This window comes from Gossypium raimondii, chromosome 3 (genome assembly GCF_025698545.1).
Source record: "Gossypium raimondii isolate GPD5lz chromosome 3, ASM2569854v1, whole genome shotgun sequence".
Lineage (NCBI taxonomy): Eukaryota > Viridiplantae > Streptophyta > Magnoliopsida > Malvales > Malvaceae > Gossypium > Gossypium raimondii.
The window spans coordinates 39,371,210-39,515,388 of record NC_068567.1 but is presented as its reverse complement, the minus strand read 5'-3'; the positions used below and the strand labels follow the sequence as shown (position 1 = coordinate 39,515,388).

Here is a 144,179-nt window from a genome sequence, read left to right as displayed (position 1 = left end):
TCAAATTTTCAGAGTTTGAATTTAATCTAAACTTATCCACATGGACGACATAAAGCATGAAAATAAAAATATTTCTACTTGTTCACACAAAAACTCAAACATAGGATCAAAGGGTAAGCTGAAGCCTTACCACTAAACCAACAAGTTCATTCATATCATAAGTGGAGCGAAAATAATACTTAAGCCTAACGAAAAAAAGGTAAGCATAGAAACAAAAATTATAAAATTTTCCAAGAGTGAGATTTGAACCCATGACCTCAAACACATCATTAAGGCCTTTAACCACAAAAACATATACTTAATTATAATAGAATTAAACAAATCAAATATTCAAATTTTTGGGGCGTTACGAGGATTTTCTTTAGTCAAAGCAGACTATATTAATTGTTTAGAAAGGGACAATTTTTTCCATTCTAGGTCAAACTTATTAACACTATAAATAAAACTTTTAAACATGTTTTAGGGAGCTTTTTTTCATTTTTTGGTTAATTTTAGAATAGAGGCTGTTGTTTTTATTTATTTATTTATTGCAATTTTTATTTCTTCCCAACTCAAAGGTACAAGGACCTTATTATAACTTTGAGTTTTTTTCCTTTTAATCTTAATCGAGTTTAGTTAGCTTTTCATCAAAGTTTACAATTGAATAATCAAAACCGCGAGATCTTTTGTTTACGCGCCATTTCAACTAGGGGTGTTCAACCGATTAACCAAACTGAACTAGTATTAACTGCATTAAGTAAACTTTTTAAACCCTTAATCGTTAATCGAACTAAAATATTTTAAAAAAATAACCGAATCGAACTATTTCGGTTAATTTGGTCGGTTAACCGAATTAACCGAAGTTTTTATGTTTTTGTTGTTTTTTTGTTTGTTAAAAAAGGTATAAAACACATCAAAAAATAAATTGGTAATTTTCATTTAACCGAATTAACCAAAATCAACTGAATTATCCAAAATTAACTGAAATTTTAAGTCTTTAAACACTACAAATTAAAAACACTACATAAGTCTTGAAATTAACACATAATTAAAATGTAATAGTCTTTAATATTCTTAATTTGCATCCATTTCTACTCTCCAGACGATCTCCATTTGCATTATACCTACAAAATGTGTGCAAAACATGAGCCTATAATAGAAATATATGCATTAAAAAGATCAAATAATATAAACAAAAGAATTGATTGTTAGTTAACAAGAATTAGATAGCAAGAACACCTTTCAACTCACGAAAGCTCATGAATTTAGGGTAGGCTCTAATGCATTTCAAGAAAAGTCTAAACATTAAAATGATTAAATAATTTAATATAGAAGTGATGTGGTAAAAAAATTGAAACTAGTAAATTAAAAATAAATACAACATTTTCTATATTGTCAAGCTCTTGGATTTGTTTTTATTAGTCTCAGCTAGATATTATCTAATTCAGACTTTTTTCCTCACCACCATTTATTAACGCTTTTTACACAAAGCTTGGATATGCCTTTTCATTTTTTATTGTGGTTCACAGAGAAAAACATGTGCTGACACACTCGATTGGCTACAAGCATTATGAAGTGGAGGATTATACTCATCAAACAATTCATACAAAGCTTCTTTCAACTTTTGCATCACTTCACAAGCTTTTTCAACATTAGACATTTCATTAAGTGCAAATTCAAGATACTTTAATTTTTTTATAGGATCTAAAACACAAGCAACAAACACAAGCAAATTTATCTTATCAATATCACCCTAATACTTATCATATTTCTCTTTCATCTTCATTGCCATAACACTAAATTCAACATCAATATTTGACTGAGCATCTCGTAAAAGGATGTCAACTTTAGAAAGCTCATAAAAAAAATATTCGATGTGACATATGAAGTGTTGGAAATATGCAAAGTGACTTCATAAAAGTATTCTAAAAGACCCCTCAAGTTTCTAACACTAGCCCAATCATCTGCACTAGGCCAACCCTCCCCCCTTTTAAGTTCAGCCTTAAAGTTTGTATCTTGCTCCTCAAAACTCTCAAAAGCTCTCTCAAAATTCTGATTAGTGACTGATATTAAGTAAGTTGAGTTCCACCTAGTACAAACATCAATACACAACATCTTCTTGCACTCTATCTTTTCCACCACAACACACTCTTTAAACTTTTGTAATCTAGTTGGAGGTGGCCATACATATCTAACAACCCCCTAGTGTCTATATTATTTACATCATTTAATATACTGGTAATATTAAATTCTTCTTTTTCTACACAATCAGTTTCATGAAATTTAATATACTGGTAATACTTTTCGTCTACAAGCATTTGCCAAAATACATTAAAAAACCCAACTCCAAACGAGAAAGAGATAGAAAGTTACATTTTTTATGTAAATGATATATCATAAAAGTAATTTAACTAAAATATATCAAACAATCAAAAATTGAATTTGTTTCTAAAAAAACAGAACCAACCAATTAGCGACATCTAAAGAAATAAAGGTTTTGTTTTTAAAAGGGTTGTTCTAAGAGATGGATTAGCAACCAAATAAAAGAAAGGTTTTCATAATTTCATTGGCTTGGTTTTATTGGTGATTAAGGGAAGAATGTTGGGGATATAGATTGAGTAGACAACTGTAGCTTACTGATATCTCTTCTCTTGACTGCTAGGCAAATGTCACCCAGCCTAACCTCAATCAAATCTCCTTAGCATAAGCATCACACCTCAATTAAAAAACATATTTAACAAAAAAGAAACCAGATTTAACAACCAAACACCTCAATTAACAGCATCACACCTGAAGGCAAAAGGGGTTCTAGCAATGACGTGAGCAACGACAACAGAGAAGGTGTATGAGTGAAGTGGTCAGACGGTGAAAGTGCATCACTACGTTGGGTTACGGTGGTCGATGGTGACTGGTGGCTGTCAGCAGTCGGCACTCGGTAATAGGGAGATTTCAGAGAAAGCTAGATATTTGAGGAGATGAGTGATGAATTGACGATGAGGATGAATGAGAATGAGATTCAAATTACAGATTAGTGGTTAAGGTTATAGGATTTGGGATTTTTTTGTTATTTTTTTATTGTAGGTTAGGGATTTTTGAATTGGGTTACGGTTATTGGGTTAGGGTTAATGGGTTGCAGATTTTTAATATTGGATTGGGTTTATTAGGTAGGCTGGTGGTTGGGGCTTGGGTGGGAAGTGGGCTAACTAGTTAAGCCTAATATATATAATATATAATATTGGTTTTTTTGAAAGTTCAATTAATTCGGTTAATTACTCAATTTCAAACAGAATTAACCGATAACCAAACTTTCAAAAAACTATTAACCGACCTCCGACCGAATTAGATCGATTAATCGACCGATTAACTGAAGTAGTTTGGTTCGATCGATTAATTCAATTTTAATCGAAATTTGAACACCCATAATTTCAACAAGCAAAATCAAGGACTTTATCGAAAAATCTAAGTAATTTCTAAACTCTTTAAATTTTTGTATTGTTTAATTATTTAAATGAACATAAGAATTATTGGGTATTGTTTGTTTAAGATGAGCATGAACTAAATTCCTTGGGTAGTTGGTTAATTGAACTGTTAAACATTTAATTTACAAATTAAGGACTAAATTGAATAATATGGACTAAATTGAATAGATGTAGAAACTTGTAATTGACAACTCTAGGTGAAAACATAGATAAGTGAGACCAAAAGGAGACCTTATCGAGTAAAAATTCAATTGTCCCTCTTTAGTCTAAGTTAGATCTAGATAATAATTAGCCTAAATTGTAATTAGGTAATTTATTAATCGAGAGGCATTGATTAACTGATTAGAAAGTTATTCCATTCAATTCCCTAATTCGAGAATTAATTGTCAACATGAAAATTAATCAACCACTACTTTCGTTTTTGATTATTTTTATTATAAATTTTAGAATCTTTACAATTAAATCCTTTAGATATTATTATAACTTAAACATTCAATTTATGAATTATCGTACTATAGCTTGTTAGATATTAGCTATTTAAACTTTTTGGTTTGTGTGATTATTGCTTTTAATTAAATCTTATCAACCTGTTTCTTGTGGGTTCGATTCTTGGAATACTCTACAAGTTTTCCATTGTACATTTTAAAAATAATACAACTCGGCCTATTACACTTGCAAAACTCTGTACATTTTAGTCTTTGTTTAAAATTTTCTCTGCTCGGTACACGTACACCGAGGCACTGTCAAGTTGGCGTCATTGCTGAGGAGATTTTTTTGTTTGATAATTGAGTTATTTAGTGATAATTTGCATGATTTGTAGGAAGATAAGTAATGAATTCTAAAATTATAGATACAACACTTTATTTTTTATGTATTGTTGTATTTTATTTTATTAAATTTTAGTTTATTTTAATTATTTAATTTGGTTGAATTTCTTGTGGTGTTTTCATTCAGTGTTTGACTTAGAGTAGGAACATGTTGCTCCAGTTTGATCCTAAACCAGAAAGAACATTGCACGATGCAAGAATGGGTTATTTCCTAAGGAAGATCAATTGTACATTGATTGACCGAGACAAAGCCCACTTTTTGAGGAATCACCGTTGCAAAGGCCACAAGTAGAGGAATAAATGACAAATCATACATTGAGGTTCTATGGCATGAAAAACTTAGATGTTCTGTGATGTGGTATCAACAAGCCAACGATAAATGCAAATAATTTTGAGATTAGGCCGGCAATGATCCATATTATCTAGAGTAACCTGTAATTTTAGAGGTCGATGGATGAAGACCTTAATCAACACCTTAAGCTCTTCTTAACTCTATGTGATACTTTTATATATAATGGGGTATCCAATGATTCTATTCATCTTCGACTCTTCCCCTTTTCATTATGTGATGACACGTTTATGTGGTTAGATTCACATATTGTAGATTCCATCACTATGCGGGAAGAACTTACAATCAGTTTCCTACAAAGTATTTTCCATCTAGCAAGGTAATGAAGTTGAGGGCAGACATCACCAACTTTCAGTGATTTGAGGGGGAATCACTCTATGAGGTGTGAGAGTGCCTTAAAGTCATGCTATATAAGTGCTCTTACCATGGTCTTTAAGAGTGGCTACAGTTGCAGACCTTCTATAATGGTTTGTATGGGAATCTAAGGTCTAGTTTAGATGGAGTGTCTGTGGGGATGTTTATGTCTAAGATATATGCTGAGGGTTACTAACTCATAGAGGATATGACAATGAATTCTTACATGTGGTCGATTGATTGGTTCACATATAGAGTTAAACCACCAACTATGAATTCAATCAGTGGTGAGGATAAGTATAAACAAATCCTCAAGAGGCTTAACCACCTTGAATTTAGCTCTAATAGACCTCAAATACCTAAAAAAATGACTTAGCAGAGTCCATAGAGGTGGTGAGAATGAAAATTCTATTTGGGGTAATAATCAAGAGGGGAATTATGCTGAGGTGAATTATATGGGTAATAGTGGTGGTAACCCCTGTTTTAATACTTATAAGTCGGGGTGGCATGATCATCTTAAACTTAAGTAGGGAGGAAAACAAGAAATTTTAACTACCCTAGGTAAGTTCCTTCATACCAGCCCTCAAAACTTTATAGGCTTCAAGACAAAGAGAGGAAACCCACCTCTAGTAATGACCCTTTGATGAACATTAGGGTGAGAAAATTTGATGAAAGGATGCATTTGATTCATATGAGTATCCAAAAAATGCAAAGTAAAATGTAGAAAATGCTTCGAGTTTGCAAATGAATGCTAACATTGGCATCCCTAGTCATACAGAGAATAACCCTAAGAGGGAAGGTAAGAGGCATGCAAAGGGTATTACTCTTTGACCAAGAATGATGGTGAGAGATCTGGTTAGACAATCTATTGTGGTTGTAGATAATGACAAGGACGATACCCCAAATCTTAAGGTCAAACAAGGGGTGTGTTAGAATAAGGAGGATAATGAAATTAGTGTAGCTGATCCTAATTCTAAACAAGTTAATCAACCTAGCATCAAGAAATTTCCATTTGTGGCTAGGTTAGAGGAGAAAAAAAAAGACAATAAAGAATTTGTAAGTGTTCTGAATCTTTTTAAATCTTTGAATGTCAAATTACCTTTGCTTGAATTAATTGAAAAAATACCAAAGTATGCTAATTTCTTAAAGATATTATGTCCAGGCGCAATAGGATAATTAAAGGTGAGAAAATAATTGTTAATGTCGATTGTAGTGCGATTATTGCTAGAAAGATTCCACCTAAGCTTAAGGATCCTAGAAGCTTTATAATACCTATAGAAATAAGGGGAGTAAATTTTGGGAAAGCCCTTTGTGACTTAAGATCTAGCACTAATCTGATACCTCTATCTATTTATCGTATATTAGGCTTAGGGGAGTTAAGACACACTTCGGTTACTCTGCAACTTGCTAATAGATCCCTAATGCATCCTAAGGTTGTGTTAGAAGATGTGTTAGTCTAAGTTAAGCAGTTTATTTTCCCATTTGATTTTCTTGTGCTAGATTTTGAAAAAGATTTGGAAATTCTCCATTTTCTGGGAAGGCCATTTTTTGCCACCTTTAAATCCACCATTGATGTAGAAAAAGATGAGCTTATTATGAAAATCAATGGCGGTATAGAGGTGTTCAAGTGTGTTAACTCCTACTCAGAAATGGGAAATTCTCATTATCCTGCTTATGCTTATTATTCATTTAATTCCCCATTTTCTCATATTACTAATAAGCTTGATCGAATGTATTTGGAGTATTTTGGATTTTCAAGTGTACGTTCGCGATCATGAGGGAGAAAACTCTAGAAAGATTTGAAGATTTGGTGGTGCTCAAGAGAGAAAGGATGGATGAACCACTTTTGGAAGAAGTAGAGTAGTCAAGAATGGAGCACTATTTAATGGATTTTCATGGGGGCACGGATAATTTCCCTAGAAACAATTTTTAAACTTTGTGTTGATTTAGTGATTGTGTAAATTATTTAAATTTACGGATTTATACTTAAATTTTTTATGGATTTTTTTATTTTAATTTTTTTCATTTAGGATTAAATTTTATTATTATGTTATAGAGATTTTATGTTAATGGTTGAAGAACTAAAGTTAAAATAAGTTATAACACGATTGTGGTCGGTGTCACAATGCCTGATGTTAGTGCGTGTCATTAGCAACAGTTTTGAGTGAAGGATTTATGGATTAAAATAGATCAATGTCGCGACACGAGTGTTAGTATAGAGTTTGAGACTTTAGGCTGAAATCAGGATCAGTGTCACGGCACTGGGATATTGAAGTAGCGACACTACGGGCAGACTGTTTGCATTGTCACGATATTAAGACCCTTATGTCACGACACTGAGTCATGTACTGTGAAATACCCGATTCTAATCCTCCGTTTTAATCCTCATTTACTCATTTTACTTCAATTTTCAAGTTCTAAAACCCCTAAAGTCTTTCCCTTTTTTTTTCTCTTTTCTCATTCTAGGGTTTCAAAAACTCTTTTCCTCCTTTAAAATTCTACACTTTGTTTCTTCTTTCTCTTTCAAGTTTCAGCAAGGTACTTCAATCTCAAGGCAAGGAACAACCAAGGGAAGGGCAAAACTCGATATTTTCTTAAACAACAACTAAGGTTAAGGGTTTTGATATTCACCATTTTAGTGTACTTTAATATATTTGTAAAACTCTAGGAATTTTAATAGTTGTATAGGGTTATTTTATGAGTAGTTTACTAGTTTTTGAAAGCATATAGTCTATTGAAGTCTTGTTTAGTATTGCATGACTATTTGAGTTTGTAAATTTGTTGTTATTGTAAAATTAGTTGGTTTATTTCCCAAATTCTTGCTTATTTTAAAACTTAGGAACAATAGTAACATGGCTCCTAAAGGTGCAAAAGGGCTAAATCGTACCAAGCAAGCCAACTCTCGTCAGATTTAAACAAAGTTAGATTTTGTAATAAATAAAGTGAAAAATATTTTTTAGAACTTCAAGGAATGACTTTCATTCTTATACGAGATTTCGATTCAACATTGACTTTGTGCGATGAAATGTGGGATTTAGTCCACCATCATGGATGGCATGACTTCTGCCTTACCTCAAAAGAGATTAACGTCATCCCTATAGTAAAATAATTTTATGCAAATCTAAAAGATACAGAGGGAGGTGAGGTACTCGTTCGGGGGCAATACGTTGATATATCCCCGAACAACATTTGTAGAGATTATAACATCCCAATTTTTTATGACCGATTATCTTGAGTCCCATGATTTGAAATATTTTCAAGATATCAATATGGATGCATTTCTTAACTGAAAACTATTGGAAATGGGAACATCACCCAATCACTAATTTATCACTAACTTTTAATCAAGCTATTATGTTCCCTATTGCAAAAATGTGGATATAATTAATATGCAGTCGACTTTGTCCTGCCTTGAACATTTATAATGTAACAAATTTTTGAGCTATAGTATTGTATGTCATTTTGTAGAATAAGAAGATTAATTTTGGGAAATGGATCAACCATTTTATGTGAAAGTGCGTCCGTGGGTCAAAGGTAGGAATATATTTTCCTCACTAGGAAACAAAGTTGTGTCATGAAGCTAATGCCCCAATCAGATCTACAGAGCAATCCTTCAACCCTACAAAGAGTGTTATTGGAGACACGATGTATGCTCAGTATCAAAAATTGCAATGCAAGCAGATTCAATAATGGAATCAGTGAAGGAAAAAGAATATGGAGATTCCATCTTCTTTAATGACCAAGAAGATGAAGGATGTGCCTAAATTGAAGCATCAAACGAAGGGTGGAGGTCACGGTGAGACCCTAAGAGTGATGTTCCTCACTCAATGGGTGTCTACTCTACAACCGTTCATTGATCGATATGCTGAGCAACAAGGATAGGATATCCCACAATGGCCAATGAATCCCTATGTCACCTTCCACCATGGTGCTTCTATTGATGAAGATCCACATGTTGAGATTGCTAAAAAGAGAGAGAAGAATGAGAGAATATGGATGAGGACACCCCAATGCCCCAATTCCACGACTTGAATGAGGTGCTCATCCCAAAACGACCTCTAACTAAATAGGTAGTTTTCCACAACAAAGACAAAGATGAGTCATGTTGTTGTTCAATCAAGAAAGTTTATAAAAGGACTGGGGAAGGAAAGACAAGGGGAAAATGGTAGTGGTGTTAGAGTCAGATTTCGACGAAGACTGAAGTTACATTTCGTTTTAAATTTAGGAAATGTAATTTAAATATACTATGATTATTTTGGATTTGGTTGTTGGTTTCTTTCATTTTTATAGGTTAAATATAAAATTGGTACCCGAAGTTATCAAATTCTCCCAAATTGATACTTATTATTATTTTTTTCCCTAGATTGGTACCCGAAATTTTTTCTGTCCACTATATTGGTTCATGAGCCTAATGACGTTAATTTTTTAATGACATGGCAGCTCTGGCCAATCCCGTGCTGCCACACATCACCCTCTTTGACCCCTCTGACCCATCGTGTGAGAAAGCGATTAAAATTATTTCTTTTAAATTAATTAACATCATTTATTAAAATAAAAAAAATCAAAATCCATTAAGTTCTTTTCCATTGATTAGTGAAAAGTTTTCATCGATTGCTGAAGAAACCTTTTTGATTACCAAACGTTTCCATCCTTCAACATCAAAAGCTATCTTTGATTCTTTATTTTATTCACATTGAATCCTTTCACCAGAAGTTTCCATCCTTCAACATTTCTATAAAAACCCTTTCGATTACCAAACATTTTCATCATTTCAGCCATCTGAGAAACCCTTTCGATTACCAAACCATTTGAAAAAAGTTTCATCATCTCACTAAAAGAAGCCTTGTTTCATCATCGATTACTCAGCCTTTCATCTCAGTGAAGTGGTATTTGAATTACTGGTATTTTACGTAAACTTTCTAGGTTTTTTTTCTTGTTTCCATTTAAAAAACATAAGTTTTTTTTTAAAAAAAATTTATTGGTTTCTCGATGTGCTTTTTATTGTGTTTTTTTTGTAAAAAGAAAGTTTTTATTTTTCCCCTGCTTGGATTTAGCCTCATTCTCAGAAACTGGCAAATTTTTTATTTCGACCATTGATTTTCTAGTTTATAAATTATTTAACAATTTCTAATGGTTTCTTAGTGTTGGTTTAATGTTGAACCATTTTAGGGTTTTTTTTGTTTAGATATTTTATTCGTATTATAACTGATTTGTAACTTTTTTTTTGTTGGCATTCGAGTGTATGGAAAGAACTTCATACTGAAGGGAATGTTTTTTTAGGGTGAAATTGATTGAGGTTGAAAGGTCAATCAATTGATATATTAGTATGTCTATTATGTATGCCTATTATGTATGTATAATAGTATGGATATTATGTATGTTAGGTACATTCTTGTTTATATATGTTATGTATATTGTTCTTTATATTATGTATGGATATCATGTATGTATTTTATTGTTTATATCATGTATGTTATGTATATTACAGTTTATATCGGTATGTTATGTATATTACTATTTATATTATGTAATTAACTTTATTATCTAACTAATTTTGTCTATGCAATGTTTTATCATGACTTAGGATAAACGGTCTAATTTAATGAATTTAAATGCAATTAAGCCATTTTTAATTAAAGCTGGACGACCATGAGTTTTTAATTAGGTAAGTTATATATTAAATTATTAATAAAATAATTTATATGTGTTAAATAGTAAAACGAAGCCAAAGCCATTATTTTTCTTATTTCTTCAACCTTCCACTTTCGAAAATAAAAGAGAAAACTTGAGAAGCCATAACTAAAAACTTCCTAGGTTCGCTTAATTGCATAGTAAGTGTTTCCTAACCCGTTTATTTTTATAAATTTTATGTTTTTGAAATCGTTGTAGCTTAATCTAGCGGGTATTAAATTATAAAATTGTTAAAGTTTTGAAATTTTGACATTGATGATTTTTGATGATTTTTTTATGTTAAATAACTTGATTGTAAGCTTATATTTGATTACAAACTAAATTGTAAAATGAAATTTGTTGGTTTTGAGTTTAGATACTAAAATGAAAATATTTTGAATTTGATATGAAATTTCTATAATTCTTGAAATTAGAGGACTGTAGAAGGATGTATTTGAAATTGGGTTGTAAATTGGGGTTTAAATGTGAAAAATATGATAGTTTTGATTTTAGGGACTAAATTGAATAAAATGCAAAACTTAAGGAATTATTCAATAGATTAAATTAAACAGTCGTATTACTTTATTATGCTGTTAAATGATGGTTGGAATTGATATTTGAATTAAATTATGGTTTAGATCGAGATTTTCAATAATCAGAGGATATACACGGAAAAAAAAAGAATTGCTAAATAGTTCCTGACGTCTTATCCGTTGTTGTTTTTGCCGGGTAAGTTCATATGGGACTTACTTTGTCAATTCATAATATAGTTGTAATACTTTCATTTTCTTTTTAGTTTGAAATGTTAGGTATATATATAGTTTGAGTATCAAAAAGATTAATTTAATAAGACTTGAAATGTATGATAAATATACGTAACATCAAATGGATTTAAATTTTATACTGAATCAATTAATTTTTAAGAAATTTTGATATATGAATTGATAGTGGTTATGATTAATTGAATCATATTGGTGTGAAATTGATTGATTATTGAGAGAGAGGATTAAATTGTATAAATTGGTGAAATTGTGAAATTGACTTGGGATTGAGATGAATCTTATAATGTTATGTATATAAAGATATTATGATGGATGAATTGACGATATTGAAATCGAAAAAAATGGAATCAAACTTATAAATGAATCAAATAATTTGGTTATCATATATATTGTTCTGCAGTTCGGTGCCTACTGATTTGCACTTTGGTGCATACTGCTTTACATTTCGGTGCCTACTAAGTTGCACTTCGATGCCTATTACTTTGCACTATGGGGCCTACTATTCTACACTTCCGTGCCTATTGCTTTGCACTACAGTGCCTACTGATTTGTACTTTGGTACCTACTTTTTTGCATTACAGTGCCTACTATTCTAAACTTAGGTGCGTACCGATTTGCTTTTCGGTGCCTATTGCTTTGCACTAAGGTGCCCACTGATTTGCACTTCAGTGCCTACTAGTGTGGTGTAGTTAACCGTGCATCCGTTCATGTTATTATAGTTCATCAGGCTATTGGACTAATAAGAAAAGGAAACGTCTGTTAAATTGTTATGAGAATACATTCCAATGATATATGATTATTAAATGATATGAATGGTAGTGAATTGATATAACATTGTGGTTGGTAGTGTCTTGAATGACTTATGTTTATACTACTTGATATAATGCTCTATACATACTTGATTATATGAGAGATTTACTTTATTCTTGTAAAATGCTATATCGAGTTAATGATAACATGTGTTTTGAATGGATACGTATATTGCTTAAATAGAATGATATTAATGGTATATTCTTGACGACTTCGTTGTACGGTACTAGATCGACTTAACAAATAAATGTTGGTTTGATATAGGATTTGAAATGACTGATGAACTCATCTTGATAATGTGAAACGCTGTAACAGGTAGTTGAGTTTCATTGATTATTTCATTATGTTTAATTATGAATTGTGGTATGTTTAATATTTTAAATACTATGAACTTACTAAGAATTTTTATGAAGTACCAATTTATGTCACTTTTAGGAGTTGGAATTGTATCAAGTAACAAATGACATATTTTTGTGTGTTACACAGGCTTGTCACACGCCCATATAGGTACTGTAGATTTAGTCCTTTTTAATGCACACGGCTTTAGTTTGTTACACGGTCTAGCCACACGGCAGTATGACTTTTGATAAAATTTTATAATTTAATCCACACATCCTCAGTGAGATACACAACTTGAGCACACGATCGTGTGTCCGCTATTTTGTATGAGTGCCCTTATCTATTGAAAATGTTTCAGTTTGATCCTTATTGTGCTTGGGTCAACTTAAGAGCTTTCGTAAGCTCGATTAAGACTCAAATTTAATTGTATATCATAAAATTTGAAGGTTTATGACATGATTGATTATTTGAAGGATTTATTTATGATATAATTGATCTGTAATTTTGGAAATGTTACAAATTAGTCCAAGTTAAATTCTGGGTTGATATTAGAGCATACATAAGATAGTATAAGACCCGACCGAAATTATATTTGATGATTATGCAATGAATTGATTATAACTGTATGATTCATGTTTAATTTGAATGTTCATGGTGTAATTATGAAGAAATTCCATATTTATTTTAAATAATCTATATGTATTGAATGTCTTATGTTTCGACTTTAACTGTAGCACTTTGTAGCTCAAGTCTGGAGACCAGACCGAGTAAAGGGTGTTACAAGCTTGGTATATAAATTATAAAGCCAAACAGAAGTAGCAAATAGGGTTAACAATGAAGGTGTAAAGGTAGTGAAAGGGGAGAGAAAAATGATGAGGTATCAGATGACTCAAGTGGGAGAATAGATTACGTTGATTCATCATATTTGGGGTCTTATGGAAGTGATTCAGATGGTGAGGTAGTCTGTAGGAGAAGCTGACATGTATGTTTTGATCCTAGTAACCCAATCCCACATTAGAGCTTGGTATGGTGTTTGATGGACTAGAGGAATTCAAGACTGCTTTAGCAAAGCATGCTGTAAACAAAAGGTTTGATATTGTCTATCTTAGGAATGAAAAGGAGAATAGTAGGGCTAGGTGTAAGGAAGATGGGTGCCCTTTTAGAATATATGTTTCTATAGATAATAGTGATGAGTTTTAGAAGATAAAAACCTTTATAGAAATCCACGAGTGTTCAATAACTTTTAAAAATAAAAAGGCATCTTACAAGTTTGTTGAGGAACATTTCTTAAGTAAAATCAGTGTGATTCTAAATCTGAAGTTAATTGAAATGAAGAGACTAGCCAAGGAAGAGTTTAAAGTTGATCTGGGTAGGGTTACATGTAGCAAGGCTAAGAATGGGCATTGGAGGAGATCAATGGAAGGGTAAGCTATTAGTTTATTAGACTATGGGACTATGCAAATGCAGTTAGAAAGACAGATTCGGATGACAATGTAAAGGTGATGGTAGAAAGACCAACCACTACTGAGGTTCCCAAGTTTAAGAGATTTTATGTAGGGTTTAGTGCATTGAGGAAAAGGTTTAGGGAGTGTTGTAGACCTTTTATTTTTTTGGATGAATGCTTTTTGAAGGGAAGATTCAAGGGGGAACTTTTTTCTATTTTCAGTAGAGATGACTATGACCAAACCTACCCTATTTCACGAGCTACTGTGTAGAATGAAAGTAGAGAAACATGGTGTTGGTTTCTTAAGAATCTTATTTCAGATTTACAAATTTGTGATGGTTTTGGATCAACATTCATGACTGATAAACAAAAGGTATGTTTGGCACCTCACATAAATAATTTTGTCCTACTATGCTTAATTTATTAAAGTAGATCCATCTAATACTATTGTTTTTATATGTATTTAGGGATTGATGGAGGAGAAATCTGAGTTGTTGCCAAGGTTTGAGCATAGAGTTTATGCAAGAATTTATATGCCAATTGGGGGAAAGAAAATCCAGGAGGAAACTTGCAACTAGCATTTTGGGGAGCATGCAATTCATACATAACTACTGAATTTGAAGCTAACATCAATAAGATTGACTGTATCAAACATAGTGCCAAGGTAAGTCTACTTAGGACTAATCTTGAGTAATGGTCAAAGGCTTTTTTTTTGGTAGGTCTATATGTGATGCAACTGATAATAATTTTGCTGAGTCCTTTAATGCAGCAATTCTAGGGGCTATGTCACACTTGGATTTCGCTAAGTCCAAAAACTAAGAAATAATTGAAGGGTTAAATTGAAAACATCCATAAGTTGACAACCTCTACTTGAAAATCAAGAGAAGATAGTAACTGATTTAGACTTGGTTGAAATCCAATGCCAGTTCGAATAGATTTAAACCAGCTGGTCCTTTAGTGGGAGACATAATGATTTTCAACGGATGGATATCACATGGTTGAAGACTGTGCAAGTAGGGCTATAAATAGCTGAGAGGTGACTTCCAGGAGAGGATTCATCTCGATTCTGTTTCATTCTCTCCTCTTGGTCATCTTCCTTGGTTGCTCTAAAGAAGAGATAACTATGGAAGCTCTACATGGAGCAATGGTCTTGAAGGTTGAGTTAGAAAAGTAGAGAATACAGTAAACTAGTGATAACTCTAAACTATATAGTTGTCCATAGCACTTTCTAGCACATAATTCTTGTAAATTATGAGTAATTGATAATGATTTTTTGTGATTTTTATTACAAAATTAATAAATTGAATATTTTATGTTCAAAATATATTTTTATTCAATTTCATGTAAACTCTAATTAATTTCAAATTATTTTTGAGCAGTTGACGCACTAGAGACAGTCTGATCCTAAAGCTCTTCCTTTGAGGACCTGACAGTGTAGCTTGGTGATAACTCTTGAATAGAGTTATATTTTATGCCTTGGAACCTAATTAATTGCATGTACTTAAGTGCATCTAGTTGCATTTTAGGACATTTCATTAGTTTTAGCCCAACTCTACTTGTACCAGATAAATATGCCTAGAAAAGAGGAGAAGATAAATCTTGGGGCTATTGGAATTATCCTAAAAAATAAAAACAAACAAATCAATTTAAAAAGAAAGAAAGGAGGAAACCCTAGGACATGGAACGATGGGTAGAGATCCTTAGGAAATTAGAAGGTAGAGACTGAATAGGGACAAAAAGAGAAAACAAGCAGACAATCCCTCCCAACCACCTCAGGACACTGTGTAGTTGAAGTGTGGATTGGACAAGCAAACGTTGTCTTCCCAATGTTCTTCCATTATTTCTAATACGTTCCTTCTTGCATTGCAGTGATGAAAACCCATTCATTAATCACTCAACATTCATTCAGTCTCTATTTTTAAGGAGAAGATTATGGCTGAAAATCTCTATTTTTAGTCCCCTCTTATGTGTATAAATAAAAGCCAAAACTCATTCATTAATCACTCAACATTCATTCAATATCTTCTCCTCTCTACCACGCCTAAAGCCTCTTATTTTCTCCATCTTTTCATTCTCTCTTTAAGAGTTCCCTTAGGAAGCATTTCTTGAGAGAAAAAGCTCTCTTGGCCGGCCATCTTGAGGATTAATTTGCATCCAAGAAATAACGAAAATCAAAGGAATGCGCCACGGATATGTCTCAGGAAATCACCAAATTCATCTCAGAGTTTCTTCTTCCTTCTCTCTTTTAAGTGTTCTGAGTTTAAAAAATGAATGCAAACTATTTAATTGCTTTTTCATTAATAATAATGACTTAAATTTGTTTTAGCTAGAATGATTGTAATGCATTGATTTAATTCATTCAATTCATGTTTATATTGTTTCATGCCTCAATTGTTTATGTTTCCAATTAAAATTATTAATGTTGTTCATGCATTAAGGTATGTTTCACTGCATTAGAATTAATCACTTAACCTGAACCAGATGATGGCTAACGGACATAATAATTGGAAAATGCATGCTTAATTCATATCCGAACCAGAATGAATTAAAGGTTTGTAATAATTCCAAAAGAACACTATTACCTTGCGTAACTTTAGCTTTATGTAAATTCTAAGAAATTCTTAGTTCAACGGTGAGATAGAAATATGCATGGTTTCTAAGTGACAAATCTAATATCTCAAAAGAGTTCATGATTTAGGTTCCAAGTTCATAAATGACGAAGTTGCCATGAAATTTTTTCAGAATATCGTTAAACATGATAAAGGATGAATTGGGTTGAGAGATGTAATTGTTATAGCTTATTAATGTTATTTTTGTTAAAACATGTGAATTTTTGTTAAACCACTTCATTGCTTTTAGGTTAATTGATTTGCATATAGCGGATTAATTTGATTTTAACATCCATTGCCTCAAAATATTGTGTTTTCTTAACCAACTTGTAAATATTAATTTTACAATTATTGATTTAAACATAGTCGCTATGGAGACGATACTCTTTTTACTTGCTTATTAATTTATAACGATTGTGTATACTTGCACATTCCGTAGTGAACCAAGTTTTTGGCATCGTTGCTAGAGACTTTTAACTTAATCATTATTTGTGAAATTATTTCTTGCAATTTGGTTTACTTATTTTATATTTATCTTTAAATAATTAACTTTTTGTGATCTTCTTTTTAGGTGTTTATGAACATAGTTCAAATCATCGATTTACTCCTTGTAGACCCTAAAATTGAGCAGACATTTAAACAAAGGAGATAAGAAAGACTAGCCCAGAGACAAGCCGCAGAAATGGTCCCTGAAAATCGAAACGAAGTTCAAGAGAATGGAACTGCTAATGCTCGTAATCCAATTCTTATTGTCGATGATAGGAATCGAGCTATAAGGCACTAGATTGTACCCCTTTTTAATGAGCTTAATCCAAGAATTAGGAGACCGGAGATTGAGACACAGTAGTTTGAATTGAAGCCTCTGATGTTCCAAATGCTTCAAAGAGTGGGCCAATTTAGTGGAATGCCCACAGATGATCTGCACCTTCGCCCTCAATTTTTTATGGAAGAGAGTGATTCCTTCAAGATAGTCTGTGTAACTGAATAGGCATTGAGATTAAAGTTTTTTCCATACTTTTTGTAAGATAGAGCACAAGCATGGCTTAATTCATTGCCACCGAGTTCAATTTCTACATGGCAAGAATTAGTAGAACGCATCCTAGTTCAGTATTTCCCACCTAGAAAAAATGCTAAGCTGCGAAATGAGATCACTACTTTTCAGCAATTGGATGACGAATCCCTATATGAGACAAGGGAAAGATTTAAAGGGTTATTACACAAATGCCCTCACCACGAGGTTTCGTATTGCATTTAGCTAGAGACATTTTATAACGATTTCAACGCACACACTAGGATGGTGGTAGATGTTTTTGTGAATGGTGCTCTCCTTTCTAATTCTTATAATGAGGCTTACAAAATTTTGAAGAGAATAGCCAGTAACAACTATCAGTGGCCAACCAATCGAGTAGCTTCAAGAAGAAGAGTACCAGGAGTGCATGAAGTGGATGCTCTCACTTCACTTGTTGCTTAGCTATCTTTAATTTCTTCAATGCTTAAAATTTTTTTCTACTAACAATTTAAACAATGTTGCAGCTCAGCTACTGAGTCAATTTGATGTTATTTCTTGTGCATATTGTGAAGACGAACATTCATTTGAGAATTCTGCATCAAATCTCGAGTTCTTTCATTATGTTGGGAATAGAAACCAAATAGAAGTGTACAAGGACCACAGTCCAACTTCTATAATGCTTTGTGCCGAAACCATCCAAACTTTTCTTGCAGTAACCATCCAAAATTTTCTTGCAGTAACCATTTAAACTTTTCTTGCAGTAACCAATGAGCGGGATCGAGCAACAACTACATGCATCAAAGATCAAATTAACCTGTACGGTTCAATCAACAAGTTTAGAAGCCTTAATCCAAAGCCAAGCAACAACACTAAAAAATTTGGAGAACCAAATAGGCCAGTTAGCTACAAAGATTCATAATAGACCCCAAGGAGACTTGCCAAGTGACATGAAAAATCTGAGGAGTATGGGTAAGGAACACTGCAAAGTAATTGCTTTACGAAGCGAAAGGAATTTGAAACCCAAGGAAGCTGAGGTTGAAGAAGATTCTACCAAGAGAAAGAAAGATCAACCAAGAGTTGAAATTCCTGCACCACAGATGCTAAATTCTAAAAATTCTGAAGAAGTAGAATCTAAAGTAGTCAATTCTGATAAGCTAACACCTTTGTCAGATGTAGATAGAATTCTTCAGAAAAGTTGTCTGATCCAAGCCAAGGTTCCATCACTTCTATATCTACAAAAACTCAAGCAACAGAAATAGGAGGTGCAGTTGAAGAACTTCTTGGATGTTATTAAGTAGCTTCACATCAATATCCTATTGGTACAAACCTTAGAACAAATGCATAATCATGTCAAGTTCATGAAGGACATTCTATCCAAGAAGAAGAGGCTTGGTGAATTTGAGACTGTAGCATTAACAAAGGAGTGAAGTGCATTCCTATAGAACAAGCTACCTACAAAAATGAAGGACCTCTAGAGCTTTACTGTACCCTGAAATATTGGAGAAACTTACTATGGTAAAGCTTTATGCGATCTAGGAGCAAGCATCAACTTGATGCCAATGTTTATTTTTAACATGTTAGGTATAGGTGATGTTAGACCAACAACTGTGATGCTCCAACTAGAGGATTGATCTTTAGCACACCCGGAAGGAAAGATCGAGGATGTTTGGTACATGTAGATAAGTTTATTTTTCCTACTAATTTTATTGTTTTAGATTTTGAAGCAAATAAGGAAGTGTTGATCATCCTGGGAAGACCTTTCCTAGCAATAAGGAGAACATTAATAGGCGTGTAGAAAGGTGACCTTACTATGTGAGTTCAAGATGACTAGGTGACTTTTAATGTTCTTAAATTCATGAAATTTCCTGATCTAGTGGAAGAATTCTTAGTAATGGTGGAGCTAGAATCCTTGGTCTCTATAGAATGGGAGTGCAATTCTGCAGAAGACCCATTGGAAAACACCTTAAGGTCTAAGCCAATAGAAGATGAACAAAGTAAAGAGAATATGGCTTTGAGGGAAGCCAATCCGAAGGACTATGTTCGCCCAGCACGTTTTGAATCATTAGAGTTGGAAACTCGAGAATACACACAACCAAAGTTGTCAATCGAAGAAACACCCCAAATTTAACTAAAGGTACTATCTTCTCACTTGAAATACGTTTATTTAGGTAACTGTTCTACTTTACATGTGATTATTTTAGTAGAATTAACAGAACACCAAGAGGAGCAGTTGATTGAAGTTTTGATGAAATTCAAAAAGGCGATCGATTGGACTTTAGCATACGAAGAATAAGCCATTCCTTTTGTACGTACAAAATTATATTAGAGGAAGGCGAGAAAGCAAGAATTGATGGGAAAAATAGGCTCAATCCTATTATGAAACAGGTAGTTCGAAAGAAAGTTATGAAGTGGTTAGAAGCGATAATTATTTAACCCATCTCAGATAGTTCAGGAGTAAGTCTGGTACAATGTGTACTAAAGAGGGGTGGAATCACGATTGTAGAGAATAAGCATAACGAGTTAATCCCGATGAGGATGGTCATGGGCTGGAGAATCTATATAGACTATAAAAAGTTGAACAAGGCAACTTGGAAGGATCACATCCCATTTCCTTTCATGGACCAAATGTTGGATTGACTGGTAGGTAAAGAATATTACTATTTTTTAGACGAGTATTTGGGGTACAACCAAATAGCTATAGCCTCGAAAGACTAACACGAAACAAATTTTACTTGCCCATATGGTACGTTTGCTTTTAGGCGAATGCCTTTCAGTTTATGTAATGCACCTACAACATTTCAATGATGTATAATGGTAATATTTACTAATATGGTTGAAAATTTTTTTGAGGTATTACTTGATGATATTTCTATTTTTGGTGATTCGTATGATATGTGTTTGAGTAACTTGGCTATGGTACTGAAAAGATGTGAGGTGACTAACCTTGTCCTAAACTGAGAGAAATGCCACTTTATGGTTAAGGAAGGGATTGTCTTAGGACATAAAATCTCCAGAAGAGGGATCAAAGTTGACAAAGCAAAGGTTGATGTAATTGAAAAGTTACCACCCCCAGTCACTGTTAAAGGAATTAGAAGTTTCTTAAGGCATACCATTTTTTACCGAAGGTTTATCAAGGATTTCTTAAAGATTTTCAAGCCTTTGTGTATGCTATTAGAGAAAGACACAGCTTTTGAGTTTAACAAATCATGCTTGGAAGCATTTGAAGAATTGAAAATTCGGTTTATCTCAGCACCAATAATCGTTACACCAAATTGGAACTCTCCTTTTGAGTTGATGTGTGATGCTAGCAATTTCGTTGTAGGAGCTGTGATGGGGTAAGAAGAAACAAAGTATTTCATCCGATTTACTATGCAAGCAGAACTTTGACAAGAGCCCAACTTAATCACAAGATAACTGAGAAAGAACTCTTTTCTATAGTTTTTGCTTTTGACAAGTTTCATTCATATCTTGTCGGTATAAAAGTCAAAATCTTCATGGATCATTCAGCCATCAAGTAATTGTTTACAAAGAAAGATGCTAAACCGAGGTTAATTTGTTGCGTACCCTTACTCCAAGAATTTTACCTTGAAATCTAAGACAGAAAAGAAGTTGAAAAATATGTCTATCAAGACTATTCCTCTTCAATGGGTAAACTATTGAGGAAGTATCAGCCAAATGGTTTATTTCATAGGGAACAATCATATAAAAGAAATCATCAACTCATATGACAGTTGACCTGTCATCAAATGTAGTAGTTAATTCGAGTCAGTTTCGCACTTAAGGAGCTTGTTTTCTAGCCAATTTAGCATTTACTATTGCATTTTTAGTATTTGTCAACGAGCTAGTGGAGGGACCGATTAGACATATGTGATTAGGTCTCAAATGATTTATAATTACGTTCCAAATTTTTGCTTATTAATTATAAATTCATTTAGTCACGAAGTCATTCTACAATAGTATCATGATTAAGCTCTCCCTAATGACATACTACGAAAGCAACTCGCTCAGTGCTCGTCCAATGACCTTTTCATAAGTTTTTTACCCTCATAGGATATCCTTAATCTCTTTGGGATAAATCTGCTCTCCCAATGTGATCCTTTTTTATCTCATAGTAACCATTACATCTTCCTTCATGAAAAGCCAAGTACTATCAAATAGTAATGCCAATGAGAGGATATCATTACCCATTTCTTATGCTACGAATTCCACTATTGTGAATGATGCTACATACAACAGAAGTCGTATACCCAACGTACCAGTTTTTAGTTCCTTATTTATTTGAACTCAGGCTTTTACTTACATCTAAGTATATGAGTCACGCAAACATAGTCCATTATCCACTCGGGATTAAGGTATGCCACATTTTGAACGCCACAAGTGAATAAATCTTCATTTTTTCATTTACGGTTTGGTCAAATTCGCTGCCAAGTATTCCTAATAGATCGACCAATAGTCCCTAATAGTCTTGATATTTTTTCCAATCGTCCCTAATAGTCTTGATTTTTTTTTCCCATATACTTTAAAAAGCTCATTGAATTCATAATATAGTATAGTTGAGTATTCTTCAATCGTGGGTACCATATCTACTTCATTAAATATAAAACAATGATAAGATGGATCCCAAAATTGAGCCATCACCTTTACCAATCCATCATCTATCATATTGATGAGTAGCAAGCGTGTGATATTGACCTGTCCTCAAATGTAGTAGTTAATTGAGATTATTTCCATACTTAAAGAGTTTGTTTTCTAGAAAATTTAGTATTTAATATTACGTTTTTGGTATTTAGAACTTAGAATTAAATATTAGTAAAATAAGTGTTTTTTAACATATTTTGTGAATGTTGTGACCTATTAGGCTAATACGGGCCTTAGGTATGGCTAATATGTGTAATTGAGTGTGTAGGATGAAAGATTATAGGCCCAATTAGCGTGGAAGCAAGGGACAAGTGACACACAAGTTTCTCGTGCCGTCAAAGCACAAAACGGAACTAAGAAGGCATAAAATTGCCATCCTATTGCGCCATACAAGGGCTATGGTGAGACATAGGTCAATATGATGCCAAAGAATATCAAGGTTATTTTCTTCCGCACAATCAAATTTATACAAAGACCTAAGACGTGTCGAATACCTAATTTGGGTTGCAAACACTCCAATAAATAAGATATTAGGGGTTTGCTGTAACTAAGTCGTCTTAGACGCAATAAAAAAACCCTAGTAGTTTAGGAGTATGAGTAAATTAGTTTTCTTTCGGATTTTTCAAACTATTTGTATTTCCACTTAGAATCTATTTCGATCGAAGATTTATTTTCTATTATTAAATTATTCACTTTATTTCTTCTTTGCATTCGACATATTTCATTATTCTGATCAATCGATTTACTACTTTGTTCTCCATTCGATATCAATCCACGATTATTCTAATCTCGCTTCTCTTTTAATTCAATCGTGTTCTTTAAATTATTATTCAATTAGGATTGATATTATGAATAACTTGAGTGGATAAATCCCTTAAAGGAGATTAACAAGTGGATGGGGACGTGATTAAAGGAGGATTTAGGATTTTCCAAGAAGATTAGTTGGTATAGATTACATGTTCTTAAATCCTAGGCTTGACAACCCTAGAAAGTTATCATAGGTTTGACGAGATCAGGAAATAAGTCAAACTGAGTAAATTGTAGTTTATCCTGGTTGAGAAAGTAAGGTTTAGAAACACAAAAATATAGACTTTTTCAGCACCTTTTAAGCTCTAATTCATGCAGTTTCGTAGTAATTTTTGTTGAAATTCGTACTTTAATTATAAGTTAATTAATTTGCACTCAAATTATTAACATATTTAATTTTAATTATTTTTATAATAAATTTACACAAATTTGATTTATTTTCAATAGTTTTGCACAAAAGGTGAAAATCAGCTCGGCAATCACCTCGAGAGGCTTGAACCGTTGGGGCAATTTTAGCATCGAGTGAATAAAAAGTATGAATAATTAATTTTTGAGACATGGAAAGTCCAAAACTATGTATTGAATATATTTTATAATTAATTTTGGTCCAACATAAATTGGGTTAAAAATTAAATATAAGCTTAAAAAAAAGGGTCGAATTTTGTTAAGAGAAGAGGACTGATCCACCAAGGATTTGGAGGCCGAAACCGTCCCATATAATGACCCAATCATCTTATTTAGCTAGTTTTTATAATTACAAAATATACATTTAAGTTACCTTTAATTCCTTTGAAAGCCCTCATCTTTTCATGCCTTCTATTTTTATCCTCAAGCTAAAAATAGCAAGTTTGAATCAATCAAACTTGCTCAAAGCATGGCCGGCCAAGGAAGAGGGAGTGGCTGATATTTTTTTCTATTTTTATCAGCCATATCCACCTATAAATACCCCTCTTCCCTTCCTCATTTCACATCCCTCACATCCTCAATTCACACATCTTTCTCTCTTCATTCTTTTCTATTCCCTTTCTTGTTTTCCCATTTCCTTTGTCCTTCTTCCCTTACTGATTTCCCCTCTTGAAAAAGAGATAGAATTCCCCTTAGAGTAGTAGCATTCAAGTTTTTCTAAAGGCCTTGGATCAATAGGACGAGTAGAAAACAAGAGGAGCGCACTAGTTTGGCTTCGAAGAAACACCAGGATTTTGTTTCCTAGTTCCCTTCTCTTTATTTTTCTCGTTTATGTTGTTATCATGATTATGAACATTTTTTGTGTTGTAGTTATCAATTTAATTAAAATTACTTAGATTTAATTTGTGTTAGATTGATTGCTCTGTTTGCTTAAATTATTAAAATCATGTTTGTGTTGTTATAGGCATTGGTACATTGTTCAATTAAATAAAATCATACTTATGTTATACTTGCATTATAATTGTAAGGTAATGAATGAATTAATTATTAATCATATTGAAATTATAATTAATTGACACAGTATTTAATTGGTGCATGTTTAATCTTCTAAGGTAGTTGAGGTTAAATTATCGATAGTATTAAACGATACTTTAGCCTTGCATAACTTATAAGATTATTATGATTAAATTGTTTCGATATAGAAATATGTTGTTACCGACTTAATCTTATACTTGCTTATGAAAATTAATTAATTGTTTAAATTGAGATATGAATATGTTCTAGAGATTAATTGATTTAGTAAGAATGCGTGTGCATTAGTTAACAAAATACTAAGTTGCCGTGAAATTATTCGTAATAATAGGAACATCATTTTAGTAATTCTAAGTTAAAGAATGAAATTGTGATAACACATTTATGTCATATTGATTTAAACTCATCTTTTAGAAATCATGCATTGGAACATCTTTATTTCTATTTTCTTAGTTAGCACTTAATTAATTTTCTTAGTTTTTATATATCACCACTTCAAATCAACATCACCAAATTGTTTAAAGTTGCATTTCATAACTATTATCTTTCACAGTTCCTTTGAGTACGATAACTCAACAATACTTGTTACTTTATTACTTGTTAACAATCCTGTACACTTGCACATTTTTGTCGTTGAAAGTTTTTTATGTTTTTGCCGAGGATTGTTTAAAAAGACATTATTTGTGAAATTGTTAATTTTGCATTTTGTTTTATTTTTCTATTTAATTTTAATTTAATCTTTTTTTGTGATTGTTTCAAGTATTTATGAATACTGATTGAATTATCGACTTACCCCCCGTAGATCTTGAAATTGAAAGGACTTTTCGACAAAGAAAAAGCCAATCAACTCAGAGAAGGACCAAAGAGATAAACCTTAAGAACCGAAATCAAGGGAATGGAACAAATTATGCTCAAAATCCTATCCTTATTGCTGATGATAGGGATAGATCTTTAAGAAAGTATGTCGTGCTAGTGTTTCATGAGCTTAATATGGGAATTAGGAGACTCGAAATCGAGGCACAACAATTCGAGCTAAAGCCAGTCATGTTCTTGATGCTTCATACAGTGGGCCAATTCAGTAGAATACCAACTGAGGATCTCACCTTCACCTCAGATTGTTTATGGGCCAATTCAAGTTGAACCCAGTCATGTTCTTGATGCTTCATACAGTGGGCCAATTCAGTAGAATTCCAACTGAGGATCCTCACCTTCACCTCAGATTGTTTATGGAGATGAGTGACTCCTTGAAGCTAGCCAACATACCCGAAGAAGCACTAGGATTAAAGTTGTTCCCATATTCACTAAGAGACAGAGTTCAAGCCTAGTTGAACTCATTGCCACTAGATTCCATCACCACATGGCAAGATTTAACACAACAATTCCTTATAAAGTACTTTCCACCTAGCAATAATGCTAAGTTACAGAATGAGATCACTACCTTCCTACAGATGGGTAAGAAGTCCTTGTATAAGGAGTGGAAAAAATTTAAAAAACTATTACAAAGATTCCCTCATCACGGAATCCCTCATCACATCCAATTAGAGACGTTTATAACGGTCTCAATGCTCACACGAGGATGGTAGTAGACGCTTCTGCTAATGGTGTTCTCGTTTCTAAGTCTTATAATGAGGCTTATGAAATCATTAAGAGAATTGCCAATAATAATTACCAATGGCCAACCAATCAAGCAGCGTCATGAAAACGAGTCACGGGAATACATGAAGTGGACACTGCAACACCCCAAAATAGAGCCTAAGAGTTTTAGGGTATTTTAGGAATTTTAGCCTTAGAGTGTTTGGGATTTTGTGACATGGTATATTGGTAATGTTTTCAATTATGGTTTTTTTAGAAAATCAAATCAATTTTGAAAAAGTGTTTTAGAAACCTTTAATTTTAGAAAAATGACTGATTTGTAACAGGGTCAAAATTGAGAGCATTTATGCTGCAGTTTGACCAAGTTTTAAAATTGAACCTAAAAACCCTCATCTACATCTTTAATTTTCAATCTATATTGCTTTCTCTCTTCTCGTTAGTGTTTCTGTCCCTTGCTCTCTCAAATTTAAAGAACTCAATTTTAATTTCTAAACTACATTGCTTTGATTTCCATCAACACCCAAGCCATAAACCTCCATAGATTTCAAGAAAGACACTAAAAATCACCATATTTTTCTCCATTGCCAAGGTTGTGGGTTTTTTGGGTTTTCAACAAAATCTTTGTTTTTCTTCCATCTAAGGTAATTGTTCATCTTTCTATTAATTTTGAATGTTATCTAGTCTTTAAAAATGAGTTTTTAATTATTAAATTGCATGTTTTAAATAAAAGTCAAAAATAGAGTCGTTAATAGTGAATTTTGGATTTTTAAGTAAAAATGTGGTTTCAAAGTGTTATTCAATAGGTTTTGACATGATTAAGAGGTTTCTAAACTTACCTTGAAGCTTCGCTAAAGATTTCTTTAGTTTTAATAATTTTTTTAAAAAAAGCCAAAAACATGTCGAAAAAGTCAATACAATGAATCGGGTGGTTTTGTTTAGTTTAAAGGTTGGGAATTAGTCGTAGGTGAATTATAGGATGAACGAAATTGGTTTTAGGTGAAAAAATTTAGTATAGACCGAGATATTTGAATTTAAAGTTTGCTATGTTAAAGGTTTCAGTTCCATGATAACATAATTTAGGCTTATGCTTTTGATTGCTTGTGGTGAGTCCTTACTTGATTCTTGAATGTATTATTGTGTAAATTGTTGTGTTGAAGTTTCAAATTCAGTAGGACCATCTACGAGTTAGGAAAGGCTAGTTCGAGCTTTCGGCATTTCGGCGAAAGCGAATTTGGTGAGTGTTTGAAATAATTGTTTGTGGACATGATTCAATCTGTTATTTGGGAATTTAGTTGTAGCCTAAACCCCTATTCTAAATTCTGAGTGTTAGCTTTCTCATGATCAGGAATAACTTATGTATTATGTGCTTGTGTTAAAGTAAAAATGTGAATTGAGATGATATGCCATTACATGTGTTATGTGTTCATGACTACCGTTGTTGAAGTGTATATGTGGGCATATCATACATGCTAAAAGATAGTGATTATAATGTGCTAATGATGTGTATATGCAGTGATAGTGAGCTAAAAATCGGTAAGTACTATGTGTGTTTAATAACGAATATTTTGGCCTTGTGATTCTTGAGACCGTTGGATATAGTTAGCATGCCAAGGGATTGTGAGTACTTACTTATATATTATATGATTTGGGCATTGAGGCCCTGGCACATGTTTGGAGAGATAAGGGAATGTGAGTAAAACTCCATTCAACAAGTCATGTTTGGTGTGTTGGAGAGTGTTAGTTTTATGCTTTACTTTTGGGACATGTTTGACTCTATGAGGCCATGTGGTGTGTTGTAGGTCCGGGTATTTGATGAGTGGTGATAGTTCTCACTTTTATGTTTCATAGCTCATGTGCTAAATTATCTACATATATGATCGTATAAATTAAGATGTAAGCATGAATATGTATGTATTGACTCTATAAATAAACTATCAAATATGCATGTAAAGTAAAATATGTCAACTAAGTTAAGGCTGCTATAAATTATGGTATATATATGTTTCACTAATGCTTGATGAATTTTTTCCATGGTAGCTGTTCTAGGCATTCACTAAGCTTGTTAAGCTCACCCACTTCATTCTTAAACCATTGTAGATTAGTTGTCTGCCGGTGTGAGTGGTGTTATTTTCGAGGGGTAATCTAAGCAAGTCCGTTTCTGTTTTCCCGTAAGTGTTATTATTAACTGTTTATATTTTGGGAATAAGGCAATGTGGTAGAATTTTATTGGTATTTTTCATGATGTTTTAGATGCTTCCATAGTCTATTCGTTCTTATGATTATGAGATTTGTTTCGTAATGGGCTGGGTATAGGGTGTTACAGACACTCTCACTTCACTCACATCTCAGGTATCTTCGATATCCTCAATTCTTAAAAACTTTACAACTAATGGGTTTAATAATTTTACAGCTCATCCACCAAATCAATTCGAAAATGCAACTTGTGTTTATTGGGGGGAAGGGCACTTGTTCGAAAAATGTCCATCAAACCTAGAATCATGTACTACATGGGTAACCAAAACTAAAACTGAGGTAGGTAGGAACCACAATTCAATTTCTATAACCCATCTTGGCGAAACCACCCGAATTTCTCTTTGAGTAACCAAGGGTTTGGACCAAGTAACACTTACACTCAAACCAGATCAACCTAACCACCTGTATTTACCCAACAAGATTAGAAACCAACTCAAGCTAAACCCTATAATAGTCTAGAGAACCTATTGAAGGCATATATGGTAAAAAATGTCGACACTTTAAGAAATTTTGAGAATCAAGTGGGTCAGCTTGCAATTGAACTTAGGAACTAACCACAAGGTGTTTTGCGTAGTGATATGGTGAATCCAAGAAATTTGAGGAAAGAACATTGTAAAACATTGACACTAAGGAGCAAAAAAATGATAGAGACCAACACTATTGAAGTTGAAGAAGAGTCAATTGATGCTCAATATAAAGTGGAAGTTCAACCAAGTGTTGAAAATCCAGCCTCACTAGAACCAAAATCTGCAAAATCTGATAAGGTAAATTCTGACCTAGTCAATTCTGATAAACTAACACATTTGTTAGATGTAGAAGTGTCACAATAGACGAAGTGCCCAGTTTAAGTTAAGAATCCTCCACCACCCTACCTTCAAAGACTTCAGAAGTAGAAGCAAGAACTCCAGTTTAAGAAGTTCTTAGATGTACACAAGCAACTTCATATCAATATTCCGTTAGTAAAAGCACTTGAGCAGATGCCAAACTATGTCAAATTCATGAAAGATATCCTGTCCAAGAAAAGGAGACTTGGAGAATTTGAGACAGTAGTTCTAACGAAAGAATGTAGTGCATATCTACAAGATAAACCACCCCCAAAAATTAAGGACCCTGGATGTTTTACCATAACTTGCAACATTGGAGCAACTTATTGTGGTAAGGCACAATGTGATTTGGGTGCGAGCATCAACTTGATGCCCATGTCCTTATTTAGAAAGTTGGGAATAGGTGAAGTTAGACCTACTACGGTCACACTTCAGTTAGCATATCGATCCTTAGCACATCCGAAAGGAAAAATTGATGATGTATTGGTACGTGTAGACAAATTTATTTTTCCTGCTGACTTTGTTGTTTTAAACTTTGAAGCAGATAAGGAGGTGCCAATCATCTTAGGAAGGCCTTTCCTAGCAACAAGAAGGACCTTAATTGATGTGCAAAAGGGCGAGCTTACCATGCGTGTTCAAGACGACCAAATAACATTCAATGTTTTTAAGTCTATGAGATTTTTTGACATAGTTGATGATTGTTCAGTGATAATTGAGTTAGAGGAGTTAGCTGTTAAATGGAACTCAATTCTGTTAAGGACCCATTGGAAAAAATTTTGATGTTAGACCCTTAAAGTGATGAAGAGGGGGAGGAATATGTAGCTTTGCTAGAAGCTAACCAAAAGGATTTAATCCACAATCCTGCTTTGAATCTTTGGAATTAGAGAACAGAGATCATGTCCAACCAAAAGCGTCAATCGAGGAGCAACCTAAATTGGAATTAAAAGTACTTCCCTCGCACTTAAAATATGTTTATTTAGGTAACTCTTCAACTGTGCCTATGATTGTTTCAGTAGAGTTAACTGAAGAGTAGGAAGAGAAACTTATTTTAGTACTAAAATAATTCAAGAAGACTATCAGATGGACCATAGATGATATTTGTGGTGTAATATCCCTAAACTGGGTCTAGTAGCTTCAAGTATATTCTTCAGGTTCTGAGCTAGAATTTAGGAATTTATAAGGTTAATAGTAATTTTTAATATAATTTAAAAGGTCAATTTCATCTAAAATCGATTAAACAATAATCTAGAAAAATAAAAATATTTTTGGAAAATTAATTTTAAACTAATTAATTATTAGTGAAAATAATTAATTTTGGTCGAAAAAGAATTTTAAAATAATTTTTATTGGTGGTTAATTTGAGTTAAATTTAAATATTACTTAAATTGAATTTAATTAAAATAAGGGAAATTTTGGAGTATTTATTTGGCAAATAAACCTTTAAATTTGGAATTTTGGAAGGAAAGGATCAATTGATAAAGTAAGGGAAATGTGGGAGTGACCATTCGGCAAATTTCCCAATTTTTTAAATTTTTGGTAGGTTCTTTCAGTTTTAAACACAATGCATCTACCCTACTTTTCACACCATTTACATCAAATTAGAGAGCTATAAATTTCATTTTCTTTGCATATTTTAAAGATCTATCATTAGAGAATAGATTCAACAAATTTCCTTCTCAAAATACTCTCTCTTTTCACCCAAATTTATTCACAAAAGTAGCCAAAAATATTCTAAAATTTCTCAAGATTCTTCAATAAAGATTTTCAATCAAATGATTTAGAACGAATCAAAGGTAATTATTATTTCTAAACTTATTTTTATAATGATTAGAAGCATATTTACATGATTTGAGTGATAATTACATGATTTTTTTTATTAATGTCATCTTCTTCAAAAGCTTAAGGTGCTTTAATGGTGGATCATGAATTTTGAGAGGAAATCCACAAATCAATGGATGTTCCAACTCAAAATGGATCTATTAGAAGGTTTTTGATCTTATTTATCAACATCAAATATGTTTTGGATCATGGGTTCATAAGTCCGAGTGTGCTTCTGTGGGGAGCACTGGTGTTGTTCATTAAGAAGAAGGATGGAACTTTGAGGCTGTGCATCGACTATCGCTAGCTAAATAAGTTAACCATTAAGAATAAGTATCCATTGCCGAGGATTGATGATCTTTTTGATCAGTTTTGGGGAGCTTCGGTTATTTCGAAGATTAATATGCAGTCTGGGTATTACCAGTTGAAGGTTAAGGAATCGGATGTGATGAAGACAACTTTCAAGACTTGGTATGGTCTTTACGAGTATCGTTTCATACCATTCAGATTGACGAATACACTTGCCGCATTTATGGATATGATGAATTGAGTTTTCCACTCCTACTTGGATCGGTCCGTGCTGGTCTTCATAGACGATATATTGGTGTATTCTCGATCCGAGGATGAGCATGATGAGCACTTAAGAGTACTTCTACAAGTCTTGTGGGAGAAGTAGTTGTATACAAAGTTGAGTAAGTGCGAGTTTTAACTTCAGAAGGTGGTGTTCTTGGGTCATGTCATTTCAGCTGAAGGTATTCAGGTTGATTCAAAGAAAGTTTAAGCGATTTTGGATTAGAAGCCGCCAAGATCTATTTCTAAGGTCAAGAGTTTTCTAGGATTAACTGGTTATTATCGCCGCTTTGTCGAGGGCTTTTCAAGCATTTCTACTTCTTTGACGAAGTTTCTTCAAAAGAACATTGCCTTTGAATGGACTATAAGAGGTAAAAGTGTTTCGAGAAGCTAAAGTCAGTTTTTACCGATGCGCCTGTGTTGACACAACTGGAATCCGGTAAGGAGTATGTGGTCTATAGTGATGCTTCTTATACGAGACTGGGTTGTGTGCTGATGCAAAAGGGTAGGGTAGTTGCTTATATGTCGAGGTAGTTGAGGCCGCATGAGTATAACTATTCGACTAATGATTTGGAGCTAGCTGTCGTATTCTTTGTGCTCAAGATTTTGCATCATTATCTGTATGGTGAGAAGTGTGTGATTTACACCGAACATAAGAGCCTTAAATATATCCTAACCCAGAAGGAGTTGAACTTGAGATAGAGGCGTTGGATCGAGTTGTTGAAGGACTATGATTGTGTTATCGAGTACAATCTGGGTAAAGAGAATGTTATCACAGATGCTCTAAGTCAAAAGTCTTTGGTCGATTTGAGGGCTATGTTTGCAAGGCTATCTATTTCAGAGGATGGTGGCCTGTTGGCTTAATTTCAAGTGAGACTGGTTTTTTCGTAGCAAATTAATGAGCATCAGCCTTTTGATGAGAGTTTGGCCCGTCGGATTTGTCAGGTTGAGTCAAAAGTTCAAGGAGATTTTGATCTCAACTCTAATGGCGTTCTATGTTTTCGAGGTTATTTGTGCGTTTTAGAGGACAAGAATCTAAAGCATTTGATTCTTATCGAGGCACATAGCAGTCCTTATGCTATGCATCCCGGTGAGAACAAGATGTATCAAGACCTTCGGGTTCAGGATTGATGGCTTTGGTTGAAGAAGGATGTTGCAGACTTTATTACGAGATGTTTGGTTTGTCAAAGAGTAAAAGCTGAGCATCAGCGTCCGTCTGGTTTGCTTCAGCCTGTTCAGATTCCTGAGTAGAAATGGGAAAGGGTTACAATGGATTTCGTTTCGGGTTTGCCTTTAACTCCGACTTGTAAGGATTTGATCTAGGTGATTGCGGAAGATTTATGTAGTCTGCTCATTTTCTGCCGATCCATACAACATTCAGTTTGAATCAGTTAGCTGAGCTCTATATCTGAGAGATTGTTTGTCTTTATGAAGTTCCTATTTTGATTAAATCAAACCGAGATCCACTGTTTACTTTGAGATTTTGGAAGGCGCTGCATGAAGCCTTGGGTTCTAAGCTTCATTTCAGTTTAGCTTATCATTCGCAGTCCAATAAACAATCTAATAGGGTGATTTCGGTTCTTGAAGTCATGCTCTATAGTTTTGTTATCAAATTTGGAGGTGGTTGGGATCGTCACTTGCCGTTAGCCGAGTTTGCTTATTATAATAGCCTCCAGAAGAGTATTCAAATGGCGCCATTCGAGGCTTTGAATGGTTAGAGGTGTAGGACTCCTCTGTGTTAGTCCGATATGGAGGAGAGGAGGAGCTTAGGTCCAGAGTTGGTTTGAGAAATTGATGATAAGGCAAGACTTATTTGCAATCAATTAAAAGTTGCTTCTAATCGGAAGAAGTCTTACGCTGACCTGAGACATCGAGACATCCAGTACCAGGTTAGGGATAAGGTCTTCTTGAAGGTTTCATCATGGAAGAAAGTTCTGAGGTTCAAACGAAAAGGTTGTTAAGGATTGGACCGGTTGCTTATCGTTTGTTGCTGTCGCCTGAGTTGGATCATATTCACGACGTCTTCCATGTTTCCATGCTATGGAAGTACCGATCTGATCCTTCTCACGTTCTACCGGTTGAGGAGATCGAGATTATGTTTTATCTTTCGTACGATTAGGAACAGGTTGCAATCCTAGATCGTGAGGTCAAGGTGCTATGCAATAAGACAATTTTGTTGGTGAAATTTTTTTGGCGCAACCATAAAACAAAAGAAGCCACCTAGGATCTAGAAGATGTGATGAAACGTCAGTATCTGTACCTGTTCGATTCACGTAAAACTTTGAAGACAAAATTTCTTTTTAGAGGGGGAGACTTGTAATATCCCTAAATCGAATCTAGTAGTTTCGAGTATATTTTTGGGTTCCGAGCATGAATTTAAGGATTTATCGGGTTAATAGTAATTTTTAATTTAATTTAGGAGGTCAATTTCATCTAAAATCGATTAAGCAATAATTCAAAAAATAAAAATATTTCTGGAAAATTAATTTTAAAGTAATTAAGTAATTATTAGTGAAAATAATTAATTTGGGTCGAAAAAGAATTTTAAAATAATTTTTATTGGGGTTTAATTTGAGTTAAATTTAAATATTACTTAAATTGGATTTAATTGTAAAATAAGGGAAATTTTGGAGTATTTATTTGGAAAATAAACCTTTAAATTTGGAATTTTGGAGGGAAATGATCAATTGGTAAAGTAAAGGAAATGTGGGAGTGGGCCATCGGGCAAATTTCTCAATTTTTAAATTTTTGGTAGGTTGTTTCAGTTTTAAACACAATGCATCTAGCCTACTTTTCACACCATTTACATCAGAATAGAGAGCTATAAAATTCATTTTCTTTGCATGGTTTTAAAGATCTATCACCAGAGAATAGATTCAACAAATTTCCTTCTCAAAATACTATCTCTTTTCACCCAAATTTATTCACAAAACTACCCAAAAATATTCTGAAATTTATCAAGATTCTTCAATCAAGATTTTCAATCAAAGGATTTAGAACGAATCAAAGGTAATTATTATTTCTAAACTTATTTTTATGATTATTAGAAGCATATTTACATGATTTGAGTGATAATTACATAGTTTTTTTATCAATGTCATCTTCTTCAAAAGCTTAAGGTGTTTTAATGGTGGACCATGAATTTTGAGAGGAAATCCACAAATCAATGGATGTTCCAACTCAAAATGGATCTATTAGAAGGTTTTTGATCTTATTTATCAACACTAAACATGTTTTGTAAGGTAATTTAAAGAAATCGAATTTCATCATTTTCACAAACCGATTTTCTAGATTTTTGTGAAATAGATTTAAATGTAAAATTGATGCTTATTATATGTTTATTTGGTCTAGTGTTGATGTTTGGAAGTGATTAGGAGGGCTGGAGTGATCGATTTTGTGAGGAATCGAGTTTTCAACTTGATGATACAAATCCGGTAAGGTAACTTTGAGTGAGAATTTCGTGTAGCCTAGTTGATGAAAATTTATGTTTATTATATCTTTTTAAAGGTGGTAATATCTATTTTATCTCTGTTGAAGCTCTGAATCTTGAAGAGGATCGAGCTAATCGAAATTAAATGTTGGATTACTTGGTTGATCACTTGGTTATGGTTGAGTTAGTTGTGTGGTGAGTGTTATTAAAGGGCAATTTGGTAAATAGACCCTCACTTATGCTTAATTGGATGATTAATTACTAATTTCTAATATTTACTTGAATTCTGGTTTGTTAATTTTTCAAGATTATTGATATATGTTTAAGTGATGAAATTTTTGTTAAGTGTTGGTAAATGAGCATCTAGTGATTTTATGTGCTCGATTTGATTGATTATAATGGTGAACTAAACAAGCATGTTGGAGTTTTTGATTCATGGTATGTTGATATTTCAATTGATAAATGAACATTGATAATAGGTAATTGGTATGCTAGATTTAATTTGATGTTAAAATGGTTATATTACATGATTCACATATGAATTTTGGCACTTTAAATTGATCATATTATTAACTAAAATTATGTTATGATTGATTGATTATATTGGCATTATAGCATGGTGGATCCATTGGATATAGTTGGCATGCCATAGGATTTGTGAGTACTCACCAAATTGATATGTTATTTGTGAGCAACGAGGCTCTAGGTGGACTAATTTGGAGTAGATAAGGGAGTGCTGAGCTTGTGTCTCCATTCAACGGAACTGATCTAAGCTGATATAAGGGAGTGTGTGGCCTCAGCCCACTCAATCCAGGGCTGGTTATGATTCTGATTCTGATTGGGAGTAAGGAGATTCGTTTATCCGATGTATGATAACCTGATTAAGCCATGATTTTATATGCCAATATAAACGTATGAAATGTTATATGCTAAATTGATGATTATATGCCATGATTAATTATGATTTTTGATATATGGTTGAACAGATGGCATTGAACTATTATGGATTGATATTGTGACTTAAAATTTGTATTTGATTGGTTTTGATTTAAGCATGATTTGGGTGCTAATTTACTCGTCGTTTTATTAACATTCACTGAGCTTTTTAAGCTCAAACCCTCACATTCGTGCAGTTAACCTACGGGATTGAGGAGCTCAGGAGCTGACCAAGAGAGTTCCAAGAGATTAAGGCTTGATAGAGATTTAGTTACACGTTTTAGAGATGTTAATCGGGCATTGTGGAACTTTCGGGACTTAGTTTAATTTTGGTTGTAATTGGACTTGAACATTGGACATTTTTAATTTTGGATGGTTTTATAACATCATATCTGCATGTTTGAGTTTGATTGTTGGATAATTTACAGTGTATTGTTGTTTGATAACACGGTGATTGATAACACGGTGTGTGAGGCATGATGTTTACACTAACCATTGTTTAATTGAAGCTTCCATAGAGTGGTTTACTAGCGACTAAGGTACGCCACTTGTTTAAATTAAATGGTGGGTGATATGCATGAAATTGAATGTTTAATTCTATTTAATTGAGGCTTAATTGGTGTTAATAAATTCAATCGAAAGTGTATGAATATGTATGATATTTAATTGTAGCTAAATCGGGTTTAAATGGCCATTAAAATACTCAAAATCTGGTTTAAATTTGAACTTTTAGCACACAAAAAATTGCAGTGGACTGTTGGGGGTTTGAATTCTGGTCTTTTTAAATTAGTTCTCTAGTCCGTTTAAATTACAAATTAGTCCTATAACTTGATAAGTCTAATTAGAGCCTTAAATGATAAGGAAACTTGATAAAATTTTAGGATTATACTTGAAATTGATAAATTTTATTAGAAACATACTCAATTTAATATTCGGGTATAGTACTGATAGTTTGAAATTGTTACGATTTAATCCTTAATGATAAAACTTGAATTAGACATAGAAAATAAACTCGGATAAAGCTAAAATTTTTAGGGCTTACATAAATTGACTAAAAGAGGGTTGGTAAATGTATAGATCTAAATTCTGGTTAGTTTAACAGTAGGTGGTAAAATGACAAAAATGCCCTTAGGTTAAATTACTTATAAAATGAAAAAAATGCCCTTAGGTAAAATGTATAGATCTAAATGTTCTTTTCTTCTATCACTATAAATACCACCACGCTCCTCCCTCGTTCACATCACTTACCAAACCATCAGCTCCACCTTTCCACACACCTTCTCCACTGTCGACCCTAGAACCTCCCATCCTCAAAACTCCCGATTGTTGCAACCTTTATTTGCCACCACCAGCAATCGACGCACCAAGCACGTCCAGCACCTAGCTGTACACGCACACTAGCCCAGCTCTCCTCAGATCACAAGCTCCACACCTCGCACGTCCTTGTTCGTGCATCCATCCCCTTACGCTATACAGCTGCTGTTGCTTCTCCCGCACACGCCGCTACTCTCCTTGCCCCTAAACCTTGCACACCCTTGCATTGTACACACTAACTGCACGCTCCCTTGTTTGCTTTGCACCACACCATTGTCGCAACTTGCCGCAACCATCAAGACACCAAACAATCACCCTCCAACCAACCTTAAACAGAAACAATTAGCTTCACACTCTCTTTATTTTTTAAGTTCTTATTGATTTTTACAAATGTGGTGAAATCATGCCTCACAAAAGAACTCGTGCCTCTGTTCAAGTTAAAAAATCACAAACAAATTCTACTATGAAAAAGCCAAAGCAAGATACGACAACATTTTCAAAAGTCAACAAATGCTCCTAGAAAAAGGTTTTACATTGAAAGAAAGCAACTATACTATCAAAGAATTTATTGGTACCTTAACCATAAGAAAGCAACTATACTATCAAACAATTTATTGGTACCAAAAATTGATATTATTTTTCTTTTCGAATACATTTTCTTATAATTATGATTAAGTTATATTACATTCAAAAATTTGAACATTTTTAATTATGCTAAAATTTAGTATAAATAAGGTTCTATTATCTCAATAATTGCTATGTTAGTTGAGCTATGACATAAATGTTACTCTTACTAAAGTTTGTAAGTCGTACCATAAATTTTTTTCCTTATTGAGAGCTAAGCATGCATGAAAGTTTAAGTCTCTAGAATTGACTTAGTAATTTCTTGAGGCGAAATCCTAGGAAGCATGGAATTTTGAAAATGACTTAGGCAAACTTTTGTTTGGACCGTTTGAGCCTTTTAAACTGACCTCAACGAATATTATCCCTTGAAACCCAACTTTGAGATTATATGGCCTGATTTTATTTGAACCATTGCAATAATAAGTCATCCCTTCTCTCATAATTATCTTTAAATTGCCCCAAACACTAGACTCATTCTATCCAGAATATTCTTTAAAAATAAGTTTGGGGGAGTTAAGAAGAAGTATCAAATGCTCAAAATTGTAGTACATACAATAATATGCTCGAAAAAAAAGAGAAAGAAAGAAAGAGAAAGCTCATATGTACTCAAAAGAAATAGATGTACAAAAAGCATACGTACTCAAATGCAAAATGAATTGGTGAATTTGAAGGTATTCATTCTGAAGGTCCGATGTAAGCTAACTCTAGGGTTGTTAGCTTAAAATTATTTATCTTTTTACCTACCCTTAGCCTAGCCACGTTACAACCTCTTTAAAAGGCCTATTGATTCATATTTCTATGCTGCCTACATTAGTGGAGAGAAATTGCTAAGTTCAACGTATGAAGGCATAAATTAAACTTAGTGACTGCAGTTTAGTCTCAAATAAGGGAATAAAAATTAATTGGTAAGAAGTTAGCATATCTTTATTGAGAAAGCATTAGTCTATTCTTGATATCATGATAATAATTGAGAATAATTCAAACAATATGTATACTTGAGGTGCATAATTTCAAAATTATTGTTCTTGAGCATAATTACACTAAACTCATAATTATGGGAGGAATGTTTTCTGAAGAAATTCTTCATAAGTGATTGCAAGAAAATCCTTTTACAATTTTTGCATTACACCGGGACGAGCAATGAATTAAGTTTGGAGTGTGGAAACACAAAAATATATAGACTTTTTCAGCACCTTTTGAGCTCTAATTCATGTAGTTTCGTAGTAATTTTTTTCAAAATTCGTAATTTAATTATAAAATAATTAATTTGTACTCAAATTATTAAAATATTGAATTTTAATTATTTTATAATAAATTTACTCAAATTTGATTTATTTTTGACAGTTTTACACAAAGGGTGAAAATCGGCTCGACAGTCACCTCGAGAGGCTTGAACCGTTGGGGCAATTTTAGCATCGAGTGAATCAAGAGTATGGCTAATTCATTTTCCAGCCATGGATGGTCCAAAAATATGTATTGAATATATTTTATAATAAATTTTGGTCCAACATAAATTGGATTAAAAATTAATTATAAGGTTGAAGAAGAAAAAGGGGTCCAATTGTGTTAAGAGAAGAGGACTGGTCCACCAAGGATTTGGAGGCCAGAACCGTCCCATATAGCTGACCCAATCATCTTATTTGGCTTATTTTTATCATTTCAAAACAACACTTGAAGTTGCCTTTAATCTCGTTCAAAGCCCTCCTCTTTTCATGCCTTCTATTTTTAACCTCAAACTAAAAATAGTAAGTTTGAATCAATGAAACTTGCTCAAAGCATGGCTGGCCAAGGATGAGGGAGTGGGTGATATTTATTTTCTATTTTTAGAATCCATCTCCACCTATATATACCCCTATTCATTCCTCATTTCTTATCCCTCACATCTTCAATCACACTTCTTTCTCTTTTCATTGTCCTCTATTCCCTTTCTTGTTTTCCCATTTCCTTTGTCCTCCTTCCCTTGTCGATTTCCCCTCTTGAAAAGAGCTAGAACGACCTTTGGAGTAGCAGCATTCAAGTGTTCGTGAAGGCCTTAGATCGGCAGGACGAGCAGAAAAAAAGAGGAGCGCACTAGTCTGGCTTCAAAGAAACCCAGGATTTGTTTCCTAGTTTCCTTCTCTTTATTTTTCTCATTTATGTTGTGATCATGATTATGAATATTTGTTGTGTTGTCATTATCGATTTTATTAAAATGACTTAGATTTAATTCGTGTTAGATGATTGCGTTCTGTTCACTTAAATTATTAAAATCATGTTTGTGTTGTTATTGACATTGGTACATTGTTCAATTAAATAAAATCATGCTTATGTTATAGTTGCATTATAATTGTAAGGTAATGAATGAATTAATTATTAATTGGATTGAAATTATAATTAATTGACACAATATTTAATTGGTGCATGTTTAATCTTCTAAGGTAGGTGAGGGTTAAGTTAGCGGCGATGATTAAACGATACTTTAGCCTTGCATAACTTATGAGATTATTATAATTAAATTTTTCAATATAGGAATATGTTGTTACCTCACTTAATATTATACTTTCTTATGAAAATTGATTAATTGTTTGTATTGACATAGGAATGTGTTCAAGAGATTAATTAATTTAGGAAGAATGTATGTGCATTAGTTAACAAAATACCAAGTCGTGGTGAAATTATTCGTAACAATATGAACATAGTTTTCGTAATTCTAAGTTAAAGAATGAAATTGATCTAACATTTTATGTCATATTGATTTAAACTCATCTTTTAGAAATCGTGCATTGGAACATTTTTATTTTTATTTTCTTAGTTAGCACTTAATTAATTTTCTTAATTTTTATATCACCACCTTAAATCAACATACTTTCCATCACCAAATAGTTTAAATTTGCATTTCATAAATATTCTCTTTCACAATCCTTATAGGTACGATAAATCGACAATACTTATCACATTATTACTTGTTAACGATTGTGTACACTTGCACATTTTCATCATTTCAAGGTCATGTGATAAGCAAGTATCAGCCAATCGATTAATTACTTAGAGTCCGTGAGGTAAAAATTTGTTAATTGATAGCTAACCCACCCTAAACCCTAATCCAAAGTTAATCACAAACCCTGAAACGAGTTAATCTTACTAATTGGTTTATTAATTTAATCGTTTGTTTATTTTCTTGTTTATTTATTTTATTTATTTAAATTCTCACATTAATTTATTTTATGATTTGTCGTAATATAGGATTTAACTATTACTATTTAGACTTATTATTGTAAAAAGGTTTTTTATAGATTTATTTCATCCTCCTTGGGTACAATCCTCGGAATACTTCCAAGTGTTTCGTTGCAAACTATACCATATTACAATTTGACTCATCCACTTGTGGACACTGCCATTCTGATCTTATATATTTGTGGTGTGTTATTTTTACTATAAACGATAACTCATTTACAGGAGGTCAAGTTGTTGGCGCCGTTGCCGGGGAGGTTTCGGCAATAGATCTTGAAAATATTTTTACAAATAATAAGATAAGTAGAAACATTAAAACCTATAGATACAATATTTAATTTCTTGTTTTTTATTTGTTTAATTTATTTTCAGGTCGTTTATGACTCGAAGCTCCAGCACCCCAATCAATCCACATCCAAATTCGAAACAAATCATTAGGCACAATCATCAACTCATGAACACCGATCCACTATGGTAATTAATTTACCCAAGAAAATTCGTTATTTGAAGATCCACGAGAGCGACAAGGAAATAATCGGGAAGAAGTCCTAATGGATCAATGGATGTTGCGTGAGTACTCCTTACCGACACTAGGCGCGGTGCGAGGAAGCATAGCAAAGCCGAAAATCAATGCCAATATTTGTGAAATAAAGATAGTCACAATCAAGAATACATTGCAGTTCAAGGGAAACATGGTGGAAGACCCGAATAAGCACTTGAAGCGGTGCTTACAACTCTACGACACCTTTAAGTACAATGGGGTATCCGATGATGCGGCTAATTGGTTAGACTCATTAGAATTAGGTTCGATTACAATATGGAATGATCTAGTGAAAAAATTTCTCTATAAATTTTCCCGATTAGTCGAACCATTTAGCTTAGGCGAGAAATCACCACTTTTAAAAAATATGAAGGTGAATCCATTTATGAGGCGTGGGAACGTTTCAAGATAATTCTAAGTGCCCACATCACGGATTGCAAGCGTGGCTCCAAATACAAATTTTCTATAATGGTGTTGACGGACACATCAAATCCAGCCTAGGCGGAGCATCTAGCGGATCTCTCATGTTTTATACGTACGAACGAACCTACAAAATCATTGATGATATGACCATGAATTCGTACATATGGCCCAATGAGACATTCATGTACAAATCCAAACCCCCAATGGTAAAGACTATAAATGAAGACGACGAAGATGTTCGATTCCAACAAATCCTAGAAAGTATTAACCGTTTGGAGACACACGTCAAGTTAACATGAGGCAGAGCCACATTCGGAGAACCAATAAGAGGACCCCGAACATACTAACTTCCAGAGTGTGAATACTGTAGTAAAAGATATATTAATGAGGCAGTATTCGTAAGTATATGGGTCCAGTTATAATATAGTTACAATGGAGTAGGTGAGTACTCCGAGGATCGTACCCAAGGGAGGCTAGTGCTAGATCAATTTTAACCTAAACATCGAAAGATCTAATTAGTACTCGAGATAAGTTATAGTACGAAAGTAAAAAATAAGAGGAGTTTTTAATATTTTTATAATAATAAAATATATATAAAATAAAGGAAAAAAATATCAAGAGTTTGAAAAGTGGAATTCTTCAAATCTAGTTATGGGAAAAATATAATCTTCATTAACTATTGCTTCGGGTTCCTCGTCAATCAACTAGTCACTATCCTAGTAGCATCTTCTGATCTTCTACTAAAATAACGAGTTAGCAAGGACTACTTATCTTCCGACCTTACAATCTATACTGGCTCGGGGTTAAGGCGCCTATGGATGGGCCATACCAATTTTGGGTTAATTTCCACCTTGATAACTTCCTAGGGTCGTCAAGCCTAGGGTTTGTTTCACGTTCTTCCTTTCTTGAACAGCTGATCCGTTGAGTAAAACTACAAAATAGTCAATTCATCATACCTCCACTCACTAATCCCCCATAGCGGGATTAGTTCTTCATAGTTTTCGTACATAGAATAAAATCGATATAAAAGACAAACATAACAAGCGAATCGAAAATATAAGATTTAGGAAAAAGCCTAACTTGTATTAAGAGCAAGAACGAATCCACAGCGTCTGATCGCATTCACAAAACGAATCTCTCGAAATAAAATAAAGACAAAACGGAAGTAAACTAAAACCTAAGAAAAAGAGAAAAAAATGAACTAAACTTAAGAGAGAAAATCTAAGTTAAGGAATTTGTGTCCTTTACATGTAGCTAAGGAATTTGTGTCCTTTACATGTAACAAAGGAGCCTATTTATAGATCTCAGGTGGCCGTCGTCCTTAACCCTAGGTTAGCTGATGTTCCCAAGCTTTAAGTTTAATTGTGTAGACCAAAACACCCACTGTCTCGTGTTTAACTCCTATCCAGAGTCGCGACAACCTTAGTTTGTGTCGCGACAAATAAGGCAGTTTCGTGATTTCTCCATTCTGCTCCCTATGTTGCGACATTGATCATTCTCTGTTGTGACATAGTGGCCAATTTCTTCTTTAATATGCCTTCTAATAGTCTCTTGTACACTTATAAATTTCATTAGCTCACCCTTAGGCCTCATTTGGCCCCTAAGGTCAATAAAAGACTCAGTTTGCATATTTTATTAAATTTAACAAAACTACTAAAACGTAATTAAATCCTACTGATAATGCTTAATTTGAAGCTCCTAAATGAGAAAACTAGTTTAATCTGCTACACCGAATTACGGTAGAGCAAACTCCCCCACACTTAAGTCATTGCTTGTCCTCAAGCAACATGAATAAATACAAGAAATAAAAGACATCCCTTGAGTAGATATCATACAAGTATTGACTTTGGAGCATATTACTAAGTATTTCATATTCACAACTAACTTTAACATGATGCATAATTGACTCACCACTCTTGATTACAAACATCTAAGTTCCGTATATTACAAAGTATACAAACACTAAGGGTCTCAACTGTAGGGATTCATCAATAAATCATACAAGTAATTTGATTATCTAAGCTTAATACAAACAGTTTTTATGCGATTGTTTAATATAATGTTTATTCATGCATACGAATATTTAGGGCACATAAGACTTTTCGACTTGTAACGATCTGAGACTTAAGACAGGTATGGAATTTAAAGACAGTAAGCATCAAAAGTTTTACAAATATGAAAATAGTTTGGCACATCATATCGATCCTTATTCTTCCCCCTTGGTGACCCTTACCCACTCACCGCCTTCTTTCTCCTTCTATCACCTCATTTGTTTCTCCACTTAGGAAATCATAGCGTGATATAGTAACTACGGCTAGCCTACGAGATTCTGTGCACTAATGAATGATTTTTTCTTTCTTTTGTGACTTTCTCACCTTCGTTTTCGACTGATCTCACTCACAAATACTTTTTTTTGTTGTTTCCTGAATTTTTCTACTCATACTGATTTTTTTAATCTTTTTTTTGTTTTGGACTTTTAGGTTAACTTATAGAGATCATCGCGATAATAATACAGTGCATCATAAAATTGGCAAATACTCATCTCAATTACCGGAACATTAACCCCTCTAACCTTCACAAAAGAACGCATTTTTATCATTTTTATCATTCTCAACTACAATTAGACCTCCCTTCCTTGGGACACATTGAGTAGGGCTAACCCAATCACTATTGGAAATGGCGTAAACAATACCTACATCCAGCAATTTAAGCAATTCCTTCTTTACCACTTCCTTCATAGTTGGATTAAGTCTACGTTGAGCATCAAATACAAGTCTTTTTCCCACTTCTAATTTGATTTTATGTTGGCAAAACGCAGGATTAATTCATTTAATATCAACAATTATCCATCCTATCATTTTTTATGCATCTTTATAACACTTAGTAGAGCCTTTTCATGGTTTTCTTCTAAACCTGCAGCAATAATCACTAGCAGAGTATTTTATTCTCCCAGATAGTCATATTTTAAATACGCGGGTAATGACTTCAATTCTAATTTAGGAGGTTTAATAATAAACGGCACCAATTTTCTTGAATTTGGAATGATTTGTTCCAGCGGCTCCTTACTCTGCCTCCACCAATCCAGTTGAGATACCATGTGATCCTTTTCTTGTTCAGCACTGTCCCCTTCTTCTTCTGTTTCGTAATCATTTGACTCTATTATAATTAACTCTAACTGGTTACATTCTTACTCTTTTCCATTTTTCTTTTATATTTCAGTCCCTTGGTTTCCACTTTAGAGTATTCCTCCCAGGTAGATTCATTAATGTTAAATTTCTCCAATATTTCCATAACTTCCTCCTGGTTTTTCGTCCAACTACTTCCACCAGTCATAATGTCAAATTTCTGTCTATTCTAACTATCCAAACCATAATAGAAATGTTGTATCTGAACTGCAAAGTGTATACCCACGCCTAATATGGATCTGAGAATCATTTTAAACCTTTCTCATGCTTGTCCCACTGTTTCAATAATAAATTGCTTAAAATAAAATAATTGTGAATAAGTACTTAGTACTTTGTCATGGGTACTTCTCGACGAAGAAATAACTGCACAGACTCAATCCAAGTAGTAATGGTGTCTAGGGGAAGCGCTTCTAGCCACATTTTTACCTTCTCATCCACTGCAAATGGAATTAATAACAATTTAATAACATCTAGTGGAACGCCTGCGTAAGTAACAATGCTACATATATGATCAAATCTCTGCAAAAAACACAATAGCGTCCTCAATTTTATGATCAATAAACCTGACATTTTTAGAAATACATGTTAGCAACGAAGGATTTAGTTCAAAATGTGAGTAATGAATGACAAGACTGGAAATGTTAGATCGTAGACAGTCTATATCAAACAAGGTTCCTAAGACCTACAAAATGTTCATATTTTACTTACATATAAATAGATCGTATCTATAAATTTAAAAAGAATTTCTAATTATTCTTTCTGAACTGAAAAAAATTAAAATCAAACTAGTAATGTTGCCTTCTCAACAATGGCTCCAACAACTTGACCACTTCCAAACGTACTAACGTCTAGAGTGTGAATATACAGTAAAATATATATAAATAAGGTACTATCTACAAGTATACGGGTCTAGTTGTAATATAGTTACAACAGAGTAGGTGAGTACTCCGAGAATCATACCCAAGGGAGGCCAGTGCTAGATCAACTTTAACCTAAACACCGAAAGATCTAATTAGTACTCGAGATAAGTTATAGTAAAAAATTAAAAATAAGAGGAGTTTTTAAGATTTTTATAATAATAAAATATATAAAATAAAGCAAAAAAATCAAGAGATTAAAAAGTAGAATTAATCAAATCTAGTTATAGGAGGTTAGCTCACCTCGGTAATCTTTATTAACTGTTGCTTCGGGTTCCTCATCAATTAACTAGTCGCTATCCCAGCAGGATCTTTCAATCTTCTACAAAAATAGCGAATCAGTAAGGACTACTTATCTTCCGACCTCACAGTCTAGACTGGCTCGAGGTTAAGGCATTCACGAATGAGTCATACCAATTTTGGGTTAATTTTCACCTTGATAACTTCCTAGTGTCCTCAAGCCTAGGGTTTGTTTCACGTTTTTCCTTTCCTGAATAGCTGATCCGTTAAGTAACCCTACAAAACAGTCAATTCATCATACCTCCACTCGCTTATCCCTCATAGCGGGATTAGTTCCTCATAGTTTTTGTAAATAGTATAAAATCAATATAAATGATAAACATAACACGCGAGTCGAAAATATAAGATTTAGGAAACAACCTGACTTGTATTAAGAGCAAGAATAAATCCACAGTGTCTAATCGCATTCACAAAATGGATCTCCCGAAATAAAATAAAGACAAAACAGAAGTAAACTAAAACCTAAGAACAAAAAGAAAAAAAACTAAACTAAACTTAAGAGAGAAATTCTAAGCTAAGGAATTTGTGTCCTTTACATGTAACAAAAGAGCCTATTTATAGATCTCAAGTGGCTGTCGTCCTTAACCCTAGGTTAGTTGACGTTCTTGATCTTTATGTTTGATTGTGTAGACCAAACTACCCCTGGCTCGTGTTTAATTCCCATCTAGAGTTAATGTCGCGACACACCAGGACTTGTGTCGCGACATAGGAGTCAATATACTCCTTTTGGGATATCTTCAGAGGTATGCCGCAACACCCTTAGTCTGTGTCACGACAACGAAGGAAATTTCATGATTTCACCATTTCGCTCCCTATGTTGCAACATTGATCATTCTGTGTTACGACATAGCGGCCAGTATCTTGTTTAATATGTCTTCTAACAGTCTCTTGCACACTTATAAAGTTCATTAGCTTACCCTTAGGCCTTATTCGGCCCCTAAGGTCAATGAAAGACTTAGTTTGCATATTTTATTGAATTTAACAAAACTCTCTAAAACATTATTAAATCCTACTGATAATGCTTAATTTCAAGCTCCTAAAGTACGAAAAGTAGTTTAATCTGGTACACTGAATTATGGCAGATCAGAAAGATAGGGAGAACTGTAAGTAACGAGGTGAAATGATCACTCACATTATCGTCCAGGACAAAGAGGTTTCAATTGCACCTCATGAAATTTTCTAGTATTACGATGTCCCGTATTATACCCATGATCACTTAAAGACCTTAGACTTATTTACATTTGAGGACTTTGATATGGAAGATATAAGTGATTGTTTGATGGAGGGGCGTAGCGAGTGGACTCGCCAAGCCAACTCTAAGGTGCCCATGAAATTTAACACGACCATCATGTTCCCGATGGCCAAGATATGGATGCAATTCATTTGCACTTGCTTGGCGCCAACTCACAATGTTTCTAACGTTACCGCCTACAGAGAAGTTATGCTTTATTTTATATTGCAGAGAGAGAATATTTGCATCTGTCACTGGATTTACAAAGAAATGATCAAATGCGTACAGTGCTGAAAGCAAAGTATGTACTTCCCACATTTGATTACCGCTCTATGCTGCTAAGCTGAAGTTTCCATGTCCCCAATCAAGACATTCATGAGACCTAGAGGAACGTGATTTGAGACAACTCATACAACCAGTTTATAGAGCTCCAACGAAAGCAAAATCGAAAGAATAAGAAAAGAACAAAACATAGGACCAATACCTAGAAACTAATAAAGAAGAAGAGTAAAGCTCACACGTTGAAGATAATGAGGCTCACAGATATGTCTATCTTGGGATGGCAGACCCGATGGATGCAAGATATGGGAGACATACTGATTCACATTATGCAATAGAATTGGTGGCCCACACCAACACCACTACCATGCAAAGAGGGCGCCAATGATGAAGATAATGAGGAGGAAGAGGAGACCCCAATCATGCCACTAAATTAGGAGTGCGTATTTCGACTATACCACTCATCGACGAAGGGCATCATGATTCACGACCCGCACCATCACAATCTGACCTAGGCTTTGGGAAGGCGGGCTATTAAAACACTGACTGCGCGCGAGAGGGGCAAGGCATTGATAATGGAAGAGTCAAAATGTCACACCCAGATTTCTTTAACCCAGAAATTAAGAAATAATTGAGGAGTTAAATTGGAAGAAGCCAAAAGTTGGCGATCCCTACTGGAAAATCGAGAGAAGATAGTAATCAATTTAGGATTTAGATGAAATCTAAGACTAGTTTGGTTGGATTCCAACCAACTGATTCTTTGATTCTTTAGTGGGAAACATAATAATTATCAAAGGATGGATTTTATACAGTTGGAGGTCGTGCGAGAATGGCTATAAATAGTAGAGAAATGACTTTCGATGAGGCTTCCTTTTAATTTTGTTTCATTCTTTCCTCTTTTTCATCTTCTCATTTGGTTGCTCCGGGGAAGTGATGGTCATAGCAAGCTTTTCATGGAGGGATGATCGTGAGGAATTAGTCAGAGAAGTAGAAAATCTGATAAGCTGGTAAGGTTTTAAGTCCTTCTATGTATGTAAGATTAAGAAAATAGTGTTAAGGATTTTCAAAATCATTTTAAGGGTTCTACATGTTTCTAGGAAACTGAGGTTTAGATTAAAATATTAAACCTAACCCATGCTCTGGTTTAAATGCTTAGCTGCGAGGAGAATGAAAGCTCTAGCGTTCAAAGAAGCTAAGTTGGTAAGGAAAAATGAGTGTAAGGTAAGTTTCTACACTCTTCATCTAAAATTATTAATATGTTAAAATTCCATGGGTTTATCAGTATCCGTCATTCTAGTTCAATATGCATGATCCCATAATGTTTATTCATAAATGCATGCATTGCATATGAAATATGAAAAGGGATCTTCATCGGGATTAGATGAAGTTAGGAAGGGAAAATTGGTACCTTTTAGGGGGAACCAAGCCAGATCATATGAGATCAAGAAACTCAATTACATAAGAGGCATGTACATAGGAAAATGGTTCCTTTAGGAACTTCTTCAAGGGAGCAACTATATTGTATTTATTTAGATTCCTCAGAGTCTGGAGTTTAGACAGTAAACTTTGTTTAAAAATTTTGACTCTGTTGTAAGTCTTTACAAATAGGTAATTCAGTATGTTTTTAACTTAGTATGAACAATAACCCAGTTCTATTGTGACGCCTGCACCCAGATCTGACATTCAGGCCGGGTGAGGGTGTTACAAATCAAGTGCTATTAGAGCATGGTTTAGTCTATCCTTTGAACCTAAGAATTGGAAGGAATACCCCTTATGTGCATGAGGTCTAATCTAGGTAAAGGCCTCAAGTCTTTGTTTAGGTAAGTTAATATGTGATATGAATGGATATATTTGTTGCAATTGGCGGATGGTGATGACAGTAAAAATAGACGATTTAGAAAAGAAATGCAATGAGAGTACAATTAGGTAAATACAGTGGTTGGAAGTACAATTACTAGGGAAAAGAAGCTCTATTAGAGAAAATATACAAAAGGGAAATTAGGCTTTTTATTCACTAAGAAGGCTACCACCTCGATGGTGCCTTCACTTCTTCTTGGGTAGTCCTTAGAAGGATGTAAGAATAACTACATCTGAATTCTTGGATACAAGAAAGCCATTAGTTCCCTTCCGTTCCCTTGGATAACCTCCTCTTTAGAATTGAAGGAATGGCAAGATTCGCATTGGAATGCTCCATAACAGCAGATATACTTAGTCGCGCATTCGGAGCCTGACGAGGGAGGTCCTTCTGTCAAGTTTGAATAGGGATTAAATGGGAGAGATGAATAGGAAGGTGTGTGTGGATGTTAGATTTGGAATCCACCGAGGTTGGGTAACTCCCCATGTTCCAACTGCACTTTTTCATTAGGATGCAATTCCCACCCCCACCTTATTCGCAAGCCGTCAAAGGCTTGAATTTAAACCTCCAAAAGGGGGAGGTGAACGATGTTGATGTGGTTTCCTCACAATGTTACAGAAGAATTCATAATGATTCGAGTCTAAGAGAGGATCTGGGAGGTTGAGAAACAAAACTTCCTATGATAAAACATCACCTCTAAGAGAAGAATAAGTAGCCTTTAGCGTCGCCTAGTCGACCCTTTCCTTGGTTCATCCCAAGAACAAATACAGGAAAGGGAAAACGAGTTTTCCAGAGGAATAAGTAAACCACTATGTAGTAATCAGTGGGTGTATCTGATATGTCGTAATTCGGTGTAGCAAATTAAACTAGTTTTCACACTTGAGGAGCTTGAATATAAGCATTTTCATTATGTTTTAGTTAAGCTTTTATAGTTTAGTTTAAATCCAATAAAAAGGGTATTTGGAATCTTTTATTGACCTTAGGGGCCGACTGAGGCCTAAAGGTGAGCTAATGTACTTAGTGAGTGTGCATGAGACCATTAGAGGGTGTACAAACTCAACACTAGTCGTTCTGTTGCAACACGAGAAGTTTGATGTCGCAACATAAGGAGTAGAACGCAAGAATCTCAAGACTACCTTTGATGTCTCGACACAGCCATTGGATGTCACGACACACACCTAAAGTTACCCTGAAACTGAGCATACTGCCTTCGATGTCGCGACACATGCACTAGGGGTCGCGACATTGGTCCTGTACGGGAAAGCCAAGGGTATTTTGGTCTGCACAATCAAAAGTTAAATACAAGAGCGTCAACTGACCTAGGGTTAAGGACGACATCAACCCTAACTTTATAAATAGGCTCTTACACACTTGTTAGAGGACCATTTTTTCATATTATTAGTTTCCTTTGTAAAATTTAGTTTTCAATTTATTTTTCTTTCTCTTAGGGTTTAGAATTATTTTCAGTTCTTTTCATTCATGTTCTTCGGAGAACTTGATTTGTGTATGCAATCAAATGTTTGAGGATTTCATCACTTCATATATCAAATACAAACAGGATTCTCTAAATTATACTCTTGTTTTATTCTTTATGCATATATTCAATATCAAGTTTATGATGTTTATTAATTCCTTGTGGAACTAATCCTCTTATGGGGTGTAATAGGCGCAATTTGCCTGGGCCCACACAATAAAATAAACCAAATTAAAAAAAAGGGGTCCAATGAAATAGCAGTCCAAATTACAAAAATAGTAGGCCCAACATGGCTCAAACCCAATTACACTTAACCTAGCCCGGTTGCATAAGCCCAACACCCAATAGCCCACTATGTTTCAGGAAACAGAAACCCTAGGGTTTCTAACTCCCCTTCAGCCCCCAAGCGCCGCAGCCAGCAGTCTCCTTGCACGTGTTGCGCCTGCGCGCGTGTAACTGCTCCACGCCAGCCTCTGCACTTACGCGTCTCCGTACCTGTACCTGCACAAAGAACAAACAAACACACACGAAGGGAGCAGCAAAAAATAGACAGAAGAGGGAACAGAGGGATTTTCGGGGATTTTCCTTGATTTTTCATTTGATTTCTTTTTTTTTCTTTCTTTCTGTAATTCGGCTATATATGAAGCCAAAAACAATGTAAGAAAGGGGGAAGATAAAAAAAAGGATGGAAAGAAAAAAAGGAATAAAAAAGAGTCTTTGAAGGTGATTTTCGAGTTTTTTTTCTATTCTTGTTCTTTTTTATATACACAAATACTGAGTACAAAGAAAAGGGGGGATTCACCATTTCTTTTGCATCTTGCACTGCACCTTTTTATTTTTTCTTTGATACGAAAAACGGAAAAGAAAAGGGAACCCTTACCTGGGTTTGGCGTCGCCGAATCCCTCCTCCATTCAAATTGGAGTTGAATGGATGGGGGGAGGGCGGCTTTCGGTCCTTGATGCGGCCCAAAGAGAGTTTGTCTCTCTTTTTCCTTAGCTTTTGATTAGGGAGGCGTCTGATAGCTTAGGGTTTGGTTTTTTTAACCACAGAAGAAATGGCGTCGTTTGGAGTCAAGGCCATGGCTTCAAAACGGCGTCGTTTGAAGGCAATACCCGATGACCCGACCCGAATGCGGCTTGATCCGCGCGTCCTGGTAGGGGAGGGGATATTTGCATGCTAAGTCCCTTTTATTTCATGCCGTAGTTTAATCTGGTTTTTTGCTATTTTAATCTGGGCCGTGTAATTTTCTACTGATTTCACTTCGATCCTTATTGAAATGCAGCGTTTTAAGAGGTAGGGATTAATTTCCTTTTGACCCCTCTTTGTTGCTCGCGTGTTCAATGTGGTTCGCGCCCTTATAGTTATTTTGAATTAGCTCTTAAATTTCAGCCTTGATTTCAAATTAGTCATTCTGTTGTTTTTACTATTGTTATTATTTTTATTACTATTTATTATTATGTTAGATTATACTGCTATGTACCTATTTATATATTATTTTATTATACTATTATTTTTAAACCGTTTCATAATACATATATGTACATACGTAATATATATTGTTTATTTTAAACTATATATATATTATACATATAACTTTCATTAAAATTATTTTTACCTCACATACATATGATAGATTTCCTTTGATTATAATTATTTACCTTAAAGTTGTCTCGTAAATATGTTTGTATATTTTAAACCAACATTTTCTTTTACATACATATATAATTATTTTCTTTAAAAAAACCCTACGTCATATGTCACTTGTTTCAACCTTTTATATATTATTATGTATGTATATTATTTGGTATATTATATATTTTCCTTATGTATTTGCTTTAAATTCGTTTAGTTATTATTTTTATATAGTATTTCTTTTATTTTCCTTTAAATCTATTGCAAACTCGTATATATATACATTATTGTGACGAAATTTTATGCATATAATTTATTGTACATTGATAAATTTTGAATCTTCTCCCTTGCATGTTTTTTATTTTACTTTAAAACTTATTATACTTTGTTTGTATTGATTTGCTTGATATTCCTTATAATTCATTTGCTTTTAATGTTAATATTTGTAATACGTGATGTGAGATAATTGCTCTTACGTAAATTGTATTGTTTGCTCGTACATCTCGCTTCTTTGACATTCATTAGTATACTTTTTAATTTACGAATAATCAATTCGCATGGTACATTATTATACAATCATTTTTATTCATTCAAAAGATTACAAATTACAAAGTTATTTCATTCAAAAAAACTTTCAAAAATACTCAAACTTTAGAATCCTCGAGAGAATTGAGCCCTAACGTATTGGGTTCCAATTTTCCTCGTCGAATCTAAATAATCGAATATTTTTTAAACATACAAATTTCAAATAAAAACCCATTCTCAGGAATTCGACACGTTGTGTCCTAACGCATTGGATATGACATGTTATTTTCTCGAGACGAGGATTTTAAAAATAAAGGCAATGTTCGATATTTAGAAATTTTGTGAAATCGAACCCTAACTTACTGGGTTTTGATTTTCTCATTTGACCCAGATAATCGGATATCCTCCTCAAAATACATAGGTTTTAAAAGACGAGAGATAAACTTAATTTTGAGGATTTAAAATGTCGCACTCTAACTTACTGAATGTGATAATTTATTTCTTTGAAATAAGTGAGCCTCATCATCCAATTTATTTTATTCAAGGATCGTATTTAAAATCTTTTCAAAATTTTGACATTAAGACATTAAATAATTAATTCGGTACCAATTTGGGTGTCACGAGGGTGCTAACCCTTCCTCGTGCGTAACCGACTCCCGAACCTGCTTTCTCAAAATTCGCAAACCTAAAATTATTTTTAAGGTGATCCGATCACACCTCAATAAAAGATCGGTGGTGACTCCCATTTTCATTTTCAAAGTCGATAACAGAAAATTTGTTTTTTTCAAAAAATGGATTCGACATGGGGGATTAGCAAGTAAAGGTATGAATAATTAACTATTTTGTAGGGATTTCTTAAGAGACCAGTTGTTCACGAAAGGAAGAACCTAAACCCTAGGCCTGACAACCCTAGGAAGTCATCAAGGTGGGAATTAACCCAATGAGCTATTCGTAAACACCTCAACCCTAAACTGGTCTAGACTGTGAAGTCAAAAGACTTGCCGACTCAGTATTTCAGTAGACGTATTGAAAGATCCTACTGGGGTATTGACTAGTTGATTAAACAATAAAACTTGAGATGATAGTTGATTATGACTACCAAAGTGAGCTAATTGCCCATGTTTACATTTGATCCAATTTATAATCTAGTTTACTAAAGACTCCTTTAATTTATGTTATTTTTAGTTCTTTAATTATTGAAACCAAAAACCATTTATTTATGTTTATTCGTAATATAGTTTATTTAAAATACTAATTAGATCTATTGGCGTTTAAGTTACAATTAATCTAGTACTCACCTCCCTTGGGTATGATCCTCGGAGTACTCACCTACTTCGTTATAACTATATTACAACCTAACTCGTATACTTGCAGACACCACCTCAATTCCACATCTTTAGTTGTAGTATTCACAATATGGACGTTAGTACGTCTGGAGGCGGTCAAGTTGTTGGCACTATTGTCGGGGAGGCAACGTTACTAGATTGATTTTAATTTTTGCGTTCTATAGAATAATTGGGAAATTTTTAAATTATAGATTCGATTTTATTTTATTCTATTTTTATTAATTTACGTTTACTAACTTCTTTCTTCTTTGATTTTATTAATTTACGTTTACTAACTTCTTTCTTCTTTGATTTTAGTATATGCCTCAGAGAAGAGGAACACCCGTTCAGTTGATTATTGATTCATAGAGGTTGAGGCAGCAAAGGTCTCTTGATTATGGATGAAACTGATTACATGTGGTTTAATGATGAGATGGTCTTTGATGACGAATTATATGAGGAGGGAGTATACGAAGAATGGAAAATCATGGAAAATAAAAAATTATTCATGATAGAGCTGCGCCAACACGGAAACAAAGTCTCAACGGACCAGTAGAGTAATGATCAAGGTACTAATATAGTTGAACATCCACATGAGTTCACAGGTAATTTACACTTACAGTATTTATACTCTAGACACCGCCTCAATTCCACATCTTTAGCTGTAGTATTCACACTTTGGATGTTAGTACGTCTGGAGGCGGTCAGTATCCCTGTAAGTCAGGAGCTATTGTCTTGCCTGTGCCTTCTATTAGGGATTTAATCAGTGACCGACAAAAAAGGCTAAAAAATAAAGGATTTCTTTTCGAGATCTTAACATTGGGATAGTGAGGGAACTGCACCCTAGGGATGTATATGGATAAGGAAAAGAAAGATAGGAAGAAAGGAAGCGAGAAGCAATGGGAGAATTAGTCAAGCCAAAGGCCTGTAGGGATTAAATTTGTAATAATAACGAAAATATTATTACCTTACATAACCTTGTAATATGTTATGCTTATGAAATTTCTAGTTTATTAAACATAGAAACATCTGAGATAGGTTTAGAAATTAAATAAGTTTAATATTTTTACTCAAATTAGATAATGTTAGTAAATGATCAATTTTGCCACAGAATCTTCGTAACATCTTTTAATAGTGTGGATAATTCTAAGCTATGAAGAATGAGTATTTTAACACAAGCATACTATTGTGATAACTCTTAAGACTTGCATAATTTTTCTATGTTTATTTTAATTTGTATACTTACGTAATCGGTACTTAATTAAATTACTAATCCACTCTTATTTAGTTGCACCACATTTTAAACCATATTATTTTTCATCACCAATTTGTTTAAGTTATAATTTTCATAAAGAAATGCTTAATAGTCCCTGTAGAGATATACTCGATACTTATCATTTTATTACTTATCAATGATTGTGTACACTTGCACATTTTCGTTGTTTCAAGTTTTTGGCATCGTTGTCAGGGACTATTAAAGACATAATTTGTGAAATTATTATTTTTGCATTTTGGTTCTTTTTTCTGTTAAATTTTAACTTAGTTAATTTTGTGGTTTTTCTTTCATGAGTTTATGAGTGTTGACCAAATTATCGACTTACTCGCAGTTGACCCTAAGATCAAGTGAACATTCAAACAAAGAATAAGGGAAAGAAAAGCCCAAAGACAAGCTGAAGAAATGAATTTTAAAAACCAGAATCAAGATTAAGGAAATGGAGCCACTATGCTTGCAATCCAATCCTTGTTGCTGATGACAAGGACCGAGCCATAAGACAATATGTCATGCCACTTCTCCATGAACCTAATCCCTATATTGTTAGACCTGAGATCGAGGCACCGTAGTTTGAGTTGAAACCTGTGATGTTCCAAATGCTTCAAAATGAAGGTCGGTTTAATGGGATGTCTACTAAGGATTCACACATTCACCTTCGATTATTCATGAAGGTCAGCGATTCTTTCGAATTGGCCGGAGTAACTGAAGATGCACTAAGGTTGAAGTTGTTCCCATACTTATTGAGGAACAGAGCGCGAGCATGGCTAAATTCGTTACCACCTGGTTCAATTTCTACATGGAAAGAGTTAGCAGAACGCTTTCTGATAAAGTATTTTCCACCAAGAAAAAATGCTAAATTACAAAAAGAGATCACCACATTTTAGCAATTGTATGATGAATCCCTATTTGAAGCATGAGAGAGATTCAAAGAATTATTACGAAAATGTCTCACCATGGGATTCCACATTGCATCCGATTGGAAACTTTCTATAATGGTCTTAACGCACACACAAGAATGGTGGTGGATGCTTCTGCAAATGGAGCTCTCCTTTCTAAGTCTTTTAATGAGCCTTACGAAATTATTAATAGAATTGACAGCAATAACTATCAGTGGCTAACCAACCGGGTAGCCCTAAGCAGACGAGTAACAGGAGTATATGAAGTCGATGCCCTTACTTCGCTTGCAGCTCAAGTATCTTTTATGTCCTCAATGCTTACGAATTTTACTGCTAACAATTTCAATAATAATGTTTCAATAATAATGTTCCAGCTCAATCAAGTTGAAAACCTTTCTTGTGTATATTGTGGAGATGGACACTCGTTTGAAAATTGTTCATCAAACCCAAAGTCCATCTATTAAATGGGAAATCCGAATCAGAATAAAAGTGGACTAGGACTACAGTCCAACTTCTATAACCCCTCATTGTAGAATCACCCAAATTTCTCATGGAGTAACCAAGGAGCTAGTCTTAGCAACACTTACATACAACCCAAACCGAATAATCTTGAACCACTAGGGTCCTCTCAGTAAGTTCAAAACCTGCCACCAACTGAACCTTCAAATAATCTTGAGAATTTGTTGAAGGGTTACATGAACAGAAATGATGTATTGATTCATGTCCAAGTAGAACTAGTCCAAGGCCAAGCAGTAACATTGAAGAATCTGGAAAATCAAGTGGGATAGTTAGCTAATGAGCTTGGAAACAAACCCCAAGGTGTTGTACCAAGCAGCATAGAAAATCCTCCACCAGCCGAGTCTTCTAATAATCTTTAGAATCTAAAAAAAGAATACATGAAAAAAAATGATCAACTTTGAGGAATTTAGATAACCAAATCGGACAGCTAGCCAACGAACTTCGAAGTAGACCTCAAGGTACTTTGCTGAGCGACACCGAAAATCCAAGAATTTTAGGCAAGGAGCATTGCAAAGTAGTGACTCTAACAAGAAAAAGGACATTAGATACCAATACTATTGAAGTCAAAAAAGAACCTGTTGACGATCGAGATAAATTGAAATTTCAAGCATTTGTTGAAACTCCAACTTCATATGTAACAGCTCGAATTTGGGCCTAGTCAGAACAGTGGTTTCGAGACCACAAATTCGATGAGGAAAATTTTATTTTTATGGTCTACGATTTCACAAAATAATTTCGTAAAAATTTCGTTCGAAAATTTTGACGTTTGGGCACTCAATTTAGCCAAAAGGACTAAATTGTAAAAAGTGCAAAAGTTGAGTTCTACATGTTAGAACTGTCCAATTGTTATGAAATTTTAAATTGGAGGTCCTTAAATGGTAATTAGACCATTGGTTAAATTGTGGGCAAAAATGGACATGAGATAAGTGAAATAGGAATTTTTTAAGTTAGGGGCATTTTGGTAATTTGGTAATTAAAAAGTATTAAAAAGACAAAATAGGCCAAAAATCATCATCTTCAACCTCATGGCCGAAATTAGCAAGGGGGAAGCCATGGTTAGGGTTTTCAAGCTTCCAAGCTCGATTGTAAGTCCGTTCTAACCCCGTTTTTAATGTTCTTTACGTTTTTGGAGTCTCGGTAACTTGATTTAGCTTATTCTAGCAATAATTTAACCTAGGGTTTATATTTGGAAAAATATCCATAGGTGAAATGTGTTTATTTTGATGTTTTATGGTAGAATATGAAGCTATAAATTATGTTAAACAACTTTTACTAAGCGATTTTAAGTGAAAACGAGTAAAACGACAAAATCGGTAAAAATACCTAATGTTCATAAGTGTTAGAGTGGGAATTTGATGTTGCCATAGAAGGGAAAAATGTTCAGCATGTCATAAAACATAAGAATAAGAGATGAAGTTTAATTTCCGAGCTTTGGGGAAAAGTGTAAATATGCAAAAGTTTTGAGGCAAAATCGTAATTTTTCCAAAGTTTGAGTCAAGGACTGTTTTGATGAATGTGAGTATTAAATAAGTTAAATGTGTCATTATAAGTCAAGAAAGATAAATAATTGACTTTGATTAGTGAAAAAGAAAAGTGAGAAAAAGTGAGAAATTTCCAATTGAACCTTCGGAATAAACAGGGATACAAATGAAGTGACAGAAATTATCAAATGTGTGGCACAGACTGTGTGTAGGCCACTATGTGAAAGTGAAAGTTATGGTCACGTGTGTAGTACTATGTGCAGGCTACTACGTGTACCAGAAAGATAGGTCGCATGTGTAGTACTATGTGCAGGCTACTATGCGTACTAGATAGCTTCGATCACGTGTGTAGTACTATGTGCAGGCTACTATGTGTATCGGATAGTGATGGTCACATGTGTAGTACTATGTGTAGGCTACTATGTGAACCGGTATCATTAATTATAAGGTGGTTGCTATGTGTTGATCCCACCGGATAACATTGGTTACAAAGGGTGGTTGCTGTGTGCTGAATCCACCGTGTATCTATTATTATTCCGAAGTGTTCATCGAGAAATTGACTAAGTGAAAATACATGAGATCATGTAACGATTAAGTGTAATTGAATAATGAATATATGTGTGGAATTGAATTGAATATTGACTTGAAAATGGCAAAGTGAATTTTGAATTGAATAGTGATTGAAAGTGAAAAAGTGAAATTATGAAAAAGTAGAATTAGCAACAAAACAGTTTTGGATAGCAACAATCATGTGACTTTGAAAATCACCAAAAAAGGTGGAAATATAATTAGAGAGTGAATAAGATATTAAATTAAAACTTAGTTAGTCTGTTTTACATAAAAGAAACAGAGCAAGCAAAAGAGTTATATATTTTGAGATATTTTAATTTTAGTGAGACAGTGACAGATTGATTTCGGAATCCCTGTTCTGATTTTAGAAAATCATTAAAATTGTAAAAAATAATTATGAGTTACAATTTATATCCTTAGAATCTCTAATGAGTCTATTTTCAATAGAAACAAACGAGAACACCATTTGAATTCTGTACAATGAGATAATTCATTTTTAGTAAAGAGTAGTCAGAACTGTCAGACTGCGTAACAGGGTAAACTTTAAAGAATAAACTGTACTATTTGGCTAAACAAAAAATTCTAAAAATTTTATGGTAAGAAGATATGTGAGTCTAGTTTTAGGGAAAATTAACGGTTCTTAATTTTGAGTTCTGTAGATCCAGATAAAAATAATTTAGTGATACTGACTCAGATAGACGGCTTTGAATATACATAAGGGTGAATAAAGAAACTATAGAAAATGTTATTTCTAATAGTGTTAAGTACACTAAGGATGTGGAATGGAGAGGAGGAGGAGGAAAATTAAATATATATATATATATATGAATGATTCATGTATAATTGGTTATATGATCGATTATAATCGATAAATGTGGAAATAGAAATAATGCTTACATTTGTATATTATTGATCATGGTTTAAGCTCATATTGGAAAATAAAGTTTCATAGTATGTATGTATGGTATATTTGGTATATGATTTGGTATGAAGTAAGGCCATGAATGGTATATGGATTAAATGCACTAGCTTGCGACTATGGTTGAGTGTAATGTTTATATCTTGTGTGATATGCATAGGAAACGGGAGTGGAAATGAAATGAAATACTAAGTTCATGCTTAAAGTGTAAAATGACGCAAAAAGGGGACGTTAAGTTAAACGATAAATATGTATTAGTATTGAACTTAATGAAACTGAACTGTACGTGAATTAAATAGAAATTGCAAATGATTTGATTTGAATTAAATGAATTATTGTGGTATTGAAATGTATATTGGATTGAGAAATTGAATTGAATCGTGAACATGAGAATCATGAATTAAATGAAATGGAAATGAAGTATTGAATTGCATGAGTATGTATTGGCTCTGAGAAGCCCTATTTGTTACAAATATAGTATTTTTGAAGTTATAACGTGAAGATTTATAAAAGCATGTTAAAAATTTGAAGAGTTTAAATTTGAATGAAATTTTATAACTCGGTTTAACATGTTTATAAGTGTACGTGTTCTGGTAATGCCTCGTACCCTATTCCGGTGTCGAATACGAGTAAGAGGTGTTACATCATAGGAATCAGATTATGTGAATTCTGATAAGATAACCCCAAAACCAGTCAATTCTGATAAACTAACATCTTTGTCAATTCCAAGAAAATTACAACAGAAGAATTACCTAGTACAAGTTAAGAATCCTCCACCACCTTACCCTCAAAAACTTCAGAAACAAAAGCAAGAAGTTCAATTCAAGAAATTTTTAGACGTACTCAAGCAACTTCATATCAATATTTCGTTGGTGGAAGACCTTAAGCAAATGCCAAATTACGTGAAATTTATGAAAGACGTCCTATCCAAAAAGAGAAGCCTTGGAGAGTTTCAAACTGTAACATTAACGAAGGATTGCAATACATTCCTGCAAGACAAGCTGCCCTTAAAAATGAAGGATCCAAGGAGCTTTACCATACCATGAAACATAGGAGATTCTTATTATAGAAGGGCTTTATGTGATTTGGGATCAAGTATCAACTTGATGCCAATGTTTATGCTTAAGCAACTGAGGACTGGTGAGGTCAAACCAACGACGGTCACACTCCAACTAGCGGATAAGTCATTGGCACATCCTGAAAGAAAAATCGAGGACATACTAGTACATGTCGATAAATTTATCTTTCCTGCTAACTTCATTGTGTTGGATTTTGAGGCAGATAAAGAAGTTCCTATCATTCTAGGGAGACCACTTCTGACAACCAGAAGAACATTGATTGATGTACAAAATGGTGAATTTAGCATGAAGGTTCATGATGACATGGTAACTTTCAATGTCTTTAATGCTATTAAATCCCCTGATGAGATTAAAGAATGCTATGTTGTTTCCAAGATGGAATCTCTAGTCCCCCCCCCCCCAGAATTGGAACGCATGTTATTAAGTGATCCGATAAATGACAATGAAGACGATGAATGTTCGGTTTTGTTAGAAGTAGATTCGAAGGAAGTTATTTTTAAAGATCGGTTTAATTCATTAGAGTTATCATCATAATGATTCAAGGCACTAAAAGCATCTGTTTAAAAGCCAAATGAATCGACATTAAATGAAGGGTGAAGGGGATTGACTCATTCTTGGGTATTTGATCCAGGAAAAATCAAGTTTCGGTGGTTAGGGGCCAGAGTCATTTATCTCAATTCCAACAGTCATTAAGTAAGCCCTATTGAACGTAGACTGGAAATGATGAAATTACTACGATTACAAATGACGACAATGAGTTGATTTTGATAAGAACTGACACGAATTGGATAATTAGCAGGAAGCTAAACAATGATACCAAGAAAGACCATTTCTTGTTCCTTTTCCTTGATCAAATGTCGAATAGAATTGTTGGGCAAGATTATTTCTTCTTTATTGATGGGTATGATTGGTATGACAAATGGCCATTTGACATCGCCTTGGTCATTGATGATCCTAATGACATTGAGGGAGTTTTCTTCACTTTCTTTGTCGTTATTTTATATTTTTAATTTTTTATTTCATTTGAATAAAATAGAAAACTTAGATAATTTTTTTCTTTGGATCATTACATTAATTTAAATTCTATCCAGGAGATTGGGACTTAAGCGAAATCATTTGTGACCCCTCCAATTTTTCCTAAGAATTTAATTTAATGTAATTTTTCAAAAAAAATATTTTTTTAAGTAGCCCGAAAAATTTGTTTTGTTAAATAAAGGGTCAATTTTTTACCTAAGTACTAATTTCTTTGAGTTTTTTTCAGTTTACTTTCAATACAAGTAATTAAGATCCAAAAAGGTGTTGTCATTGGACTTAAAACTCAAGACACTGCTAGAAAGGGAAATATCCAACCATTTGCCACACACCCACATCCAAAAGAACCTTGTTGCCTTACACATTTGTAGCCACACATACCATCACCGTCACACAAACCTGTAGCCCTTACCTTGCTCCACCGCCACTCTCAAGTAGTCGCATAATGCATCTCCCTTAACCCTTTAATGTTGCAGCCCTTAACTCCCTAAATCACTGCCCCAAACACCTTCATTTGAAGATTCCAGCCACCGCACCTAAGCCATTCTTAAAACCACTACCCCCTCCATCTCTAAACCTTATCGTCAGCTACTCACCCACCTACCAAAACCGAAATCACCCTTAACATATTTTCTAACTCTGACGCTTAGAGTCCCTTCAGCTAGCACCATTCCACGGAGTGAACAATCAAATATAATAGACATTTTGCAAAACATGCAATGGCAACAACTGGCTTTTTGGAGATACTCAAAAATGCAAGATGATTCATTCAGAAATGAATTTAAGAAAATAGTTCATAACCCATTTGTTTTTGTGTTTGAATTTCCAGAGTTTATATTTTAGCCATGGATTTCAATGTCAAGGAAGGAACAAGATGACTCAAGCAAGAACAAGAATGATGAAGCAAAAGATAGGTCAGATACTGAAGAGTTTGCAAATAAAAAAAGGGGGGTCTTTACTTTTCTTTTCTTTTTTTAGGATACTTTAAATTTTAGGATTTTTCTTTTTAGTACTTTATTTTATCCTTTGCATAATAAAACATTAAATCGAAAGGATTAATAAAATTAAGGAAGTTTTTCATTAATTATTAAAGTTTTTGAAAAATAAGAAGTGTAGTAATAGGAATATACATTGCAAGTCTAGGATTGGATCTGTCAAGGAAAGGCATGGTACTTGAGTAGTTAAATTTGACTCACCTCCATTTCCTGGGATCCTACTTGGTGTATTCACATTCACCTCTTTGATTTCAAACAATGAGGACATTGTTTATCTTTAAAAAGGGGGACCAGAAATTTAATTTTTCTTTTTCTTCAAAAATTTATTTTTCCTATCAAATTATAATTAAGTAAATTTTTCTCAAAAATTAATATTTTTTTTAACTATGTTAGCTTTAGTATGAATAAAATTCTATTATCTCAATATTTTTTGTCAGCTAAATTATGACATAAACGTTGATCTTAATAAAATGTATAAGTTAAGCCATGAAATTTTTAATTTCTTTGAAAAACTAAGCATGCATAAAAGTTTAAGTCTCTAGAATTGACTTAGTAATTTCTTGAAGCTTCTTGAGGCAAAATCTTAGGAGGCATGGTAATTTGAAAATGATTTAGGCAAAATTTTGTTTGGACCGTTTGAACCTTTCAAGCCAACATTAATAAACATTTATCCCTTGAAACCCAACTTTGAAACTATATGACCTATTTTTTTTTTTTGAACCTTTTATTAACAAGCCATCTTTTCTCTAATATTTATCTTTAAATTGTCCCAAGCACTAGACTCTATTTATTTAGATTTTTTTTTTTTTTTGAGAATAAGTTTGGGGGAGTTAAAAAGAGGTACTAAATGCTCAAAAATGTTGAAGTACATGTAGTATGTGCTCAAAAATATGCTTAAAAAAAAGAGATCATATGTAAAGTGTACAAAGAGCATATGTACTCAGTATTTGCATTTCAAAGGCCTAAGGCAAGCTGAGTCTAGGGTTTTTTTGTCTAAAATTTATCTATCTTTTACCTACCCCTAGTCAAGCCACATTACAACCATATTAAAGACCTATTGATTTAAATTTTTGTACTGACTACATTGGTAGAGAGAAATTGCTAAGCTCAACATATGAAAGCATAATTAAACTTAATCATTGCAACTTAGTTTTAAATAAGGAAGTAAAAGTTAATTGGTATGAACTAAGTACATATTTATTACAAGAAAGCATTTAGTCTATATTCTTGCTATCATGATAATAATTGAGAATAATTGAATAATATGTATACTCAAGTTGCATTATTACAGAATTTTATTCTTGAGCATAATTGTACTAAACTCAAAATTGTGGAAAGAACGGATTTTTGAAGGAAACTTTTCAAAAGTGATTTAAGCATTACTCGGATGAGCAATGAAAACTTTTCTTGAATTCTTTTGTAATTTAAGCATTACTCGGATGAGCAATGAATTAACTTTGGAAGTGTGGAAACACTGAAATGTATAGACTTTTTCAGCACCTTCTGAACATTATTTCATGCAAATTTCAAGTATTTTCTAACGAATTTTGTGCTTTCATTATAAAATAATTAAGTTGAACATGATTTAAGACCCATCTTGAATTTTAGTTATTTTGATATTAAATTTACATAATTCTTTTGATATTAAATTTACATAATTCTGCCAATTTTGAGCAACTTTGCATAATAGGAGCAAAATCAGCTTGGAAGTCAGCTTGGGACGATTTAATTGTTGGGCATCTTCGAAGTTTTAGCTGATTAATTAGCATCCATGGATGCCCAGAAAAATTAATTTTGGACTCCTGCAATGCAATTGGCTCAGTTCTCAATTATGGTGATTAAATTGGACAGCTTTATATAGAGAAAGAGACCCAGAAAATTCAACTTAAAGGGGACTGATCCACAAGAGAGAGAGCAGTCCAAGTCGACCCAATTTGCTGCCCAAATCAGCTATTTTAAGCTGATTTTAACAATTGTAAAATAGCCCTAAACTTTTCCTCTCACCCGTTCCAGCCTCTCCATTTATTAAGCTTTCACATCCAAGCACCTAGCTAATTATAGCAAACCATCTCAACCACTCTCACTATCAAGGGCCGAACATGGGAAGGAAGATTGGTTGCTATTTTTAGCAAATGTAAGCCCTCACAAAAATATCATAATCTATTCTCTTTTATGTTTTCAATATTTCTCAGTGGCATCTCTTGTAAATCCCTCTTCTCTTCTTCTACTCATCAACAGCCTTCCAACACCATCAACTCATCCTCATCGAGTTCTCTTAAGTTGCCGCACCCAAGCAGCAGCAATGAGCACAAGGAAACCATAATGTGAAATTAAAAGAAAACACAAACCAGTCACCAAGGATTAAAAGATTATTAAACTTGCAATATTGATTTTTTTCAAGGTAAGGTGAGATCACTGAGAAAAAAGGATTTTATGGAGATGAAAATAATATTTAGTGATATAATTGTTAAATAAAAGCAAGAAAAGGTTTAACTAGGTAATATTTATTCGTGGACTATATTAAATATTAATTTTAAAAAAATATAAAAGGATTTTCTTTTTATTTAAATTAATTTTAAAATTTTAAAATCTGAATAATAATGACGTGGCTTTAAAAGAAAAAGATTAAAAGTTCCCATTTAGGTAATAAAGATTTGAAATAAATCTAAAAATCTAATTTCATAATTTAAGTTCTAGCAACCTAAAGAGAATCCTAATATCCAACTAAAATGAATGGGAACTTATAATTCTAATTAAATATAAAATATAGAAACCTAAAAGAAACTTAAAATATCTTAAGTCAATCCTAAAATTTCTAAGGACTAACTACTAGATAAAATAGATCCAAAATCTTATAACATAAATTTAAGCCTAACCTATGTCCTAAAAACATCAACAATCATCATACTAGGAATATATATATGTATATAAGAGCAATAATCAAGTAAATTTAATTCAACATACCAATATCATGATAATAAAATATGCATGGTAAATTCTGTAAAAAGAATAAATGAAATGAAATGAGACCCTAAAACCCAAATTAAAACAAAGGTAATGTTTGGATTAATGGAATAAACAAAATGAATAAGGAAAAGTACTATGGAAACAAGATAAAAATAAATGAAAGGAAAGTAATAAATAAAATGAAATATGACTAAAGATAAATCTTTTTTTCCTTAAATTAGGGAAATGTCGAAACGGAGGGACTAAAGGAGCGATTCATTTGCTCACATTTCTTAAAATCAAGATTAAATTGTATCGACTTTCAAAAACAAAAAGGCAGAAGCCCTAAAAGGGTAAACTCAGGCACGTGAGGGACTGGGCTGCAAACTTTTCATCCCCCACTATATAAGTCAAAAAATAAGAAAAGGAACTTTTGATTTTCATTTTTCTGAAATTTAGTTGTATACTCCCGTTTCCTCTTTTTTCTCTCTCGGGCAGCTCCGCCGCTGGAGAATCCAAGGTTCTTCGGTTTCCAGCGGCGGAGCACCACACGTTGTGATCGGAGACTAAAAAACTTATTGTTTTTTTTTCTTCTTCATTTTTTGTTTTTCTTCCTTTCTGGGTTTCAAACTAGAAAAGCCTCGTAGGGGAAAATGGAAAAAAGAACTTGAAAATTTTCCCTTTTTTTCGATAAGGGTTCTCTGTTCCAGATCTACGAAATAAAAAAAGGGGAGGAAGCTGGAAGGAATAAACGCATGGATTCACCAAACATTCTTAGAACCGAGGACTTAGTTCGGTGAAAGCCCTTCATCGGAGCTCACCACCATTTGTTTATGCATGCACGTGAAAGTAAACGGCAGTGGAGCAAGGCCGAGGGTCTACCTTTAACGGCGTGTTCAGGGGCTTCTCTTTTTTCAAGGGTTTTTTTTTTTTTGTTTTTTCTTGCAGGTTATTCCGCTTTTTAATACTCGTATTATTGTTAATCTCCCATATGCTTCTTTGTGTTTGTGGTTCTTTCATTGTTTTACCCTTCTTGCTTGTATTCACACCTGCGACACTAATGTGGGCGTTTGGGCTCCGTTGCTGGGTTGGGTCAGACCCAAATTTGACTTAATTGGACTCTGATCCTAATTTAGGCTTGACTAGTAAAGTGGACCTGAAATCAAATTTTAGGCCTTTAAACAAACGGGCCTTTGAATTCTTCTCATTTTTTATAAAAAGAAAGAATTTGTACTCTTCAGTGATAAACCAATTTGAAAGTTGATTGAGCCTTGAAGTGGGTTAAAAATTTATCAGCAAGCTCAATTAGATTCAAATATGGGCTTGTAAAACTGATTTGGATTCACAGTAAGTTTTAAATCAACCGGGCTCAAATCGTTGGGTTTTTTTACTTAACACATTTCAATATTAAGCCCAATAATAATAATAATAATGGCTTGAAAATTATTTTCATTTATTTAAAATTTCCCTCTTTTTAATTTGATGATTTTTCAAAATAAATTTAAAATTTTGGGTATGATTTTTCAAAAATAAATTTTAATTTTGGTCTCAACTTAATCATGACGGTTGGTATCAAAGTTAAGGTTGTGAAGGTGTCGTTGAGATGTCGAAAGGAGCAGACAAATAGAATGTTTCGATGGAGACCCATAGGAGGTCCAAGAAACAAAGCAGATCCAGGGATATGTTGTTGTCTTTGGAAAGTCGTGTGGTTAATCCAAATGAATCCACAGGGAAAGTGAAGGAAATACTTGAGGTAGTGGAGACATGTATTGATGAGTTAGATCCAATGAAAGAGCAGTTCAAGGAATATGTGTCGAATGCTTTTAGTTCCAATATAAACGCAGTGGATGCGCTCCTCAATACTGTTGTGAGTAAGCCGACAGAGAAAATGATGCTCTTGAATATGGGATAACAGCTATGAAGGAAGAAAACGAAGCCACAATGACGGATTTGAATGCAAAAATCAAGGAGCTCAAGGGAAAGCTTACTGTGTGCAGAGTTGTTGTGGGTAAAGGGGTGTTGAGTGCAATACTAAACTAAGAGATTGATGTCCCCAAACTAGAGAAGTTTAAGGGGACAAGGTTCGCGAGAGAAGTAAACAATTTCTTATGGAAGATGGAGCAATACTTTCATGCTGTGGGCATCAAGAATGACGATGCTAAGGTAAATACTATTGCTCGATATTTTACTGATTTTGCTCTTATTTGGTGGAGGAGTAGGTCCACAAATGAAAAGCATGGTCAAGCTGCAATTAGGACTTAGGAAAAATTCTAGAATGAATTCAATGAGCAGTTTTACCCCCAATATATCGAGAAGGGGGCTTGGGCTAAGTTGCATCGATTTTCGCAAAAAGGCACATTCAGGAGTATGTAAAGGAGTTCAACGAACTCATGCTCCAAATTACGGATTTGATTAAGAAAGAGGCATTCTTTTTTTCATAGATTCCTCCCACTGGGAGAAAAAAAAAAGAGAAAAGGCATCCCTTTGCCTTGTCAATATCTTATTGTTCTTCAGATGTGAAATGTCTGATTAAATAGTACATGATGAAGCATGATTTTATTCCGTTTGTCTATTATGTTTTGGAGTGTTCTGGTGTTTCTAAAACTTGACATCACTTTGTTAAAGCATGATTAAGAAAGAGGCATTCTTCTTTTTCATAGATGGGCTGAAGTCGTGTGTTAAACAAGAATTAGAATGTCGAGGGGTCCAAGAATTGTCGAAAGTCATGATCGTGGTAGAATCTTTAATCAAGTTTTTTTCCAAGGAAAGACAAGTTCAAGTCTTCCAAGCCTAAAGGGAAGAGCAGTGATGGGGAAGATAAAGATGGACAGATTGAGTTTAGTGACGGTAATGGTGGCCATAGTGGTAATGGAAAACCAAAAAATGGGAAGAGGAAACCTAAAAGCCATGGAAAAATAAAAAAAAAGGGCTATTGAAATGCTTCATTTATGAAGGTCTGCATATGGTGAGGGACTGTCCGAAGTGATTTGTGTTTTTTGCCATCAGAGACGATGACAAGCCAGAAAAAGCTTCAATAAGACTTGGTTCGATTGTGTGTGGGGTTGAAACCAAGAAGGGCAATAAGAATGAGAAGAAGCCAATGAAGTGTTTCTTATGTTGTGGTCTGCATAAGATACGGGACTATCCAGAGAGATCTAAACTGTCCGCAATCACTAAAGAAGTTGAAGCGGAGCTTGTTGAGGATAAGGTGTTGGATCTTGGATCAATGATGCTCAAATATGCTAAGGCGAAGAGGGATCACAAGCATAAAGGGTTTATGTATGTGAACATCAACATCATAGATCAGAAGAAGAGTGTTCTTATTAATACAGAGGCATCAGACCTGTTCATATCGAAGAAAGCTAGGGGTAAACTTGGTCTCTCAGTGAGTGAATCAACTAAGAAGATCAAGATTGTTAATTCCAAAGAGGTCTCGACTGTGGCTGTAACACCAAGAGTTGAACTACAAATTGATCAATAGAAAAGCAAGGAAGACTTCGATCCACTTAGATGATTACTTGGCTAGAATTTTCTTGACAAGATTAATGATCTTTTGGTTCCTTTTGCCGATTGTATATGCATCCTGAATATTCGACAACCACAATACATTGTGCCAGTGAGTCGAGACATGAAGGGCAAAACTAAGGTATTGTCGACAATCTAGCTAGCTAAGGATATTCCATATGGGAGGAATATTGACTTGGTAGATGAGAGTTCTATGAAGATCCCTTTGGGAACGCTAAAAGGGCAGAAAATCGATATGAAGCCTATTGAGTCATTAGAGGGTCTATCACCTAAAAGAGATGTGGGTTGTGCATCAGGCTTTAAGGGTTAAGTAGTGATGCAAACTGGGCAGACGAGACGAGACGAGGCGAGTAAATACAACAAGCAAGGTATATCTCAAACACTTTGGTATTGTTTTACATTTTAACTTATCATTGGCTTGGAAAAGACACATGGACCCTTTCAGAGTCTGAAGTGGGTAAGTTGATAGGCTTACAAACCAGAATAAGTGACAAGACTCAAGGTGAACCCAATGTTGAATGTAGGCATGCCTAAACCTATTAATGCATATCAAGAGGATCCCGATCGAGGCAAGTCACAATGGGGGCAAGTAAGAGCGGTGGCCTCTTAGATCTAGATGTACAAAAGAGAAACACAGTGCAAGTTAGGCGATGATGGAGACATAAACCAAGGCAAATGTTTCGAAAGATGGGATAACCTGATAGAGAGAGAAGTCGAGAATAGCCGAGCATCGACACCGTTTCGAGACGAGTCCAACCAGTTCCATTTCAAAGACGGAGTGAAGGCGACGCGAGAATGGGTGGGGAGAATGTAATGGGCCGCAGCTCAAAGCCCATGACCATTGCACACAGAACGCCCCATAGAGGCCAACTTATTAAATGGGGCTCATTTGACCAGCATGAACTATCTCGATTCGTGGAATCCGTGGAGAAACCCATCTACTTGAAGCCTTGGTGGCCTAGTGAAACACTCCAGTAAAACTAGAGTTATCGGGGTAAATAGTGTAAATCCTAAAGAGATAAGATTGTATAGAGTTTAAGTCCCTTAAGACTCTCAATTTTAGATAGGCTCTAATCTTGATCGTCGATGTAACTCAATCTATATCGTTGGTTCTGAGGGAGCTCAACTATAAATAGAGGTCTCCCCCTTCATTTACAATCACTTCATTCATAGTTCAAATATATTTGAGGGAATTTATTCAAACACTTGGCGTGCTATTTTCCTTTAGTTTTTCTGTTCTTCGTTGCTCTTTCATTTCAAGTGTGCTTCCGCTATATTTTTGGTACGTTAGAGAATTTCTTTGAGAATTCTCACTTTTGCGATAATTAGGTTGACTTAAGCAAATTCGAAGCAAAGAAATCACCTAAAGTCGTGCGGTTTGCAAGACTAAAGGTCTAGCCTCTTGACATATGCATGTGAAATTTACATATTTAGACTACATAGATGTATTTAAAAATAAAATACAATAAATAATGAAACGTTTAGTTTTAAACTAATTAATAGTAACATATGAAATTATTTCAAAAAAAATAACATATGAAATATATATAATATTAAAATAAAAAAATTAAATTAACTTTTAACACCAACTTAATTAACAACATTATTAATAAAAAATTCCATTACATTCGTATTCCATTTAACTTGAATTCCATTTAACTTATATGGGCTATTTTACCAAAATAGCCCAAAAAAATTTATTATTTACGTAAATGACCCTAGTTCAAAAATAATCACCTAAATACCTGAAATTAACAGTGTTGAGGGGTCTTAGACACCCCATATGTATAGTACTCATGTCCCCAATTCCTAAAAAATCACCTAATGATTGGAAAAGTGTTTAAAAATTTTTTGATGCAGGCCATTTCATGGAAGGCACCCATGTATTTTTTTTCGGTATCTAAAAAAATTTTGGGTTTTGGCTTTGTGGTGGCCGACACCACTTTTAATATGCTCAAAGAGTAAGATAGCTTGAGAGCCAAGCCCATAGTGTGCATGCCCATTAATAATAGTTGTCCATGCTACCACATTAGGTGAAGAGATGCTGGAAAATGACTTGTGAGCATCACTGATACATATCTATAAGGGATGTTCCAACATAAACATCAGAATGGAATGGTGTTTTAATCAAGTGTGCATGAAGTCATTGTCTTGTTGAAGAGATCTCAGGCACAAACATGCATGAAAGAGAACTGAGAATGTTGGCCTTGTATGCGCTATTTGTAATCTGCACATATTCAAGTCTCTTTGTATTGCTCATTTTGAATATAACCAGACATCATTGAATTCCATGTCACGGGGTTTCTTTCACATCGTGTTTCTTCAAACAGCTTTAAAGCTTTACCAATCTCCCCACTCTTGGGATATACAGAAATCATGGTGTTGGTAGAAATTATTGTTCTTAGAAACATCTCTTCAAATAATCTTTTTGAATCTTCAGCTCGGTCGCAAGTAACATACCCTTTAATCAGTAGATGATATGAAATTGAATTTGCCTCAACGACTGTATTGAATATCAGTTCAGCATCATCAATCCTACCAATTGATATAAGGCCTCTAATAAGTGAGTTTGAAGCATTCAAACATGGATTTGTTACTCCATCATAGACTCTCTTAGCATCAACAATAGCTTCACAATCAGAATAAAATTCAATGAGTACACCACCAATTATTTGATCAAATTCAAATCCATATTTGATCAAAATATTGTGAACAAGCCTCCCTTCACGTAAATCAGCTAACCTACTACAAACCCTTATAACATAATCCAAAGTGGTGTCAGCCACCACAAAGCGAAAACCCAAAATTTTTTTTAGATACCGGAAAAAAATACATGGGTGCCAGCAATGCAATGGCCTGCATCAAAAAAATTATTTTTTTAAATTACTTTTCCAATCATTGGGTGATTTTTTGGGGATTGGGGACATGGGTGCCAGTCATGGGGTGTCCAAAACCCCTCAACACTGTTCATTTCAGGTCATTTAGGTGATTGTTTTTGAACTAGAATCATTTATATAAATAATAAACTTTTTGGGGTTATTTTGGTAAAATAGCCAACTTATATTCCTATTAACTAGTTTTTTTTCTTTTATTTAAAACATATGTTTTAAAATATATGTTTGAAACAAGTAAATTAGTATAGATAATTGACGATGAAGAAAAAATAAAACAAGGACAATTTAAACATTTAAAATTTTAATATATATAATTTCTTCGCCTTTGGGGTCTTAGACTCTCTACGACGACAATGATAATAATAAGCTTAAAATTGCCACAAACAAATTATCCATACCAATAAAAATTTAATCGGGCAAATTCAATATCACGGATCTTTTAAATGCATAACTTATGAATAAATGTGTTCCTTCTTAATTATGTATTTCTCCTGAATTAGAACCCGAATCAAACTGTTGATCCCTTGAATCAGATTTCAAAATTAATAGGGTAAAGTCAGCTATTCAGTGTTAGATTGAATCATTGATACAAGCCAAACCAAATAGCTAGTTTCAAATCCTCAATTGACAACTGCAGATCAACCATTTTTGAAACTTTCAACGAGACGAGAGTGATGGCTGTTCCTCCCTGTCAGGATTACAAAGTAAATAATGCTACCTAAGGCATATAAATAATATAAACATCATATAGTATGTTCACCAATAGTAAGCTATTAAGAGACAAACGAGATTCATTGGTCCTTAGTTGCAGAACATGTTGCGGTTGATGATCCAGGCTGCAAGCGAGCAATATGTGTTTTAATCACTTGGGATGATATTGTATAATCAGACCATAGATTAGAGTAAAACGAGTTATGCCGATCTTACCACGCATGAATGGACATCGTCACAGCAGCATAGCAATTGGCCATTCAATTTGTCAACAGCTTGGAACACTCCTCCTCCATCACTTCTCTGCAACAATAATCCCAAGATGAAGCAGGGCTATAAAACTGCTTATCGAAGAGCACCGGTAAAATATTTACCTTATAATAGTCAACAGCGACAAAGTTAGCCCAACGGTTGCCTGCTCTTCCATAGCATGTATCAAGCATACTAATAAGACTTGCTGAATTGTCTTCACAAGCCATTACTTTGAGTGCAATGGAATGGAAATGGTTTATCAAAACCAGAGATTTACTTTTGTCATCGAGTGGCGCTGACTCTCCGCGGTTGCTACATTCTCCTGGATGCTCCCCAACATCCCCATCTGAAATTTTAGGACAAAACGTTTCTCAATGCTATCAAATGTTGGCAAGTTCATTTTTAGACAGATTTTCTCTAAGTGAGAAAGTTGTAGTACAGTGATTTTCAACCACGTAGTTCCATTGATATGCTATTCCTTCACTTTCTTGCTTGGACTTGGCTGAAGTGAAGACAACAAATCTTTGGTTCCTGGCAACCATATCCTTTACTAATGGCCAATCTTGACCATTTTGTGGCATACTTGAGACTGGAAACCAGTACTTCATTAAACCTGCATCTTTGAAAACTTTGGATAACCCATTTGGGGTCTCAACATAGTCTTCTAGGAATAGTGTCACAATTTCTGATGGATTTGCAGATAAAAATGCCTCTACTTCCTTTAAAGTGTCAATAGCAAGCCACTGTAAAGAAAATCCAATGGCTTTCAGTTTCTTTTTCAAGAAGACGCAAAACGAAATAAAAACAATGGGAATTGGGATCTGAATTGCATACAAATGCAGTGAAGTCATGGCATCTTCCCCCAAAAGAATGGCACAACCATATATCTCCCTTGAAATCATATGTATCCAGCATCAGTGCTCGAACTCCATTCTGTAAAAGAGAAATCAATCAGCTAGAGGTGAATTTCGTAATACACGGAACATGATTTAAAAAGCGATTTAAAAAGCCTTACATTTAACTGTTGTGTTACATTGTCTTCTTGATTTAAAAAGGTAAGTCGAATTCCAGTGTGAAGCGGCTCCACTTCGTTGGCAAAGGAATTATGTGTTGTCAAATATGCATATCTGTTGAATGGTAAAGAATTCTTCTCGCAAAAATATGATATCTATGTTAGTGAAATATGTGAAACTCGGACTCGAAAAGCATCCAACAGTCACTCAAACACAAAATTCATTCATGAACCCTGAAATCTTTCAAATAAACCAAGGAAATCAACGATACAAGTTTACCATAAACTCGAATTGGTTGGTAGTTGTTGATCGGATACATCTTAAGCCATCAAATGCTTCAGAACAAGAAAAACAAGACAGCCCGGTTTGGCAGTCTGCATCAGATGAACATTCATCTCCAAGCTGCAGTAAAAAAGGACAACATTAAAATAAAGTGTCAGATAGGACCTGGCACTTGAAAGATGAAGAAAACATGTCAAGAGGGGTCCGAGGTTGTTATAGAGCAGAAAGTAAAACATTATATTTATCTCTTTCACATACTGACTCCAGACTAATACCGGAGCAATCTCTGACTTCTCTTAACGTGTTTTCTTTCTCTTTCAGGTCCACTCTCAAAACAAAATAGTAGTAACCTTGCATTGTCCATTAGAGCAAGCAAAAGTAGCAGTTATAACAGCAAAACTGATAAGAGAACCTGAAAACAGGATTCTTGGGTGTTCCATTGTTTTTTTTTTTTTTAATGGAAGTATGAATTTTGGGTATTGGAGATAAATTTGCAGAGGATAAAAGGAAAAGAAAAAATGGTGTGTTTGGGAAGTAATCAAGTAAAGATCAAATTCTATGGAGAAAATGCCAATGGATGGATTGCTAAACGATAAAGAAGGAAAGCCAGGGAACATTGTACTCTCAGTCATGGACACTAACAATGAAAATGGAACATAAATGTAGTTATATGGTATTCAACCCGACAAAACCAGCCAATCAGATTGATTGAACTAGAAAACGGCTGGTTATCGGTCCAAAAAGGATATTCAACTGTTTTTTAAGCCAATCATTCAGAATTCTTTTGAATCAGGAATCGATTGAACTTGCTTCAGGTAATTGATAATATTTCGGCTCCTTGTTTTAGCCCAATTACTCAATAGGAATCAAAATAATTAAAGATTATGTTGGGTAATGCATTCGAATTTAAATTTAAATTTAAATTTTAAAGATGATATTATTTAAAAGATAATCACAAATCTTAAAAAATTAATTTTATAACCTTAATCTTAAAAAATTCAAACATCTCATCATTCATATCAACTAACATCAAGATTTAGAAATAATAATATTAATCGAATGAATTTCTAATGATTGTTATGTTGTTATTTTATTTGTATTTATTTTTATTTTCTTTTCTAAATTTTTAACAATTGAGTTGATTAAATAAAAATTTATAATATTACCGATTCCATCACCAATTCCATTTTAGAAAGAATGTTGGTGATAGATTACATTAGAATGGGTTAATATGTAGTTTGTCCATTGAATTTGTTCAAAAATATTTATTTGGTACTTGTACTTTTTTGTACTAGTTGGTACTAGAACTTATATTATGTCATTCAGGTTGGTACTTTCGCTCTAACACCATTAGTTTATGCCGACATGACATTGATAGTTAATCTAGTGACCACATATGATAACTTCTCAGTATGCCATGTGACGAACATAAATTTAAAAATAAATTAATTGATAAAAAAGAATATATTTTTTTGTCGAAGTTCATTGTTGATGTGAAAAAATTATATTTTTCTAATTAATTTATATATTTTAAAATTTTATAAATTTTTAAATTTTATATATGCCGCGTGGCATATTGTTAGGTTATCATGTGTTACTAACGAATTAATTATGAATGTCACGTCAATATAAATTAATAATGTTAGTGTAAAAATACCGACCTAAATAATAGAATACAAAATCAAATAAGAAATTAAATTACTTACTAAGTATTTTGGAGTAGTTAAATGTGCGTATTAACCCTATTAGAAAACTGTGTACTGTTATTTTTACCTTATTTTCGTACGCTTTTAAGTAAGAAACCCTTCTTGTCTTCTTCCGTTGCACTTTCCGAGGTCTGAAAGACGAAATTTCATAGGTTATTCAGTTTGTTTTCAGCCTACCTTTAACTACTCAGTTTGAACTTTAAAAGTTTATTCTTTTTATCTAGCATTTAGATTTGTTTAAAAGTTAAGATATTTATTCAATCTAATAAATTTTAATTTCACCATTCTAAAAACAGATGTACCAAAAGATATTCTCTAACTTTGAATGGACCGGATTCAAATTATTATATGGGTTTATTTGATTTTTTAATAAAGTAATAAAAATTTTAACATTTTTTAATTTTGTTGATATGGTATACACGTCAAGTATTTAATTATTTTTAAAATTAAAATAATTTTACAAATTTTATTTTTAAAATTTAAAATCATTAAAATTAATTAAAAATATAAAATATATTTTAAAATACTTTTAAAATTTTAAAATTAATTAAATTCGACATATTATCCATGTGTATCGTCAAGAAAATTAACAAATGTTAACTTTTTATCCATTTTAAAATAATTTGATAAAAATATAAAGTTAAAAGTTAAAAATAAGGAAACATAATAATAAATAAATAAATAAATAGCAGTAAAGGACAAAAGGTCATTACACCTTATTATATTTATGTAATATCATGACTCATGATATAATTTTTGTTAAAGAAATTGACCCACATCTTAAATCATTTTTTCCACTCGTTCTTTTCCATTGATCTCTTAATTCCACCTTTATCTACATCAATTATGTTGTGAGATATATATATATATATATATATATATATATATTATTTATTAAATGTTTTATAAGGTTATTTTTAATCGGTCGTCAATTTTATTAGAGAAATTATGAAAATACCTTTTCGTAATTAAAATAAATTATATTGTTTGAGGGTAATTTGGTTTTTATTTAAAAACCAATAAAATATATATATATGGTGACATTTAAACACAAACCAATTACATTAGTAAACTTTTAATTTACTACTCAGTTAAAGTTTTATTTTAATATTTTCATGCACTTTAATTTTATTATGTATATTTTATTACCTTTATCAATTGTATATTTATATATTTATTATTTATTAAGGTTTTACTAAGTTGATGTCACCTTCAATCGGGCCACCAACTCGGTTAAAAGATTCTTGAAATATACTTTCGTAATTAAAATAAGTTCTATTATCCAAGAGTAATTTAATCTTTTATTTTAAAACCAATAAATATATATATGATGATATTTAAACCTGAATTATTGCATTAGTAAAACTTTTAATTTATCACTTAACTAAAGTTTTTATATATATATTTATATATTTTCAATCTTTATTATGCATATTTTATTACTTCCATCAATTAATTATATATATGTATGTATTTGGTTGAGTTCTGTATAAGTTAATTTCACACCAACTCAAGATTGATGATAATACCATAATAAATAATTTTAATATATATATTTTCATTTTAACATCATACATATTTCATGTGATATTCTTAATTAATTTTAAACTATACATTTTATTATTTATTATTTATTATTTTAAACAATTTTTTATTCTTAATTTGGTTTTCTCACAAATATATGCATGTGATAGAATTTTTAATTATATATTAATTATTTGTTTTTTTAGAGTATCATTCTAGTTTTGCTCTACAACAACTTTGTTAAAAAATATAATATAAAAATAACCCTTAACATTTGTCTGATTAATTATTTTAACCCTTATTCTTTTTAAGTACATTAATTCTTAAGGTTTTATTTGATCAACGTAATTGATGATGTATCCGTTAATTGATAACGGTCAACAACATGAGTGATGTGGCATTTCATATCTGGTGCGATTATTTTATTTTATAAGTTACATGCAAAACAATTATAAATTATAAATTTCAAAAATTTGTAAATATTAAAATTAAAAAAAACTTAGGAAAAGTCTTTTGAGAGATCTGATCAAAGAAAATTTTAAGTTTTTTTTATTTAAAACCTAATTTTTTAGTTATAGTGACGTGACTTTCTCAATTTTGTTTTTATCCAAATATATTAAAAAAATTAAATACGTAAATAGGTTGTCGTTAGATTAATTATCAAAATGGTATTTTTTAATCGCGCATATCGACGGTAGCGAATCAATTTTTATATTAAATTTTTTAATTCCGCCTATCGACAAAGCGTGAATCAATTTTTATATTAATTTTTTTCGTTTAATAAAATATTATTAATTTTTCCCAACATTAATTTTTCATTTTGGATTAGTATTTTGTATGAATGTAATTTTTTTTGTTTTTATAATTATTTTAAAATTAATTTGCTAGTAATTTAGGATTATGTTATAAATTTTGTGTTTGTAATTATTTTAAAATTAATTTATTAGTAAATTAGGATTAAGTTATAAATTATTGTGTTTAATTTAGTATTTGATGAGTTTAACATATAAATATAAAAAAATTAAAATCATTTCATTAAAAGTTTAATCATAACTGACTTTTTAATCATATAATTGTTGTTAACTCATTTAATTTTTTTATATCAACATAGTTCTGTTAACTCATTTATTTATTTTTATATCAACATAGTTGTTGTTAACTCATTTAATTTTTTTATATCAATATAGTTGCTATTAACTTATTTAATTTTTTTATATCAACTTGGATATCAATTTGTCCAAGTTTAATCATAATGACTCTTTTCATAAATTTATAGACTTTAAAATTTTTTTATAAAAAATGATTGTAGAAATATTGAAGAATATAAATCAATTATTAACATACCAATACTTAACAGTAACTTAAAAAATTTAAAATTGATAATAATACATTAATAGTATCAATTAATAGCGTTTCCCAAAACTTATAATTAAGATTCTTATTTTGAGCAATGGGAGTAGAGTTTGGTGTGTGAAAAATATGAGATATTGATAATTTTATATAATGTAATTTTTATAAAATGTAATTTTATTTGATTTTTATTTATTTAACAATTTTATTGATTTATTAAAATGTTGATTAAATTTGTTGTTATATAATTTTAAATCGTATATATACCTGGATTATATACTGATCCGGGAAAAAAATTAATAATATTTTATTAAAGGAAAAAAATTTAACATAAAAAATTGATTCGCGCCTGTCAGATAGGCGCGATTAAAAAAATTAATATAAAAAATTGATTTGCGCCTGTCAGATAGACGCGATTAAAAAAACATACTATTTCGGTAATTAATCTAGCTGACAACCTATTTACATATTTAAATTTTTTTTAATATATTTGGGTAAAAACCCTCTAAGCTATTAAAATCTTCTCTTTTATGTTTTTAAATTTATCTTCTTCAGTTATTGTTCTTTTGTTGAGAAAACTAAAAACTTGGAACTTGTTCTTCTCTTACCCACACCATCATCAACCCCTCTCGACGCTATCACCTCAACTATCTAGTTAACCAACGACCACATTACCACCACTATCGACCCTCCACTCTCACCATGTTCAAATCCAAACCCTCTGACAACTAGTCCACTTACCATCGCCACCTTAAAGTCATCCTCACCACACCCTCAACAACAACACACACCCCAACAACACAAAAAGAACAAGAAAAAAACTCCAAGAGAAGTGAAAGCCTGCAACAGAGAGAAAGGAAACAAAATCTGGTTTTTCTAGAGAAGCGAGCCCACACTCGGTAGACGTGAACTTGAGGATAGCAAAGAAGACTACTCGATCGAAGAGCTCATCCTAGACAGATCAAAAAGGTAAAATTTTGATTAAGTGTTTATTACTTTAGATATCACAACCAATATTTTGTTTTGGAAAAATTTTTAAAATTCTGGTTTTTCTTTAAATTTATTTTCTGCTACGTTTTTCAAACCCGTTTTTCCAACAAATATCCTGCATAGTCCGTTGTAAAAATATGAGTTAAGGTGGAGATTTGTGGAGTTATGCATCGTATTTTTCGGCTTTTCTTATTCCAGTTAAACTCTGTTTTTAGTTTACTACTTAAACTCTGATTATTGTAGGTTATTTTAATATTATTTGACCTACAAATTTAGCCTATAAATAATTCTTTTTTCCACCCTAGAAAAATAACTCATTACACATTTAGATATTAATTTTTACAAGCTTTAAGAGAATTTTGTGTTTACGTTTTGAGGGTTTTTACTTCGAGTTTCGGAGTTTAGTTTTATCTTTATCTTTTGTACTATTCTTTTTTACTGTTTTAGTGAAATTATCTTTGTCCATAATTTTTTTATCCTCTTCGGAGGAGTTTTTCTATATAAAATATTTGTGTTTGATCTTTTTAATTTCTTTGTTATTTTACTTGCTCGTTACTTAACCGGATTTATCCCAAGATGAATGTGGGAAATTTTGCAAAAGAGATGTAAATTAAGCTGAAGAATTGCCGACTGTGTTTGGGGTTTGCTGCGTTTTGCATAATGTTTCCGAGATGAGAAATGTGAAAGTGGAGGCTGAGCTAAATTAGATGTTTTCGATGATGAGGTGATCCGTGATATTAATTTGTGATCCATGACAAGCTAAGGATTGCATTGCTCATAATTTGTTGCACCATGGCCTCGATGGCACTGGTTTTCAATAATATATTTGATTTGCTTTTGTCTGAAATAGTATTAAACATTCTTTTATATTTTAAAATAGAATTAAGATTTAATTGATAGAAAATATAAAAGTTGAGGATTAAATTTGTTATTATACTAATTAAAAAATTACTCTATCCTTTTATTATCTAGTTAATGGTAGATAATGGAAATGGATTCAAAAAGACAAAATTCCAATAGTTGAGTGACTGTTTTGCAATTTTTCATAATTGAGTGACTAAAAAAACAGCTTAATAGTTTTGTGACTACTAAGGTAGTTTATTCTTTTTAATAATATTGAATTTTGGGATAAATTACAAAATTGATTTTTTGTGATCGAATAAGACCAAGGGAGATGGCATCAATGTTGGTGGCGGTAAGGGTGAGCGTTCAACTGAATCGAGAGAAAATGTTTCGAGTTAATCGAGTTGACGAGTCTTATTTTTCAAATCGAGTCAAGTGAAATAAAATTCAAGTCGAGTTGAATCGAGTGAAATTGTTAGAGTTAAATAAAAAATTAAACATGTCAAATTAAAATCTTGTTATAGTATAACTAATTCCATTTTAGAATTTATAAATTTGAAACCATATATATTTGAAACTCTTTCAAAACATAATAAGAGAAAAAAATATTTAGTATGATAAGCTTAAATTGTTAATTTACTTATTTAGGTCCCAAAATTATCATTTTAAAAATTTTAAAATTATTTATATATTATTTAGAATTTTTAGAGTTTTACTAAAATATAAATTTTGGAAATTTTAAAATTTTTTGAATTTTAAAATTATTTTGAATTTTAAAATTATTTTATTTTTAAATTTTTTTGTGAGAGAGATTAATTTGCTCGGTTCAAAATTGACAAGAACTAAAAAGTATTTATATCAATATGTTATTTGAGTTATTCGAATTACTCGAGTTATTCAAATTGTAAAATTCAACTCGACTCAAATTCGAAACTTGAATTACTTATTCAAGTTGACTCGAAAAAACTGAATAACTTGAATAACTCGATTCAATTAACTCAAATTTAAAAAATTAATTTTTTTGAATCAAATCAAGTTTTACAAAAGAGAGAAAAGATGAGAAGGAAAAGAAAAGGGAAAAGATAGGAAAGTTAATAAGGAATTAAAAATAAATTCAATAAAAAAGAGAGTAAAAGTGATAAAATTCATCTATCACATGAGCTTGTCATTACACATTTAATAGGAGTTAATGATTGAATGACTCTAATATAATCTACATATAACAGTAGTAATTATATGGTAATTTTTAAAGTTTTAAGACCAAAACATAAATTTACTCAAATATAATATACAGAACTAATTTTGTAGTTTACCATAAAAGATTGGTTGCAATATACCATAGGTCTTTTGTACGTCTCACAAATTTGAAATTTAGTCCTTTATTTTTAAAATTTCAAAGTTCAGTACAATTGTTAGCCAATTAGTTTTTTTATTAAATTTGTTGGGGTGATATTTAGAAATAAAAAAAATACTCTTTTAAATTTAACAAATGACTTTGATACTTAAATATAAATTTTGAAGTAAAAATAAAAGTAAAAAGAGTAAATTACAAAATTACAAAGAATACATGCATTTAAGACATATTTTAACCTAAAAGAATTGCCGCCATAGTCCAATTTGTTTATGAACGAACAACTTTCAGACCGAGACAGCCGCCAATACAGAACTGAAAGAGATCAGCAAAAGGAGCCTCAAGCATGCCGACCCTTACAAAGCTTTATACTATGGAAGAAGCCTCTCAGCACAATACCAAAGACGATTGTTGGGTCGTTATTGACGGCAAGGTTTATTTTCCCTCCCTTTTAGTTTTTATTATTGGTTTGGATCTTAAGGTTTTTTTTAATCCTTTTGTCTCTCCTGGGATTATGGTTTTGCTCTTGAACTTTTTGACTCTGTCTCGTAGTTATTTTGCCTTAAGAGCGCAACAGTTTTCTTAGTGTTTTCGATGCTTATTTGAAAATTAAACTTCATCTTTCAAAAAAAAATAAAAATTCTTGTATTAGATGCCTTTTCTGTTCTGATTTTTATTTACAGCAAGTTCAAACTGCATTTGGATAATAGCCCCATCACGTTTTAATGCTTTGTCTTTGCTTGTCTCTTAATTGCCTGGAACTATTCAGGTTAATCTCAAACACAAAACACAATTTAAGCTAACTCTATGGAAAGTTTTGGCCTTTTCTCTAACTTTTTGGTGCAAAAGGGTTAGATTAAGAGTTGCAAAACAAACCCAAGTTTTTGAATTTTCATAATGCTCATAGGGTTGTGCTTGAAGAGGACGATGATTATGCTTGTGCTGAGCTTATAATATGCTTGTTGGGTACAACTTGTATTTTGGTAAGAAAATAATCACGTACCTTCTAATTATAATGTTGAGTCCATGACTCAATATTCATTTTACGGTGCAGATGCTTGTTTTTAGTTACTAACCCTTCTATCAATAGGAGTTTCAGGAAATACAATCCCTTGCAGGGTGACACTTTTGTAATAACACTCCATGACAATCCACTCCGTAACATGGGATGCTCCCTAGCATGCAATGATATACAGTACTTTACATTACTTAAAATTGGAGTTGTTGGAAAGACATGCAACTATGCAAAAGTTGTGGAGCTAACTTTGGAAGGTTGGTAGGATTCCTAGTTGCTCCTCTATTGGAATGTCTTAGAGAGCATGGTTTGGAAGTTTAGAATACAAACATTGTTAAGAAGTACACGTATTAATCTTTTCTTGAACTACTAGTGCTTTCCCTTGTGGTTAAACAGAAAGTACACTTATATTTGAACACACAAGTAATGCTCAATTTTCCAAAAATATTACGCGAGTGTTAACTTCTTCACGGTATTTGTAATTTCCCTCTTTTTTGGAAACACGTTCGCTAATCTCTCCCAATCTCACTATCCACTATTAGCATGTTCAGTCCCACTTATTTCTATATCGGTTCATTAATAACTTCCCTTTGAGACCTAGAAATTGAGGCTTGAACGTTTCTTTAGGATGTTTGGATCTTTTTGGCAAACTTAAAACATATTCTAAATTTTCTTTGCAACTCTCTTTGAAAACAATCACAACCACCGTACTTTTACTTTTCTTAGCCACCTATTGCTTCCATCACCACCACTTGCCACCGCACTTGTTTTCCAAGGTTTGCTCTGATCTTCCTCTCCGTCATCTTTTCACGATATTCCATTTTACTGGTTTATAAGGTTCCCTCACTTAAGCAAAAGAACCCTCTACATATGGAAGAACAAAGTGCATTGTATTTTGTCGTCTCTAGAAGGATTCTTTCTTGTCACCATACTCATTTGTGTTGATCTTGGCTAGTTTTACTTGCCATAGGAATTCTCCCAATGATATTTAAGGTGGCCTCATCTGCTCATCTATGGTTTCTATTTAAAGTAGCCACCTAATGGCTTAGTGTTGTCCTGCTAATTGTATTAAAGAAGCTAGCCATAGGGTCGTTGTTAATCCCTTTTGTTGGATTCATCTCTTAATTGATTAATGCTCCCCTGGTTTTGAGGTTTATGTACTAGTTTTAACATTTAGGAATTGCATATGCAACTTGATGTCCTCTACCGATGGACTCTAGTATTTAAACATTACTGTAGATCTTTCTGAAGACTCTTAACTGTGTGATCAATCATGTCTTCAAAATTTTGGTTGTACGTGATGAACTCGGTGAGCTAACACCTTGGATGGACAATCGCTTATGCTCGATTTTCCTTTTAAGAACATCAAAATGTTATGATATGGGAATGAACTCCTTTCCATTAATTGGTATCTTGATTGAATACAAAGTCTTTTCCCTTTTTAGGTATATGATGTTACTCCTTATTTGGATGAGCATCCAGGAGGTGATGATGTAGTGCTTGCAGCGACAGGTGATACTCTTATGCTTACTGACTAATAAATTTCTTGTTAAGCGAGCTAAGAATTTCCTGATTATGAAATAATGCATCCTCGAATGACATGCTTCTGATAATTTTCTTGAAGGGAAGGATGCAACAGATGATTTTGAAGATGCCGGACACAGCAAAAGTGCAAAGGAGCTCATGCAGAACTTTTGCATTGGTGAGCTTGACACATCTGCTCCAATAATCCCAGAACTTGAAATTGCATCCAAGAAGGAAACAGCCAATTACTCTCGGAATCTCATGGATTTGACAAAGCAATATTGGGCTGTTCCTGTTGCAATTGTTGGAATCTCTGTGGTGGCTGGTTTCATATGCCTCCGTAAAAAGTAATGCAATTTGATTTTTCCCTATTGGCTGCTGAAAGGGAATACTTCCCAAAATTTTGAATAATTAGATGGATAATGATCAAGAACATTTAGCCATTTTTATTTTTTAGAATCTGAGGGTAGGGTTTGTTCATTGATTACCTTCTTTACAATACATGCATGATAGGATTGAAGAACAGGGAAAATGCTTGTAGTAATACGAGGGGAAGGGATTTGTTGTCAAATTGGATTGTTTTAAGTTTTGAACCACTTAAATGAGCTTGAGGATGTAGTAAATTGATGATTTTGTGGGTATATATGTCCCTGAATAATAAAATGCTAGTCCATGAGAAGCATCTTCATCTTTGGTTTTTATCAGTTGCCATCCAAATGAATGTCACTGGCAAGCTCAAGCTATTTCTTTATATGAACTTAGTTTAATCTATCCCTTTAGAATCTAGACTTAAAACCCAATGCACTCAAAATCCTATGCATCAATTGAATCTTATTGTTAACTTAGAAACCAAGTTTGAATTGAATGAAGAGCACATATATTCCAATCCCAGATGTTTCTCAGTATTAATTCCTTCAACTTCTAGCAAACACCGTAGGCTTTACCATCTTAGAAAGATAGAGAAGGGGAAAAAGAAAGAGATTCCTTTAGATCTTTGGAACAAAATTGATTGATTTTTTGTTAAACATCAAACTCATTGCTGGATTTTTCTTATAAAGCTTAAAAGTTGTTTAATCTTATCTTTTTAGAATATGCTATTGTCTGAAAGCAGTACAATAATGCTTTGGTTGTGAACAGTTTATTGTACTACACACCTTTAACTGAAGATCTTCTACTGAACATATACTCACTTTCCCTAGAGCTTTTGCTTGAATGACACATCCCTAAGAAATGTAGTCAGGGCACTTTTCTTTGGAAGTATTAATTTTTGCATATTTAGCTGTGATAGTAAGGTTTAGTTTTCATTGGAAGTCCTCGTATTTGATACCTGTGTATGTGCAACAAAATTAACATACCTACGTCGAATATATTATACAATATAGATACCCATAGCCAAATACGACTAAATATAGTTTTGGAACTTAAATTTTGATAGGTTTGTTGGGTGGTTTGGTCTAATCCCATTAGAATATGCCTCCTAAATCAACTACCGTCTCTTTCTTGAAACAGAATGAAGATATTTAAACACACTCCATTATTTAATTACGGGTAACTAAGAGTAGGTGAAGAAGCTAATCTTTTATTCCAACTGACGTCATGAGGCAGATTAGGTATTTTGCTTATTTTGGACCATCATCCATGTAAAATTTTTAGTTGAAGGCTTGAAGCTAACCTACTGAAGTCCAGAGCATTTTGTTTCTTTTTTGTTTTTTTTCTTTAAATGGGATCTTAGATCATTACAATGGATGAAGACATTGATTTGAATATGACCATATGAGATGCCATTAGCAGTGAAATAGTCTTAAGGGGGAAGCCTTTTTTGTTTCACTCCAATCTGCTCTTAGATCATACAACAGAGAACCTATTAAGATAATGAAATGATAACATTTCCTTGTCATCCAAGTGATAATCCCAACCATCTTTTCTAACGAAGAATGTTTCACTAGTACAATCATGAATGAGAAGGGCTTTTATTTGCCACCTTATATAGATGCATCAGACACTTTCTGAAGTAATTACTAATTTATATAATCCATCTTTACAACAGAGAGATGGTACTTTGATCCATGCAAAGAACGGAACCTGAACCAGGAATAACCTTTTGCATTAAGACTCCAACTTTTATTTGTTTTCTCTCTCCTTACAAAATGGATTCCAAACTTCCCACTTCAAATATAAAAGAGAAGGAAAAAAAACCAGAATAAAAGAAAAAGGAACAGGAACTAATCGAGGACAGGGATCAACGGGTTTTGAAACCCTCCAACTACGTACAAACATACAGTTTGGCAAGCAAAAAACTAGACCTTACTCGGAAAATTGAAGACCATCCAGTTTCGATGCAGCTGGCTTGTCCAAAAACCATACCAATTTCCCTTTTGTTGGTTGGACTAACCGAGCAGGCGGTGATGGGCAGTCAGGTCTGATATTATCTATTGCCAAATGCACCGCCTCTGCTTTGCTCTCACCTGTCACAACCATTGCTACATTGGATGCTGAATTGATGACAGGCAAAGTGAATGTTATCCTCTCAGGTGGAGGTTTGGGGGAATCAATTATGAAAGTTACCCATTCATCAGTCTCATCGAGTGCTGAATGATTAGGAAATAGTGAGGCAATGTGACCATCAGGTCCCATGCCAAGAAGGATAAGGTCAAACTTGGGGCAGTCACTAATGTCGGAAACACTAACCATTCGTGTTTTCACCAACTGTCGGATAACAAACATGTACTCATCAGCAGCTTCCTCTGCAGAAACTGAATCATTGATAGAATGAACATGGCTAGGAACAATGGGCACCTACAAATACAAGGTATATGCCATTATAGCGTATACTTTAAGGTGTAAACTTTTCAAAACAAACTGAAGCATAATTTTTCAGTTCAATCTATCCATTGAAGAAAGCATTGCAGAATTAAGAACTTGAATATCAAGATATGGATGGAAGCCCTCGAGGCAATAAAAGAAAACAGTGTCACTGTTGACACAAATATTTCTACAATAATTCAATACAATTTCTTTTTATGGTCACTTCCTGAATACTAGATGTAATAAAATAATAATGGTAACCTAAATTTTACCACAATCAAAGTTCAGTTTGATTCTAGTTTAGTCATTTTCCTGACCAACTACTTCAAAGGGGTGTGAAGCATGATATACTAGCTAGTTAGTTCATTCCATGTTCCACATAACACAATGAAAAAGCATTCATCAAAGCTTTTCTCTAACTTAATATTGTAAGATGTGAGAAGGGACAAGAGGTACAGAAAGCAGCAGTAACAGATCAGCAAGCCAAAGAATTCTCAAATTTGTCTGATCATGAATATCATGAAAAATTACTCAAAGGCTCCAAATACACAAACTTATCATCTTTGAGGAAATAAAAAAACCGAGTCTAGGAGGGCTGCAAAAGATAAAATGACAGTTTTACCGTAGGGCCTTTAGCTTTTCAGGACAAACAGTTTATCTTGGAACAAAACCGATTGAATCAGTAATTAGAACAAGCTCAAAAGTTCTTAGAAAGGTAGAACCACCAAAAAGGTTCCTCAAATCATGTGGAAATTTATACTTCCATACTGTATTATAGCAAGTGTTTAAACCCCTCACCAGCCAGTATTGCCCTCTTAAGAGAAAAAGTAGCGGGTTGCTTTATTTTTATATTGTGGTGAGATGGCACTGTGAACCATTGAATGTCCTGGTAAAGGCCATTCAAGTGGAAGGATCGGTCATATAAAAGAGATGGGTAAAAATAAACCAGAGCTGAATGAAGAAATTTCCAAAAATTTTATGAATATCAGTAAACCCGAAGCTCTTTTTGTAGTTAAAACCAAATATCTAATTCAACTGAAAACAACATAAACAGTACTTGATAAATTCATGTCAGTAACTCTTGCCGAAAGAGGCTAGAATACTCAATCTCACACCTTCTAATGTCAAAGTTGATACTCCATCAAACGAATTCAAAGAGCAAACATGGGAACCACTGAAAATAAGAAATCCATTCATGAAGAATCACATGTTGGCATATCATGGGTAAACTAATACTCTATCAGTTAACATAATAAGGACTTCTAGCAAAGGCTAATATTTCAAGATCCAAAGTGTAGATCAGGCAAATCACAGAACAATAAAGGGACTATTCTGTACTTTATGTATTAACTAAAGATGAGGTAAAAAAGAAGACATCCAAATAAGATATTAGAACAACAAACATCATTTTATGATAACAGTTCCCCTTCATTTGGTCCTTGAAAAGCAGAAAGGGAGAAAAATAAATAACTTGCATAAAATGAAATATAGGTTGAGATGCTAACCTTTGAAAGAAGGCCATCTTTTGCAAGCTTATAATTACTATCAGAATGGTTTTTTGCTACAACACGTTCATCCGCCCAAAATATATACCATTTAGCCCAGTCTACCGTCTTGTTATAAGGGGCTTCGCAAAGTTTTCTGTTTCCCACCAAAAACTTTAAAAGGGAGAACACCAGAATCACAAGAAACAAAAAGAGAGAAAGAAAAAAAAAAGACCCAAAGATGGAAAAGGAATGCATTGATACCCCATTAAGTCAATGAGAGAACCTCCAGACAATGCAATGGCAAAAACGCCTCGCTCCTTCACAGCAGCCTCTGATAACTCAGCAATATAGTCAGCCAAATCCGTCCTTAGTTCATCCAAATTTTCGAGAATCCTCAATTCTCCTCTATCATTGTTAACCTCAGAAAGAGCCATGCTTTTGACGATTTTACCAACTCTAATGTGAAAAAAAAGGGAAAAAAATTAAAGTAGAATTAAGAATATAATAGAGCCAATAACACATAAATATCCAGTTACACGAGATAAATTAATTAAAAGCAATTCCTTCAGCAAACAGTCGAAGAAGAACAAGGAAAAAAAGAAAACACTGAAAGAAAATATAGCAGCAGCAATAAAGCCATTAACTTTGGCAGCTCACAGCATTAAGTTAAAACTCATCAAGACTTAAAAATTGTAGATCATGCTAAACAGTTAATAGAATCTATGACAAAAAGGTAAGAAATACTCAATAATACAGTTTAAGATTCATCAAACCAAACCCCCAAAAAAGGGTCATAATAGCCAAAAGCCCGTCACGTTTTTGAATAGAGTTTAAAACTTTGAATTGAACACAAGAAGTCGAACAAAAGGGTATGATCATCTCAATTCAGAGATCAAGAAAAACAAAAAAGTTCAACTAACTTGATAAGCCCCAAATAGATGAATTTAACAAAAAAGCCAGTTATACCAAGAACATATAAACGGAAGCTTTGATCAAAGAAAAATCTAAAATTTTATATTTACAATAAACAAGAGCAAAAGAAACAAAAAATGGGAAATGCTTACAAAGAAGAAAGAAGATGGTAGCAGAGAAGCAAGGAATAGCTGAAGATGGAAGATGGGTAATCAAGAACAAATGGAAATAATTTATTTATATAATACTAACACGAAAACAGATAAATGTAAAAATACAATTAAAATTTATATTAAAAATAAAAATCTGTTTCAGAAAAGAAGCTGAGGAGAATTTAGCTTAACTGCAACCAATGAAAATGACAAAACACACACACCAATTTTTTTTTCTCTCTTTCTGTGAGAAATTGAAAAGGTAAACGGATAATATTTAATAGGCTAAATTAGCCATATGTGTCCAAAAATAATTTTATTGGCCATAAGTCGTTTTATTTTTTTTTTGAAAATGTAGAGAAATAGGTCAATTTTACGTACGTTTTTTGCACTTGTGATAGGAAAATATATTCAGTTGGACACGTTTTTCCTTCAAATTTACATATATTTTTTATTTTTTAAATTTAATTAGGCGTTTTGGTCAGATGATTAAATGTTAGTGTTTTTGTTCTTGAGTCTCAGGTTGAATTTCTCTCTCACTCACATTTGTATTTTTTATTTCATGTTGTTTTAAACTTTTTATTATTTTTAATTAATGTTTTAACGTATCAACTTCATTTGTTAAATGGTTAAATAATAATGGTTTTATCTTTGAATTCCAAGTTCAATTTCTCCTCTTCTAAACACATTTATAATTTTTATTTAATATTGTTTCAAGTTTTTTATTTTTAATTAATAAATATATTTTTAATTAATCTTTTTAATTAATATCTCTTTTATTTATAAAATAAAATAATAAATATGTAATTATATAATAAAATATATTTTACATATGTTAAAAATATTTGAAATTAATATCTCTTATATATATAATATAAACATCTGCTAATTTTTTGATATATTTTTCTTTATAATATTTATATGTCAAATATTTACTTTTTCCGCGTATATTGTAGGCATGGTGATTTTTAATATTATAAAATAAAATAATATTATAAAAAAGTTTATTGGCCAAATAGACCATTTTTTGAAAAAGTGCGTCCAATACAAGTGGCAGTAAACCGCACCCAGCTGTATGCGCTTTCCCTCTAAATCACATATATTGATTTTTTTTAATATAATTAATTTCTTTAGTCAGATTGTTAAATGTTAGTGGTTTTTTCTTTAAGTCTTGAGTTTAATTTCTCTCCCACTCACATTTGTATTTTTTGTTTTAAGTTGTTTTATTATTTTTAATTAATGTTTTAACATATCAACTTCCTTAGTTAAATAATAATGATTTTATCCTAAGTTCCGGGTTCAATTTCTCTTCTTCTAAATACATTTGTAATTTTTATTTCATGTCGTTTCAAGAATTTTTTTATTTTTAATTAATAAATATATTATTTTCAAATTATTTATTTTTAATTCATCTTTTTAATTAGGCTTAATATAACATTTGATACCTGAACTTGACACTTTTTCCTAAATTAGTACCTAAACTTTTTTTTTTGGCTCAATTTGGTACTTGAAATTGACATTTTTTTCCCTAATTTGGTAGCTAAACTTTTTTTGGGCCCAATTTGGTACTTGAACTTGAAATTTTTTTTCTACTTGGCACCTAAGCTTTTTTTTTTTTAGGTTCAATTTGGCACCTAAAAATTACGCAAAATACTAACGGTGTTAACATTTTTTTGGTTATGTTACAAATATATTGTCAGTCTTAGAGGAAATTCAGGTTAAAAAATAGATATTGAGCTATGCTTAACCAATTAATATTAAATATGAATAAATATTTTAAAACCCTAAATTAAAGCAATTCATTATTTTCAATTAAGAAAATAATTAATTAAATACATAAAACTAGAAATATTTGAATATATAAAATAAAAAATATCATGTCATCTGTCACATGTCGGTCATACATTGATTATTTTTGCTACCTCAAAAAAAAAAATTAGTATATTGGAGCAAATTGTAAAACATTTGACAAGTACCAAATCGAACAAAAAAAGATTAGGTACCAAATTAGGAAAAAGAGTTAAGTTCAAGTACCAAATTGAACTCCCAAAAAGATTAAATACCAACTTAAGAAAAAATATCAAGTTTAGGTACCAAATTGGACCAAAAATTTTTAATACCAAATTAGAAATAAGTGTTAATTCGGTACCAAATATTATATTAAGCCTTTTAATCAATATATATTTTATTCATAAAATCAAAAATAAATATGTAATTGTATAATAAAAATATATACTTTACATATATCATCTTGTTAAAAATATTTGAAATAAATAACTCCTTTATATATAATATAAAATCAACTAATTTTTTGATATATTTTTCTTTATAATATTTATATGTCAAATATTTATTTTCTCCATGTATATTGTGGGTATGATGATTTCTAATATTATAAAATGAAATAATAATTTCAAATATAATTATTATTTTTATATGTAAAATATTTCAAATATAATTTTTTCATCTACATTTTGGGTATGATATTTCAAATATCATTATGTTTATATGTGAAATATTTTAAGTACATCATATAATACTAAAATTCACTACACTCATGATATGGATTGAAAAATAAATATTACTCATATAAAAATTATATTTACTAAAAATAATGATATTTGTAATAATTATTTGATATTAATTAAAAATGAATTAAAATAAAAATATTTATTAATTAAAATAAAAACTTGAAACAACACGAAATAAAAACTATAAATGTGTTTAAAAGAGGAGGAATTGAACTTGAGATTCAATGATAAAATCATTATTATTTAACCAAGGGAGCTAATATGTTAAAAATATTAATTAAAAATAATAAAAAGCTTAAAACAACATGAAATAAAAAATACAAATGTAAGTGGGAGAGGAATCAAATCTGAGACTCAATGATAACCACTAACATTTAACCATCTAACCAATGATACTAATTATATTAAAAAAAGTCAAAAAATGCAATTTAAAGGAAAAGTACAATCAATTGGGCGCATTTTCCTGTTACCTGCATAAAAAGCGCGTCTCACGCATACAAAAGTCAGCCTATTTCTCTAATTTTTTTTAAAAAAAAAGTCTATTTGTGCAATAATTTTTGTTTGACATATATAACTAATTTAACCTATAGTAAAATAAACAAATCCAAACGAAAATTTCTTTTTACTGATTTATTTATTTTTGATAGAGGTCGTGTTGTTAGCTTCTTAAGAAAAATTATATAATAAACTTTTTCCTATTAAATCTTATAATAACGTTTTACATATTGATAAGTTAATAATTGATATATTCTCACGATTAAGTCTTAGTTCGATTGACATAGATATTGTTACAAATACAAGAGAACGTGGGTTTGAGTGTATTGAAGCATATTATCCCCCTATTTATGGGTATGGGTTAGGGAGGGACTATGAGTAGTTCTAAGCATTATGTCAAAAAAAAAATATATGCAATCAAAACTTATAATGAAAAAAATTGTAACTATTAAATTATAAGTTTTAATGCTAAAATTGGTATAGAAAAAATTATATTTCATGATCATTTTTAAAAATACAAAAATTATTAAGACGAACAAAAATTAACATCCCTCACAATTTTGGGTATCTTCTCATGCTATTTGGTATTCTCTCATAAATTTTTTATTTTCTCTTTTTTATTCCCTCATAATTTTTGTACTTTCTCATGTATTTTGGGACATCCTCATAATGTATTTTTTTAGGTTTTATGGTATGTTATGAGTATTAAGTCAGGAGTAATGTTAGTTTGGTAGTTAGCATAATCAATTAGTTTTTAAGAAAACAGTTATGAGTTTACACCTATTAAATACGTCTGTATTCATCTCTCTCATTCAATGAAGAAATAAGTTTATTCTACTAAGATACTCCTATATTTCAACGTGGTATCAAGAGCTAAGGGTTTTATAGTGGAATTTTTTTTCTCACGATTTTTTCTTCTTGGTTCATGGCTACTGATCCCGTACCTGGAGATGATACACCTCGCCACTCTTCTAATTTTGGGAGAGGTCCTTCACCAAGTTTTGGCAGCGTTGTGTCGCACACTATCCACTCCTTTTCCAAACATGACACCATCAAGCTTACTGAGAGTAATTTTCTTCTTTGGAAGCATCAACTTTTGCTCATTCTTGAAGGTTATGATCTTGAAGGCTTTGTACAAGGTACTATTCCGGTTCCCTCTCCTCTTGTTATTGGAGTCGATGGTCAATTGGTTGATAATCTGGTGTTTCTTGCTTATAAGAAACAAGAAAAATTTGTAGCATCTTGGCTCCTGTCTACAGTTTCAGATGAAGTTCTGGTTCATCTTACATCAGCCAAGAGTAGTTTTGATATTTGGTCTGCTATTGAAAATTGGTTTGGAGTAATATCTAGAATCAAGATTTCAAGAATACGACATGATTTGTATTCTTTCAAGAAAGCGAGTCTCTTAATTAAAAAGTATTTGTCAAAGGTAAAACGGCTGAGTGATAGTCTCATTGCTGCTGGGAGTATAGTTACCGAGCAAGAACAAGTCAGCATTATCTTGGCTGGACTCTCGTTAGAATTTGAGCCTGTTCGTGTGATTGCTTCGACTACTCCGATGTCTCAGATCTATTGGCTGAACTGCTTCTTGATTGTGAAGCTCGACAATTGGATCTGTTATCTAAGGTCCTTATGCAAGCTAATGTAACTTCCTACTCCAAAAACCCTCATTCTTCTAAACATGCTGATGGTTATGCTCAAAATTTCAGACAAGGTCATCGGGAGCATGGTAGAGGCTGGTTTCGTGGTAGAAATCGAGGAAATGGTAGGGGGTGGTCACGTTCCAGACCACAGTGTCAGTTGTGTGGCAAGCTTGGACATATCGTTCAAACTTGCTATCATCGATTTGATGAAATTTTTTTGGTGTAGATGCTAATGACTCGAAGACTGTTAACTATCATCATTATGAGCAAAGTTCCTCTTCTCCCTATTGTAGCTCGCATTCACAGCCCCCTACACAGGCTTCTCAATCTCCTTCTATAGGTTCCTTAGTTTAGACTTGGTATCCAGATTCTGGAGCCATGAATCATATCACTCCTGACATGACCAATCTCTCAGCTCCTTCTCCTTACAAAGGTACAGATAGGGTCTCTATGAGAAATGGTGAGTATGTTTCTATAGCTCATGTAGGCTCCTCGTTTATGATGTCTTGCCCTAGGCTACTCTGTCTTAAAAATGTTCTTCATGTGCCTACTGTTTGCAAGAACTTATTGTCTGTGGGTTAGTTTGCCAAGGACAATTCGGTGTATTTTGAGTTTCACCCCTATATATATTTTGTGAAGGACATTCAGACAGGGAAGGTTCTTCTGGTGGACCACATGCATAAAGGTCTCCATAGTTTTGATGTGTCTACAGCTGGTTCTTTCAAGCCAACTGCTGTACCAAGAGTAAACTCTATGAGTGTGTGCAATGCTCAGCTTTCTTCAGCACCTTTGCTATGGCATAAATGACCTGGGCATCCATGCAACAACGTTCTTTCTCAAGTCTTGCGAAGTTGTAATGTTTCTTTCAAGCATAATTATTTGCCAAGTGTTTGTTTTGCTTGTCAATTAGGCAAATCTCATAAATTTCCATTCAGCACTTTAAAAACAGTGTATTCCTTGCCATTTGAGCTTGTTGTATTTGACGTTTGAGGACTAGCTCATGATAAGTCAAATGGATTTTCTTACTATGTGTCTTTTTTAGATATGCATAGCAAGTATATGTGGTTGTATTTTATCAAGGCTAAGTTTGAAGTGTTTACCTATTTTCTTCATTTTCAACGAATGGTTCGAGTACAATTTGGGTTCTTTATATAAATGCTTCAAACTGATTGGGGGTGAATATCAGTCACTGTCCATTGAGTTGTTCAAATGTGGCATTCAGCATAGGCTTACATGTCCTCATACCTCAGTACAAAACGGTGTGGCTGAAAGGAGACATTGACAGGTTGTTGATATAGGGTTAACACTCCTAGCACAGGCATCTCTCCCTTTGGAGTTTTGGTCTTCTGCATTCTCTTATGCTGTCCATATAATCAACAGGCTACCTACATATGTTCTTCAAGGTGTCAGTCTCTATGAGGTGTTGCACAAAGTTTAGCCTGACTACTCTTGTTTGCGTGTTTTTGGTTGCGCATGCTTTCCTTATTTGCGACCATACAACCAACACAAGCTTCAGTTTAGGTCCAAGTGTTGTACTTTTCTTGGTTTTGAGCCAAATCGTAAAGGCTATAAATGTCTCGATGACAATGGTCGTGTATTTGTGTCTCGACAAATGGTTTTTAATGAGACTCAGTTTCTATTTCAGCAACATTTTCCTTTCAAAGCTCTAGTTGACTTCAAGCAGTAAACTCCTCAGCAATCTTACATTCCTTTAGTTGCAAACCCAGTTCCATTGAACCCTTCGGTGACTGCTCCTGACAGCTCATCTTCTATGCCTGTTTCTACATCGGGTCATTTCATCAGAAACTTTTCACCTCAGTCGTTCGATTCCCCTGGTGGACAGTGTGTGCCTTTGCCTATCGTTCAGTCTGATGCTCCTAGCCAGACTACTGTGAACACTTATCCTATGCAGACCCGATCTAAGTCTGGCATCTATAGGCCTAAGTTGTATTCTTCAGTTGTGACTGAGAAGGAACCATCATCTATAGAAGAAGCGTTTTAGAGTCTTGAGTGGACAGCTGCTGCATAAACTGAATACCAGGCTTTGCTTTCGAATCACACCTGGGATCTTATGCCGTTACCTACAGGTAGGAGGGCAGTAGGGTGTAAATCGATATTTAAGGTTAAAAAGAATGCTAATGGCTTGGTTGCACGATATAAGGGCCGTTTAGTAGTGAAGGGATATCTTCAAAAAGCTGACATTGACTTTCATGAGACTTTTAGTCCTGTAGTGAAACCTACAACAATTCAGGTGGTCTTGGCAATAGTGGTGTCCTTAGGGTGGTCTCTCCGGCAGGTCGATATAAATAATACATTCTTAAATGGTGATTTGAGTGAGGAAATATACATGGTGCAACCACCAAGTTTTAAACAGCAAAGGGTTAATGGCCAGCAGCTGGTATGTAGGTTGAGGAAAGCCCTGTATGGTATTAAACAAGCCCCTCGAGCTTGGTTCCACAAATTAAGGGAGTTTCTACTAGATAGTCAGTTCGAAATTTCGAAGGCAGACAATTCTCTTTTTATTCACAAGTTTGGGAATCATTTGTTGTACGTCCTAGTTTACGTTGATGACACTTAATCATTGGTTCTGATTCAAGTGCTATTAATCAGTTTGTTACAGACCTCAATCGTCAGTTTTCTTTAAAGGATTTGGGGAAGTTGAACTATTTTCTAGGCATTGAAGTTAACCACACCTCAGATGGACTTGTGTTAAATCAAAAGAAGTATATACTAGATTTGCTTCAGAAAGCTTCTATGGAAAAGTCAAGTTGTTCTCCCACACCGATGATATCTACTTGTCGTTTGTTAGCTCATGAAGGGAGTACGATTGAAGATGAGAGTTTCTTTAGGAGTATTGTAGGTGCTCTCCAGTACATAGTGATCACCAGACTGGATATTGCGTTCTTAGTCAACAAAGTCTGCCCGTTCATGCACAGACCTTTAGATACGCATTTTAAAGCTGTTAAAAGAATTTTGCGATATTTGCAGGGCACATTAGATCATGGCCTCCATTTTTGTCGAACATCTAAGTTTGTGCTTAAAGGTTATTCATATTCTAGCTGGGGTTCTGACATTGATGACCAAAGGTCCACGTCGGGCTATTGTATTTTTCTTGGAGGAAATCCGATCTCATGGAGCTTTTGGAAGTAGCAAGTTGTATCCCGTTCTACAGCAGAAGCTGAATACAGAAGTTTGGCAAATGTCACTGCAGAGATAGTCTGGCTTCAGTCCATGTTAACTGAGTTATGTGTTCCAATTCAGAAGAAATCATTGGTTTGGTGTGATAGCTCAGATGCAGTTGCTGTTGCAGGCAATCCAGTCATGCATTCAAAGTTTAAGCATGTAGAGTTAGACATATTCTTTCTAAGAGAGAAAGTAACAGCAGGTGTGCTTCAAGTTGGTCATGTGTCAAGTCTAGATCAGGTTGCTGATGTGTTGATGAAACCGTTGTCTGCAATACTGTTCAACAAGTTCAGGAAGCAGCTGAGGGTTGCTCCAAATGAAGGATAAGTTCACAAAAGAAAGGGAAGTCAGGACAGCACGGGGAATGTTATGAGTATTAAGTCAGGAGTAATGTTAGTTTGGTAGTCAGCATAATCAGTTAGTTGTTAAGAAAACAATTATGAGTTTACACCTATTAAATACGCATGTATTCATCTCTCTCATTCAATTAGGGGTGTGCATAATTCGGGTAAAACCGAAAAAATTTGGTTACCCAATCAATTGATTAATCACCGATTAATCAAATTTTTTTCACGGGGTCGGTTAATTTTTTTATGATTTTTCGGTTAACGGTTAAATCGGTTCAAAACCGGTCGGTTAATCGATTTTTGTGGTTAAACCGAAAAAATTAATAAACCCAATTACCCAACCCAATTACCATTTACCAACCCAATAAACTAAAGTCTACCCAAACCCAATTACCATTTACCAACCCAATAAACTAAAGTCTACCCAAACCCAATTACCATTTACCAACCCAATAAAACAAACAGCTGAAAATTAATAAAAGTCTAAAACCCTAAAACTAAAACAGAACAGCTAATAGCTTGCTACCTTGCTCCGGTGCTCCGCCTACTGCTCGTCTGCTCCCTGCTGCTGCCCTACCATTCGGGATTTCTTGGTGTTCCCTTGCTAGCCATTAGGTTGTTTTTTAATGGTTTTCTTGTTGTTCATTCGGGATTTCTTGTTGGACTGTTTATTTTACTGATATATATATCGATCCGTTTTTCGAATCCGTTAAAGATTGAAACTTTTTATTTAGCTATTCAAATTTTTTATTTTACTTTTCAACTTGGACATTTTCTTTTTACTGCACTTTTTCTAATTCATTCTTTTCCTAAATTAACCCCAAGTTACTGTCGTTTCTAGAATATTTGCTGGGGTTGAAGATGAAATATGACAATATATGAATAACTTGATATCTATATATATAACCAGCAAGAAATCAGGGACATATTTCTAAGTTTTTAGCTATTTAGAATGAAGGAAATAAATAAAGCGTAGTAAATAGGGATTGTTAGAAGAAATAAATAGTGAAGTGAAGAGTTGTATTCAGTCATTAAAGAAGAATGGAACAAGCCATGCCAGCCTTTGCCTTTGTCTTATGTATTCATTTATTTTTTGACCCTCTTCCAACCCATTGTAATTGCCATTAATCCTTCTGTCTCTATTCTGCTAGCACTCAAATTATAAAATATCTTTGTCTTTTTATTATATGCAACCAATAGTTTAACTTGAAAGTCTGCTATATATACGGTTAAAAATTGAATTACTGTGACACTTAGGTTTTTTTTCTTTTACTAATTGATTAATGCATAATCAACCATGTGTTTAATTACAAATATCTTTTATTTTACTTTAATTATTATGGCTTTCTAGTTTATGAAAGCAATAATTCCACTTTATGAATTTATGGCTTTCTAGTTTATGAAAGCAAGAATTATTATGGCTATGTGTTTCTAAAACATACTTTTTATTTTTAATTACCTATGTCACATATGTGTTTAATTGCTGGTTTACATCAATAACAATTTCTCAATATAAAAAAGATGTTGCGTACTTCACTAACATGTTTAATATTATAAATGTATTTTAATTTATTATATATATATTTTTCTTGCAGAATGTCAATCGAACCAGCATCTATTGAAGGTAGTGTTACACCTCCTACTTCGATAGATTCTAAAAATTTGGGAGTTAGAGCTTCAAGCCAAACAAAGGGGACTACCAGGAAAAGAAAAGCCACTCAAAGGTCAGAAGTTTGGTCTTACTTCACTAAGATTATTAATAGTAATGGTGCAAGTAAGGCTAAATGTAATTATTGTCAAAAGGAATTTTGTTGTGATATGAAAAAAATGGTACAGGGTCATTGAAATATCATATTGGTTCATGTAAGAAAAATCCTAGTAATGTTGTTGACAATTCTCAAGGACAACTAGTTTTACCTAGAAAGGGAGTTGAAGGGGGGGAAGGGAATCTTTCAACTTGGAGATTTGATCAAGAAGCATGTAGGAAAGGACTAGCACAAATGATTGTGATTGATGAATTACCTTTCAAGTTTGTTGAAAGTGAAGGTTTTAAGAAATTTATGTTTGTGGCATGTCCTAGGTTTCATATTCCTTCACGAACTACTATGACTAGGGATGTTTATCAATTGTATTTAGATGAAAGGATCAAGATAAAACAACTTTTGAGAAGTTCTTGTTCTAGGGTATGCTTAACTACTGACACATGGACTTCATTGCAAAGAGTTAATTATTTGTGCATCACTGCTCACTTTATTGATAATGATTGAAAATTGAATAAAAAGATTTTAAACTTTTGTCCAATTTCTAGTCATAAGGGTGAGTCCATTGGGATGGTGATTGAGAAATGCTTGTTGAATTGGGGATTGATAAGTTGTTTATTTATCATTAATAATGCAAGTTCAAATGATGTTGCTATTGGTTATTTGAGAAAGAAATTTAACCCTCGAGGGGGTTTAGTTCAGAATGGTAAATATCTTCATATGAGATGCATGGCACACATTGTGAATTTGATTGTTGTTGAAGGCTTAAAGGAAATGAATAAATCTGTTGAACGTGTTAGGGGGGCTGTTAGATATGTGAGACAATCTCCAGCTAGAATACAAAAGTTTAAGGAGTGTGTTGTGGTGGAAAAGATAGAGTGCAAGAAGATGTTGTGTCTTGATGTTTGTACTAGGTGGAACTCGACCTACTTAATGTTAGACACTGCTCAGAACTTTGAGAGAGCTTTTGAGAGATTTGAAGAGCAAGATACAAACTTTAGGGCTGAACTTGAAAGGGGAGAGGGTTGGCCTAGTGTGGATGATTGGGATAATGTTAGAAACTTGAGGGATTTCTTGGAACACTTTTATGAAGTCACTTTGCGTATATCTGGCACTTCATATGTCACGTCCAATAATTTTTTTGATGAGCTTTCTGAAATTGATATTCTTTTACGAGATGCTCAGTTAAAAAGTAATGTTGATTTTAGTCTTATGGCCATCAAGATGAAAGAGAAGTATAATAAGTATTGGGGTGATATTGATAAGATGAATTTGCTTATGTTTGTTGCTTGTATTTTAGATCCTAGACAAAAACTAAAGCATCTTGAATTTGCACTTAGTGAAATGTCTAGTTCTGAAAAAGCTTCTGAAATGATGCAAAAATTGAAGGAATATTTGTATGAATAGTTTGATGAGTATAAGCCTCCACTTCATAGTACTTGTAGTCAATTGAGTGTGCCAACACATGTTTCTCTCGGTGAACCACAACAAAAAATGAAAAGGCGAATGCAAGCTTTGTATAAAAAGCGTGAGTTGGAAATTTGTGGTGAAGATAAAACATCTGAGTTGGATAAATATCTAGCTGAGGCTAATGAGGAATTTGTTGAAGATTTTGAGATTTTATTGTGGTGGAAAGTGAACAGCCCTAGATTTCCCACTCTTTCAAAAATGGCCAGAGATGTGTTAGCTATACCGGTTTCTACGGTTGCTTCAGAGTCTGCATTTAGCACCGGAGGACGTGTGCTTGATCAATATAGGAGTTCTTTAACTCCTAAAATTGTACAAGCTCTTGTGTGTACTCAAGATTGGATTCGAAAATCATCATCACAAGAAGACATCAAAAAGATTGAAGAACAAATCCAAGATCTTGACAAGATCGAAAATGGTATATTTATTGTTTTATTTTAATAGTTTCAATTTTTTTACCATATCACTCCTACTTATTTAATTGATTCAATGTTTAGACTTTTCTTGGAATGCAACCGAGCCTACCGTAAATTCATGAGCATTCGTGAGTTGAAGGGTATGCTTACTATCTTATTCTTGTTAAGTTATAATCTATTCGTTTGTTTATATTATTTAATTTTTTTACAATCCGTATATTTCTATTATATGCTAAATTTTTGCACATATTTTTTTTGTAGGTTTAATGCAAATGGAGATTTTTTGGAGAGAAGAAATGGATATAAATGGAGAATATTAAAGACTTACTTTTCAATTATGTGTTAATTTTAAGACTTATGTAATGTTTTTAATTATATAGTGATTTAAAGACTTATGTAATGTTTTTAATTATGTAGTGATTCAAAGACTTATGTAATTTTTTTAATTATGTAGTGATTTAAATCGGTTAAATCGGTTAATTGGTTAATTTTTAACCAAAAATAGAAATCATATGATTTTCGGTTAATCCGGTTAACCGACTGGTTTAACCGAAAAATTTTCGGTTCGGTTAATTTTTTTAAAAAAAAATTGGTTCGGTTAATGGTTAAAAAATTTTGAAGGTTGGTTAATTCGGTTATAGCTATTTCGGGTCGGTTAATTGGTCGGTTAACCGAATCCACACCCCTACATTCAATGAAGAAAGAAGTTTATTCTACTGAGAAACTCCTATATTTCAACATGGTATTCTCTCATAATTTTTTTATACTTCCTCATATTTTTTAGTATCATATTTTTACATCTTCCTATTTTTTGGTATTCTCTAATAATTTTTTGTAGTTCCTCATAAATTTTGGTACATTCTTATAATTTTTGGTAAATCCTTATTTTCTTTTATACTCCATCAGGTTTTATAATGTTCTCGCATATTTTTTGGTACTCTTTTTATAGTATTCCCTCATATTTTTGATATTCTCTCGTAAATTTTTTTTGAACATCTTCATAATTTTTGGTGCACCCTTATATTTACATCCTCTTTTGGCAATTCCTCAAAATTTCTTTTTGGTATCCTCACAGGCAGTCACTCATAATTTTTTATACATCTAAGTTTTGGAAATTCCTCATAATTTTGGTTTTTCTTCGTATTTTTTGGTATTTCCTCGTAATTTTTGATACATCCTCATAAGTTTTGGTACTTCCTCATAAATCTTGGTACTTCCTCATAGTTTTTGTTGCTTTCTTAAAATTCTTGATATTCTATTATAATTTTTGGTATTGTTTTGAAAAGAATGTTTGGTATGAGATATAATTTTGGATTAAATAAGAAATATTATTTTTAAATATTAATAAATTTCAATGAGATGTTTGTAATGGAAAAAAGTGTAATTGTTAAATTATAATTTTTAATGTTAAAATTGATATTGAAAAGTTATATTTCATGATAATTTAAAAAAATACAAACAATTAAATAAATGAAAAAATTTATGGCACGAACCAAAAATTGGTATCCTCTTACGTTATTTAGTATTATCTCATAATTTTTGGTATTTCCTCATGGTTTTTTTTGTATTCCTTATAATTTTGATACTTCCTCAAAATTTTTGGTACTTATATTTTTTGATATTTCCTCAAAATTTTGGTGGTTCCTCATTTTTTGGCACTTTTTTATATATTTTTTGTATTTTCTCATAATTTTTATATTCCTCACAATTTTTGTTACTTCCTCATATTTTTAGTATACCTATTTTTGTATAGTTTCAAAATGATGATTTGGTACGAGATATAATTTTCGAGTAAAATATATTATTTTTAAATACTAAGAAATTTCAATGGGATTATGTAACAAAAATATTTGGTAAACTTTAAATTATTATTTTCATGGTAAATTTTGCAAGGAAAAATATATTTCATGATAGTTTTTAAAAATATGAAAAATTAAATAAATGAAACAAATTTAATAAAACATCATAATTTTTATATTCCCTCATACTTTTGGTACTTTCTAATAATTTTTTGTACTTCCTCATATTTTTGTATTACCTCATAATTTTTGGAGTGCTAAAAACACGAGAGAATACCAAAAAATATGAGGTGAGTACCAAAAATTATAAGGGTCTACAAAATATTGGTTCATCTTATAAAATTTGCTTTATTTATTGATCTGTTGCAATTCGTTGTAGCAGATTAAACACTTTTTCGAATTTAAAGAGCTTGTATAAAAGAAATTTAGTTATGTTTTTACATAAATTTCATCTTTAGTTTGTCAATAATCAAAAGTGTGATTTGAGCCATTTATATGACCTTAGGGGCCAAAATAAGTCTAAATGAAGGCTAACGTATTAAGTGAATGTGCAAGACATCATTCGGAGGCATAGGAACACGGGACTGGCTGCAATGTTGCAACATGGAGTGTCAATGTCGCAACATAGTGAGCATAACACTCAAAAGGAGCAAACTGCCTTCAGTGTCGCGACATAACCCTATAGTCAAGCCTTAGCTCTTAAACTATCATCAGTGTCGCGATATAGGCCAAGGGGTGTCACAACACTGCCTTGGCGAGGAGAATTAATGAGCCAAGGGCATTTTGGTCCACACAACAAATTTTAATGCAAAAAATCAGTCAAATTAGGTAAATAGATGGCGACCAACCCTAATCCTGTAAATAGACAGCTCTAAACACTTCATAGACAATTTTATTCAAGTTTTAGGTTATGATTTCCATTTAGTTTTATTTTCGGTTTCTTTCTAGTTTATTTTGTACTTAAGTTATTTTCATTTATAATTTTATTCTAGCTTTTATTTTAATTCGTCGTGGAACTCGATTTGTGGATTCATAAACTCTTCGTAGATTTCTGTTATCACAATTATCAATACATAACAATATTCTTCTTAAACTTTATTCTTGATCTATTATTTATGTTTATCTTTTCAATCAAGTTTATAATATTTATTAGATCCATGAAGAACTAATCCTTTTATGGGCGATTAGCGAGTGGACATGGAAGTAATTAACTTCTATGTAGGGTTTCTCAGTGGTTCAGTTGATTTCAATAGGAAGAACTTAAAACCATTAGGCTTGAAAACCTTAGGAAGTCATATTGGTGGGAATGAACCCAAAGTTAGTATTGCCTATCCGTGAACACCTTACCCCAATTCGATCTGGACTGTGAGGTCGAGAGATAAATAGTTCTTATCGACTCATTAGTTTAGTGGAAGATTGAGAGATCCTGCTAGGTTAATGACTAGTTGATTAAATAGAACCTGAAATAGGAGTTAGTTATAATCACCGAAACGAGTTAGTCTTTCGTCCTTAGAATTGATAAAGTCTATAAATTAGTTTCTTGTTTTTATTTTTATGCATTTTAATTATTTTCCTACAGTATGATTTTTCTTCACCCTAGGATATATCGTAATATAGTTTAAGTAAATTACTAATTAGATCTATTAACGTAGAAGTTAGAATTAATTTAGTTTCGCCTCCCTTGGATACTGTCCTCGGAGTACTCCAATACTTCGTTGTATAGATTTATATTACAATCTGACCCCTATACTTGCGAAAATCGCCTAACGATAATCTTTGGTTGCAGGATTTACGCTTTAGACGTTAGTACGTCAGGAGGCGGTCAAGTTGTTGGCCCCGTTACCGGGGAGGCAATGCCACTAGATTAATTTTAGTTTTTATGTTTAATAGGATAGTTATGAAAATTTTAAATTATAGATACTATTTTAATTTTTGTTTTATTTTTCTCTACTAATGCTTTTTACTTTTCTTTGTGATTTTAATGTATGACTCGAAGCAGGGGCACACCTATAGAGCCAACAACTGATTTAGAGAGAATTATTCGTAGAATCATCGACAACAACAGCAGATGCAAAATAATCCACCTGCTGCGGTTAACCCATGACAAGAAAATCTACTATTTGATGATCCCTAATTACTAGACTTACCACCACCACCACCACCAGAATTACCGTTAGAACTGCCAATGGCTCGAGAAGAACGTACCCTAAAAGACTGCGCGCAATGAAATCTAGACATCGTACAAGGCAACATCGGAAGGCCGACCATCATAGCGAATAATTTTGAGATCAAACTGGCTACGATCCAAATGATACAAAATAATCTGTAATTCAGAGGGACAATGACGGATGTTCCAAGTTAACATCTAAAGCGGTTTCTCCAACTTTGTGATACTTTCAAATTCAACGGGGTCACCGATGACACTATTTATCTTCGATTATTCCTCTTCTACTAAATAAATAACGCTTTCTCTTGGCTAGATTCACAAGCACTAAGATCCATCACAACATAAGGAACAACAATCATTTCTACATACTAAGGTTAAGGGTTTCTTTCCAAGTTTTACCATTACATTGTATTGTTTTGAGAAATATATTGCTTGATTTTTTTTCATCTAGTCGAATATATTTGAAAATGCCTCTTAGAAAAACTAGAAGAACCGATGAACAAGAAACACCGGTGGTCGCAAAACTCTTGAAATTTAAAAACCCAAATGTTTAAAAATACTTTTTAGAACTATAAGGGAAAACATTCATCCAAGAAAAGGGTTTCAAACCATCAATGATTCTTTACAATGAAATTTGGGTGCTAGTTCGGTATCATAGATGGGAACGCTTTTGCATAACCCCGAAAGAACCCATTGTTGTCTCGATAGTCCAAGAGTTCTATGCATCCTTTAGGGAGAAAGGGTCCAAGAGACCTTATGGTTATATTTGGGAGGATATAATAGTGAGGGGAGAAGAGGTGCACGTTACCCTTCGAGAAATTTGTGAGTTTTACAATGTTTCATATTATGAGGCTGGTTTTCTTGACAATATTGATTTAGATAATTTTAAGGATATAAATATGGATAATATTGTAAACTACTTAACCAAAGGGAGGGGTGAACGGAACCACTGATCAGATACCGAATTTTCAAGCAAATTTAATCAAGAAATCATGTTTCCCACAACTAAAATGTGGATGCAATTTATTTGCACTAAAATTACACCTGCCATGAACGTTTCTAATGTAAAAACTTTTCAAGCAATTTTTGTTGTTTGGAATTCTATAGGAGAAGTAGATATACATCGACCGATGGATATATCACAGCATGAAACGCTGTATAAGCAATTAGAAGGTTGGGGTTTTCTTCCCTCACCTAATGACAGTGCTATGCAAAAAGGCTGGGAGTTCCGATGGAAACAAACAAGTAATTCATAAGGCCGATGAAAAGCTTAATAAGTGATTCCATGTATACCCAATACGTCAAGCTTCATTGAGAAAAAATCAAGGATTGAAAACAATAAAGAAAGTAGAAGATGCACGCCCTGACATCTTTGAAAAGGAAGAAGACATCAAAAGCTCAGGAAAGGACTACGGGAAGAAAAGTCTCATATACAAAATTGATGATAAGATGGATACAGGAAATGGGCCCAGTGGGACAAGAGTTTTCACGACAAAATGCTATGAGAATACCAAATTTTCCACCGAACAAATATGGCCCCATGCAACCTATCATAGATTCAAGGAGTAGGGAAGTGAAAAGGACAATAGGAGTGAGAAAGAAGACAACGAGGAAGGGGAAGATACGAAACGAGACTCTCAAAAGGAGGAGGATGACGACTATGAGGTGGTGTTTCAGTCGAAACATTCTACGCAGAAAAGGGCCAGTCATTCGTAGCCCAACCTGGCATGCACATTCGTTGGTGCAGGCTCCTCTCGAGGCCACGTATCGGGCAAGGGGAAAGCTCCCATGGAGGGGGCAATCGCCCCATTTTGATGATTAAAAGATGATTTTTAATTTTTGGTTTTGTAAAAAAATTAATTAGGATGGTTTTTATTTTTTTATTCTAGATTGAGAGGAGTAACAATAGTTTATATATATGTTTTTATTCTAAATTTTCTATGTAAGAACTCTATAAAAGGAGAGCACTACAATTACGAGTGCAAGCGAAGAAGAAAGGAAGCACCCACCATAAGACCACAACAATGTCACGATAACTTCATTCCTTATCTACTTAGGGGTTACACATTAGGGACAATGTTCTATCTAAAGTGTGTGTGTGGGGTAACATTGAAAATTTATGTTTTTATTTTATTTTTCTTGTCAAAAGTGTGCTTGAGCTTGTAGAAATACAAGTGATTGGTTAGGAACATGTATATAGGCTGATTGTATTTATTGTAAATTTGGCATGATAGTGAATGATTTTAAATTTTCAATCATTAGACTACTAAGTTCTATATATTACATTGTAAATAGGCATTAAGTAATTGAATACACTAGATGATAGAGAGAATATAGGGAAACGAGCATACTAGTATGAATGATAAATGGTTAGAATTTTAATTGCTTGATCAATTAAATTTGTGAATATTAAGATACCTAGGGATGACTTAAGACATTATTTGGTATAACCTAGAGCCAAAAAGCCAACCTTACTCATCAATATTTAGTACCCATATTTGAGCCAGAAAAATTTTCTTGATGAACCTTAAACAAAACCAAAAACCAAAAACCAAAATGTAAATTTGTACTTACCCTCTTTCTTTGGTCCTTGAATTGCACGAACTTAGACATAAGATCATACCTATTAAGGGATATGTAGAGACATAACGATGGTTTTGTAAAATCAAAGTGAAATAAGAAGAAGCAATGTGATATAGTGATTATAAGTTTATCTAAAATGTGCAAAACAAAAAAAAAATTAGAAAAAGTCAAAACGAGTAGAAAAAGTACTTGACTAATGAAAAAAAAAGCAGTGTGAGTGAGACATGATGAAAAAAAGTTAAAAGTGACTAAAGAAAAAAGTCATGAAATTAGAAAACTCAATCATTAGTGCAAAAAAAACTCGAAAGCTGACCATAGTTACTTTATCATGTTGTGACTTCCAACATGAAGAAATAAAGAAGGGGAGAGAATGAGAAAGAAGGTCGTGAGTGAGACTGGGTCACTAAAGGGGGAGAATAGGGGACAATACAATATGCTAAACTAATTTCGTGCTTGAAACATTTTTGATGCTCCTTGTTCTTGAATTCCATACCGACCTTAAGCCTTAAAACATTACAAGCCAAAAAGTCCTATGTGACCTAGGTAAATCTATTTCTGAATGGACATTGTATTTAGTGATTACAATAATAACTGTTTGTATTATTCTAGGATAATCAAATTACCTTTGTAATTTATCGATGGATAAATATATTTGAGGGCCTTGTTGTTTATATATTTTGTAATTTATTGAACTTAGATATTTGAAATTAAGAATGGCAAGTCATTTAATATAATACAAGAATTACATGTAATTATGATTTTTCCTATTTATGTGTTTTCGAAATGATTTTTGTATCATACTTGCTCAAGGATCATCTTTTATATTTTTTGTTTTTATGTTTTCTTTCTTAAAGGCAAGAATGTGGGAGAGTTTGATCTGTCACAATTCGTTGTAGCAGATTAAACTTTTTCCACACTTGAAGAGCTTGCATAAAAACAATATAGTTTTTTTTACTTAATTTTTATCTTTAGTTTGTCAATAATAAAAACTATGATTTGAGCCATTTATATGACCTTATAGGCCAAAATAGGCCTAAGGAAGGAACTTATTCAGTGAATGTGCAGGGCATCATTTGAAGGCATAAGAACACGAGGTTGGGTGCTATGTTGTAACACGGAGTGTCGATGTCACGTCATAGTGAGAAGAGGTCTCAAAAGGAGCAAACTGCTTTCAGTGTTGTGACATAGCCAGAGGGTGTCGCGACACAACATTTTAGTCAAGCCTCAGCTCATAAACTGCCATCAATGTCCTGACACAGGCCAAGGGGTGTTGTGACACCACCTTGATGAGGAGAATTAATGAGCCAAGGGTGTTTTGGTCCACACGATAAACTTTAATGCAAAAGTGTTAGCCGAATGAGGTCAATGGACGACTACCAACCCTAATTCTATAAATAGATGGCTTTAAACATTTCATAGACAATTTTATTCAAGTTTTAGGTTACGACTTTCATTTAGTTTTATTTTCAGTTTCTTTCTTGTTTATTTTGTACTTAGGTTATTTATTTGAAACTTTATTCTAGCTTTTATTTTCTTTTGTCGTGGAACTCGATTTGTGGATTCATAAACTCTTTGTGGATTTCTATTCTTGCAATTATCAATACATAACATGATTCTTCTTAAACTTTATTCTTGATCTATTATTTATGTTTATCTTTTCAATCAAGTTTATAATGTTTATGAGATCCATGAGGAGCTAATTCTTTTATGAGAGATTAATGAGTGGACGTGGGAGTAATTAACTTCTATGTAGGGTTTCTTAGCGGATCAACTGGTTGGGATAGGAATAACTTAAAACCACTAGGCTTGAAACCCTAGGAAGTCATCTAGGTGGAATGAACCCAAAATTGGTATTGCCTATCCGTGAACACCTTACCCCAATTCAGGTCTGGACTGTAAGTTCGAGAGATAAGTAGTTATTGACGATTCATTAATTTAGTGGAATATCGGGAGATCCTGCTAGGTTAATGACTAATTTATTGAATAGAACCTGAAATATGAGTTAACTATGATTATCGAAGCAAGTTATTCTTCGCTCCTTAGAATTGATAAACTCTACAAATTAGTTTCTCGTCTTTATTTTCATGCATTTTAATTAGTTTCCTACAATATGATTTTTCTTCACCTTAGGATCTATCGTAATATAATTTAATTAAATTACTAACTAGATCTATTAACGTAGAAGTTAGAATTAGTTTAGTTTCACCTCCCTTAGGTACGATCCTCATAGTACTCCAATACTTCGTTGTATAAATCTATATTACAACCTGACTTGTATACTTGCGAAAACTGCCTAACAATAATATTTGGTTGTAGGATTTACACTCTAGACGTTAGTACGTTTGGAGGTGGTCATTTATAATTTAAATTTTATTAGTATATATAACAAAATTTATTAGTATGCAAAAATATTTCTTTTATATCAAAATGGATTTATCAAATCAAAACCTTATTTTGAAAACATACCAAAAATTTTGATGGCATACTAAAAATAATGAGAGAACACTAAAAATTATGAGGATTACCAATAATTATGAAGGTGTATTCAAATTATGAAGGAATAACAAAATTTTTAGAGAATACCAAAAATATGAAGGAATTTGTTTTTAAAATTTTATTGGTAACCCATTTGCAATTACAAAACTCACTATGCTTTCCTAGAATTTTCCTATTTTTGAAGGAAGAAAAAATCAGATTTCGAATACTCACTATAACATATGCTTTTTACATAAATTAATATTTGGATTTTAATAAAACTTAAATCAATTAAAATACTATAAAGATTTTTATTTTCATTATTAGATGTTTTTCAAACAAACATAAACAAAGTAAAATTATAAAGCAAAATTCTTTAAGAATAACCAAACACCGTCCAATGTAAATGTTGACAAATGTAACAATGGTACTTTTTGTCTTGTAATACTAAAAGTATGAAATATAGTTATTTTATTATATTTTATTAAATCTTTGGTTTAAAAAATGGAACTGTCCCCAATTTTTTATTATTCAAATTCTTACTCTTTTCTCTTAACTTATTACAAATTTTTTCAATTCTTTCTAAAATAAGCCACTTTAACAACTTTTTGTATGTTTTGGATATTTTTGAATGTGTTTGCACACCATCTGTTTCAATCCCCATATCTATATGTGACTTGAATTTCAAGTAGAATATGTTCATTACAATGTGGGTACCAATGATGTGTAAATATAGATTATATTAGTGTTACATATACTTTGCTCGAGATACTTTTTTCGAGATACCTTCATCGCCCTACTTCGTTGGATCTATTATTTCCGTCATTTAGAGTTATCCGATAGTGTTTCTTTTGTTTCGCAATGAGAACTATTTTTATAAATTATTAAGAGTACTCAAGCCAGCTATGTAATGCCCTAAACTCGATCTGATTTGTTAGGTCTGAATTTCAAGTGTTACCACATAATATACTTTAACAATACAGTTTACAATTTTCCTATTTCTCTAATTATTTTATTTGACATTTTAATTGAAAATCTTACTATTTGAAAACAAATGAAGTATATTAAAATAAGTTGTTACATCCAGCTGGGAATAATTACATACAAAATGGAAGTTTATTTAATACAGACTCGAAAGGCATATTCTTAGACTATGCCACATATCCACTGTATGCATAATAGCCTACTCTGCTACCATATTGGCATACTCCTGGCGTTGTCCCTCCAGGTGAAGTCTCTTCTCGAGTACCTGTAAAGCAATAACAATTCTTGTAAGTATAGGAGTACTTAGTGATCTTATTATAACAATACCTTGATGAATACTTTGCAATCTTGTATGAACTACTGTGAGTCAACCATTATTCTGCATCATTTATTTCGGCGGATACCACCATAGTTTACCAAGCTCTTATACACCAACTATCATGCTCTAGTCATACTCAATCTTCCTTATCTAACTAACTGAAGGATCCTTCCAAATGTTCTATAACTCTCTTGTCCCATAATAATTTCTTAACAGAACATACCCTGAGAAACCACTTCCAACAATCCATACTTTAACCCATACTCTTATTTCAAACAATTGTTCGCTAACATTTATCATGGGCGAATACATATATTTTTGGTGAATACTTACGTAGAATTTAATACCATCAATTCATACTCAAACATACCCTGATTCAGTACCACACATATCCATACTGGTAAATCACTGCATAGACCATTCAGACGAATTCCATATCATTCTATATCAGAATCCCATAACTCAAGATAACATTAACTCAGATTTAGAATAATTTTAGAAGAAGATACAATACCACTCACTTTTCATATTTATAGATCATTATGACAGATACCCCTATTAACACAGAGATACACATCTCATTTTTTCATAGAAACCCTTAAGACTTATTCACTCTTAACCTAGAACGTAGTAATACCTCATCTTAACCTTACTTATTATAGAACTAAGAGAATTTACTCATATCTTACAATAGAGACAGACATTTAGATTCAAGTATTACCAGATATTATTGACAATTCACGCCACATGGACATAACAAAACACGACATACAGGAAATCATACAGAGTCTTGTGTTTACTGTCCCAGTAGGCTTCACAGAAGATTCCATAGGTCTTTACCTCATGGTCTTATATAGAGTTTCATGTTGCGGTCTGCCATTTTGATTATACAATATCGAAGGCTACGCCATGAACATTCATACAAACATTTCATATAATGCCATGGGTCTTAACCACATGGTCTTACATACATTCATTCAGTCATATAAGATCTTGCCATGGGTTTTAACCTCATGGTCTTACATACATTCATACAAACATTTCATATAATTCCATAGGTCTTAACCACATGGTTTTACATACATTCATTCAGTCATATCAGATCTTTCCATGGGTTTTAACCTCATGGTCTTACATACATTCATTCAGTCATATCGGATCTTGCCATGGGTCTTAACCTCATGGTTTTACATACATTCATTTATTCCTATTAGATCTTGCCATTGGTTTTAACCTCATGGTCATACATACATTCATGTATTGCGATCTGCCTATCCAGTCTCAACTTAGTAGAGGCTATGCCATGAATGGTTCCAAGTCATACCAAGCTACCATGGGTCTTTACCTCATGGGTCTTAACCTATGTTATCGTGTGAACCTTAATAACAACTTATATGTACTTGTATTTATGTTTGAGTATGCATACCCTAAAATTCCCTGTTTATTTTTTTATGTGAACCCTTAAGTTTCATTATTTAGGTGACATGTGAATCTTTCCTCTGTTTATTTTTGTAAGCTCGCATGTTTTACATTCTATGCATGATTTAATTCTGCTGTTGTGTTATAACTTAGCACATTATATGTTTTATATGCATGGTGTGTTGGAGGTTAGGTTGGGAGTTAATGGAGAGTCACTCCGGTGGCTAATGTAGCTCGCCAAATTTAGGTTGAACCAATTTAGTTAGGTTTGGGGTGTTACAAGTGAACTTAAGAAATAAGAAGATCATAGAACTTAGGCTAATTGAGACCCTTAATAACAAAACCCTTAACTTGAGGTACAATAGGAAGAGATAGCTTAGTCCTTTCCTAATAGGTGGAGGAACCCAATTCCTAATAGAAAGTTAGAGGCTAGCCCCTCGTATCAACCACAAATGCAAGATCCTCAATGAAAAGTTAATCTTTTTGAAGAAAAAACAAATCCTTAGAAAAGAAATACAAGCCTTTTACAAAAGTAGGTCTGTCGAGTGTATGTGGGATTACTCCAATGAACCATTGGCTCTAGATTTAGTGGGAGAATATATGTTTGTGACTTTCAGATTTCTTAAAGAGATGTATAAGGAGACCCTTAAAACCATTTGGTGCACAATAAAACTCTCTTGAAAATATTAGGTGCTTTGGATACATTAAAATTTCATGCCTTTTTAATAACCCTAAAAGATAACACAATGGCTTAGCATCCCTGATCTGCCACAATTTATGGTGGCAAATTAGGTCCTTTTCGTCACTTAATGAGCTTGTTTTCGACATAACTTAGTGTTAATTTGATTAGTTTTACATTTTAGTCTTAAAATTTTAATTCGGTAAAATAAGCATTTTTATGCATTTTTAGGTGTTTCGATGACCCTTTAGTTCAATTTGAGCCTAGGGCTATGACTAATTGGCTACTTAAGTGTGCAGGACGTTCTTTCAGGTTAAAGAATGCAAGGGACAACTTCAGTGTCGCAACACTAGAACGCAATTTCGCGACACCGAACATCGAAGCTACCAGGGATGAAATAGAGACAATGTTACGTTGAGGGGTTCTTTGACGTTGTGATGACGCAACGAAAACTTGGACAAGGGGGCCATGTTTTTGATAGCTAATTAGGGTTTTGTTTCCTAGTTAAATTCTACTTGCTTCAAGGGTATTTTAGGCATCTAATACCTTGTAGTACCTTGAATGTAGTCTATATAAGTCACATTATAACCACATTAGAGGGGGAGTCGACCTAGACATACATATTGGTTTACATAATTTTCTTTAGTTTTAGTTTAGTTTTCATTATGTTCGCTTAATTGGAAGATTCTATTTCGAAGTTAGATAATTACGAGCGGAGGATGTTCTGGAATTGCATTATTTCATCAGTTAATTCATAATAATTCTCTTATCCTTATTCTTCCATTTATATTTCTTTCATTAAATCTTTTAATTGAATGTTTGTATGAATATTTGAATATATTTTGTGCTTCGCACTTATCTCGCATGTTGTTTCGTTAATTAGTTGATTGATTGAATAATAACCTAAAATTAAGTGTTTATTCAAGGGACTTAGTATACTAGGAAGTAACACCTCTAGTAGAAAATCTGGACAGGTGAAACTGAGAGGGTATCTTGTCGAGTAGGACTTACACCAAGCGGTGAAACTGAAAGTGTATCTTAGGTGGTAATACTTAGTGAAGATGAGGCTGAGAGGGTCTTCCGAGCTAAGGGTGGTAAATACTTAATTAAGGGTAATTGTTGAAGTAATTAATAATTAGGGTTACAATTGATTCTAGGCTAAGGGGGCTCGCTTAGTCGAAACAAAGAATAGGGGAAACTGATAGTTAATATAGGGTTAGTTCTAGTTTAGGTTAAATTAATTAGTTAAATTTATTATTTTTTTGGATTTAGACTACTAATTCGTAACTCAACTAGATTAATACTTATTTTTTAATTAATTTAATAGTAATTTTCTCCAATATACAATCCCTTGGGTACGATCCTCGAAATACTTTCCAAGTTTCGTTGTAAACAAAACTATATTACAACTTGACCCGTATACTTGTGAACACCACTGTTCAATTCTATATCTTTTTGTTGCAGTATTTGCAGTCCAAGCGTTCCTATGTCTAGCGACAATCAATCTCTCTGTTCCAAAATGCTCCATACATTCCCTCAGTGAGCTAACAAACTTATTCATGAGTAAGTTTCTCACCAACAAAACATTACCTCAAAGTCTAGCTTACCTCCTTTTTAGTAAGAAAACTCTTTAAAGAGTTAACCCACATGTTTGATATTGCAATGATAAAGACGAAAGGGTTGATAGATGAATGAGAAATATAGACGTTCATTGCAAGGGTAGCACATGACATGTAAAGTACATGTTAATAAATGACCATCCAAAAAGACTGTCAAATTTATTTAAGAAGGCACATAAGTATGTAGAAACTAGAGAACTTTATTGAGCTAACACTCAATCATCCAAGTCTTACACCAAACCTTCACCTTGAAGTCACAACAACTTATTTTGAGGGAACTCACCATTATATGACCATCGAAGGCAAAACCCCAACATAGGCATACACTTATGGGGAAACATTTCTCTAACCTTGCCAAATCTCCATAATGTTAGAAAGTAGAGTGAGACAAGAGAGAACATCATCAGAAACACGAGAAGGTTGAATGAGCTCCTTATAACAAGTTTGAAACTTATATCCCCTCACAGCTTCACCATATTATATTCTCAATTGATAAAAAATAAAGGAATTTTAGAAAGACCCCACTAATGGAACCGAGTCAGATAGAATTTAGTCGACTCATAGATGTTGAGTATTTAGCTCAATCCCCTTACAATAGAAATAATAGAGAGTATGGTAATTGAGAAGTAGTCTTGTCTCAAGAACCCAAAAAGGATAGAGCATGTTGCAAACAACAGTGAGCGGAGTTCTAAATGTAATTGTTGACAATAATGAAGAATGAAAAAAAATCCAATGCTAGGAGAAAGGCATATGGAATGAGTATGATGTCCATTAATGCTCTATTAAAGAAACCTCATTTTACAAAGTCATGTCAAGTTAAATTTGATGTAACAGTTGAAGATGAACTTTTACATGCAAATGGAAACAATCCCTTAGTGATCACAACAAGTATAACATATTTTCAAGTGAAAGAATAGTAGTAGATATTAGAAGTAAAATGAAAGTATTACGCTAGAGAACGTTCAAACAAATAGGCATAAAGGAGTTAATACTTAAAAAGGTGAGACCTATCTACGGTTTCACCAACTAGTTGGTAGAGGTATGGGGATCTATACTTTTGCTGATCACATCAAGTAACTAGCAACACAAAACAAAGGAAATGGTGGAATTTTTAGCGGTTGACCATCCCTTAGCTAATAATCTCATATTTGGCATTCTAATCATGAGGATAGAAAAGATAACTATGGCTATTGATTTGCCGTAATTTGATACGTCAAATTAGGCTCGCTTGAACACTTGATGAGTTTTTTCTTAAGCAATTTCTGAGTCTTTTCAATGCTTTTTATTGAGTTTTAGTTCTTAGTGTTAATGATAATTTTTTTGTACATTTTACTCCTTCTGAGGCCCAAATTGGAAAAATTATGCCATTGGGTGTATGATGGTTGATTGGAGTTTGTATAGGAAGATGACTATGGCCAAACCTCGAGGAAAACACTAACTATTGTGGCTGTTGTGACACTAACACTTCATTACCTCAGGGAAGCAAAAATTCAACGAAATACCTTTTCGAAAAAATTTGATTCAAAAATGGTTTTCTTACGTAGCGAAAAAATAAAATATTGAAAATCGAGCCAATTTGTGATATTTATAGCAATAATTTTTTCTTGAAATCATACCTGTGTTTTGGACTAGATGGATCGTGGATGTTCCTGGCTTTTAACCAAACGATCTTCTCCGCTATTCTCATAGCACGAACTACTTCAAGTGTGGGTTTGAACAAATTTGAATCAAACGCAGAACCAAAAATATTTTCTTTATTTTCAGCGGGAAAGTAAATCTCTTTTAATAGAAACTAATAAAATTGTTATTCATAGAAAATAGAATTTATTCCAGAAAATAAAATTTATTCTAGAAAATAAATTTCTACTACTTTCTGGAAGAATAAAAATATATCAAATTTGTACATAACTCATTATTTTTTTATCCCTCCTGATTCCATCTATTTATAAGGAGAGGAAGTGATATCATTGCTGAATTAGTAGATTGCATTTAATGTCTATCTAATAGAAAAAAAATCCCCTAGTTGAACTAGGGGAGAGAGAGAGAGAGAGGCTAATAGTATGTGCTTCCCCTCATATGTATTACGATGGAATTCGAGCATATCTTATATTGAGTCCAATTATATGTGCTTCTTGGACTTTTAACCCAACACTCTATAATTTAATCTGACCAATTACATGTTTTTCTATTTATCCAAATAGACATTATTTATTAAATTAATTTAAATAAAATTTTAAATTAAATATTTTCTAAATTCAATTCTAATCTCGTTAAAATCATGACAACTTTCTTGTAAAAGAATCTATGAGAAAATATATTTAATTTTTGCATTCAATGGATTTCATAATGACCAATTAATTTGATTCCATTTTGAACATAAATTATTTAATTAAATAATAATTAAAAAAACTTAAATTCATTTTCAGGTCATTTCTATACCAAGTGAGAAACCACATTGATTCCTAAATGTATCCCTTTTATCTAATTTTATCATTTCCATCCATTTCTGTTCATTTGATTCAACATGCAATCCATTTCTAGTTTCAACTAGCTAGCGGAGGGATCGATTGGACATATCTGATTTGGGCTTAAATGATTTATAATTAAGTTCCAGCTTTTCGCCTATTAATTATAAACTCATTTAGTCACGAAGTCATCCAACTATAGTATCATATTTGAGCTCTCCCCAATTACATTCCACTACAAAAGCTACTCGATCAATGCTCGTCTAATGACCTTTTCATAAGTGTGTTACCCTCATAGGATATCCTTAATCTCTTTGGGATAAATCCGTTCTCCCAATATGATCCTATTTTATCTCATGGTCACCATTACATCTTCCTTATTGGAAATTCAGTTACTATAAAAAGTAATTAAGTCATTCATCACAAAGACGAACAACCCGTGGCAACGTTTACTTTTCATCTATCATCTAATGCCAATGAGAGGATATTACCCATGTCTTGGGCTATAAATTCCATTATTCTGAATGATACTACATACTACAAAAGTCGTATACCCAATACACCAACTTTCGATTCCTTATCTATTTAAACTCGGGCTTTTACTTACATTAAAGTGGACGAGTCACACATACGTAGTCCATCATCCACTCAGGATTAAGGTATGTCATGTTGTGAACGTCACAAGTGAATAAATCCATAAATGAATTTAGGATCTATGTTACTTGGGTCTTATTTGATGTACTATTAGTCCAGTCAGTCACATCGATGTCTCTATCTTTTGGGAGTCATTTGCTTTGATGCCCAAGGAAAAGAATCTCCCCAATTGGACTTGATAGACAACATATTAGTCTTTCAATTGGTTTGCTCATTTCCAATTAGACTAGGGACATGTTTAGGTTCGTTTACTAATATAACTTATTTGTTTGTATTATGATTCAACCATGTAATACCACTTAATATTAGTTAAACATTAGACAACCAGTGAGCTAATATTTGCTTTCATTTTGCTTTGCATGCAAAAACCATTGAGGAAAATAGACAGATGTATTAATTTAATTCATGAAAAACTTGATTAAACCTGTAACAACCAGCTTTTAGTGAAATCGGAACAGTGGTTTTGGGACCACAAATACGAAGCCAAAAAATTTATTTTATTATTATTATATGGTCTACAGGATGATAGTATTACTGTATAAAAATTTTGTTAAGAAATTTTACTGTTTACATGCTCAATTTGATAAAAAGTACTAAAACGCGTAAAGTGCAAAAGTTGTGTTCTAATAGCTAAAGGTGTCTAATAGCTATAGAACTTTAAAGTGGAGGTCCTTATATGGTAATTAGACCATTAAATGTGACAGTGGAAGTACATGGCTTGGCATTAGTGTAATTTTTAAGGTTAATTAAGGTTAATTAAGGTTAATTTTGTAAATAAGTAATAAATGATAAAACAAATAAAACAAATTAAAAAGCTTTCATGTTTCTTTGTTTCTTCAACCAAATAGCCAAGGAAAAAGAATCCATTTTTGCACTTTAGGGTTTGGCAAGCTTGTTTCCATCAATTAGGTATGTGGTTTGTCCCGTTTTTGATAATTTCTATGTTTCCGGGATCGTTGTAGCTTAATCTAGCTAGCCCGGGGACTAATTTGTGAAACTGTTAAAGTATTAGGGTTTTTCCATTGATGAGCATGCTTGAGTTTTGATGTTTGATGATAGAAAATGAATGGTTTTTGTTGGATAAACAACTTTTGTAAATGAATTTTTAGTGAAATTGTCAAATAGGAATTAAATTGAAAAATGTGATAAATTGTGGGGTAAAATTGTGAATTTGTGAAATATGTGGGCTGCTATAAGCATTTATATAGTATTTCTAGGCTTGGGTTGGGAGAAAATTGAATGAATTTCATTTTTCGAGCCTAGAGACTAAATTGCAAAGAATTAAAAGTATAGGGGTAAAATGGTAATTTTACGAAAATGTGTGTTGGACTAAATTGTATATGAATTATATTGAATTGAGTTAAATTCATTCGTATAGATTCAGTTAGACCTTGTACGAAGTTAGATCAAGGCAAAGGAAAAATATCGGATTAGTCGCCTTCGTATCTACGTAAACTTGTCGAGGTAAGTTCGTGTAATTAAATTGTGTAATTATATGCTTTGATTGAATTAGATGTATATTATTTGCATTACCATCATATATGAGTACCGATCACATATCCGATGACGTACGACGATTACCGAGCCCCGTTTGAACCTCAGGAATTTGTAGGATACAAATGACATGTCATTAGGGTTACCGATTTCAAATCTTATGAGCTTAGCGATACTCAACTCGTATGAGCTTACCGTTATTCATCTTAGAGGTGCTTACCATTATTCAGCTCGAAAGAGCTTACTATTTATAGCTAGTATTAGCATACATGTACATGAATTGACGGATTACAGTTTAGTACACCTCGTGTGTACTACCCGCATATCCAAAGATATTCTAAATGGTTCAACGGGCACTGTTTTGTTACGAGATTACATGATTTTAATCTGAACTACTATAGGTATTTACATGAGATATATGAAAATGATTTGTACATGATATATAGTCATATGAAGTGGAAATTATATGTACATGAAGTTTTGATTATTATTGAATTCATACATGTTTCTTGATTCTATATGAATTACATGACTAACATGGTTGTTGAGGATATATGTTTAGGCTTTTGGCCAAATTGAGTTGGATATGTTTTGTATGCTTACCTTAAATGTGATTAAAATGGTAAGTTAAATTCTCTATTATACGAACTTACTAAGCTTAAAAGCTTACTCTGTGTTATTTTCTGTGTTTTATAGTGATTCAAAAGCTCGTTTGGGTTGAAAGCTTGTCGGAGCTATATCACACTATCCATCGACTCTTTTGGTAATTTTGGTTATTTAATTTCGGTTATAATGACATGTATAGGTTAATTTGGCCAATGTTGGCATATAAGTGTTTTGTTGAGATTAGCCACTTATTTGGCTTGTGTTTGGTATATTTTGATTTATATATATATGTAGCCTTATCATATTTGATGTGTGTCTGATATGGTAGAATGATGGAAAGTCAAATGTGGTTTGAATATGCATATAAGATATGTTATATACCTTGGTGTGATTTAGTGCTTTGTTAAACTTATAGGTATATTGATGATTGATTTAGAATTGATGATTGATTTAGAATGTATATTTGGTATAGAATGGGTGAGCTTGATAAGTGATCTACATGATAGGTTTTGGTACAATTGTACATATATGTAGTTGGTCATTTAGGTAAGTTTGGACACATGGTTGGGATGTTTTTAAATTATCATTTGAGGTGCTAAGGGCATGTTGGTTGTATGTGATTATAGTACATGTTTAAAGCTTGCTTATGGTTGTTTTGGGATGCTTGATTATAGCTAGCATATATGTGCATTTTTGGGAGTAGGTTGATGTCATTTTTGAGTGAGAAACGTGTCTTGGAAAATGACCTATTTTCGTCTACACGGGTAGAGACACGGGCATGTGTCTCATCTGCGTGTGACACATGGCTAGGTGACAAGGTCGTGTGTCCCATGTATCTTTTAAGAGCACAAGTCAGTATGCTCACACGCCTAGCACACGAATGTGTAGCTTGGCCGTGTGGCACAAGTCAGTGAGTTACACGGGCACGAACGTATGTTCCTATTTCGAATGCCTACATGGCCTAAGACACGGGCGTGTCTTACATGGCTTGACCACACGGCCTGACCACACGGCCGTGTGACCCCTGTAGCTTTGAAAATTTTAAATGTTTTCTGAGTTTCTAATTTAGTCCCAATTTGTTTCTAAAGTGTGTTTTGGGCCTTGAGGGCTTGTATTAGGAACAAATGCATGACTATGATTGGTTTATGATATGAATGCTATATGTTATGAAATATTTGAAATTTTCTGTCAGTTTAAATTGTAAACTTCGGTAATACTCTGTAACCCTGTTCTGGTGACAGATTCGGGTTAGGGGTGTTGCAAAACCAATCTATTCAAAAAAATACAACAGTATATAGAAAACAATACTACATTTAGGGCACCAGATCCAACAAAACCAACCTGAAGCAATTTGACATGGAAGTCGCGACACTAAGTGTCTTGTGTCACGACATTAAGCCCTAAATGTCTCAACTACAAGCTTCAAGGTCGTGACTCTGAGCTTATGGTTGAAGTGAAGGAGCCTAATGCCACTGTCGAGGATGTCATGACACCACCTAGGCTTCAAGAATGCTTATGCCAAGATTGTACCTTCTACCGAGGATGTTGTGACACCAAATCTTGGCTGTCACAACATTGAAGTTTGACGGGGTAAAAATACTGCAGGGGCAATTTTGTGTCTAGCATCAACTTAAGTAAAATCCTTCTTTCTAAAGGCATTTTTTCAAATGTTAGGGTTATAGAATTTGCTGTATAAAAGGCTATTAGGTGCAAAAAAAGGGCTCTCTTATCATATTTTTGTCTTCTCTTTTATTCCTTTCACCATTTTTAATTTTCTAGGGTTTCCTTGCTTTGCTTAGTTAGTTAGTGGCTATTAGTTTCTTCATTTTTACTGTAGCGTCAGTTTTCTTGAAATTACATGCAAAACTTTCTCTTGCTATTTTGAGTTCTCTTCAAAGTATTTAACAAATTTTATTCTTGTTAGCCTTCTTAGGTGTAAAAATATCATCTTTGGTTGTGGTTTCATAAAAAGGGGACTAATAAGAGAAATTAAATAACTAAATAAATAACTAAGAAAATAAACAAACACTTAAATCAGTAAAACAAATCAGGAATATTAACTCATTTCAGGGTTTGTAATTAACTTTAAATTAGGGTTTTAGGGTGGATTAGCTACCGATTAACCAGTTATTACCTCCCGATCTCTAACTAATTAATCGATTGGTTGATACTCGATTATCTTCTAAACTCAATTTCTCAACCAGGATAACACGATTTACTCGGTTCAACTTATCTCCCAATCTTGTCTCACCTATGATTACTTCCTAAGGTTGTCAAGCCTAGGGTTTAAGAATGTGTAATCTATACCATCTAATCCTCTTGGGAAACCCTAAATCCTTCGTTAATCACATCCCCATCCACTCATTAATCACCCCTAAGGGATTTAGCCACTCATGTTATTCATAATATTAATCTCAATTTAATAAAACATGTAAAGAACATAATTGAATTGAAGAGAAAAGAGATTAGCATAATCCTGAGTTCGATGTTGATAGGAGAACGGAGTAGTAAATCTCTCGATTGAAATAAAAAATATCGTCGTTCGCAAATAAGAATTAAACTAAAATACTTTAATAATATAAAAGAACTCTTAGATTGAAATCAATTTCAAGAGGAAAAACAAAGAGTTTAAAAAAGCCAAAAGAAACTAAATCTAATCATAATCCTACACTACTAGGGTTTTTGATTGCGTCTAAGATGACTTAGTTACATCAAACCCCTAATGTCTTATTTATAGGAGTGTTGGCAGCCCAAATTAGGTCTTCGACAAGTCCTAGGTCTTCGTATAAAGTCGATTGTGTGGATGAAAATAGCCTTGGTATCCTTAGGTAGTACGTTGACCTATGTCACGCAATAAGCCTTTCATGGCGCGAGATAACATGTGATTTGTGCCTTGTATGGTTTGTTTCATGCCTTGACGACTCAGGAAGCTTTTGCTTCACTCGCCCCTTTCTCTCACTGCAATTGGGCCTATAATTCATCATCATACACACTTAATTACACATATTAGCACTACATAAGGCCCGTGTCGGCCTAATAGGTCACAACACTCATAAAATGTGTTAAAAAATTATTTTAATAATATTTAATCCTAACTACTAACTACTAAAAACATAATATAAAATACTAAATTTCCTACAATACAAGCTCCTTAAATGTGGAAATAACCTAAATTAACTACTACATTTGGTGACAGGTCAAATACCCCCACACTTAAGTTTTTGCCTGTCCAGAAGCAAACTAAACAAAAAAAAAAAAAACTAAAAATGTAACAGCTCGTTTTTTCGGTCAAATCGGAACAGTGGTTTTGGGACCACAAATCCAAAGTTAAAATATTAATTTTATTATTATTTTAATGTTTACAGCATGTTAGTAGAGTCATATGAAAATTTTGTTAAGAAATTTTATCATTTGCATGCTTAATTCGATAAAAAGGACTAAATTGTAAAAGGTGCAAAATTGGAGTTCTATAAGTTAAAGGGATTTAAAAGCTATGAAATTAAATGGTTAAAGGGTTTATGTTGTAATTAAACCACTGACATGTTGAGTGGACAAATATGGACATTTATTAGGTGATTTTAAAGGTTATATATCAAGGTTAATTAAGTAAATTAGTAAATAAGTAATTAAAAGAAGATAAAGAAAAGAAAGATTTCATCTTTCTTCCATCTTCACCATCGAAAATCAAAGAAGAAAAACACCATGGAAGCATGCTAGGTTCGGCCATGGCATTCTAGCTTGCATGTAAGTCATTCTAGCTAGCCCATGCCTTAATTTTCGAATTTGATGATTATTTTATGAAATGCAATTGATGAATATTCAAGCTTTTTGTTGTTTGATGATGAAAAATAAATATTTGTTGATAGATTATCATATTTTATAAAGTGATTTTTGATGAAAATCTAAATTAGGGATTTATGTGTGAAATTTGCAAATTGAGGGGTTGAAATGTGAAACAAATGCAATTAATGGGCTGCTAGGGGCCTAGGGAAGATTCATCCAAGCATGGGTTTAATAAAATTATGTGTATTTTGTGTTGTTTTGAAATAGGGACTAAATTGAGAAAATGTGAAAGTTTAGGGGAAATGTTTAAAATAGCCCTAATGTGTGTTTTGGACTAAATTGAATAAATAGTTGATTAAATAAGCTAATTTTGATAATGTATAGATCAAGATAAGTCGAGATTGGGATTAGATCGGGAAAAAGGAAAAGCGGACGAATAGTCGATAATTTCAATCCGAGCAACTTGAGGTAAGCTCGTATAATTAGAATCGAACTTTCATTTAATTGCAATTGTATGAAATGAATATGTATATATATATATATGTGAATTGAATGGTTGAAATAAAAAATATTGAATTATTTAATTTGAAATGTATTGAGTAATACTGAGCCCCGTTTGAATTATGGAAAATTGTAAAATACGAGTGACATGTCACTAGGGTTATCGTTTTGGTCGAGCTCCTGCATTTGTTGTGGACTTGAAATGAGCTTACCGATCATGGCTCGAAAGAGCGAAAATGATAATGAATTGACGGATTATCGATTAATGCACATAGTGTGTATCACCCGAGTATCCTTCGATGTTTCATTAGGTTCAACGGGCATTATACTGTTACCGATTATATGATTGAGAATGAAATGGAATATGATCTATGTGAATTGTATAGATGAAATATGATATGTGTTATGGGGACGTATGGAACTGTAAACGAAATTTTATGAAATGCATGAAAAAAATCATGAAAGAGTAAAATTTGCAATAAAACAGTTTTGGACAACATCAGTTGTATAACTTTGAAAAATCAATAAAAATTGTGGGAATCTTATTAGAGGTTGAATAAGACATGAAATTAAATATTATTGAGTATAGTTTCACATAAAAGAAACGGTTTGAGCAAAAGAATCTCGTATTATGAGATATTTGAATTTTTGTGAGATAAGATCAGAATGATTTTGGAATCCCCTGTTCTAACTTTGGAAAATCATTAAAAATTGTATAAGAATAATTATGGGTTACAATTTATATGATTAAAATTACTAATGATTCTATTTTCAAGAGAAACAAATGGAAATATCATCCAAATCCTGTACTAAAAGATAATTAATTTTTAGAGAAGATGGGTCGGGACTGTCAGACAGCAGAACAGGTACGTCTTTGAAGAATTAACTGTATTTATTGGCTAAACCAAAAATTCTAAAAATTTTATGGTAAGAAGATTTGTAATTCTAGTTTCAGAAAAATCAAGCAGATCTTAATTTGGAGTTCTGTAGCGCAATATATAAATAATTTAGTAACTATAACTCGAGTAGACAGCTTGAAGTGAACATGAGTAAATAGTGGAACTATGTGCAATTTTGATTGTATTATCTTGAGAACATGTTGTAAGGATTGGTAAAATCATGTTAACAGATTGCTTATTATTTATATATCAACTTACTAAGCTTTAATGCTTACTCAGTTTATTTCTTCGTATTATTCTTCGTATTTTATAGAGGTTCGTTAGCTAGTTCGATTCGGACGACGTCGGAGATAAGCATCACACTATCCAGTGGATTTCTCGGTACCTTTTGAACTCATGGAAGTTGTATAAATATGGCATGTATAGGCTAGTTTATGGGAATATGTTTTTAGTTACTTTAGCTTATTGTATAGTTATGTGTTTTGATGTTCTTAAGCCACGAGATTTGGCTTAGTTGTTATAATGGTCAAATGTGTATAAGATGATATGTTTTGGCAAGTTTGCTTATAAAGGATTTGATGCATATGATAATATTGGTATGTGCTGAGTTGGTGAATTGGAAAATGCTTGAATGTTATTTGATATTAGGATAGGTATGAGGTTGAATCATATTAGTTTGATATTTGTAAAATGTTTGATGAATTACCGATCTGAACTGAGTTGAAAGTCCGATAATGCCTCTTAACCTATTCCGGCGACGGTTACGGGTTAGGGGTGTTACAAAAAACAAACTAAACTAAAAATAGAAAATAAACATGAAAGAAAAATAAAATGTATTTGAGCTAGATTGATATAGGAAATTGGATTGAAATATATTAACAAGATAATGTGAATAAACATATAACTCTAGGATGATATACAATTGACTCAAAATTTCTAAAATTAGACGGGTTAGTTCACTAAATTACAAAGCAAACAAATAAAAGAATGTCAAGTATGTCTTTCCATCAAAACAAATATAAAAATATATAATTATATTTAGATGAATATAAGTGGTAAAAACATCAAAACTTGACACAATTTCATCCACATAATGTACAGCCTAAGTCACATAGGACTTTTCGACTTGTAACATTCTGCGGCTTAGGTTGGTTTGGAATTCAAAGAATAGGCTCGACAAAATAGTTAAGGACGAAAGTAGTTTGGCACATGATATTGTCCATGGTACTTCCTCGAATATACATGTAGCGCACCACCTTATATCTACTTTCTTCACCTTTCTTATTTCACCATTTACTAAGGCATCATGTAGTATTCATTAATACAATCGTCCGTGCTCTTATTTCTTTCGAACAAAGGTTAGCCCACTTTTTTCCAACTCACTTTGCTTTTATTCATTGAGATTTTCTTGATTGGCAATTTGCCTTATTTTTCTACAAGCTCAATAAATCTTATACTCACTATACCATACAATTCCTTAGTTCACCCATTTTTTTTTCTCTTTTGAAACCACCATGATGTATCTACCTAATCCCTCAATATCAATGGTTGGACGTCTAAATCCATGCAAGGACCAAGAAATAAATGATCAAATAGAATATTTATTAGGCTTAAGGTTTTATTTCTGGTTCACCAAGAAAATGGGTTCAGACTCAAATTAGGTGCTAAGGAGAATATGTATAGGGTTAGCTTTTTGGCTCAAAAAATTGTTTACCAAACAATGCCTTAAGTCGTCCCTAGGTACTTCTATACATGGATGAAATTGGCCAAGTCTATCAATTTCTACAACCTATAATTTAATTAAATATGCATGCTATTTATATACATATTTATCTTGTGGTATACTTAACACCTTAAATCTATTCATAATGTACTAAATTGAACTAAGTAGTCTAAAATTAGAAAATTTAGAATCAATTATAATCAAAATAAATTTACAATTTATTCACAAATTCTGTTAACATGCTCCTAACCAATCACTTGTATTTCTACAAGCTCAAGCACATAGAAAACATGCAAAAATAAAAATTTAAAAACTACTAAAAACAAAGAAAAATAATAGAAAAATTTTAAAAATTTTCCAAGTCACCCTCACACTTTATTTGGCACATTTTCCCTAATGTGCAATAAACATATAAAAGAAGGAGATTACACGATTGGCCTGATTCGTACAATACAATTGGGAAGACTACTCCTCATTCTGGTTTGGCTTGATCTTGTAGTGCCTTAAAAAGTTTGGGGTTCCTACAAAGGAAAATTAAAAACACACAAATATATATAGAAAATACTAAATCCTAACTAATTAAAAGCTTAAAAAAATTAAAAATCATCCCAAATAAAACTAAAGTACAAAGTCCAAATTAAAAATTTAAAACTATTCAGAACTAGTCAGAATCAGTGTCCAACTCCTCTATCATCGGTGCCTCGCTCTCATGCCCCATTGATGTTTTAGTAGCCCAGTTTCCCGAAGTTTGGGCCTGGCTGTGATGGCTTGGGTCACGAATCACTACGCCTTTCATCGATGAGCAGTCTGGTCAAAATACTCGCTCATAATCCGATGGCACTACCGGGGTCTCCTCCTCCTTATCATCGTCATCATCTTCATCGTTGGTGCCCTCCTCGACTGGCGATGGGAGCCACTCGAACATGTCCGAGAGTGGTGTAGGTGTTGGCCACCCATTTTGTTCTGCAATGCTTATCAGGATGTCGCCCATATCTTCCATCCATCATGTTTGCCACTACGAGATGGACATATCCTTGAGTCCCGTCATCTTTGACATATGTTCAGTTCTTTTCTCCTTCTCTCGATTTTTCATTTGTTGGAGCTCGATGAACTGGACGTATAGGTTTTCCCATATCACACTCTTCACAGGTATTGTGAATGGCTCAATCAGGGACATGGGAATGTCAGCTCAGGGGCATAAAGTGCTAATCGAATGTGGGAAGTACGTACTTTACTTTTGGCTCCGTATGCACTTGAGCATTTCCACGTAAGTCTAGTGGCCAATTCAAATATGCTCTCTCTGCAATATAGAATAAAGCATAACGGCTCGATAGGTGGTAACGTCAGAAGAATTATGAGTTGGTGCCAAGTGGGTCCAAATGAATCGCACCCACATATTGGCCAGCAGGAACGTGATAGCCGTGTTAACTTTCAGGGGCACCTCGAAGTTGTCTTAACGAGTCCACTCACCATTTCCTTTTATCAAAGAATCTATTATACCCTCCATATCAAAATCCTCAGTCCTTGAATATGAATAAATCTAAAAGCTCTAAATGATAATGGGTATAATATGGGGTGTAACACCCTATACCCGACTCGATCACTGAGCCCAAGTATCAAGACGCTACACCACTGTCACAACAACACACATTACACAACTTCTTATTTGTAACAACCCATTCCTCTAAACTGTCAGAATAGTGGTTTCGGGGCCACAAATCTGACGTATGAGTCCGTAAATATTATTTCTTAATATTTATGAGTAATATATGGTATAATGATAAAATTTGATTTAATGATTTGTGTTAAATGGAAGAACAATTATGTTCAAGTGGTAAGGCTCTAAAGGCAAGTGGTTTTAGAAAATGAGGTAACGAGACCTCATTTCTATAAACCAAGTCATAAATATTTTATTTAATATTTACGAGTGTTATTATGGTTGTATTAAAGTTTCGTTAAGAAAATTTGATGTTTAAAAGGTTAATTAGGTGAAAAGGACTAAATTGAAAATGATGCAAAAGTTGAATTCTATTAATTAAATATTATAATATTTATGAAAATGTGATTTTTTGGTCTTAGTTGGTAATTATACCAATTGAATTGGTGGTGGACGGTTTTGGGTAATTAAAATCTAGAAATTTGGTTGATTTTTAAATGGACAAATTTGTAATTTTATAATTAAATGAATTAAAAGAAACAAAAAAATGGCCTAAACGCTATCATCTTTTTGTTTTTTTCTCAAACAAAACTGAAACTCCATGGAAATAGGAAGGAAGCTTTTGACCTTGCTGAAATTTCATGCATGGTATGGTGTTTTTGCCCAGTTTTTAATGATTTTTATGTTTTTGAAATCGTTGCAACTAGGTCCATCTAGCCTGTACCTTCGTTTTCGAAACTGTTGAAAATTTTGAATGTTTCCATTGATGAGTCTTTGTGATTTTAGATGTTAAATGATGAATTTGATGTATTAGTTGTTATTTATAAGTATTTTGTTAAGTGATTTTTGATTAATTTAGCGGATAGGGATTAAATTGTTAAAATAGTAAAAGTAGAAGGATTTAATGTGTAAAAAAAATATGGGCTGTAGTAAGGTCCCAATAAATTCGGCTAAGTTTAAATTTTAGTAAAAATGGTTAATTTGCATGTTGTAGGCTCAGGGACTAAATTGAATAAAAGTAAAATATTAGGGGTAATTTTGTAAAATTTTAAATAAATGATTTTGCTTCTGAATTAATGAATTGAATGAAATTATTAATTTAGATCAAGAACCAGTGGAAAATTGAGGAGAAGAGAAAATTACCAAATAACCCCTGTACTTAGTCATTGCTGCAATTTAGCCAGGTAAGTTCATATGAACTGTAATCATTATAATTTTAGTAAAATAAATTTTTTATTATGTTTTTTTAATGTAAATGAATCAATATATATACGAATGTATCCAAATTTTGACGAATTGACGATTATCAAGTCCCGGTTGAACCTTAGGAATTCATAGGATACAAATGACATGTCGTTAGGGTTTTCATGTTTCGGGTGCTGGTCTTGAATGGCCTACCAATGGTTAAGGTCCTACATTTGTTGCTGATACTTCACAGCTCTTGTGAGCAGCATCATGAAGCTTACATTCCGACCCACAGCTTATGTGAGCAGGCCCATTTCATAGCTCGTGCGAGCAACAATGTAAAGGAAAAGGAAAAGGAAAAGGAAAAGGAAAAGGAAAGGTTATGGTTATAATTTTAGAACACTTCGTGTGAGCTTTCTCGTGTATCCAATTTTATTCTAGATGGTTCAATGGGCATGGAAAGGAAATGAACGGTAAGTGTTCAAATGAACTATATCACGTATTTATGAAAAGGATTGAAATGGTAAGTTTCTAAATGGAAATATGCTTATGTTCATGAAAAGGTGGTATGAATCAAAATATGTATTTTCTTATAAAATGGCTTATCACGTGGTTGATCCCAAAAGAGTTATGTGTAAATGCACTAACTTGTGTATTAATGATGATGTTTAGGCTTGTGTCAAGCTTGTGGTTATGGTTGATATTTATGCTTATGCCTTGTATTATGCAAATGAAACGGGTAAGAAACGTTAATGAAATAGTAAGTTCATAATTGAGATGTAATATGATGATATAAAAGGATTGATGAAATAAATGACGTACTTATATGTGAGAAATTCACTTATGCTATGGATGAACATATGGCATGAATAAATACACTAATTCGTAACGTGATAATGCTATTTAAGCTTATGCTAAGTAAATGGAATGGAAAGTAAGTAAATAGAATGGTTCATAGTCTTATGAAAAGGTTCATGCTTGTGTATTATGTCTTTTAAAATCCTATTATGTTAGAAATGAAAAAAATATGTGATGTTGATGGACTTACTCATTTGTGAGTTGATGGTTATAGAGTTTGATATATCTTGTGGCATTGGTATAGGTTTATATTTACCTTATAAAGTTCATTATTAAAATGGAATATTATGTTTTAAGTTTATACGAGCTTACTAAGCATTCATTGCTTATGTAATTACTTTCCTTTACTTTACAGATAATCTGAAGCTCAATCGGTTTGGAAGCTTGCTTGAGATCTATCACACTATCTAGCATAAATATCAGCAGTTTTTGATGTTTTGGCCAATGTTATAATGGCATGTATAGGTGGACTTGTATTGGTATTTAATTGAATGTTAGTTGATGATATTAACATGTATAAGTTGTTTGGTACCATTCGATGTTGGTTGGTTAGTGTCATTTTGGTACTTATAAATGCCTTACTAGCATGTGTTAATTTGGAAATGTATTGATGCATGTTTGAATGGCCAAAGTGGTATGTGATGAATTGATCTCAACATGGTCAAGTTAAGGTATGTTTAGGTAAGTTTGTATGTTTGCATTTGAGGTGCCTTGATTGGCATATTGGTTAATTGATTTGGGATCATTAAATTGGTCATTATATGCATGTTTTGGTAAGGTTTTGATGCTTTTTTTATGTGCTCAAAATGCTTTTAAGTACATGCTTGAATTGATGATGGAATTGGCTTGTTATTGGGAAAATTCATGTCCACAAGGCCTGAGACACGAGCGTGTGACTTAGCCATGTGTGACACACGACCAGGCGACATGACTGTATGTCTCCTATAGGTTTAATGTATGCAAGTCAGGCTATTACACGGCCTGGCACACGGTTGTGTATGGCTATTTCGAGAGTTACAGGACCTGGCACATGGGCATGTGGCTTGGCCATATGACCTAACTCAAAGAGTTACACGGGCACAAACATGGGCTAGGACACGGTCATGTGTCCCTATTTTGATTGTTACATGGCCTGAGATATGGGCGTGTGTCTCGGCTGTGTGACTCATACGGCCGTGTGACCCCTACTGTTCAATTTTTCCAACTTTTTCTTAAATGTTCCAAATGTTTCCAATTTAGTCTCGAATTATTTTTAAAATGTTTTTAAGGCCTTGAAGGCTCGATTAAGGGACGATATGCATGTAAATGAATGATTTATGCTTTGTTTAGGTTGATGTATGAGATGAATGTGTTAAAGATTTGTTTTTACGGTAATGCTCTGTAACCCTATTCCTACGATAGATACAGGTTAGAGGTGTTACATTATTAGCATGCAAACATCATCATGTTTAATCGAATATAGGTGATTTAAGTCAAAAAATACCCTAGGCGACATTAAATTATTCTAAAACATTGAACGACCATATAACAAGTTAAAAGCATACTTAAAGACCATTGAACAAAAATTTCCAAGAGATCTTTTTAGTATTATGTTTCTCTGCAAAGATTAAAACCCAACAAGTTATCGATACAGATAAAAAAGTATCAATACTTTTACCCCGACTATCGATACTCGAGAAATGGTATCGATACCAAAATGAGCTATTGACTTCCTACACATTTGAATTATCATGGAGGTATTGATACTAGATAGCCGATTATCGATACCTCTGCACAAAATAACAAAAATAACACCAAAACAAGACATTTAACACAACCATACATACACCAATTCATCATGCATTTATAACCTTAAAATTCAGCATCAGAAGTATCAGAATTTGTAGTTCAATGTGTCATCATTAATTTAAGCTAAGAAAAATAAAGAACTAATTACAAACATCCATAGTTTCTATGAGTAATAAAGTTAAGATATCATCTAAAACATCATGACAATAGTCAACCAGCAAATCTATCAAATTACCTTATTCCCATAATTCAAATAATAGCTATAAAAATCACCTACTCAAGCAATAAATCTAACTTGGATCACTTTCTTGGAATTTTTGCACCGCTCATACTGCAACGCTAACTGCCTGCAAAGGTTTAAAAAGAGTGGGTGAGCTTAACCAAGCTCAGTGAATGATCAGAATAACCACCAAATAGACATGCATTCACACGTTAAACAAAAACAACCAAAGCACAATTATATACGTGATTTACTATGATGACATGCTAACATATTCACGCAATATTTATCAACTTATTTAACTTATTATTCACATGCATACATCACATACCATAATATCACATTTTACAAAATCACATTTAATGATAATTTGGCACTTGAGGCTATGAAACATAAAAGTGGGCTCTACCACCATACATCAGATACACGGATCTCCAACACACCATTGACTCGATGAGTCGAACATATCCCAAAAGCGTAGCATTTAGCTAACACTCTTCAGCACACCAACATATCCTGGTGAATGGAGTCGAGCTCACATTCCCTTATCTCTCCAAAACTGTCCTAGGCCTTAATGCCCCAAAAACGCAACACATGGGTGAGTACCCACAAATACTATGGCATGCCAACTATATCTAACGGTCTCAAAGATCACAAGGCCAAAATATCCACAATTATATATACATTTTACTTGTCATTTACTGTACCTTCTCATTGCACGTTCACAATATAAGCACAATATTATCACTGTCAATCGGCATGTATAAGATACCCACAATTATCACATTCTCAATAGCCATCCCAACATATTTCACATGTCACATCTTAATTCTCAATTCCATAACACATAATCACATATTTTGCAAATTAAACAAAGGTATAAGAAAGCTTACACTCGAAACATAGAGTAGGGATTTAGGCTACTCATAAGCTCCCAATAATCATTATGAATTGTGTTTTCTAGTAGCGATTCCAAACACTTACTGTTCGCTCTTTTACCTAGATGTCGATAGCTTAAACCAACTTTTCCTTACCTTTCGCTTTACTCGAAGAATGTTCTAACGACTCTGAAGCTTCACCAAAGTAAATCACACAATAAAAAAATTAACATTCAACTATAGACCCACCTAAATCAACCAGAGACATAAGCCTAAGCTAGTTCTTCATGAAACTAAAATTTAGACTAGATAAGCCTAAGCTAGTTCTTCATGAAACTGAAATTTAGACTAGCTTAGTCGAAACACAAAAATCACAACACCTATTCATCCTTATTGCATAAAACTGATTACAATCACCTTATAATACATCTAAGAATAATTAGCAACCTTTAAACTACTCAAAACTACTCAGATTCATAGTTCTGAAATTCCGACATACAATGGCATTTTACACGAAAATTCAATAAAACCTTAGAATTATTTAATGAAACTTTAAGGAAAGTTTAGAACCTTCTAATCATTTTAAAACAACTTGAAAAAAAATTTGAAACATCGTTTTCATTTAAAATCTCAAATTTCACCATTAACAACCCAATTTTCAGTATTTATTTAAAACTTTCGATTCAATAAATAGAAACTTGATTTAAAAGGCTAGATATCATTGAAAACTAATAGGAAAATGAATTATTACCATTGATGAGAGAAAATCAAACATTTAGTGCAAATCCAAGAAAAATCTACAAGTTTGAGAGATGACAAAATTAATGGAGTTTTTCTTGAAATTCTAGAAAGATTTAACACTTGGAAGGTGGTAGAAATCAAGAGAATTAAAGTTTGGACAATCAAATTGAATGAATGGTGTTTATGAAAGTAAGGGGATGGTAGCAAGGGTGAGGGAAATCTGTTTTCATGATTTTTGTTGTAGGTGGGCAGAAGAAATAGGTCAATTTTTAAAATTTGGTAAATTTACCCTTTTGGTATTCCTAACTTTAACCCCCTGTTCAAAATAGTCCTCTATTCAAAATTAAAGGTATTTTGTTCATCATTTTCAAAATTTGATTTAATTTTCTAAAATTCATAGACGAAGACATTTTCGATTTACCATGCTTCAAATTTTCAAACACATTTGAGCTAAAATCCCTAAATTACTCTAAAAGATGCTTGGCCCAATTTTGGGGCGTGACAACTTTCCCCCTCTAAATAAAATTTCATCCTTAAAATTTACCTAAGCTAATCAAATAAGGATATTTTCATTTCATTGCATCTTCAGCTTCCCAAGTAGCCTCTTTTGTCTTGTGGTTGTGCCAAAAAACCTTAACCAACGGAACCCTCTTATTTCGTAAAACATTTTCTTCGCGAGTGATCTGCCATAATTTAGTGTAGCAGAATAAACTAGTTTTTGCACTTTGGGAGAATGAATATAAGCATTTTAGTTATGGTTTAATTATATTTCATTAAGTTAGTTAAATGGAATAAAATGTGTTATTCGAGTCTTTTATTGACCTTAGAGGCCGAATGAGGCCTAAAGGTGCCCTAATATGTGTTGTGAGTGTGTAGGAGACCATTAGAAGGCGTATTAACTCAATACTGGTTGCTAAGTTGTAACACAGAGCATTAGATGTCGCAACATACGGAGTGGAACTAAAGAAGCCCAAGAATGCCTTCAATGTCGTGACACAGCCTGAGGATGTCGCGACATACCCTTAAGGACACCCTGAAGCTAAACATATTGCCTTCAATGTCATGACATAGGACCTGGTGTGTCGCGACTTTGCCTCTGCACGGGAAATTAATACGAGCCATGGGCATTTTAGTCTGCACAATCCAACTTTAAGCTTGAGAATGTCAACTGACCTAGGGTTAAGGACGGTGGCTGTTAATCTATAAATAGGCTTAGCTAACACATGTTATGGACATCTCCTTCTATTGTATAATTTTCTTTTTAGTTTTAGTTTTAGTTTTAGTCTTTTTTTTTCCTTTTTCTTAGGTTTTATATTGTATTCCTTTCTTGTTATTTATTCTTTAGGGAGAAATCAGATTCTGAAAATATTCTCAAACTTTGTGAAGATTCTACGCTTAAATTCAATACAATTAGGCTTTTTCTAAACTATATTCTTGAAACTATTCTTTATGCTTGATCTTTCATTCAAGTTTATATTGGCTACCAGATCCATGAGGAACTAATCCTCTTGTGGGGGATTAGCAAGTGAAGGTGTGACTAATTAATTGTTTTGTAGGGATTTCTTAATGGATCAACTGTTCAGGATAGGATTAACCTAAACCCTAGGTCTGACAACCCTAGGAAGTCATCAAGGTGAGAATTAACCCAAAATTGGTATGACTCATCCGTGAAAATCTTAACTCGAAACCGTATTAGACTGTGAGGTCGGGGGAAAAGTAGTCCCTACCGACTCAGTATTTCAGTGGATGTATCGAAAGATCTTGATGGGATATTGACTAGTTGATTGAAAAATAAAGCCCGAGATGACAGTTAGATAGAATTACCAATGCGAGCTAATCACCCATGCTAGATTTGATATATATTCTATTATTTGGTTTCTTGATTTCACTTTATTTAGTTTTCTTTTATGTTCGTGCCTACTATTAGTATATTTTATCAAAATCTCATCTTTAAATTCTTCGTACTATAAACTGATTAGAGTATTAATTAGCTCTAGTTATGTTTAAGTTAAGATTAAATTAGTGCTCACCTCCTTTGGGTACGATTCTCTGAGTACTTACCTATTTTGTTGTAACTATATTATAACCTGACTCGTATACTTGCGGATACCATTTTTCCATATCTTTTGTGTAGAAATTCTACTCTGGACGTTGGAATGTCCGAAGGCGATCAAGTTGTTGATGCCCTTGCTGGGGATGCAACGCCGTTATGTTGGTCTTAATATTTGCATACTAGTAGAATAATTAGGAAATTTTTAGGTTACAGTTACGAATTTAATTTTCTTGTTTTTTTACTAATCTTATCTTTTTGGATTTAGTGTCTGACTAATAGTAGGGGAACACCTATAGAGCCAGTCACAGATCTTGAGAGAATAATTCAAGAAAACCGTCGACAGCAATATTAGCAGCAGCTAATACATAATCAGTTACCTGCTAAAGGGAGTTTGTCACCATGTGAGAAGCTGTTGTTTGACGAGGCTAACAATCTTGAAGATCCACCGCCACCACTACTGAAGCTACTCATAAATCTATACATGACACGTAATGAGAGGACTTTAAGGGAGTACACATTATAGAATCTAGATATGGTTCAATGGAGTATAATGAGGCCATCTATCACGACCAATAATTTTGAAATAAAGCCAGCTATGACCCAGAATAATTTGCAGTTTCGTGGAACAATGACAGAGGATCTGAGCCAGCATTTAAAACGATTCCTCTAACTTTGTGATACCTTTAAGTACAATGGGGTCACTGGTGACGCTATTCGTCTTTGGTTGTTCCCCTTTTCATTGATCGATAATGCTTTTTCTTGGCTAGATTTGCAGGCATCGAGATCAATCACGACATGGGATGAATTTGCCAGGAAATTCCTACAAAAGTTCTTCCCCATTAACAAGACGATCTAACTAAGAAGGGAAATTTTTTATGTTCAAATAGTTAGAGGGGGAAAGCTTCACGAAGCATGGAGCGTTTTAAGATGCTAATTTATTAGTGCCCACACCACGGATTGCCTGAGTGGTTACAACTACAAATTTTTTACAACGAGTTGGATGTGCATTAGAGGTTAGTTTTAAATGGAACAGTAAGAGGAGCTTTAATAACACGTACAAGGATGCATACGAATTGATAAAATGTATGGCAACGAATTCCTACCAGTGGCCAACTGAAAGATATACATACGCCAAATACCATCTACAGTGAAGGTTGTTAAGGAGGATGGTAGATATCAACAAATAGTGAACATAATCAACCAAATAGAGGCTGAGAAGAGTGCATCATCTATCTATAGAGGATACAAACCACTTTTCATTATATTAACAATCCTACCGAGGATGTGAACTACATCAGGAATAGGGGTGGGAATTCATATTCAAATACATACAATCTCAGATGGAAAGATCATCCGAACCTGAGATGAGCAGGAAACCAAGAAGGAGGTAATAGTTCTAACCCAGTTAAAAACACTAACTATCAACCTCCTTATTTGCATAAACCTCAAGAAAGGGCCAACCTAAATGACCATACTGTATGTGGTTAACGTTTGGATAAAATAAAAGGGGAGATGTAGCTAATGAGAACGAATGTGAAACATGTGCAGTCTGAGTGCACTAATTCAACAAGAACATTGACTAAATTGGAAGATCAGATGAGCCAATTCATGAGCATGATATATGATATAAAAAGGAAAATTAGAATAGGTATTCCTAGTAATACCGAAAAAAATTGTCCCAGAGAAGGGAATGAGCATGTAAAAGCAATAGCGCTCCGATTAGGTAAAGTACTGGGTAGCCCAGAAAACCCAAATTAGGAGGTAAATATGGAGAATAATGACATTATTCAAGAAAGATCCCTAGAAGCGGACAATGAAAGATCCCTAAAAGCGGACAATGAACCTTAACCAGAGGAAGAAGTTGCACTGGCAGTTGAGCTAAAGATGGAAATAACCAAACATTCTGCTGTTGCAAAAATATCGTTTCTTGCAAGACTAGAAGAGAAGAAAAGGTAGGATGAAGACGAGTATGTAAGTTTTTTGAACTTGTTCAAAACGCTAAATGTTAACTTGCCCTTGATTGAATTGATTAAGAAAGTTCCTAAGTAAGCCAAGTTTTTAAAGGAAATTATGTCTAGGTGTAGGAAGATTAAGGTAGGTGAACAAGTTAATATAAATGCTTCTTGTAGTGTTATTATTTTGAGATAGGTTCCCCAAAAACTGAAAGACTCGAGAAGTTTTACTATTCCCATAGAGATAGAGAGCGTTCATTTTAATAGAGCTCTATGTGATCTAGGAGCTATTATTAATTTAATGCCTCTATCCATCTTTTGAAAAACTTAGGTTAGGGGACCTAAAAAATACCCAGATAACACTACAATTGGCCGACAGATCCTTAGTGTATCCGAAAGGAGTACTGGAAGATGTGTTAGTCAAAGTGCACAGCTTTATAATTCCGACAGATTTCATCGTTCTAGATTTTGAAAAATTGAGAGATACTGGTCTTGCGAGGTAGACCATTTCTAGCCACCTCTAGGTCTATCATTGATTTAGAAAAAATGAATTAACCATGAAAACCAATGGTGAGACTAAAATCTTTAAATGTGGTCACCAACAGAGGGGGGAAGGTATAAGGAAGTTAGGGGGCATTGCAATGAACTATCTATTTTTAACAATCTCGAGTCAAGGGATGTATTTCCTTTAATCCATGCAGGTTGAAAAAACAAGTTCAAATAAAGGGATAAGTGAACAAAGGTGGAGTGGCATGATGGGCGATGGACCTATACTGATAGAACCAGAGAATAGTCATTTTCAAAAACAATGATGCTGTCAGATGAATCTGGCAGTAAAACTTAAATTATTTGAATTAATTTTTAACCTTTTGTAAATTATTAAATATTTAGATAAATTTTTAATATAAAATTTAAGTTTTATTAACTTTATGTTTTATAGAACTCGTAACACTTTAGAAATTGGAATTTATGGTGAAAACAGAGCCAATGTCACAACACGGTAAGCTCTGTCACAACACTAAAAGAAGATTTGATGGAATTAAGGAAATCACTTTGATGCCGTGACATGGAATTTATGTGTCGCGACAATGAAAACAATATACCTAAAAATCCAAAAGTCCAGAGTGTGTCACGACAACGAACCCCGTTGTTGCGACAAAGGTAAACTATTAGGGATGTTACGACACGAAACCCTTGTGTCACGACATTGCTGTAATTTTCTACAGGGTTGACCTGACCCATTTACGCAACCCGATGACTTAAACCCTACTTTACCCAATTTTTAACCTTCAAAATACCTATTTTATAATCTAAATACATATTGTTCTATTATTTAAACATCTCTTAACACTTTTAATCTCTCAAAACCTCTTAAATCCTTTAAACCCTAAAACTCACTTTTCTCTTTTTCTTTTTGATTTGTTTGGAAAATTTATTCTTTCAAAGCTTACTCAATACAGGAAATAATGAGAGCATCTGAGGGAAAAATGAACAAACAAATGTGATGAGGAATCTAATGACTTATACGAGGTTAAGGGTTCCTAACTCAACTTTTACTGTTCCATTGAACATAATTTCTTGATATTTCATTAGTTAGTAAAACTAAAACATCATGCCTCCTAGAAAAGTTTGAACAACTAATGGACCAAAATCATTGACAGTTCCAAACCCCTCTAATTTTCCAAACCCAAAAAATATTTTGCTGAAATTCAAGGGAAAACCTTTATCCAAGATAGGGGCTTTGATCCGTCAATGATTCTTTGTAAGGAAATATGACCTTTGGTTAGATATCATAGATGGGAAAATTTTTGGACGATCTCAAAAGACATCACTGTGGTCCTTGTTGTTCAAGAATTTTATGCATCCTTATGGGACAAAGAGTCTAGAAATCTTAAAGGTCATATGTGGAAAACGGTACCTGTGCGAGGGAAAGAAGTGCGAGTAACCCCTTGAATTATTTGTGTTTTTTATAATGCCCTATACTATGAAAAATATTTTATTGGTGAAATTGATTTAGAGTAATTTCGAGACATAAATATGGATAACATTATAAACTTTTTAACTGAAGGAGGGGGCAAATGAAATTATTGCCTAGGTACCAACATCCCAACCTCCTTTTATCAAGCTATAATGTTTCCTGAAGCTAAAATGTAAATTTAATTTTTATGCACACGATTTGTTCCTACTTTAAATGTATCTAATGTAAATACTGTTTGAGCGATTGTCCTTTATGCTATTTTACAGAAAAAACAAATATGCATTGGGAAATGGATTTACCAAAATCTGAAGAGATGTGATAGTGGCCAAAAAGTGGGAGTTTTCTTCCCTCACTTAGTGATGGCCTTATGCAAAAAAATAAGTATTCTAATGACGTCTACAGAAAAATCAATGAAGCCATCCCAAAGCATCATTGGTGACACTTTGTTTACACAATACGTTGAACTTGGGAAAAGCAAATAAAAAAGTGGAACAAACACCAACAAGTGGCGACAAAAACTTTGGCTTTGTCTCAAAGGAGAGCAATACCAACCGCTCAATAAGAAGTTGGAGAGAGAGCAGTCATCCAAAACTTTCTTGGATGATACGTTGGATGCAAGAATCGAGCCCAATCTTTTAGGAGTTTGCACTACAGAACAATATTATGGTACCTAATCATACACCAGACATGTTTAGGCCACACATCTTGAGTAGGAGGAAGAGGCGCATGAAAGCAAAGAGGAAGGAGAGGAAACGATGGATTTTGAGGAGGATGATTGAACCTTGTTAATGTTTTGTTTTTAAAGATTGTATTGACTCTTAGATGATTTTAATTTGATTTTTCTTTGGAGTAGGATTAATAGTAGATTATTAGTTGTTCTGTGTATTGTTCTAATTCTCTATGTAGGAACCCCACATGGAGGAGGCACAATAATTAGAGCTTTCAATAAGCAATAGAGGAAGCACCCACCAATAGCCTATGGAACTATCACAATAAATTGGGTAACTTCTTTCTTTATCTTTTTAGGGGCTACACATTGAGGAAAATTTGTTATCTAAAGTGTAGGGGGTAAGATAGAAAATATGTTTTTGAATTTTTATTCTTTTCTTTGATTTTTTGTCATCCGTGTGCTTGAGCTTGTAGAAATACAAGTGATTGGTTAGGAGTATGTACATAGGTTGATTGTATTTACAATAAATTGGCATGAGTATAGGTGATTCTAGACTTTTGATTATTAGACTATTAAGTTCTATATATTACACTGTAAATAGGCATTAAAGCAATTGAATGTACCAAATGATATAGAGAATATAAGGAAACAGGCATGTTAGTATGAATGATAAATTGTTGAATTTGTGGTTGTTTGGTTGACTAGAGTTGTGGATATTGAGATACCTAGGGATGACCTAAGGCATTGTTTGGAATACACCCAGAGCCAAAAAGCTAACCATGTTATCTATTTTTAGTACCTATTTTTGAGCAAGAAAACACTTCTTGATGAACCTTTATATAAAATCTGAGCCAAAATATAAATTTGTACTTATCCTTTTTCATTGGTTCTAAACTGTATAACTATAGACGTTTGGCCATTCGTATTAAGGGTTAAGTAGATACATTATGGTGGATTTTGTAAAAATAGAGTGAAATAGGAGGAATCAATATGATATAGTAATTATAAGTTAGCTAATATGTGCAACAAAAAGAAAATTTCAAAAAAATAAAATCAAAATGAGTAGAAAAAGTACTTGAAAAGTAAGAGCACTTGTGAGTGAGACATATTTAAAAAGAAAAAAAAATGTGACAAAGTTACAAAAGTAGAAAAGCTCATTCATTAGTGCACAAAAGCTCATAGACTAACCGTGATTGTTATATTATGTTATGACTTCCTATACGGAGAAATAAGGAAGGTGAGAGACAGAGACATAAGGAGGTGAGCCGGGAAAGGGTTACTAAGGGGGAGAATAGGGGACAATATGATGTGTCAAACTATTTTCGTGCTTAAAAGTATTTGATGCTTAC

At 33.0% G+C, this 144,179-nt stretch overlaps 3 protein-coding genes and 3 non-coding genes across 11 annotated transcripts; 1 reads left to right on the top strand and 5 right to left on the bottom strand.

The window, feature by feature from the left end:
• Positions 1-17,775: 17,775 nt before the first annotated feature.
• On the bottom strand, positions 17,776-17,881 carry LOC128040254 (small nucleolar RNA R71). The gene has a single exon (XR_008194911.1). It is a non-coding gene; the product is annotated as a small nucleolar RNA R71 (small nucleolar RNA).
• Positions 17,882-41,980: 24,099 nt separating this feature from the next.
• Positions 41,981-42,082, bottom strand: LOC128040086 (small nucleolar RNA R71). The gene has a single exon (XR_008194746.1). It is a non-coding gene; the product is annotated as a small nucleolar RNA R71 (small nucleolar RNA).
• Positions 42,083-56,921: 14,839 nt separating this feature from the next.
• Positions 56,922-57,026, bottom strand: LOC128040150 (small nucleolar RNA R71). Its single transcript, XR_008194810.1, has one exon. It is a non-coding gene; the product is annotated as a small nucleolar RNA R71 (small nucleolar RNA).
• A 16,392-nt stretch (positions 57,027-73,418) lies between these two features.
• LOC105794255 (PI-PLC X domain-containing protein At5g67130) lies at positions 73,419-75,687 on the bottom strand. Of its 5 annotated transcripts, XM_052628334.1 has the most exons (9): positions 75,439-75,647; positions 75,178-75,300; positions 74,901-75,032; positions 74,720-74,818; positions 74,325-74,628; positions 74,008-74,231; positions 73,850-73,936; positions 73,683-73,758; positions 73,419-73,610 (listed from the first exon to the last, which is right to left on the bottom strand). In XM_052628334.1, the coding sequence occupies exons 1-8, from the start codon at positions 75,535-75,537 to the stop codon at positions 73,714-73,716; spliced, it is 1,113 nt and encodes a 370-aa protein (XP_052484294.1). In that variant the 5' UTR covers positions 75,538-75,647; the 3' UTR covers positions 73,419-73,610; positions 73,683-73,713. The 5 variants fall into 5 exon arrangements, with proteins under 5 accessions (XP_052484294.1, XP_012478790.2, XP_012478793.1 ...); XM_012623336.2 differs by having other exon boundaries at positions 73,419-73,758; positions 75,531-75,687; XM_012623339.2 differs by having other exon boundaries at positions 73,419-73,758.
• Positions 75,688-83,183: 7,496 nt separating this feature from the next.
• Positions 83,184-86,182, top strand: LOC105794254 (cytochrome b5). Its single transcript, XM_012623334.2, has 3 exons — positions 83,184-83,377; positions 85,405-85,471; positions 85,584-86,182. Exons 1-3 carry the CDS (start codon positions 83,291-83,293, stop codon positions 85,832-85,834), a joined length of 405 nt encoding a protein of 134 aa, XP_012478788.1. The 5' UTR covers positions 83,184-83,290; the 3' UTR covers positions 85,835-86,182.
• A 1,304-nt stretch (positions 86,183-87,486) lies between these two features.
• On the bottom strand, positions 87,487-91,089 carry LOC105794250 (probable 6-phosphogluconolactonase 1). 2 transcript variants are annotated; one of them, XM_012623331.2, is made up of 4 exons: positions 91,032-91,089; positions 90,037-90,231; positions 89,794-89,929; positions 87,487-88,279 (listed from the first exon to the last, which is right to left on the bottom strand). In XM_012623331.2, the coding sequence occupies exons 2-4, from the start codon at positions 90,207-90,209 to the stop codon at positions 87,788-87,790; spliced, it is 801 nt and encodes a 266-aa protein (XP_012478785.1). In that variant the 5' UTR covers positions 90,210-90,231; positions 91,032-91,089; the 3' UTR covers positions 87,487-87,787. The 2 variants fall into 2 exon arrangements, with proteins under 2 accessions (XP_012478785.1, XP_012478784.1); XM_012623330.2 differs by lacking the exon at positions 91,032-91,089 and adding an exon at positions 90,840-90,996.
• Between the last annotated feature and the right edge of the window lie 53,090 nt (positions 91,090-144,179).

Bases quoted from the DNA above. Each gene is read 5' to 3' on its own strand.
- LOC105794255 (XM_012623339.2), bottom strand. From the start codon at position 75,537: ATGCAAGGTTACTACTATTTTGTTTTGAGAGTGGACCTGAAAGAGAAA. The intron at 75,301-75,438 runs GTATGTGAAAGA...TTTTTACTGCAG, and splicing joins CCGGTATTAGTCTGGAGTCA to CTTGGAGATGAATGTTCATC. The intron at 73,759-73,849 runs GTAAGATCGGCA...GCTCGCTTGCAG, and splicing joins ACGATGTCCATTCATGCGTG to CCTGGATCATCAACCGCAAC.
- LOC105794250 (XM_012623331.2), bottom strand. From the start codon at position 90,209: ATGGCTCTTTCTGAGGTTAACAATGATAGAGGAGAATTGAGGATTCTC. The intron at 89,930-90,036 runs GTATCAATGCAT...GGTGGGAAACAG, and splicing joins TCTCTCATTGACTTAATGGG to AAAACTTTGCGAAGCCCCTT. The intron at 88,280-89,793 runs GTTAGCATCTCA...TTGTATTTGTAG, and splicing joins AAGATGGCCTTCTTTCAAAG to GTGCCCATTGTTCCTAGCCA.
- LOC105794254 (XM_012623334.2), top strand. From the start codon at position 83,291: ATGCCGACCCTTACAAAGCTTTATACTATGGAAGAAGCCTCTCAGCAC. The intron at 83,378-85,404 runs GTTTATTTTCCC...TTCCCTTTTTAG, and splicing joins GGGTCGTTATTGACGGCAAG to GTATATGATGTTACTCCTTA. The intron at 85,472-85,583 runs GTGATACTCTTA...ATTTTCTTGAAG, and splicing joins TGTAGTGCTTGCAGCGACAG to GGAAGGATGCAACAGATGAT.